Raw genomic sequence first — 121,896 nt, 5'->3', positions numbered from 1 at the left:
GCCAACAGCCAGGGGGAAGGTGTTTGGCCAGGCAGGCTCTAGTAAGGTGCTTAAGGAAGCACATTGAATTACTCTGTGACTAGCTGCAGCCATGTAAATCGGTTTTAAGGTATTTAGGAGTTTTTTGTTTTTTTTTACAAACTTACCGGTAATCTTATATTCCCACTCTTCTGGGAGAAGGAGAGAGGCATGTTATCCTTTCATTTCATTCTACAACATCTTTAACTTTGTAATAAACTCTCTGCAAACTATGGTAACGGTATGCAGTTTCGTGTAAAAGACTTCCCAGAATTTCCTTCTCTGCTTTTTTGTAAGTTCAAGTACGTCACACATTTTTCATTTCCTAAAGATACTCTAGTTTTGCTATACAGGTTAGGATTTACATATACAACAGTGGAAGCAAATTTTTCCACCTCTATAGGTGGTCACTAAAGCAATGTAACTTGTTAAAATACTTGGGATGTGTGAAGATGATCTGAAAAGGATTGTTTGTACTTCTTTGAAAAACAAATGGCACATTTTAAAGGCAGAACAGCATAACCACCATGGAAATAATATTTTTGCTTTCTAGTTAGAATGAATTCAGCTATTGGCACTTCTGTTTCCTTTTCAGGTGAATAAATGTGGATATGTACATGACAAGTAGGCAGCAGTAGTGTTAAGGTGTCTTGCCCAAGGTCTCCTTACTGAATAGGTGTTTGCTTACTGAAAAGGAAGAGCCGAGATTCAAACCCTGGTCTCCTGTGTGAGAGGCAGAGCCCTTAAAAAAACCTGAGGTGGGTTTGACAAATCATATTCGGACATAGAGGCAAGTTGTGTATACAACGACCAGCCTCTGTGTCTTTTCATTGCTCCACCAGGCCCCCCCCCCCCTCCCAGGCTCTGCTGTCCCCAATAAAATAAAAAGCACCAGGCTAGCAACACTCAGATTGTCGCTATCCTGCTATTTACCTCATGCTTCCACTCATTGCCACTCCCCTGCCTCCCATATAGCACGGCTCCCCGCGTGTGTCCCTTCCCTCCCTGCTTCTGTAAGCTTCCTCCAATCTGCTAACAGAGGCAGGGAGGGAAGGGACACAGGTGGGGAGTCACGCTATACGGGAGGCAGGGGAGTGGCAGCATGAGATAAATAGCAGGCTAGCGACAATCTGCATTTTATTGGGGGACAGGAGAGCCGGGGGGGGGGGGGGGGGGTGTCATTGTATACACAACTTGCTTCTGTGTCCTAATATGATTTGTCAATCCCACCTCAAGTTCTCTTTAACTAGTACTCCATCCAGTGAGCTTAATGGGAAGCCAAGGTAAACAAATACCAACAAAACACATACTTACCTAAGAAGTGGGAAGCCTCTGGTGTCCTCCTCACCGCTGCTTGCTTGGACCCTTTCAGAACAATGGGGGCTCACACCTTGCTCCTTAGCAGCACAGAGCCGCTCATGCAAAAGTGCCTCCGGCTTACAGCGCAGGTGCGCCTATACTAGCGCAGGAGCAGTACGGCCACGCTCATGCCTGAAGAGGAGCGTGACCCCAAAGTTTCTTTCCAGCAAGCCCTTCCTGGAATTTCTTTTTGGGGGAGGGGAAAGGTCAATGGGGGACCAAAGCACAGTGCGGGAAGCCTCTATAGGATCCAGAGGCTTCCCTCTTCTTAGGTAGGTATGTGTCTGATGTTTGCCTCGGGTATAGACTAGAATAACCAGATATTGCAGTTTGTCATATAGTAATGATATGTGTAATAGATAGATGACTATCAGGAAATCTGTAGCTGTTCCTGTTATCAACCAGTTTGATACCAGCAAATACTGTTGTGTCTGGAACAGGGAGGAAGCAGTGTGCAAAGGAGAATAGATGACACATTGGCCCATATGCAATTCACTTTTTCTCCTGGGTGATATTATCACAAAAAATATCTTTTAAACCACCAGTAAGCAAGAAAATGCTCAACATAATTTTGATAGTACTTTTTCACCTACTTTTTGGTACTTTTCAACAGCAAAATTCTGAAAAGTTATTTTAAAAAGATAAAATAATTATCTCCCAGGAGAAAATGCTGAAAAAAAAAGTGAATTTAAAAAGGCAGATTGTGTTTCTATGAGCTTTTAATACCCGCTCCTTTTCTTGGGTAGTGCTTTTGCTAAGGTCTCTCTACTCTTGGTAATACCACAAAGAAAGAATCGCTCGCAAAAGCATCTTTGAATCTAGCACTGAACTTCCCATTGATTCTTTGTTCTGACCAATGGGTATCCTCCCCAGGAAGGATTCTCATTGGTCCAGATGAGGGATATAAAGACGCTTTTTGGTGGCATTCCCTGTAGTGGTACAGCAGTAGTCTGGCAGGTATGGTCATGCAGCACGTGGCTCGTGTGTCAAGGTTTGAGAAAAGAAGAATACCTGTTGCGTTGCACATCCCGAAAAAAAACAGGATTATAATGGCGATGAAAAGTTGGATCATGCGTTTCCAATACGACACATACAGTGCAGTATACAATCTTTAGACTCTTGCTTGCACTGCAAAGTTGCCGTGTGTCGGCCTCCAACACACAACATACTGCGCGTTACTCCAACAGAGATTATTGTACCGCAAACTGACAAATGTGGAAGTGCCATTGGAATATAATTACATCCTGTTGCAATGCGATTATATTGCCTATTGCACCCCAACCTAACGGACGTAGTGTGAAAGGAGAAGGAAGAAGTTTACAGGTGAAAATGTCAGAAGAACAGAAATATAAGGACATCACAGAACACAAATGTATAGAAGAAAGTAGACTACAGAAACAAAGATGTTGCCTATTTTTATTTAATTTTTATACAATCCATTTTTAGCCTAGGGTCACAGGTAAGACCAGAAGTGAGGCTATAGCTGATCTTCATAATCCTACAAATACAGATGATTGTGCAACTTGTTTGTCTGAAGATTATTATTTTTTACTGCGTTTAAGGCAGAAGGTGGCTTGCGTTGAAAAAAAATAAATCACTGCACTAGGGCTTTAAACAAAGCTGATTAAGTTTTTCCTGCGTAGTTCTTGGTGGAAGAGGATGTGATGGGATTAGCCAGGTTGCTGCTGATAACACTTTACACACAGGTCAGCATGAAGATGGAGTGACACACTGACTCATCTTGCCTGCATCCTGGTAAGAATTTGTATCTGAACATTGAATTCTAGTCCCATCGCATCAGCACCAGTCGCCTGCACATACTGTTACACTGACTGATCCAGGTAGAATTTGAGTGAAGGAGTGCAATACACATAAAGGAGTAGCAAAAGCTAATAAATGAAAGTGGCACAAAGAATACATTTTTATTTTCATAATTTCACTGTAGTACAAACATCCCACCTTCTGTCATGGTTAGGCTTTCTTCAAGGAAAAATTGGTATTCTCCTGACTTGTGTAAAATATTTTTCATACAAAATTGTTTTGTATGAAAATATGACAGTACATGTATTTTGCTTATATTGCAAATGATATGATCTGAACCGAGCATTGCCATGGCTAAGAGCGGTCACTCTCACTACCCTCAAAGTGAACAGCACTGCTGGATTAATTCTGTTGTGTTTATTCATCCTCTTTACCGTATGATAGATTGACACAGTGATGTGCAGATTTTAATGTTTATACTCTGCAAAGTCGACAATACATATTCTTTCTGTACATTTTCTTTTAATCAAATAATATTCATTACATAGTTGAGTTTAGTTATTACATTACATGTTAAGCTGCTCAAATAACCCATCCACATTCTAGTTGCACAGAAATTGTTTTTCTTTTTTTTTTTTTTTTATTTAAATCGTGCTCTGTGTGGTCCATGAAATTCTCTGGCATTAATGTGAAAACTGGTAGTGCCAAGTCTAGGAACTGATCGACAGAATATAAATTAGTCAGAAATGCTAACTTTTTGCCTAAATGCAAACAAATGGTTTAATTATTGCAATTTCTGTTATTCTAATGCTGGGAACACACAATGCAATATCCCGTCTGACCGAGGGGTGATCAGATGGGAAGTTGTACCGTGTGTACATATCCAAACTGTTTCTGATCGATAAAGGAATTTATTTTCAGAAGACAACTTTGCAAAATCAATCCCTTTCTTGATCAGAAACAGATCGGACATGTCGGAAATAACTGCCACATTCCTGACGATCGGACAGGAGATTGCATTGTGTATTCCCAGCTTTAGATTTCTCCACCTACAGCTAAAATAGAAGGTAACAGGAAGTCTCACAGTTGGGAAGATAGGACAGCAATAAAAATCCAAAAGAGGCTCTAGGTCCTTACTACAGCATGACTTTCCCTATGAAAAGAAAGACAATTTGTGTTTACACTGGCATTTCTCAGGCCACTGCTCTGAAGCTCTGGGTGTTTCATGACGAAAGCTGCCTTACCTAGCTCTTATCTGGTACTGTGTGGTTAGGGTCAGTTCACACTTGTTTAAAAAAAAATGTATCTGTGACTAAGTTTTTTGGCCTGGACCAAAACCGGAGCCACGGATACCAATGTTAAAAATACTAGCTGTCTTCACACACTTTAAAAAACGGATCTGCAGGATCCGGTTTGAAAAACTGAACGGAGAGTTTGGATTTGCAACATTTTCACAGAGCCCGGATACCCGTGTAGGCAATGAAAGGCAATACAAAAACGGATCTCCCCCTACACAGGCTACTTTGCACACAAAAACGGAGGGAGAACTGGATTGCCTACTGTCTTCTCCTCCCCTCAATATCATCTTTGCGAACCCCCCCCCCCCCATAGGTTGCCCCCAGGTAGCCTGGAGGGGATAGCAGCCAGGAAGGGGGGCAGCGGGGTTGGACCCCCTCCTCACTCCAGCTAAAGGTAGCCATACACTGGTCGATTTGCCATCAGATTCGACCAACAGATATATCCCTCTCTGATCGAATCTGATCAGAGAGGGATCGTATGGCTGCCTTTACTGCAAACAGATTGTGAATCGATTTCAGCATGAAACCGATCACAATCTGTGGAGCTGCCGCCACCGCCGCCTGCCTGCCAGCTATACATTACCTGATCTGGCCGGTAAAACTCCCCCGGTCTCTGCTGTCTTCTTCTCCGCACTGGTCTCTGGTCCGGCTGGCTTGCTTCACTGAACTTCCTGTCCAGGGGAAGTTTAAACAGTAGAGGGCGTTCTACTGTTTAAACTTCTTGCCGGGACAGGAAGTTCAGTGAAGCTGGAGCTCGGAGCGGAGAAGAAGGCAGCGGATACCGGGGGAATTGCGCTGGCCGGAACAGGTAATGTATCTCCGCTGTATTGCGTCGGTCGCCGGGCATTTGAACGCCGCTATCGACGCACGCCCGACCCGCCGGCGATTGAGAAAAAACTTCCACACGGACGGAACGACTGGAACGATGGATTTCGGACAGAAATTGATCGTTCTGTCAGCGTTTGCGCGACGATTTCACAGCAGATTTGATCACAGTGATCCAATCTGCTGTATATCGGTGGGAAAATCGTTAGGTGTATGGGCCCTTTAAGCAGCGAGCGGGAAAGCAATTACCTACATCCTTCCTCTGCTTGCCACGTGACTTCCTGCAATGCCACCCACTGACGTATAGAGAATGGCATTGCAGGTCATGCGGCAAGCAGTGGAATGCAAGGAAGGTAATTGCTTTCCCGCTTGCTGCATTTGCAAATAGCTGGAGGAGGATGGGGGACCCAGGTGAGTGAGGCGGGGTCCCACTCATTTTTGCCCACTGCCTCCCTTCCTGGCTGCTACCCCTTCCAGCTTGGCGCCCCCCCACCACCACGGCTTGGGGCACTTTTTTAAAAAAATGCAAACTGACTGGAAACGTATGTTGCAAAAGGGCAGCATGGATTCGTTCGCGTTCCGATTTTTGAAAACCCGAGCCCAGGCCATGGATTGCGTTCTGCAACCATACCTAGTGTGGACTGAGACTTACTCCCAACTGAGCATACACGGACCCAGCAGCCCTACAGTGTGTAGTTTCACTCCCCTTGTGGAATGAATGTGTCACTGCAAAAAAACCGCAGTGAAAGAAAGGTAATGCAATCATTTTAACTTTGCTGTACAAAGACTTATGAACCAATGAGGCAGGAGAATTCTGCATATCTTTTAACCACTTGAGGACCATGGTGTTAAACCCCCCTAGTGACTAGGCTATTTTCTACTTAATTGGCCACTGCAGCTTTAAGGCCAAGCTGCAGGGCCGCACAACACAGCACACAAGTGATCCCCCCCCCTTTTCCCCCCACCAACAGAGCTCTCTGTTGGTGGGGTCTGATCGCCCCCTCGGTCTCTGCTCGGAGACTGAAGGCGGAGCTCCACCCACCAAGCAGGAGATGTGCACGCAGGCTGTGGACAGCAATGGACAGAAAACAAAGAGTTATGGTCAATGGATCATACTCAAAATGGGTGACTGTTAGCAGTGGGGTCCAACAGGGGTCTGTACTGGGTCCAGTGCTCTTCAATGTATTTATTAATGATCTAGTAGATGCAGTAGAAAGCAATGTTGCTACTTTTGCAGATGATACAAAATTGTGCAGATTCGTCAACTCTCAGAAAGATAGTGACATATTGCAACAGGATCTGGATAGGATGGCTATATGGGCACATAAATGGCAGTTGAAATTCAATGTTGAAAAATGTAGAGTCATGCATACCAATGGTCTAGCACCGTACAAAATAAATGGGATACAGTTGGGGACATCAAACTTGGAGAAGGACTTAAGAGTACTCATCGACAACAAGTTAAAGAATCGTATTCAATGCCAAGCTGCTGCAGCTAAAGCTAATAAAACTTTGGGATGCATTAAAAGAGAAATAAAAACTTGAGATGCTAGCATAATATTGCCCCTGTTTAACTCTCTAGTAAGGCCACATCTGGAATAATGAATTCAGTTCTGGGAACCACATTACAGGAAAGATATTGCAGTTTTAGAACAGGTGCAGAGACGAGCAACAAAATTCAGGAGTAAGATTCCGGACAATCGCAACTAAAACGTCTAGACACAGGAACAGCTTTTTTCCTCAGGCGGTAGCCATACTTAATGCTGAACCACGCTAGAGCTGCTAGGACTTGAAAGTAATCAGCACAGGACTGAAAATGAACAATTCTTACCTTACTTACTGCCACTATACTCACATACTGTCCTTGACTTGTAATATACGTTCTGTATGTCCTTGTAATTTTTATTTTTTTAATTTGTTTGTGTTTGCGTTTGTTAAGTAACTGCCAAGACAAATTCCTTGTAGGTGCAAACTTACTTGGCGAAATAAAATTGATTCTGAATTGATACGTGGGACGGAAGGTCTCACTTACCAAGAAAGGTTAGATAAACTGGGTTTATTTAGTCTAGAGAAAAGACGCCTTAGAGGGGATCTAATTGACATCTATAAATACATCAGACGGCAATATAAAAGCTTGGCGGATGAGCTTTTTGTCCCTAAGCCTTCTCAAAGGACTAGACGACATGATCTGCGCATGGAGTAAAAATGTTTTAGCCATTTAATTAGGAAAGGGTTCTATACAGTAAGAGTGGTTAAGATGTGGAATGCATTGCCACAGGAAGTCGTTATGGCAAACTCTATACCTGCCTTTAACCACTTCCCGACCGCCCACTACACAGGGGCGGCGGGGAAGTGGAGCCCTGCAGGACGGCCTCACCCACAGAGGCGGCGGTCCATTTAAGGGCATGGGCGGAGCGATCGCGTCATCCGTGACGCGATCCTCCGCCGGCGCCTGTCACCGCTCGCTCGCCGCAACATCCCGCCGGCTATACGGAAGCGCCGGCGGGATGTTAACCCCGCGATCGCCGCATACAAAGTGTATAATACACTTTGTAATGTTTACAAAGTGTATTATACAGGCTGCCTCCTGCCCTGGTGGTCCCAGTGTCCGAGGGACCACCAGGGCAGGCTGCAGCCACCCTAGTCTGCACCCAAGCACACTGATTTCTCCCCCCCCTGCCCCAGATCGCCCACAGCACCCATCAGACCCCCCCCTGCCCACCCCCCAGACCCCTGTTTGCACCCAATCACCCCCCTAATCACCCATCAATCACTCCCTGTCACTATCTGTCAACGCTATTTTTTTTTTATCCCCCCCCCCTGCTCCCTGCCCCCTCCTGATCACCCCCCACCCCTCAGATTCTCCCCAGACCACCCCCCCCCTGTTTACTGTATGCATCTATCCCCCTGATCACCTGTCAATCACCTGTCAATCACCCGTCAATCACCCATCAATCACCCGTCAATCACCCCCTGTCACTGCCACCCATCAATCAGCCCCTAACCTGCCCCTTGCGGGCAATCTGATCACCCCCCCCACACCAATAGATCGCCCACAGATCCGACATCAGATCACCTCCCAAATCCATTGTTTACATCTATTCTCTCCTCTAAACACCCACTAATTACCCATCAATCACCCATCAATCACCCCCTATCACCACTTGTCACTTTTACCTATCAGATCAGACCCTAATCTGCCCCTTGCGGGCACCCAATCACCCGCCCACACGCTCAGATTGCCCTCTGACCCCCCCTTATCAATTCACCAGTGCATTAATTACATCTGTTCTTCCCTGTAATAACCCACTGATCACCTGTCAATCACCTGTCAATCACCTATCACCCATCAATCACCCCCTGTCACCCCCTGTCACTGCCACCCATCAATCAGCCCCTAACCTGCCCCTTGCGGGCAATCTGATCACCCACCCACACCATTAGATCGCCCGCAAACCCGCCGTCAGATTACCTCCCAAATGTATCGTTTACATCTGTTATCTTCTCTAAACACCCACTAATTACCCATCAATCACCCCCTATCACCACCTGTCACTGTTACCTATCAGATCAGACCCTAATCTGCCCCTTGCGGGCACCCAATCACCCGCCCACACGCTCAGATTGCCCTCAGACCCCCCCCCCCCCCCTTATCAATTCGCCAGTGCATTAATTACATCTGTCCTTCCCTGTAATAACCCACTGATCACCTGTCAATCACCTGCCAATCACCTATCACCCATCAATCACCCCCTGTCACTGCCACCCAACAATCAGCCCCTAACCTGCCCCTTGCGGGCAATCTGATCACCCACCCACACCAATAGATCGCCCGCAGATCCGACATCAGATCACCACCCAAGCGCAGTGTTTCCATCTATTCTCTCCTCTAAACACCCACTAATTACCCATCAATCACCCATCAATCACTCCCTATCACCACCTGTCACTGTTACCTATCAGATCAGACCCTAATCTGCCCCTTGCGGGCACCCAATCGACCGCCTACACGCTCAGATTGCCCTCAGACCCCCCCTTATCAATTCGCCAGTGCAATATTTACATCTGTTCTCCCCTGTAATAACCCACTGATTACCTGTCAATCACCTATCAATCACCCATCAATCACCCCCTGTCACTGCCACCCATCAATCACCCCCTGTCACTGCCACCCATCAATCACCCGCTGTCACTGCCACCCATCAATCAGCCCCTAACCTGCCCCTTGCGGGCAAACTGATCACCCACCCACACCAATAGATCGCCCGCAGATCCGACATCAGATCACCACCCAAGCGCAGTGTTTCCATCTATTCTCTACCCTAAACACCCACTAATTACCCATCAATCACCCCCTGTCACTGCTACCTATCAGATTAGACCCCTATCTGCCCCTAGGGCACTCAATCACCCGCCCACACCCTCAGAATGCCCTCAGACCCCAGCCCTGATCACCTCGCCAGTGCATTGCTTGCATCCATTCCCCCCTCTAATCACACCTTGAGACACCCATCAATCACCTCCTGTCACCCCCTAGCACACCTACCCATCAGATCAGGCCCCAATTTGCCCCGTGTGGGCTCCTGATCACTCGGCCAAACCCTCAGACCCCCTTCCGATCACCTCCCCAGTGCATGGATTGCATCTATTTTCCCCTCTAACCACCCCCTGAGACACCCATAAATCACCTCCTGTCACCCCCCTAGCACTCCTATCCATCAGATCAGGCCCAATACAACCTGTCATCTAAAAGGCCACCCTGCTTATGACCGGTTCCACAAAATTCGCCCCCTCATAGACCACCTGTCATCAAAATTTGCAGATGCTTATACCCCTGAACAGTCATTTTGAGACATTTGGTTTCCAGACTACTCACGGTTTTGGGCCTGTAAAATGCCAGGGCGGTATAGGAACCCCACAAGTGACCCCATTTTAGAAAAAAAAGACACCCCAAGGTATTATGTTAGGTGTATGACGAGTTCATAGAAGATTTTATTTTTTGTCAAAAGTTAGCGGAAATTAATTTTTATTGGTTTTTTTTCACAAAGTGTCATTTTTCACTAACTTGTGACAAAAAATAAAATCTTCTATGAACTCGCCATACACCTAACGGAATACCTTGGGGTGTCTTCTTTCTAAAATGGGGTCACTTGTGGGGTTCCTATACTGCCCTGGCATTTTAGGGGCCCTAAACCGCGAGGAGTAGTCTAGAAAACAAATGCTTCAAAATGACCTGTGAATAGGACGTTGGGCCCCTTAGCGCACCTAGGCTGCAAAAAAGTGTCACACATGTGGTACCGCCGTACTCAGGAAAAGTAGTATAATGTGTTTTGGGGTGTATTTTTACACATACCCATGCTGGGTGGGAGAAATTTCTATGTAAATGGACAATTGTGTGTAAAAAAATCAAACAATTGTCATTTACAGAGATATTTCTCCCACTTAGCATGGGTATGTGTAAAAATACACCCCAAAACGCATTATACTACTTCTCCTGAGTACAGCGGTACCACATGTGTGGCACTTTTTTACACCCTAAGTACGCTAAGGGGCCCAAAGTCCAATGAGTACCTTTAGGATTTCACAGGTCATTTTGCGACATTTGGTTTCAAGACTACTCCTCACGGTTTAGGGCCCCTAAAATGCCAGGGCAGTATAGGAACCCCACAAATGACCCCATTCTAGAAAGAAGACACCCAAAGGTATTCCGTACGGAGTATGGTGAGTTCATAGAAGATTTTATTTTTTGTCACAAGTTACCGGAAAATGACACTTTGTGAAAAAAAACTATTAAAATCAATTTCCGCTAACTTGTGACAAAAAAATAAAAACTTCCATGAACTCACCATACTCCTAACGGAATACCTTGGGGTGTCTTCTTTCTAAAATGGGGTCATTAGTGGGGTTCCTATACTGCCCTGGCATTTTAGGGGCCCTAAACCGTGAGGAGTAGTCTTGAAACAAAAATGACCTGTGAAATCCTAAAGGTACTCATTGGACTTTGGGCCCCTTAGTGCAGTTAGGGTGCAAAAAAGTGCCACACATGTGGTATCGCCGTACTCGGGAGAAGTAGTACAATGTGTTTTGGGGTGTATTTTTACACATACCCATGCTGGGTGGGAGAAATACCTCTGTAAATGACAATCTTTTGATTTTTTTACACACAATTGTCCATTTACAGAGGTATTTCTCCCACCCAGCATGGGTATGTGTAAAAATACACCCCAAAACACATTGTACTACTTCTCCCGAGTATGGCGATACCACATGTGTGGCACTTTTTTGCACCCTAACTGCGCTAAAGGGCCCAAAGTCCAATGAGTACCTTTAGGATTTCACAGGTCATTTTGAGAAATTTCGTTTCAAGACTACTCCTCACGGTTTAGGGCCCCTAAAATGCCAGGGCAGTATAGGAACCCCACAAATGACCCCATTTTAGAAAGAAGACACCCCAAGGTATTCCGTTAGGAGTATGGTGAGTTCATAGAAGATTTTATTTTTTGTCAAAAGTTAGCGGAAATTGATTTTAATTGTGTTTTTTCACAAAGTGTCATTTTCCGCTAACTTGTGACAAAAAATAAAATCTTCTATGAACTCGCCATACTACTAACGGAATACCTTGGGGTGTCTTCTTTCTAAAATGGGGTCATTTGTGGGGTTCCTATACTGCCCTGGCATTTTAGGGGCCCTAAACCGTGAGGAGTAGTCTTGAAACGAAATTTCTCAAAATGACCTGTGAAATCCTAAAGGTACTCATTGGACTTTGGGCCCTTTAGCGCAGTTAGGGTGCAAAAAAGTGCCACACATGTGGTATCGCCGTACTCAGGAGAAGTAGTATAATGTGTTTTGTGGTGTATTTTTACACATACCCATGCTGAGTGGGAGAAATATCTCTGTAAATGGACAATTGTGTGTAAAAAAAATTAACAAATTGTCATTTACAGAGATATTTCTCCCACCCAGCATGGGTATGTGTAAAAATACACCCCAAAACACATTATACTACTTCTCCTGAGTACGGCAATACCACATGTGTGGCACTTTTTTGCAGCCTAACTGCGCTAAGGGGTCCAAAGTCCAATAAGCACCTTTAGGCTTTACAGGGGTGCTTACAATTTAGCACCCCCCAAAATGTCAGGACAGTAAACACACCCCACAAATGATCCCATTTTGGAAAGTAGACCCTTCAAGGTATTCAGAGAGGGGCATGGTGAGTCCGTGGCAGATTTCATTTTTTTTTTTCGCAAGTTAGAAGAAATGGAAACTTTTTTTTTTTTTCTCACAAAGTGTCATTTTCCGCTTACTTGTGACAAAAAATAATATCTTCTATGAACTCACTATGCCTCTCAGTGAATACTTTGGGATGTCTTCTTTCCAAAATGGGGTCATTTGGGGGGTATTTATACTATCCTGGAATTCTAGCCCCTCATGAAACATGACAGGGGGTCAGAAAAGTCAGAGATGCTTGAAAATGGGAAAATTCACTTTTGGCACCATAGTTTGTAAACGCTATAACTTTTACCCAAACCAATAAATATACACTGAATGGGGTTTTTTTTTATCAAAAACATGTTTGTCCACATTTTTCGCGCTGCATGTATACAGAAATTTTACTTTATTTGAAAAATGTCAGCACAGAAAGTTAAAAAAATCATTTTTTTGCCAAAATTCATGTCTTTTTTGATGAATATAATAAAAAGTAAAAATCGCAGGAGCAATCAAATAGCATCAAAAGAAAGCTTTATTAGTGACAAGAAAAGGAGCCAAAATTCATTTAGGTGGTAGGTTGTATGAGCGAGCAATAAACCGTGAAAGCTGCAGTGGTCTGAATGGAAAAAAAGTGGCCGGTCCTTAAGGGGTAGAAAGCCCTAGGTCCTCAAGTGGTTAAAGGGGGCATAGATGCTTTCCTTGCGTTGAAAGGACATCCATGGCTACAATTACTAGGTAATGCCCAGTGATGTTGATTCAGTGATTTTATCTGATTGCCATCTGGATTCGGGATGGAATTTTTTCCCTTTTGGGGCTAATTGGACCATGCCTTTTGGGGTTTTTCGCCTTCCTCTGGATCAACAGGGATATGTGAGGGAGCAGGATGGTGTTGTACTTTGCTCTCTGGTTGAACTTGATGGACGTATGTCTTTTTTCAACCCAAATAACTATGTAACTATGTAACAAGGTAAGACTGTTCTTTATTATACCAGCCTATTTTGCTGATACATCAGTGGGGAGCCTACTCCCTCCTAGTATACAGTACATTCTGGAGGAAGCACTAATGTCAAAGCACACTATCCCTAATTCCATTAACCTCCTGAGCGGTATGGACGAGCTCAGCTCGTCCATCACCGCCGGAGGCTGCCGCTCAGGCCCTGCTGGGCCGATTTTCTTCAAATAAAAAGCAGCACACGCAGCCGGCACTTTGCCAGCCGCGTGTGCTGCCTGATCGCCGCCGCTCTGCGGCGATCCGCCGCGAGCAGCGGCGAAAGAGGGTCCCCCCAGCCGCCCGAGCCCTGCGCAGCCGGACCAATCAGTTCCGGCCAGCGCTAAGGGCTGGATCGGAGGCGGCTGACGTCAGGACGTCGGCTGACATCCATGACGTCACTCCGCTCGTCGCCATGGCGACGAGGAAAGCCAAACAAGTAAGGCTGCTCATTGCGGCCTTCCTTGTTTATTCTGGGCGCCGGAGGCGATCGGAAGAACGCCTCCGGAGCGCCCTCTAGTGGGCTTTCATGCAGCCAACTTTCAGTTGGCTGCATGAAATAGTTTTTTTTTAATTAAAAAAAAACCCTCCCGCAGCCTCCCTGGCGATCTCAATAGAACACCGGGGAGGTTAAAAAAAACAAACCCTAAAATTAGATGAATATGTGAGCTGCCATTGGTGACTTGCTCTTCATATACACACTAGCTAACGTTCAGCTGAGATGGTTGTTCGGTGCTGTCATAGTCGAGAATTTAGCATGTGTACAGCAGTCCCCCAACCTCATGTAGCAATCCATCTCACCATGGCCCATATGCAATTCATTTTTTCTCCTAAGTTTTCTCCCAGGTCATAATTTTAAACTTATTAATAAAATGCCTTGTAAGTCACCAGAAAGCAAGAAAATACTCAAAATAATTTTAATAGTACTTTTTTCACCTTTTTTTTTTTTTTTGGTACTTTATTAGTTAAAACGTGCTGGAAAGTTATTTTAAATAGAAGGTGAAAAATTAATTCCTAGGAGAAAACTCAGGTGAAAAAGTGAATTGCATATGGGCCCATGTCTCTAAACAACAAGCGCTGAATGTATCCCTTGTGCTGAAATGTATCTGGCCACCGGAAGCTGCTCACTCGTGCAGTGCCCTGACACCACAAATTCCCAATGCACAGCACATACTCATCGGCTGTAGCCCAGCAGCATGTCTGTGCAGTGGTTGTTCCCTATAATGTCACTAATATTTCAGTAGTGATTGTTAAAGCAGGATTTAAATCTTTGAGTGATGAATAAAAAAAACGTGGCACCCTCACAATCAACCTGTAACATGTTTTCCTGTGTCCAAAGCCTGGCACCATGGTAAATACTTTTCTTTATATTCATCCTGGGTGAGCATCCCATACTGAGCTCACTTCTGCATGAAAAATGTAATCACTCTAAAATCGCACTAAAATCTCTGATATCGCAACAAAATCTCTACAAAAATCTCAACTGCTTCAAAATTGCGATCACAGAAAAAAATACTTCCTCTTTCTCGGCTCAGCAAATAAAGGTATGCAGGTTCAAACAGACACATTCTCTTGGCTGTGCAATCATTATTTATTGGGTGGGGAGGGGGCAATCATTTATAGATTTTAATCAATGTAGAATTCATTTTTTTATTATTTGAAAAGAAGCATTAAAGAAGCATTATGTTTTTCTTTTATCATACATTTTAGTAACAGTTGTACTGACTGGTTTGGATGGTTCATCCACAAAAACCTGGTGAAGCATTCAGGATGAGGGAGACCATGGAAATGAACCCTGGCTGCCTTCAGGAGAACGGTAAGTTTTCTATGTAAGAAGCCATGATGGAGGGGAAAACAACAGGCAGGTCACTGTACAGTAAGTCCAGGGGAGCAGATTCTGGAAATACAATGTAAATTGCTATCTAATGGTGACCTGTTTAATAGAAATGGAACTGAAGTTGCACTAAAGACAACTGATCAACTAGCATCAAACTGATCCAAGCCTGAACAAGTTAAACTTAAAGGGAACCCAATATGAGAAACATGAAGGCTGACATATTAATGTCCTTTTAAACAATTAACAATTCCTGACTGTCCTACTGATCAACAACCTCTAATACTGTTAGCTATAGACCCGGAACAAGCATGCATGTAAGATTTCTGACAAAAATCTGACAAAATTAGCTGCATGCTTGTTTGAGGCGTGTGATTCAGACACTGCTGATGCTAGAAAAGATCAGCAGGACTGCCAGGCAACTGGTATTGTTTAACCTCCCTGGTGTTCTGGACGAGCTATGCTTGTCCAGAGACGCCGGAGGTCACCGCTCAGGCCCCGCTGGGCCGATTTGAACAATTTTTTTTAACCACGCAGCAAGCACTTTGCTTGCTGCGTGCCTTACCTGATCGCCGCCGATCCGCCGCGATACAGGGCCTCCCTAGCCGAGACCCCGTGCGCTGCCTGGCCAATCAGTGCAAGGCAGCACTGAGGGGTGGATCGGGTCTCCCTGTGACGTCGCAACGTTCGTCGCCATGGCGACGGGGGAAGCCCTCAAGGAAATCCAGTTCAGAACGGGATTTCCGGACGGGCCATTGCGCCGGCGGCGATCGGAGGGTAGGGAGGGGGAAATCATGTACAGTGGGTTGCAAAAGTATTTGGCCCCCTTGAAGTTTTCCACATTTTGTCACATTACTGCCACAAACATGCATAAATGTTATTGGAATTCCACGTGAAAGACCAATACAAAGTGGTGTACATGTGAAAAGTGGATCGAAAATCATACATCATTTCAAACATTTTTTACAAATAATTAACTGCAAAGTGGGGTGTGCGTAATTATTCGGCCCCCTGAGTCAATACTTTGTAGAACCACCTTTTGCTGCAATTACAGCTGCCAGTCTTTTAGGGTATTTCTCTACCAGCTTTGCACATCTAGAGACTGAAATCCTTGCCCATTCTTCTTTGCAAAACAGCTCCAGCTCAGTCAGATTAGATGGACAGCGTTTGTGAACAGCAGTTTTCAGATCTTGCCACAGATTCTCGATTGGATTTAGATCTGGACTTTGGGCCATTCTAACACATAGATATGTTTTGTTTTAAAGTAACCATTCCATTGTTGCCCTGGCTTTATGTTTAGGGTCATTGTCCTGCTGGAAGGTGAACATCCGCCCCAGTCTCAAGTCTTTTGCAGTCTCCAAGAGGTTTTCTTCCAAGTTTGCCCTGTATTTGGCTCCATCCATCTTCCCATCAACTCTGACCAGCTTCCCTGTCCCTGCTGAAGAAGATATGCACCCCTGAGCATGATGCTGCCACCACCATATTTGACAGTGGGGATGGTGTGTTCAAAGTGATGTGCAGTGTTAGTTTTCCGCCACACATAGCGTTTTGCATTTTGGCCAAAAAGTTCAATTTTGGTCTCATCTGACAAGAGCACCTTCTTCCACATGGTTGCTGTGTCCCCCACATGGCTTGTGGCAAACTGCAAACGGGACTTCTTATGCTTTCTGTTAACAATGCCTTTCTTCTTGCCACTCTTCCATAAAGGCCAACTTTGTTCAGTGCATGACTAATAGTTGTCCTATGGACAGAGTCTCCCACCTGAGCTGTAGATCTTTGCAGCTCGTCCAGAGTCACCATGGGCCTCTTGACTGCATTTCTGATCAGCGCTCTCTTTGTTCGGCCTGTGAGTTTAGGTGGATGGCCTTGTCTTGGTAGGTTTACAGTTGTGCCATACTCCTTCCATTTCTGAATGATCGCTTGAACAGTGCTCCGTGGGATGTTCAAGGCTTTGGAAATCTTTTTGTAGCCTAAGCCTGCTTTAAATTTCTCAATAACTTTATCCCTGACCTGTCTGGTGTGTACTTTGGACTTAACGGTGTTGTTGCTCCCAATATTCTCTTAGACAACCTCTGAGGCCGTCACAGAGCAGCTGTATTTGTACTGACATTAGATTACACACAGGTGCACTATATTTAGTCATTAGCACTCATCGGGCAATGTCTATGGGCAACTGACTGCGCTCAGATCAAAGGGGGCTGAATAATTATGCACACACCACTTTGCAGTTATTTATTTGTAAAAAAAAATTTGGAATCATGTATGATTTTCGTTCCACTTCTTATGTGTACACCACTTTGTGTTGGTCTTTCATTGGGAATTCCAATAAAATTGATTCATGTTTGTGGCAGTAATATGACAAAATGTGGAAAACTTCAAGGGGGCCGAATACTTTTGCAACCCACTGTAGCTAGCGCTAGGCTAGCTACATGAAAAAAAAATGTGCAAAAACCGTGTCGCAGGGCCGCGGGAATCAGAACGCCAGGCAGGTTAAAAGGAAATCAATATAGCAGCCTCCGGACGTTTCTCTCTCACTTTGGGTTCCTTTTAAGTGAATATTGCAATGCTTTATCCTCACAGAGTTAATTTAACCATTCACAGATTCTGTTGATTGTAGTCAGTAACAATGGAAATGTTTGTTTGGAACATGTATCCGTCCATGAGGGAATGTAATTAGAGATGGCCCAAACGGTTCGCCAGCAAACTTGTTCGCGTTCCCGGTGAGCCGTGAACACTTAGCGAGTTCAACCCGCCCCCTATACCACATCATTGGGCTAAACTTTGACCCTCTACATCACAGTCAGCAGACACATGGCAGCCAATCAGGCTGCACTCCCTCCTGGACCCCCACTACCCTATTAAAATGCTGCTTCGTCTGCCATTTTCTTACTCTGTCTGCTGCCTGCTTAGTGAGAAAAGGTAGAGACATTGCTGCAGAGATAGAGAAGCGTTAGTTAGGTCTTGTTAGCTTGCTCCTTGCTGATATTTGTTGCTGAAAAGCATCACAAAAAAGCTCTTTAGAGAGCTAATGGTTTTTGTTTTTTGGTGTGTCTGTGTGCCACTGACACTGCATATACAGCCCAGTCTTTCGCAGCTGGCCCTTGCTAATTGCTATACTGTGCCAGGCCCAGCACAGTCAGTGCATACCTTTCACTGCATCTGTGTGACTCCACACTGTATTATACCAGTCACTGCATACCTTTCACTGCATCTGTGTGACTGCACACTGTATTATACCAGTCACTGTATACCTGGACTACTGGGTGCACAGGCTTGACCTGTGTCCAGAGCTGTCACAATTTGCCATCCAACTTCTGGCTTGCCCTGCCTCAAGCGTCCTGTCAGAAAGGACCTTCATTGCAGCTGGAGGCATTGTCAGTGAGAAGAGAAGTTGCCTAGGTCAAAAAAGTGTTCAGTACCTCGCCTTTATCCAAATGAATGAGGCATGGATCCTAGAGGGCTACTGCCTGCCCGAAGACTAAGTCAGTCCCCACGCAGCATCTCTGCCTACGTGCCTGCTGGCTGCTGCTGCCTGCCCCAAGACTAAGTCAGTACCCACACAGCATCTCTGCCTGCAGGCCGCTTGACTGCCTTCTCCGCCGCCACCACCAACAGGGTCCAGGACTCCAGGTGGATTCCTGAATTTTTAAGGCCGCTAACAAAAAGAATAATAATTTTTCTGGTGTGTGTACATGTCTGCCTAATTTTTCTAGCTGCATGGCGGCTGCAACAACAAAACAAAAGGCATGTACATGTGTCAATTCCCCTTCGTGATCGGTACCTTAACTAGAGTTGGGCCGAACGGTTCGCCTGCGAACGGTTCCATGCGAACTTTCGTGGTTCGCGTCCCGCAGGCGAACCTTTGCGGAAGTTCGGTTCGCCCCATAATGCACATGGAGGGTCAACTTTGACCCTCTACATCACAGTCAGCAGGCCCAGTGTAGCCAATTAGGCTACACAAGCCCCTGGAGCCCCACCCCCCCTTATATAAGGCAGGCAGCGGCGGCCATTACGGTCACTCGTGTGCTGCCTGCGTTAGTGAGAGTAGGGCGAGCTGCTGCAGACTGTCTCTCAGGGAAAGATTAGTTAGGCTTAACTTGTTCCTGTCTGGCTGCATACCTGTTCTGTGAACCCACCACTGCATACCTGTGCTGTGAACCCACCACTGCATACCTGTGCTGTGAACCCACCACTGCATACCTGTGCTGTGAACCCACCACTGCATACCTGTGCTGTGAACCCACCACTGCATACCTGTGCTGTGAACCCACCACTGCATACCTGTGCTGTGAACCCACCACTGCATACCTGTTCAGTGAACCTGCCACTGCATACCTGTTCTGTTCAGTGGACCCGCCGCTGTATACCTGTTCATTGAACCCACCACTGCATACCTGTGTTGTGAACCCACCACTGCATACCTGTTCTGTGAACCCACCACTGCATACCTGTTCAGTGAACCCGCCACTGCATACCTGTTCTGTTCAGTGGACCCGCAACTGTATACCTGTTCAGTGAACCCGCCACTGCATACCTGTTCTGTTCAGTGGACCCGCCACTGCATACCTGTTGTGTTCAGTGAACCTGCCACTGCATACCTGTTCTGTGAACCCGCCACTGTATACCTGTTCTGTTTAGTGAACCCGCCACTGTATACCTGTTCTGTTTAGTGAACCCGCCACTGCATACCTGTTCTGTTCAGTGGACCCGCCACTGCATATCTGTTCTGTGAACTCGCCACTGTATACCTGTTGTGTTTAGTGAACCCGCCACTGTATACCTGTTCTGTTTAGTGAACCCGCCACTGTATACCTGTTCTGTTTAGTGAACCCGCCACTGCATACCTGTTCTGTTCAGTGGACCCGCCACTGTATACCTGTTCAGTGAACCCGCCACTGCATACCTGTTGTGTTCAGTGAACCTGCCACTGCATACCTGTTCTGTGAACCCGCCACTGTATACCTGTTCTGTTTAGTGAACCCGCCACTGTATACCTGTTCTGTTTAGTGAACCCGCCACTGCATACCTGTTGTGTTCAGTGAACCTGCCACTGCATACCTGTTCTGTGAACCCGCCACTGTATACCTGTTCTGTTTAGTGAACCCGCCACTGTATACCTGTTCTGTTTAGTGAACCCGCCACTGTATACCTGTTCTGTTTAGTGAACCCGCCACTGCATACCTGTTCTGTTCAGTGGACCCGCCACTGTATACCTGTTCAGTCCAGCTCAGCTGTTTGCGGTGCGTTACACAGTGAGTTTGGTCTGTCAGTGTGTAGCAGTACACTACTTACACTAGCTGCTGATCCATGTCTACACACGCAAGATGTTTTCAAGCACTTTATGCCTCCAATTTAGGAATGCAATGTGATTTCTGCCCTTTAGAAATTATAACCTTGCTCTGCGTCAAATCTGTAATTTTCCCAGGGACTTTTGGCGTGTATCCCACTCCGCCATGCCCCCCTCCAGACGTTGGACCCCTTGAAACATCTTTTCCATTACTTTTGTGGCCAGAAACAGTGTTTGTAGTTTTTCCAAGTTCGCCTGCCCTTTGAAGTCTATTGCGGTTCGCCGAGTTCGCCGGTTCGCAAACTTTTGCGGAAGTTCAAGTTCATGTTCGCGGTTCGTGAACCCAAAATCTGATGTTCGAGCCATCTCTAATTGTAATGTGTTTTTAGTGAGTTTCAGAGTGTCAGAGAAATAATTATGAATGTAGAACTTGTGTGTCCATTTTAACCTGTTAACACATCAGTAATAATCAGTCTTCTAGCTTTGCCAGCTATGTTGAAAACCAGCAAGAAGACATTGGTGTTGAATAGCTATTCAGAGCAAAGGCAGTTGATTTAGTAGATTTTGCTAGCCAGTTAATCAGCTTATAGACCTGACAAAAGTCAGAAGGCTAAGATAAAACGTCATTCATCTTAAATGTAACTAGACTGCATAACCTGTAGTTACAATACATAGCCATTTTAATGACACTGCACTAAATGTATTTAGGTTAGAATGTGTCGAGTTATTGATTCCGTGGAAATGAAAGTATACTTAGCTAGTAATCCAGATTTAAACCAGTAATTAACACTTAATTAAAAATAAAAAAATGTTATATGTAAACTTACCATGTATTGTATATGGACAGACCTACATTGTACCTGAATTCTGGATTTCTTGTATTGTATGAAACATGATTTGCTGCATGTCTCCAAAGTGTCTGTGAAGTCCCATTCCTCAGATGTTCCCACTTCCTCCATAGTAGCAAGTATGTCTATAGACAGGAAGTGGGAATATATGAAAAATGGGACTTCACAGAGACAAAGTAAAGGTATGTCTCTAAACAAATGTCAAAAGAGAACAAACAAATGCATTGAATGAAAAACAGACATGCAGACAACGTTCAGGTACTTTTGAAAGAGAAATGATAGCGATTTACAGGTATTTTATTTATTATGACAAGTATTAATTTACCATTTTTACTTTAATTAATTTAGATTCAGCTAAAACTCAGCCTAAAGCTTGGGGACTTGATTTTATATTTTCCACATACTGTATTTTATAAAAATATGGAAATAATTCAAATACCATAGTTGTGTATAATTTTATAGTGGCTAGCATGCACTGATCACTTGTATTCTTTTTACAAGGACTGTCACAAATCCTCACATTGGTGCTTGAAGAACTGGGCCTGTTCTACCACAAAGATGTTAATGGAATTGGGGTGCTGTACAGTTTGCTTCAGGCTCCGTGGCTGCAGTCTCTGCTAAAGGTATAAATGTATCATTCAAAAAATAACATTTTTGGCAGCTTTCTCTTTGCATAAGTAGCCTGAATACATCTATTTCAGATATTATCTGTGATTGGTGGGAACCTTTGAAATCACTTGTTTTATTTAAATTTGGCAAACTCAACTTTGGTTAATGTTATATGTGTAAGACAACAAGGAAAAGCATTTAATTATTTATAAGTACGGTAAGTCCAAAGTGGGAATTACAACATATAAATAGGTAAATGTCTTACAGTCAAGGAGTCACCAGCTCTTCCAGCGACAACACACCTTGGTCCGCCTCTATATGGGACGTTGTTATAGTTTTGACATTGATTGCTGTTATTGATCTGACAGGGCCTTTTGAGAAGGCACGAAGGAGGCTACTCTCATCATTTGCCAGATTTGTCCATGATATACTGACAGATATGATTGTGTGTTTTTTTAACCAGTTGTCACAGACACAGTACTGTAACTCTTCTTGCCTCTGAATAAGCGGCCCATATAAATCTGAGAAGCATGCAGGCTGCTGATTTGTATATATATTTTGTGATAAACCTGATTTTTCAATATTTAAAGAATTTTTATCTGCCTGGATATTTATAAAGTTGTATAAAAGTTGCATTTTATATAAACTGTTACAGGCTGTGAAACCCTTGTTCTTCTCTATGCTCTTGCTATTATCTTCAAAGCTACCAGTAACAGTATTCCAAACAATATTTGATCAGATTTCTGTTGCAGTCTATTCAATATTAAGCAGTAAAATGATCAGTTTTCTCCAAATGATTTTGAAGTTGGGAAATAGATCAATTATATCTAATAGTATATGGTGGACTTTAGGCGGGAAACTGCTGTTGTTCAAAACAACATGGAAATCCTGTGGTGCTATCTGATTGCTCACATTTGCATTTACCTGTGTGATTGTTCTGTACATACGGTTTTTCTATCCTGTTTTTGTGAACTTGTTTATCACTGTGTATTTCCCATACTGATATTTTATCAGCCTTATCTCAGGTACATGACTGCCTGCATCAGTACATAAGGAAGAGACCTATGCCTGTAGTACCAAAGGCTCGCTGTCTATCCAGTGAGGTGAGTCAAACATTTTAAATATACAGGATCTTCTAAAAACAAATTAACATATTGTGATAAAGTTCATTCTTTTCTGCAATGTACTGATAAACATTAGACTTTCATATATTTTAGATTCATTACACACAACTGAAGTAGTTCAAGCCTTTTATTGTTTTTCTTATTGATGATCTTGGCATACAGCTCATGAAAACCCAAATTTCCTATCTCAAAAAATTTGCATATTTCATCCGACCAATAAAAGAAAAGTGTTTTTAAAACAAAAAAAGTCAACCTTCAAATAATTATGTTCAGTTATGCACTCAAAACTTGGTCGGGAATCCTTTTGCAGAAATGACTGCTTCAATGCGGCGTGGCATGGAGGCATTCAGCCTGTGGCACTGCTCAGGTGTTATGGAGGCCCAGGATGCTTCGATAGCGGCCTTAAGCTCATCCAGAGTGTTGGGTCTTGCGTCTGTCAACTTTCTCTTCACAATATCCCACAGATTCTCTATGGGGTTCAGGTCAGGAGAGTTGGCAGGCCAATTGAGCACAGTAATACCATGGTCAGTAAACCATTTACCAGTGGTTTTGGCACTGTGAGCAGGTGCCAGGTCGTGCTGAAAAATGAAATCGTCATCTCCATAAAGCTTTTGGGGTTTTCATGAGCTGTATGCCGAAATCATCAATAAGAAAAACAATAAAAGGCTTGAACTACTTCAGTTGTGTGTAATGAATCTAAAATATATGAAAGTCTAATGTTTATCAGTACATTACAGAAAATAATGAACTTTATCACAATATGCTATTTTTTTGAGAAGATCCTGTATATTCTCCTGTCCTAAACTAGCATTTTTAATAATTAAAATGATAAATAAAAATTGTTCCTAATGTCTGCCACATCTTCTGACTAGATCTCTTTGGAGAATCTTAAGGTGCCCATAAATCTCTGATCGACCATGAGACAGATCTCTCTCTGATCGTAATTGATCAAAGAGAGTTCTGTTGTCTACCCATACACTGCAGACCAATTTCTGATAGGTTTCAGCATCAGGAATTGGCCCAGTGCGGCAACGCCTGCCTGCCTGCCCCCCCCCCCCCCCCGATTGTTAAATGTGTTCCAAGCCCCCATCGCTCCCCCCGCTCCTCCTGATGTCTGTGCACTGTAAATTCTCATCTGTCCGCTAGCCTCTGAGAGGAGGCTGTGAGCCCCAACAGCGGACAGGTGATGATTTACAGACCATTGGGGGTGGGGGAACATTTAACACTTGGGAGGACAGCGGGTCGGTTTTTACCATATTGCACGCCATTCCCAACGCGCACCTGATCGAGCACTTGCGACCGAGATTTTCTAGCATATCCGATCAATAGGGATGGTCAGGAAATTTCTGCAAAATACCTATTTCCAAGTGTTTCCTTTTGGAAATGGGTGTACCGCAGTGACATCGGTAACCGGATTTCCATGGAAGAGCCACATTACCGTAACTCTCTATAATCTTTTCCCAACCACAGAACTCGAAAACATTGGACCAATCAGAGAATGCAGATTATTGGTGGGTTTGCGGACCGGGGGGGGGGGGGGGTTAGGGGTTGGCAATTTATGGTGATTAGGGTTAGGCATCGTGGGGGGAGGGGTCAGTCATGGTTAAGCATCGTGGGGTAGTAATTAGGGTAAGGGACCAGTGGGGGAAATGGTTGGGGTTATGCATCGGTGGGTGACAAGTCATGGTTTGGCATGGGGGGGGGGGGGCTTTGGTTAGGGTTAGGCATCAGTGGGGGTCAATTAGGGTTAGTCATTGTTCGAGAGGGGGCTTGTGTGAAAATAGGATTTGTTTTAGCAATAATGAACACACTAATAATCTGGTTGTAACCAGCTGCATACCGAAAAAAGTGCAATACTCTAGTCATACCAGTCTTGATTCACTTCTGTATAAATTGTTTGTAAGGTACATTTAAATCTCTGCGAGGGGACACATGTTTCGCTATAGTTACACCTAAAGATTATATGCATTTTGCTTTATGATAGTTTTTTACAGTTATGAAATATATACTGCATTTTATGGTCCTGCTCATCTATAAAAGGATTTTGCTTTGTTAACAGGTGGTAAATATCTTGCGTGAGATCCCACCTTCTGCAGACTCTCGTGAATTAAAACGCCTCCTGCAAGGTGCACATTTCAAGGCAAGAGATAAAGAAATCCATATACAAAAGCACAACATTAATAATACAGTATAAACCACACCACATGTACTTATACCTTTACCCTTGTTTTCTCAGGCCCTCCTGTCTGTTCATGATACCGTTGCCCAAAAAGATTTTGAGCCCATTCTCCCCCCACTACCAGATAACATACCTGAAAATGAGGAGGCTATGCGGATTGTATGCCTAGTGAAAAATAAGCAAGCATTGGTAAGTAAATACAAAGTATATTTAAACTTCTAGTAAATACTTAAATATTTAAATACTTAAAGAGACTCCGTAACAAAAATTGCATCCTGTTTTTTATCATCCTACAAGTTTCAAAAGCTATTCTAATGTGTTCTGGCTTACTGCAGCACTTTCTGCTATCACAGTCTCTGTAATAAATCAATGTATCTTTCCTCTGTCAGACTTGTCGGCCTGTGTCTGGAAGGCTGCCAAGTTCTTCAGTGTTGTGGTTCTGCTATGAACTCCCCCTTCCAGGCCCCTCTGTGCACACTGCCTGTGTATTATTTTGATTAGGGCAGCTTCTCTCTTCTCTCTTATCTTTTACAAGCTGGATAAATCGTCCTCTGAGCTGGCTGGGCTTTCACATACTGTGGAAATTCAGACAAGGGCAAAGCTGTTTGCAGGAAGAAAAGAGCAGCCTGAAACTTCAGTGCATGAGAGATGCAGGGGGAAAGAAACACACAAATGATCTCTTGAGATTCAAAAGGAAGGGTGTATACAGCCTGCTTGTGTATGGATGTATTTTCTATGTGTGGACATACTGTACATCAACCTACTTCCTGTTTTGGTGGCCATTTTGTTTGTTTATAAACAAACTTTTTAAAACTGTTTTTAACCACTTTTAATGCGGCGGGGAGCGGCGAAATTGTGACAGAGGGTAATAGGAGATGTCCCCTAACGCACTGGTATGTTTACTTTTTTGCGATTTTAACAATACAGATTCTCTTTAAAACTGGGGTGGAGGCACTCAATGCATAAAACATAGGCTAATAAAGCTATTTATTAGCCTATTTATTTACTTATAAGTTATTATCTTATAAACAGAGAGGTAATATCACCTCTCTTGAAGAATTTGGACCAGTCTATTGAAAAATGGTCTTTTATTTGAGCACATAAAATTGACAATGCGTTTCACGGATGGTGAAAAAACAGGTGCCTTAACTGCTATGGCTGTGTAGCAAGCATGAGTGCCTCCATCTGCTTATATCCCAATAGAACTGGGTTTGTCAAACTTTTTAAACTCATCCTAATACTAACTATCCCTGAAAGAAACCCAATTTTTAGAAGTAAAGGCCTCATTTTCTGTAATGCTGAAGACTAGGGACTATTAATCACAAATGATCATATCTGATGCATATTTGTTAAAGTTAGTCATATGACTTAGATATCCATCCACTAAGCTTCTAGGTAGCAGCAATGTGTGAGTTCCCAACAAATCTCATTCTCCAAATCTCCCTATGGTGCTGAAAGATTATTTCTTTGTGGCCAGTACTGCAGGTCAGCAGATTTTTACCATTATGAGACCTAATTTTAGCTGCAGTGCTGGCCACAAAGAGTTATTTTCTCAGCATAGTGCTGGTGGAGGAGGCCAGATGATCTTTGGTTACAGAGAGAGAATGGATGCTGACACTACCAGTTCCTGTTTGACTACTTCTTGTGTGGATGATGTTCAAATAGGGGGAGGAGTGAAAACATCTGTCTCTCTAGCAGTGGTGGCGCCAGGGGGGTGCTTTGGGTGCTGAAGCACCCCCTAAAATTCTCCAAGCACCCCCAAAGCACCCCCCAGCGTGAACAGACTTTCGGCGTCTAATAGATGCCGTGTCAGTTCACTGACAGCAGCAGGACGCAGCTCCGACAGCGGCAGAGCAGGGCTATGGTAAAATGGCATCTGAAGCCCTGCACTGAAGACTTTGAGTCTGCATCGCAGGGCTTCGGGCGCCATTGTCCCGTAGCCCTGCACAGCGCGGGAGTTTCAGACAGTTGCCGGCTGAACTCTCCAGAGGATCATGGGAGCTGCGTGCCGGATGGTGGCCGGGAAGAGGTCTGCAGTGCTGCAGGTGAGTAAATTATTTTTTTTTTAATTTATATTAGCAGCAGGTGTATGTTCTGGCCAGGTCTGTCACATGTTTGCACGTATTTTCTGGTCTAATCTTCCACATGATTGCATGTATTTTCTGGTCAAATCTTCTACATGATTGTACGTATTTTCTGGCCAGGTCTGCCACATGTTTGCACGTATTTTCTGGTCAAATCTTCCACATGATTGCATGTATTTTCTGGTCAAATCTGCTACATGATTGCACGTATTTTCTGGGAAAATCTGCCAACATGATTGCACGTATTTTCTGGGCAAATCTTCCACATGATTGCATGTATTTTCTGGTCAAATCTTCTACATGATTGCACGTATTTTCTGGCCAGGTCTGTCACATGTTTGCACGTATTTTCTGGTCAAATCTTCCACATGATTGCATGTATTTTCTGGTCAAATCTTCTACATGATTGCACGTATTTTCTGGCCAGGTCTGCCACATGTTTGCACGTATTTTCTGGTCAAATCTTCCACATGATTGCATGTATTTTCTGGTCAAATCTGCTACGTGATTGCACGTATTTTCTGGGCAAATCTGCCGACATGATTGCACGTATTTTCTGTGCAAATCTGCCGACATGATTCCACGTATTTTCTGGGCAAATCTGCCGACTTGATTCCACGTATTTTCTGGTCAAATCTGCTACACGATTGCACGTATTTTCTGGTCAAATCTGCTACATGATTGCACGTATTTTCTGGGCAAATCTGCCGACATGATTGCATGTATTTTCTGGGCAAATCTGCCGACATGATTGCATGTATTTTCTAGTCAAATCTCCTGACATGATTGAACGTTTTTTCTGGTCAAATCTGCCACATGATTGAATGTGTTTTTTGGTGAAATCTGCCAACATAATTGAACATGTTTTCTGGTCAAATCTGCCACATGATTGAATGTGTTTTCTGGGCTGATCTGCTCACATTACGTGTATTTTCTTGAGAAAACCTGCACAATTATGTGAATTTTCTGGGGAAAGGGTCACCAAAACTTGGGCCCACTGTCTTTGCGTTGCACTTTTAAAGGGAACCAGAGGTGAGAATAATATTGAGGCTGCCATATTTATCTCCTTTTAAGCAATACCAGTTTCCTGGCTGCCGTGCTGGTCCTCTGCCTCTAATTCTTTCAACCATAGACCCTGAACAAGCATGCAGCAGGTCAGGGGTTTCTGACAATATTGTCAGACCTGACAAGATTAGCTGCATGCTTGTTTCTGGTGTAATTCAGTTCACTACTGCAGCCAAATAGATCAGCAGGGCTGCCAGGCAGCTAGTATTGTTTAAAAGGAAATAAATATGGCAGCCCCCATATCACTCTCACCCTGGGTTCACTTTAAATTACAGTTACCTCCGCCCTCATACGGTCATGGCCACACCCATTTAGTTAAAGCCACACCCATTTTTTTTGCTACAGCTACCCCAGAAATTGGTCCAGCACCTGCATAGCACCCCCCCCCCCCCCAAAAAAAAAATCCTGGAGCTGCCACTGCTCTCTAGTAAAATGTGTGTAATATCAACAGGGAATTAAACTACAAGTTTAACCCAGGTATTTTTAATATATCTATAGTCATGCAATGCGCAAAACACTGTCCATGGATAATTAAATCGGAATATAACCCTGCATTTCAACTTTGCTCTAAAATATTATTTACAGCATATTATATGCAAAAAGCATTTTTTTTTTTTACTAGACCAGCATTGGAAGGGTTAAACACATAGGTTTAAAGTTCCGTGGAGAGATATGCAGAAGTTCAGATAGATACATTCTATTTAGTTGAATGTATCTATTGATAAATGTTACACACTCTTTGGCTGTCCTCCAAGCTCCTTCTCAGTCAGAGAGACGAGTCACATTCAACACTTAAGGCTCATACACACATCAGACTATAGTCTTTGGAAAATGAAAGATCACAGACCAATCTTACCACCCTTCATGTAGTATGAGAGCCATACTCTACACAGTCTTTTCTATGGAGCTGAACTCCACATCAGACAGAAATCTTTGCAAGATGCTGCACACACAGATGCTGTACAGACACAAAAGATCAGTATCTGCAAAAGATCTGTTCCTGCCAAAAATCCATTCCTGCAAATTGCAATGATAGTCTATGAGATCTGCAGATCATCATACACACATGATTTAACTGACATTCATCTGCAGATCAAGCAATCATCTGCAGATCTGAAAATCCATTCTGGTGGATCTGATCTGCAGATGAATGTCAGTTAAATCATGTGTGTATGATGATCTGCTGGCTGCTGTAACGTGGGACTTTAACGTCCCACTGTGAAACCAGCCTTAGAGTTCCCTGTTGCAGCCCATTCACAGTTGTAAAAAGCAGCTAACACCCCCTGTAAGATATGTCTGATTTAATTTTGCAGCCTTGCCTGGATGCATTTGACTGCTGAGCATATTCATGAAATGTATCTCACTTTTGTAAGAAATTCATTTTTCTATGTTTTTTCGTCAAGGGGGCTACAATTAAGCGTCATGAAATTACAGGAGATATTATTGTTGCCAGAGTTATCCATGGTGGCCTTGCAGATAGAAGTGGTAAGAGATAATTTTTCTGCATTGCACATACAGTATGTTTTTCTATTCATATTTTAGCATACGGCCCATCAGTAAAAGCACAAGTAAACACTATAGCGCTGTTGCCTTTGTTTAAAACTTATCGTCATCATGTATATTGCTTAGTTATAATTTTAAAACTCTGCAGCTGATCACTGAATCATATGTATTTCAATCCCAGGTTTATTATATGCTGGTGATAAATTAGTGGAGGTGAATGGTGTACCGGTGGAAGGCCTGGAGCCAGAGCAAGTGATTCATATTTTGGTAAATATATTTTATTACTTGACATACACTGTAATATTGAAATGAGCTATGGGGGATTTGAAATGTAAATTACAGTATTTTATTAAACATAGAAAGTGCAAAATCAACATTAAGATGCAATTCATACAAAAGATAAAGAAACAAGGAAATAGGGGGTCACTATGTGTATCCAAATTATAAAATAAAATGTTTGATGAGGCCTTGTCATACATTTACATTTATTGCCTTTATTTACCCACTGTCTGTAATTCGAATCAACGTTTGGTCATCCTCTTCCAATAATTTTCATATTTTGGTGCCTATCTCTCACCTTCAACCACTTCCACAGTCCAACAACACCAATTTTATATCTTGTATTTAAAGTTTTGAAAATTTTTGTTACTCTTTCAAATGTAATAGATCTTTTTTTGTTTTTGTTTGTTTTTGTAACCCTTTCCCATGTGATAAATCTTTTTTTTTAACGTTTTTGTTACCTTTTCCAATGTGATAAGTCTTTTTATCTGTTCTGGAATTTCTATAATTATGGCACAGAGTTCTTATAGAACCTTTTGCAGCATGGTGACTAACCCACAAGGTGCAAATAATTCCAATGTGATGCAAATTTGATAGCAATTTATGCATCTTGAAACTGGACAAATCAAGTGCGGCATACCATAAAATTAGCATCAGTGCACTATTAGCTATATTCCTGTCAGGATCTCTCCTGTAGCATGTCCTGTTGGTTGCAGCAGAACTGCAAACCGGCAGTTCTGCTTTCTCTGCATGCATTCAGTTTAGGTTGGATTTGCAATAAGAGTCACTGCCATCAGCAATCACTCTGCAGTTCAGAGCAGCTCAGGATGCTGTTATGAATCTACCTATAACTTGTTGCAACTGAGCTGCAGCCAGACAGTGCTCAATTTCCTGCATGCATATTGCTGCAAAATGTTGTGTGCATTTGTAATGAGAGTCCTATTCATTTGCAATCAGCCTGCAGCCTCCAATCAGGTTGAGGCCTGGAACCCACTAGAGCTTTTTTTTGAGCATTTAGTGAGCGCTTTCAATCGCTAGCAGTTTCCTTGACAAATTCCACTAGAGCGATTACAATTAAGGAAATCGCAATCGCCGGACATGCAGAATTTTGGGAGCGTTTCCATTCTAATGAACTGTATGGGAGCAGGGAAAACGCTCCCAAATATTGATTGCAAAATGCTATCACAAATCGCTAGCAATTTCTAGTGGGTTTCAGGCCTGACACAGGATTGAGTAATTACAATTCAGCTGTGTTGGAATTTGCATGCCTGCTCTCATTGGATGATGTTCATATAAAAGCCTCTTCCTCCCTTTTCATCTTGCCCATCATAGTGTTCAGCTTTGCCATAGCTGTTTGCTGGGTCCTGTGTTTCAATTGTGAATTGCCTTGTCTTGCTATGCCTTGCTTGTGGATGGTTGCTGTTCCTGCGTGGGTAAACAGCAGAGTCCTTCCAGTCCTGCTAGTCCGGATGCAGCCATCACTGCAGTAGTGATTGGCTAGCGATCCTGCTAGTTCTGATCCTGTGGACTTCATAGTCCTTCCAGTCCTGCTATACTAGACCTAGCCATCACTGTGGTAGTGATTGGCTAGCGATCCTGCTAGTTCTGATCATGTGGGCATGACTATAGCAGCGGTTGTTATTAGTTACGCTCCTTCTTGTTCTGTCTTGCTTGTGTGAATGTTTTCCATCGCTCGGGTAGCGATTAAGTTGGCAAACATTCCTTCCTGTCTGTCTTTCTATCCTTGTCTTATTCAGTGTGACGGACAACAGAGGCTCAGAGCTGCGGTCGCTCTGAGCAACCATTGTGTCTCGTTTATTGAGGCGGTTATCGGAAGCTCAGAGCTGCGGTCGCTCTGAGTAATCTTGCTCCCTGTCTCTAGTCTACTACTCCTGCTGTGATCTGTGTAGTCTCCTCCACTAGTGCATCCCGCACTATTATTTGATGTTACCTAGCCACATTTTGTCTTGCTTAGTGAGCTCTAGTAGTACTCTTGTCTTCCCGGCCTCAGTCTTTATACCTTGCACGCTGAAGTCCTGTGGGGTAACTGTAGTCTGGTAGGCGTACTGGTCTCCCATTCAGGTGGGGGCTTGGCGTATAGGTGAAGAGTGTGGTTGTCACGATTGTGGAACTTTCCCCGTGATCAGCGCACAACGCGTGCGCTGACACGGCGGAGATCCTCCACAAGCGTATAATTTGCAGGAACCCAGCAAAAGGTGCTACGCACCTGTAGAGGGAAATTCCTGTCGGCAGATGGCGCTGGGGAGTGCAGAGGAACCAATCCTCTGTACCTCCACAAGTGCCAGACAGGAATTGTACGAAGCGCAGAATGCAATCGCAAGAGAGGCGATTGCGAATGAGATTGAGCAAAAGGGATAGGTTGTATGTGTGTGCGCCAATCCAGTCGCCACTCCGCGACCGCGCACACACAACAGCAGATACGAAATAGGAACGCGATCGCGAGAGGTGCGATCGCGAGACGTGACACAAGGCAGAACAGAATAGAATACGAGGGTAGCAAAGGCACAGCAAATACAATAAGGAGATATGGAAAATAACAACGCTAGCTAACCGCGAACACCGCACTCATTCGCAACAGTGCACGCGGTTATGCGCGATCTCCACGTGATAAGCACAATAGAGACAAGCACGCCTAACTAACCATAAACAGACAAACATGAAACGGGACGCGAGCGCTTGCTTAACGGTTACCTCACCGAGCCTGTAGCAAGCGCAGCGGACAAGACAGACACACGAAAAACAAGAACTAGGCAGGAAGGATCCACCGCTCTTCCGCCAGAGCAAGTGTGATCCAAGCAGGAACACAGATCAGAAAGATCCACAGCCACTAACGCTAGCGGCTAGTGCGATCTCAGCAAGACAGAACGATTCGCTATCAACCGCCGCTGGTGACAGCGCAATCGCGACCGACAAGACAGAACAGAAGGATCCCCAGCGCTCGCACAAAGTAGCTAGCGCGATCCCAGGAGACAGAACAGAAGGATCCCCAGCGCTAGCACAAAGTAGCTAGCGCGATCCCAGAAGACAGAACAGAAGAGATAGCTGGTAGCAACCGCTGCACCAGCTATACTCCAAGAACATAGATCAGAACCATTTCCTGTCAACCACCATAGGGACAGGACAATGGCAAACAGGCAAGACAAGACAGAACAGGCAATACAGATAATACAACCTGACTGGGCTAGAAGGGGAGCCTAAGGCAACCCCCAGGAATTAACTATACTAGATAGCAATGGCTGACACTCCAGCAGTGTCCATCAGGAACTGAGCATGGAAGGGAAATGACCAGCGAAGCATTCTGGGAAACATAAAGCTCTTATAGTGCCAGTCATCAAAGAAGGCAGGTAGGGGATTTTCATAACGAATGTATGCAAATTCCCCAGCAAGAGAACAGAACAGAAACTTGCAATGGAAAGACAGGTCTCTGTTCCAGAGACCTGCAGCCCACAGACTAGAGGAATGGACAAACAGCTGTCTGCCTGTGCAGCCAGCTGAGCGGATCATCACAGTACCCCCCCTTCTAGGGATGGATTCCAGACATCCCTCAAGACTGGTAACATCACAAAACTCTAACTGAAGACTCATGAAGGTCAGGACAGCCCGACAAGGCCCAATTCCAGAGTCAGTCCATCCGAAACCGACCTCATCAGAAGCAGAAGCCACCGAAACATGCCCATCAGCACTGCAAGTCTCAGCGCAACACCCATCAGGACTGTGGACACCAGAGAAGAAGCCATCGACACCCTCCAGACAATACCCACCACCTTCCAAGGAGCGTCCAAGAATACCAAACCTGCCGCAATACCTGTTCGAAGTGTCCCTTACAACACCAAAGCCATTGCTGATCGCATTCAGGGCACCAAGCAAAACTTTTCCCGGAATCTCCCAGAACGCCTTGAAGCTCCGCAGAGATCCCAAGAAGCCAGAACGCTCACCAGGCTCACATGGAGAACCACCAAGAACCCCTATGGAACCTATGATCATTCCAGACTCAAAATTAGCAGGACACCCATCAAGATCAGGACTTTCAGGGACCACTTCTGGGCATGCAAGCAGGCAGGCTATATCAGAACATGTCTCCACAGAGGAAGCATCTGAGTACGCTGGTAACCGAGGCACACTTGGGCTTTCTGGGTCACAGAGCACATCGGGGTACACTAGTACAGGAGAAACCTCAGGACATGTCGGGGAACTGCCAACCTCAGAGTCCGACACGACAAGACCAAAACCAGTACCGGGCAGAAAATCATCACGAGTAAAGATCACAGGTACTGGTCTTTCAAAAGAAGACTCGGATTCAAATTCAGAATTTTCTGTAACTGTAATATCATCATTGACTACACATGAATGAAGCTCCACAAGAGCTGCAAAAGTAGTCAGCAAGGCAGCAATGCCTATTGAAGTGGGCAACACCTCAGAAGGACCTGGGGGGCAGGAGACATCTCCCACAAGTTCTGCACCCCTTGGGAGGAACTCGGAGACCTTTAGATCATCGAACAAGACCTCAGGAACATCATTTTTCAAGTTGTCTAAGAAGGATTCTGTACTATCCATGTTACAGGGCAAAACTGGAACTTTATTTTGAGAACAGGGCAGATGTCCCAGGGAAGGTTCCACCATAAACTGAGACTGAATTTCATCATCATGAGTGGAACGTACAGGAATATTCACTGGACCACACACTGACTCCCTAACTTTAATCTCACTGCACCCAGAACTCTGCGTAGTAGTCAAACTAGCTTGCAATTCCAAAACTGCAGAAAGACAGGTAAAAATAGCAGCAATACCTAGACGAGCCTCTAGGGGCAGGGCAGGAGATATTGTACAAGGCAATATTGACTCATCCAGAGTACTGGGTGGAGAGTCAATACTTTCTTCAGAATCAGACTCGCAAATGTCAATGCAAGTGGACATCATGCCTTCATTCATGGTACAGGGCAGGTTCAGAGAAAGCTTCTCTGGACAAGGCAAAGAAGCTTCAGCATCAGATTCGCAAAACCGAAGCGCTGTCTCATTCTTAGATTCGGCTAACAATGTCGAATCCGAGGAGTCAGAACGCAAAATTTGCGGATCCAAGATCGCTTTAGGTTGCGAAACTGACGCTTCCATATCGCAAACTTCCGCGATCTGCGGAGCAGACTGCAAGGCATCTAGGACAGAAACACTGGAGCAACTGTCATCAGGCAACAGGCCTGCACAGGTGTGAACAGGGTGAGACAGAAACTCATTTGCAGAAGAAATGGCGACATCAACAGGATAAACTTTATTAGGCATAATAATTTTACTTTTGACGCTGCATAGTCGAGAAATTTTCCCCATAGCAGGGTCACAGACGGAAGATCTCAAAGATCTGTTACTAAATGACAAAGGATCCCACACATCCTTGAGGAAACCGGCAGACTCATGCCGATCACAATCTGCAGGAACATCCGAGAAACAGGCATCAGATCGCACAGATTCAAACTGCACACTGTCATTCATTTCAGATTGCACAAAGTCAAGACTCTCATGCTTTACCCCAGAAAGGCAGGAACAATCATCCGACAACGATGTCTCTTTATTGGAATCAATTGGTTGGTGTGTGTGCAACTCATCCAAAATCGTTTGCCATACATAGATCACCAGATCCACATCATCCTTGTCACATTCATCGGAATCAATCAGAAGGTACATAGAATCGAGACAAGCATTCAAGACATCTTCGCTTTTTGCGATGTAAAAATCGCAAAAGGCTTTCCAATCAAAATCGAATTCTTCCAGCAAGGCCCCAATATCCCAGGAAGCAAATGGGGGTTCAAACAGGCCAGTATCCAAATAATCTCCATAGGGGTGGAGTTCAGGAACAAGAACAGATTTTTTAACTGCTTTAATGTAGTGTGCGATCCTACCTATAGCAGGATCCACATAAGCTTTGGATTGGGGCAAAAAACCTGAAAACTGATCAGCAGATGCATTATAAACATCATTATCATACTGCATGGTTTTGCCCATTTCAGACTTGACAGAAATAACCTCTTTATTTGTGGTTGCTAGGGGCAACGGATCTTTCCGCTGGGAAGCCTTCCTAGATCTTTTACGTTTAGACTTAGAGGCTTTGGATGGCTGCTTTGTGGATGAAAGAGTAGATGGAACAGCTGATTGAGCTGCTGACAACAACTCATTAAGGGGGTATGGTAATTGAGGTAATCTCAGCCAATTGTGAATTAAAAAGGCCAAGAATTCCAGGGGTCTTTGACTCAGGGTGATATGATTTAACACATCATAACCCCACATTGACATTTCGCCCCCCAACAGAATGTAGACCATTTGGGGGGCCCAGGTAGACACTGGAATTCAGGGTTCGCTAACAGCTTCGTACACTCAGACAAAAATTCGTCTGCTGATTCAGGTTCAAGTTTTTTAAATCTCTTAAAGGTACAAGAGCCATATTCGACAAAATCGTACAAATCGGAAATTCCGTCTACACTGGGGTTTTGGGTTGGGCTGGTCATTCTGTCACGATTGTGGAACTTTCCCCGTGATCAGCGCACAACGCGTGCGCTGACACGGCGGAGATCCTCCACAAGCGTATAATTTGCAGGAACCCAGCAAAAGGTGCTACGCACCTGTAGAGGGAAATTCCTGTCGGCAGATGGCGCTGGGGAGTGCAGAGGAACCAATCCTCTGTACCTCCACAAGTGCCAGACAGGAATTGTACGAAGCGCAGAACGCAATCGCAAGAGAGGCGATTGCGAATGAGATTGAGCAAAAGGGATAGGTTGTATGTGTGTGCGCCAATCCAGTCGCCACTCCGCGACCGCGCACACACAACAGCAGATACGAAATAGGAACGCGATCGCGAGAGGTGCGATCGCGAGACGTGACACAAGGCAGAACAGAATAGAATACGAGGGTAGCAAAGGCACAGCAAATACAATAAGGAGATATGGAAAATAACTAACCGCAAACACCGCACTCATTCGCAACAGTGCACGCGGTTATGCGCGATCTCCACGTGATAAGCACAATAGAGACAAGCACGCCTAACTAACCATAAACAGACAAACATGAAACGGGACGCGAGCGCTTGCTTAACGGTTACCTCACCGAGCCTGTAGCAAGCGCAGCGGACAAGACAGACACACGAAAAACAAGAACTAGGCAGGAAGGATCCACCGCTCTTCCGCCAGAGCAAGTGTGATCCAAGCAGGAACACAGATCAGAAAGATCCACAGCCGCTAACGCTAGCGGCTAGTGCGATCTCAGCAAGACAGAACGATTCGCTATCAACCGCCGCTGGTGACAGCGCAATCGCGACCGACAAGACAGAACAGAAGGATCCCCAGCGCTCGCACAAAGTAGCTAGCGCGATCCCAGGAGACAGAACAGAAGGATCCCCAGCGCTAGCACAAAGTAGCTAGCGCGATCCCAGAAGACAGAACAGAAGAGATAGCTGGTAGCAACCGCTGCACCAGCTATACTCCAAGAACATAGATCAGAACCATTTCCTGTCAACCACCATAGGGACAGGACAATGGCAAACAGGCAAGACAAGACAGAACAGGCAACCCCCAGGAATTAACTATACTAGATAGCAATGGCTGACACTCCAGCAGTGTCCATCAGGAACTGAGCATGGAAGGGAAATGACCAGCGAAGCATTCTGGGAAACATAAAGCTCTTATAGTGCCAGTCATCAAAGAAGGCAGGTAGGGGATTTGCATAACGAATGTATGCAAATTCCCCAGCAAGAGAACAGAACAGAAACTTGCAATGGAAAGACAGGTCTCTGTTCCAGAGACCTGCAGCCCACAGACTAGAGGAATGGACAAACAGCTGTCTGCCTGTGCAGCCAGCTGAGCGGATCATCACAGTGGTATTAGATTGGGGTATAGAGGCTGAAGGAAGACGAGAGATCTGCCAAGCCTAACAATTCCTATATTTTTTTTTAGAATCAGAATGATCTATAAGGAGGTTCAAATTCATAAGCGTGGGCTGTAGTTAAATAGTGCTTAGTTCAGATGAATCCAGGCAACACATCTGGGTCATTTGGTTGATTGAGTAACTGGGTGGTACAGATCTGATCTATCATTTTTTAATAAGGTTTCAGTTTGTTTGTTTCTGTACAAATGTATTGCTTGTGTGGCTTGAATTTTGATTTCTGGGCCATTATTTACATCTACAGTACATAGTTTTGTGGGGATTTTTATGAATTCTCCGATATTACGCTTTCTGATTTAATTGAAAACAAGTGTAAATTATATCTTGTTTTATTTCCAGATTCAGTCTGAAGGAACAATTGTGTTTAAATTGATTCCTGTTGGTGATCGTACTGTGAGCAGTCACACAATGGTAAGTAAGAATATACAGGAACACCTGGTACACACTTTCAATTATGATTGACCAATCGCTGACCAACTTTACCACCTCAATGCAGTATGAGGGTGAACATATATTTAATACTATGAGCAGGTTGTGCAGGTTATAACTCATACTACTTTGATAATTTAAATTTTCTAATAAAAAATGTCATCGGTATTGTCTTGAATTATCACCCAGAGTATGGTTGATGGGAGAATTAAGCTTGATGGTAAAACAGTTTGAAGCAGAACTATAGTTTACTACAGTACATTGTCTATGCTGTGAAAGTTCAAATGCTGTGAGATCCATTCCCTGCAGTAAAGGTACGTACACGTCTGATATTTCAGAACGACTTGTCGTTCAAACCAGTCATTTGAAAGACAGTTTGTCGTGTGTACGAATGATCGTTAGACTGATAGCAGCAGTTTTGACTGATCCACTTGGCGGATCCGTAGACTACTTCTGGGTACACTCGATACGTTTTTCCGCTCCATTTTCCACCCAAGAGTTTTTTCCGCTCGATTCTCCACTCGATTCTGCGCTCGATTCTCTTATCTTCCGTTCGTTTTATCTTTTTCTATTCACTTCTATGAGAATCCGAGCTAAAAAAAAAGAACGAAACAAATATCGGACATGTCGGAAATTAGCTATCCAACCCGTCTATCCGGGGTAAAAACGTATGGTGTATTCCCAGCATAACTGTCGTTCAAAGGTCCGTACATGTGTACAAACGACTTGTTGTTTGAAAGCCTATTAGCTTAACACTAACAGACTTTCAAGCAGCAAGTTGTTTGAGCAGTCATTTGATCTAGTCCATTGCTCTATCAAGTTGTAACGATTGTGGAATTATTTCCGTGGTCAGCGCACAGGATGCGCGCTGACACTGCGGAAATCCTTCACAAGCGTATAATCTGAGAGAACCCAGCAATGGTGCTATGCACCTGTAGAGGGAGATTCCCACCGGCAGATGGAGCTGTGGAGTACAGACGGACACAGCCTCTGTACTGCCACAGATGCCAGATGGGAATTGCATGAGTTGAAGCAATGTAGGGCTGGATAGCCCTAAAAGAGAGAGAGCACAGAAACAGAATAAATGTGTGTCCACCAATCTAGTCGCCACCCAGCGACGGTGAGCACACAACAACAGAACCAAAGTGGGAACGCAATCGCAACAGAGGCGATTGCCAGAAGTGACACAAGTTGGAGCAGAACAGAGCACGAGAGTAGCAAAGGCAAAGCAAACAAGAACAATAAGGAAAATAACAAACGCTAACTAAACGTGAACACCGCACTCATTCGCAACAGCGAACGTGTTTAAGCACGATCACCGCGCGTTAGGCGCCCAGTGATAAGCGTGCCACCCTAACTAACCAATGACACACAAACACGAAATAGAGAACGCGAACGCTTGCTAAACGGTTACCTCACCGAGCCTACAGCAAGCGTTCGTACAAAACAAGACAGAGAGAAGGAGCAGCCAGCAGCAACTGCAGCACTGGCCTACACTCCCAGACAGGGTTAAGAAGGAACCACCACTGCTACCGCTAGAGCGAATGTGATCCAAACAGACAAACAGATGGGGCTACCAGTAGCAACCGCTGCTCTGGTTAGCACCCCTGAGGCAGAATACAGAAGGAGGCACTGCCACTACCACTAGGGCGAATGCGATCCAGACAGATGAAGCAGCCAGTAGCAACCGCAGCTCTAGCCTACACTCCCAGACAGACAGAACGGTTTCCTGTCGACCACCGCTGGTGACAAGACAATCGAGACAGAGAGACAGAACTAGGCAATACAGATAATACAACCTGACTGCACTAGAAGGGATGCCTAGTGCAGTCCCCAGGAATTACTCTAAGATAATCTTAGCAAATGACAGCAAGGCTGACACTCTAGGAGTGTTTGCAGGAACAAACCTTCATGACCAGCAAAGGACTCTGGGAGAACATGGTACTTATACTGCAAGCCTTCAAAGGAGGCAGCTAGGCAATCTGCATGACAAGTGTATGCAAATTCCTCAGCAGAGCAACTCTGAAACTTGAAAAGCAAAGACAGGTCTCTTTTCCACAGACCTGCAGCCTTCAGACCTAAAGAATGGACAAACAGCTGTCTGCCCATGCAGACAGCTGGGCAGATCGTTACACAAGTCCATTGACCAGTCAAACGACATGTAAATTAGCTGTAATTAGCATTTCAAACGCCTTGACGTCTGTGTGTACAAGGAGTCTGAACGACTTTTTGTTTGAATGACAAGTCGTTCAAACGTCTGGTTTCAACGACAATAGGGCATAAAATCAGACGTGTATATGCACCTTAACAGAGATCTTATGAGAATAGTAGGAGGGATCAGGGCTAGGCAGGTTAGGAGTTGTAACACCAGCCTCCCAGGAGCCTCTTCCGACAGTTGGATGAATTCTCAGTACCTTCAGAATGAAAATAGTAATACTAATGGTGCCCATATAGGGTATAATTAACCACTTAAGGACTGCAGTCTTAAAACCCCTTAAAGAGAACCCGAGGTGTGTTTGAAGAATGTTATCTGCATACAGAGGCTGGATCTGCCTATACAGCCCAGCCTCTGTTGCTATCCCAAACCCCCCTAAGGTCCCCCTGCACTCCGCAATCCGTTATAAACCACAGCCGTGCTGTGAGGCTATGTTTACATCTGTAGTGTCAGTCTCGGCTGCTCCCCCACCTCCTGCATAGCTCCGGTCCCTGCCTCCCTCCCTTCCCTCCAATCAGTGGGGAGGGAAGGGACGCAGGCGGGGACCGGAGTTCTGCAGGAGGCGGGGAGAGCAGCAGACTGACACTATAGAGAGAAACATAGCCAGCTCTGACAAGCTGTGTGTCAGCAGCGTGGCTGTGATTTATGAGGGATTGCAGAGTGCAGGGGGACCTTAGGGGGGTTTGGGATAGCAACAGAGGCTGGACTGTATAGGCAGATCCAGCCTCTGTATGCAGATAAAATTCTTCAAACCCACCTCGGGTTCTCTTTAAGGATAAGACACTTTTTTTCCATTCAGACCACTGCAGCTTTAACGGTTTATTGCTTGGTCATACAACCTACCATCTAAATACATTTTCCCTCCTTTTCTTGTCACTAATACAGCTTTCTTTTGGTGCTATTTGATTGCTGCTGTGATTTTTAGTTTTTATTATTTTCGTCAAAAAAGACATGAATTTTGTCAAAAAAATAATTTTTTTAACTTTCTGTGGTGACATTTTTCAAATAAAGTAAAATTTATGTATACATTTTTGTCCAAATTTATTGTGCTACATGTCTTTGATAAAAAAAGCAATAAGTGTATATTTATTGGTTTGGGTAAAAGTTATAGCGTTTACAAAATATGGTGCCAAAAGTGAATTTTCCCATTTTGAAGCATCTCTGACTTTTCTGAGCACCTGTCATGTTTCATGAGGTGCTAGAATTCCAGGATAGTATAAATACCCCCCAAATGACCCCATTTTGGAAAGAAGACATCCCAAAGTATTCACTAAGAGGCATGGTGAGTTCATAGAAGATTTTATTTTTTGTCACAGGTTAGCGGAAAATGACACTTTGTGACAAAAAAATAAATAAAAAAAAGTTTCCATTTCTGCTAACTTGTGACAAACAAAAAAGAAATCTGCCACGGACTTACCATGCCCGACTTTGGGATGTCTACTTTCCAAAATGGGGTCATTTGTGGGGTGTGTTTACTGTCCTGGCATTTTGGAGGGTGCTAAATTGTAAGTACCCCTGTAAAGCCTAAAGGTGTTCATAGGACTTTGGGCCCCTTAGCGCATCTAGGCTGCAAAAAAGTGTCACACATGTGGTATTGCCATACTCAGGAGAAATAGTATACTGTGTTTTGGGGTGTATTTTTACACATACCCATACAAAGTGTAATTTTCCACTAACTTGTGACAAAAAATAAAATCTTCTATGAACTTACTATACACCGAACGTAGTACCTTGGGGAGTCTTCTTTCTAAAATAGGGTCACTTGTGGGGTTCCTATACTGCCCTGGCATTTTAGGGGCCCTAAACCGCGAGGAGTAGTCTAGAAACCAAATGCCTCAAAATAACCAAGTGTCACACATGTGGTATCGCCGTACTCAGGAGAAGTAGTATAATGTGTTTTGGGGTGTATTTTTACACATACCCATGCTGAGTGGGAGAAATATCTCTGTAAATGAGATTTTTTTGATTTATTTACACACAATTGTCCATTTACAGAGATATTTCTCCCACCCAGCATGGGTATGTGTAAAAATACACCCCAAAAACATTAAACTACTTCTCCTGAGTACGGCAATACCACATGTGTGACACTTTTTTGCAGCCTAGGTGCGCTAATGGGCCCAACCTCCTATTTACAAGTCATTTTGAGGCATTTGGTTTCTAGACTACTCCTCATGGTTTAGGGCCCCTAAAATGCCAGGGCAGTATAGGAACCCCACAAGTGACCCCATTTTAGAAAGAAGACACCCCAAGATTTTCAGTTAGGTGTATGGTGAGTTCATAGAAGATTTTATTTTTTGTGGAGTGTCCATATAGTACAGATGCAGCCGGTGGGAAGGTACATGTACACTTGCTTGTCCAGACATTCTGCAGTGAGAGAGCTGTCTCTCTTGCTCTGCCAGAGGTTGAATTATAGTTCAGATGAGGCAGAGCCTCAGTTGACTGGGTAGGCAACACAGAAAATACACAGACCTTACTTTATGGTCTCTCCCTGCTTGCCCGGTACTCTCATCCAGCCTGATTTTTTCCCACCCATCCACCTAGCACCGTCAACTAGCCAGCCAGTTAGCCTGATTTCCTTTCCAGCCAGCCTTTTTTCCACTCAGCCCCCTGAGCCAGCACTTCTCCCCAACCACTGGAACCAGTCAGTGAAGAGAAGGAAAGAACTGATGTACTGTATGTGTCGGTTTTATTTAACCTTCAATTACATTTTCTCACTGCAGCTATTTGTCAGAGCTATGGCAGATTACTGGCCTCAGCAGGATCCAGCTATTCCCTGTGCTGATGCTGGCTTACCTTTCAAAAGAGGAGACATCCTGCAAATAGTTGACCAAAGTGACTCTATGTGGTGGCAAGCAAGAAAAGCCTCAGATCTCAGTAGGTGTGCTGGCCTCATACCATCTAACCACCTTCTGAAAAGGTAATATTTGCAAAGGTTAATTCTAAAAAATATTTTTTTTGTATATTTCACTTCTTGAGGGATTAGTGCCATACCTTGTGTGTTCCTCCCCCCTTCCCTTTACATTGTAAGCCTTTGGCAGGGTCCCCCCAGTGTGCCCTTCTTGATCTTGCAACCTCACCAATGACACCCTGTCCATGGACTAACTCAAACTTGAATTGCTGGGTCTCTGTAAAATTGCATGATAATTTATGCTTATTATACCCTGTTTGTGTTTATAACCTTGTACTACCTCTCTGTCTGACACCCCTTGCTAACATTGTATGTATTCCCATTTATTGCCCAGCCCCGTGTAATATGTTGGTGCTTTATAAATGCAATAAATAATAATAATCTAGCCTAAACTAGACAGTCATTTTATTGTGAGTGTTGAAATGTCATTTTCTGTGTTTCTAGGAAACAACGTGAATTTTGGTGGTCTCAGCCCTTTATGACCCATTCTTGCCTCAAAGCATCTCAGTGTGAGTATGCCCTTGTCTCTAGCCTTTCAATACTCTATAAAGCAGTGTCCAGCTCAAAGTCAATTTGTACTGATAGTCAGTGAGCATAGCTACTACCTCACATTTCTAAAGTCCTTGGTTTAAAACCCACCAAGAACACTATCTTCTGGGATTTTATATGTTTATATGTGGGTTTCTACCACTAGCCAGATCAGTCCATCCAACAGGAGAAACCACTGTCTTTACAAATTGTGTACATGACTATGGCAGAGATCCTAGATGGTGATTTTTTCTGTGGCAGGTATGAATATTAGTACATTCAAGATGCTGTTTAATAGTGTTATGCTAAAGGTGCAGCAGCAAGTGTAAGATTTGTGAGTAACGTACATACATACGCTATACTTAAAGTGGATCCAAGATAAACTTTTACTCATTGCATAGTTGTATTCCGTTCATATAGTTTATGGGGCATTCCTCAAGCCAAATACTTTTTTGTTTTTGTTTTAATACTCTAACTCTCTATAAACAAAACAAGTCCCGCCCACAGCTTTTCAGAGTGCCTTGGCATTTTTAGACCGTAGCAAGGGCTTATGGGAGCTCAGTCTGGGCAGGAGGAGGGGGAAGTGTTACTAGCCAGAGATTTCAGAGGCAGAGGGGAGGAGGGAGGCGGAGGGGGAATTAGGTTTTCACAGGCTGAGTGCTGGAGATGCAGATCAGCTTGCCTATGTGTAATGTTTACAAACAGAACATGACCGCTGTCATTGTATCACAGGAAGAAATAATCATATTCTGTTGATTCCGTTTGCAGCTAGATTTGCTGTGTAAACTATCTAAACTTTAGATAAGATATATAGACAAGTTACTTGTTATAGTTTTTCATCTCGGATCCACTGTAAAAACTTAGATATAGCTGATAGGATCACAGATAAATAACATAAACAATTTGTGACTGAGGTGTTACATTTAGCAGGTGTTACATTTACCAAGAATTGGATAACTGCCATTGTCCGCTCTTGCTCAAACTGGATTCAGGCAGTTAATACGGTCTTGCCTTACAGAAAGGCTATTTATTAAAATAGAGGCATTTTACCTAGGCAACTGTTGGATTGACTTCTTATCAGACTTACCAGCTTTTTGAACAAAAACAAAATACTTGTTTTAGTTAACTTGTTTCACAACAAAAGCTGTTTGACAATTGTGCTGCATAAACGACCACCATTGAGCGTTTGAATGGGGCTTAACAGACAAGTTTAGCAGATAGGTGTGTATGAACCTTAAGATTTAAAGGGGTTCTTTCGCGAAAAAAGTAGGCAGTTAAAAAATGTGACAGATGACAGGTTTTGGGCCAGTCCATCTTTTTAAGGGGGATTCTCAGGGCTTTCTTTGTTTTCAACAGCATTTCCTGAACAACAGTTGCAAAATCTAACTGACATAATAGTGTGCAAGTGATTAGGGAGACCGGCTGGTATCTTGCTATTTTGGCAGTTAAACTGCTGTTCAGGAAATGCTGTTGAAAACAAAGAAAGCCCTGAGAATCCCCCTTAAAAAGATGGACTGGCCCAAAACCTGTCATCTGTCACATTTTTTAACTGCCTACTTTTTTCGCGAAATAACCCCTTTAAGACTCTTAAACCAAAGTGGTTATAATTATTACACCTGTACAGTGCCCATATTCACTACCTTTCAGAAGATCTTACAGTGTAATGTCTCTACCACAGTCTAGAACAAATTTAGGGAAACCAATATACCTAACAGTATGCTTTGCAATCTGTAAGGAAACCAAGGCAAACATAGAAAACAAAGAAATACCATGCAAACAGGTACTTAAGGTAGCTAATATTCAGACCTGGGACTCTGCTACAGTGCAACAAAATGAGTGCTATCTACTATCACCATCAATTTAAGACAGGCTTGTAGGGAGTAAAGTAACAGTAGGGAATGCATGTTATTAGTGTTGCTGTACATTGTATATTCTATTCAGGGAGATTAGTCTTGGTCTACTAATAGCTTGCAAAAAACTTTTCGAGTTTGACTTTGTGTTTCTTTCAACTCCTTCCTTGCATGGACAGTGAGCACAATAGGGGAAGGTAAGAAGATGAGAGATGATGTGTGTCTGTCTCCAGATATGTTCTCAGTACACAGCAATATTTACATGTTTGTCATATTGAATACAGTTCATATTTACATGATATTTACCTGTTGTGTTACCCTAATTGTAGAGGAAGATATGAAGATAGATGAGAAGTGTGTTGAAGCTGGTAAGCATAATGTTTGCATACAAATTATTATGAAAGGTTAATGCATCTATTTCATACTGGATATCATATATTGTTTTTACAATTCACTGAATAAGGACCAGTGCTGATCTAATGCTTAAAAAAGCCAAAAAATGGTGAAGACGTATTACCGTGAGTGAAAGAGAAAGGTAATGCCAACCCTAGAGCTGATGATCCGCAGCATGCAAACCTGGAAAATACTAATTTAGTATTGAATTATATTATTCCCTCCATGGCTTTCTGGTTTCAAAATGTGAGAAAAAACAAGTTTCCCCATTGCCAAACAGCTTTTAGCTCAGAGAGTAGTGAATAAATATTTATACATTTCATACAAAATATGAAAAGAGAGAGAGAGAGAGAGAGAGAGAGAGAGAGAGAGAGAGAGAGAGAGAGAGAGAGAGAGAGAGAGAGAGAGAGAGAGAGAGAGAGAGAGAGAGAGAGAGAGAGAGAGAGAGAGAGATTAATAAGCATTGAAAAGTCACTTTTCTGCCTGAGCTACTGTATACAACACTAATTTTATTGCCCTGATGGTCATGACGTTGATCAGTCAACAGGCACTCTCACTTTAAATGGCACATTTTTATTGCATTTTTATCATCTAATGTTTATTGTATTTAAAAAAATAATCTAATAAATGCTTTTCACTTTACTGAACAGTTCTTTGCTAGCTTTCATTGCTAGAGTTTTTCTTGCTGTATATATGGAAGCAGGACATTTGGGCACACACTTTTGCCACTAATACAACTATCGGCTATTGGGCACTAAAAGTATTTGTATTTTACTATCCTTAGTACCAATGTAAATAGTGGAGTATTGATAAATCTTACCAATATTTTACTATCCGCTATTCCTCAGCTCTTAAATTTACTTATGTGTAAAGATCTGCGCATGCAGATGCTTATCAAGGCAAAACAGGATAAGGGCCCTTTTCCACTAGCGCGATTGCGTTTGCTGAATCACAAAAGCGCAAATCACTAGCGATTTTAAAATCGCTGGGGTTTGCTAAATAACATAGGAATCGCGGTAGGTTATTTCCACTACCGCGATTCGATTTTTACACAATCGCGATCGCGCAGCGGAGCGATTATTGCCGCAATTTTGCTATGCCCTGCAGTGCATAGCAAAATCGCAAACGCTATTGCCAGGGAAAGAAAAGGATTTTGCTGAATCGCAATCGCTAGCGCTTAGCGCTAACGCTAGCGATTGCAAGTGGAAAAGGGCCCTTAGAGATCACTTGTAAAGAAATACTGAGGTCTGCACAGATTGGATTTAAAGGTGAATGAACGTATTTATTTACAGAAGTGCAAATTAACATGTATAAACAATATGCATGCAATCATACAATATGACAGCAGTGCCCCGATATCACCCTGACTAACTAACTAATATACAACAAATATGCACAGACACAGGTCACACAATAAACACAATAGCAGACCACAGGAACAAGGATCACACAATATATACAATAGCAATAGTAAATGCAATATATACAGACACATATCAGCAGAATCAGCACACAGGAGAATTCTCGTACAAACCAGGATCAATGACCAGAAAATCAGAAGTACACAAGACAGTGAGCAAGAGAGTAGTCAGACAAGGCAAGAGGTCGATATCGAGAGATCAATACTAGATACAGGAAGCAAGGAGCTAGGAACAAGGACGGGTGACCAGAGCACAAGGCCTACAGCACAAAATGATCTAGTGATGTTCTTCTGCTAGAGGCAGTCTTAAATACTGCACAATGGTCAGGTGACTGTTCACAGAGTTCCAGAGATGAGGTGAGACCTCTGCTGATGGACAGCGAAAGTTCATGTAAAGTCCATAGTGTGACACCAGCAGCATGACAATGGTCAGGTGACTGTTCACAGAGTTCCAGAGATGAGGTGAGACCTCTGCTGGTGGACAGCGGAAGTTCATGTAAAGTCCATAGTGTGACACCAGCAGGAATTCAAACAGCAAGCAGCATGACATTACAACCCCCCCCCCCCTCCTTTAGGAGCGGCCTCCGGACGCTCACCCAGTCTTTCAACTTACACCCACCTGGGTCCCAATAATCAGGCAAAGTGGTAAGCAGCAAATACCATGGCAGAGCAGGCAACAGGTGCAAATGCTGAGTGGGCAGGGAGGGATATAATTCAAAAACAAAACCACAAATCTTTGGAGACTGTGCAGCTGGACACTGGAGAACCTGGACAGTAAGTGACTTGAAAGAGTCACACCGAATAATGGGCTTGATAGACTGCAAACCACCAGGCAAGACTGTATACTTGGCAACAGGCTGGAGATCATCAGATGTAACAACAGGCTGGGCAGCAAATTGAGCACCACCAGGAAGAACACTGAACTGGACACCATCGGCAGGTACAAGAGACTGGATACCATCGGTAGGGACAGCAGACTGCAAGTCATCAGGAGCAGGAACAACAGACTGGAAGTCATCAGGAGCAGGAACAGCAAACTGGAAGTCATCAGGAGCAAGAACAGCAGACTGGAAGTCATCAGGAGCAGGAACAGCAGACTGGAAGTCATCAGGAGCAGGAACAGCAGACTGGAAGTCATCAGGAGCAGGAACAGCAGACTGGAAGTCATCAGAAGCAGGAAAAGCAGACTGGAAGTCATCAGAAGCAGGAACAGCAGACTGGAAGTCATCAGGAGCAGAAACAGCAAACTGGAAGTCATCAGGAGCAGAAACAGCAAACTGGAAGTCATCAGGAGCAGGAACAGCAGACTGGAAGTCATCAGGAGCAGGAACAGCAGACTGGAAGTCATCAGGAGCAGGAACAACAGACTGGAAGTCATCAGGAGCAGGAACAACAGACTGGAAGTCATCAGGAGCAGGAACAACAGACTGGAAGTCATCAGGAGCAGGAACTGCAGACTGGAAGTCATCAGGAGCAGGAACAGCAGACAAAGTCTGTGATAGCTGTGCCACAGTAGAAGTCCATAATGTCCAGGTAGCAGAAAATCAGAAGTGTACAAGACAATGAGCAAGAGAGTATTCAGACAAGGCAAGAGGTCGATACCGGGAGATCAATACTAGATACAGGAAGCAAGGAGCTAGGAACAAGGTCGGGTGACCAGAGCACAAGGCCTACAGCACAAAATGATCTAGCAATGTTCTTCTGCTAGAGGCAGTCTTAAATACTGCACAATGGTCAGGTGACTGTTCACGGAGTTCCAGAGATGAGGTGAGACCTCTGCTGGTGGACAGCGGAAGTTCATGTAAAGTCCATAGTGTGACACCAGCAGCATAACAATGGTCAGGTGACTGTTCACAGAGTTCCAGTGATGAGGTGAGACCTCTGCTGTTGGACAGCAGAAGTTCATGTAAAGTCCATAGTGTGACACCAGCAGGAATTCAAACAGCAAGCAGCATGACATTATGCCTCTTTTTCACATATGTGTTTATATCACCTTTATAAACCATGCAATGGGTTAGTAAAGCTAAAAGATAAAGGTAGAAGCAGAGCTGCAAAAGATGAACCTCCAGTTTTTTCATCATGCCCCTTTCAGTCAACTTTCCTCTGAGTTTTCACTTTATCTACAAAGTCATGTTTTAGCACTTAACAACAGAAAAAGTACAAATAAAAACTAGTAGAAAAGTAATATCAAACTCACTTTGAATATTCCTTACTTGCTGGAGGTTTAAAAGGTGTTTTATTGAAAAGGTGTGAAATTGTTTCTGATTACCCAAAACGTTTGGTATAATTCAAAACGTAACTTGAGAAAACACAATACATGGTTTTTGAATGTTAATGTATTGAAGGAAAAAAGTTCACCTGTAGAAATGTCACCCATTCAACCACTTGAGGACCCACCCTTTACCCCCCCTTAAGGACCAGCGCTGTTTGTTGTGATCTGTGCTGGGTGGGCTCTGCAGCCCCCAGCACAGATCAGGGTGCACGCAGAGCGATCAGATCGCCCCCCTTTTTTCCCCCCTATGGGGATGATGTGCAGAGGGGGTTTGATCGCTCCTGCCTGCCCGGCTAGTTGCGGGGGGGGGCACCTCAAAGCCCCCCTCCGCGGCGACATTCACCCCCCTCCCTCTCCTACCTCTCCCTCCCGGTGATCCGGGCTGCACAGGACGCTATCCGTCCTGTGCAGCCAGTGACAGGACGTCCCCTGTCACATGGAGGCGATCCCCGGCCGCTGATTGGCCGGGGATCGCCGATCTGCCTTACGGCGCTGCTGCGCAGCAGCGCCGTACAATGTAAACAAAGCGGATTATTTCCGCTTGTGTTTACATTTAGCCTGCGAGCCGCCATCGGCGGCCCGCAGGCTATTCACGGAGCCCCCCGCCGTGAATTGACAGGAAGCAGCCGCTCGCGCGAGCGGCTGCTTCCTGATTAATCAGCCTGCAGCTGGCGACGCAGAACTGCGTCGCTGGTCCTGCAGCTGCCACTTTGCCGACGCACGGTATAAGCGTGCGGTTGGCAAGTGGTTAAAAAATAATTTGCCCCTTAAGGTAAAACATGCTAGTGCCACCTTCACCGGCAACAACTGCAAATGCTTTGAGAAACTGTGTCCCACTTCCTTCCTCAGATGTTTATTTGGGTTCTTCTATGATTTCTTGATTGAGTTTTCTGCCCGCGCTAGGAAGAAATTTGCTGGGTATTTTCAAAAATGTCAACTCAATAAATTAAGGAAATCAGGAAGGTGACACATATTTTTTTTTTTTTTTTTAGATCATTGTACATATGTATGTGCATACTGTAACTTTGTATAAATGCTTCAATCAGTGTTTGTGGTTTAATGGTTTCAATCAGTGTTTTGCATTATTATTTTCCTTCATGTCCTGCTGCTGAATAAAATATCAGATGAGGAGACTTTTGAGTCAGGTAAATTTATTTACATTAGTATTTGTGATTTGTTTTGCAGTAAGTTTATCATAAAGTTAACATTTAATTATGTGATTCATTAAATAAATCTGCAATAATCCGTGGTATAATTCCTTTTGTATGGAGCAAGCACCAATGGAGGAATTCTCAGTGACGTGCTGTGACTTAAACCATCTGTGCGTCTCAGATGTATTCCAGTACAAGATCCATGCAAGTCAGCACCATCTTCAGTATTAAAATAGCTCTTTTATTTGTAAAAGTTAAAATAGCATGAGGACAACAGCCAAATAGTGACAGCTCCGCTGTTTCGGGCACTCAGCCCTTTTTCAAGCTATAAGCACAACATCCATCCAATCCATGGACAAGGGGCTCTTCAGCAAAATCGATTTTCTTAAAAACTACAAGGTCTTTTCGAAAAAAAATTCCTTTTTGTCCCAATTGTTCTCCCTAACATACCCTGCAAATTAGTGATTCTATCATGTATGGGGGCTTTGCTATTAACCGATAAAATTGGCGGTCAATGACATCTCTTTAAAAACTATTAGAAAAGCGTTTGCGTAAAATACTTTTTTGGTGAGTATTTCGCCATTGACCCCCCTCCGCTATGCCACTATCCAGGTTTTTGGACACTTTTTACACTTTATTTTTTTTTAAGACATTGTGGTTGCAGGGATGCTCTGAAGGTTTTAGACGTTCATCTGCCATTAAAGTCAATGGAGCTCACAGCGAATGATCGTTTCACAAATTTTTGTTGTAAAAACAAACAAATAACTTTTTCATCTTTTGTGGAGGCACAGCTGTTGGATTGTGACACTTCCTTCAGTCTTCTTCAGCCACATAGATCCGTATAGCTTCCCGCCATAGGGTTTCTGCATGTGACCTAGGACGAAGCTGTGCGAAGCTATAATGCTGAATGGCAGTGGCACCGTAAAGAGAGGAGAGTGATAATGTACAATACTCTCTGCGTTACTCTGCCTAATGAAAAATAAAGAGATGGGTCCCCGCTGTCCGTGCTGTCAAGGGGGTTGTGAAGGTTCTTGTAAGGACTCTGCCCAGATGATTTATATGAAACCAACAAACTCACCGTAGAAAAAAATTGTCAAGAAAACTACTTTAAAGAAGCATAATTGGACCAAGTCATGGAACTAACTTGACAAATTACAGTTATGATTATTCTTCAAAATGTACTTAGCCTCCACAGGGCAAAAAAAAAAAATGGCTATTCTAATACGGTAACTAAAATCAACACAAACCTGGATAATGTGCAACCATGCAAAAGTGACTAAAATCCTTATACAGTTATTACTTGCTCCGTTTTCATTTTATGTGGGCATAAATTATTTTATGATATGCCATTTGGAGAACTTTTGTTACTCTTGATGCGATAACTGACTTTTTCAATTCCTATATCTGGGAAATCTCCAGATTTGTGCCCTGGCATTTCAGATCTTGTGGATAAGTCCCCCCAATTTCTGGCTCTCCTGATTCTACACCACCTTTGTTTTAGGTAATTTGCCCATTAAAATGATTTTCCTCACTCAGGTTATCTCAGTCAGCGCTTTGTGAGAGGACAGTCATGATTACTTCCTAAATTTGCAAGGCCAGCTATTAAGCATTTAGTGCTTGTGCTCACATACCGTACATTCTTATCTAATATCCTAAACACTATAGGCAAACTGCAGCTTATATTTTGTCCTAATGTTGTGCTTCTGTGGAATTGAAATCACTTTGCATATAACAACTGTTTGTCTGTTTGGCTCTTATCCATGCCAGAGGAACTGAAAGGAGGTAGGGTGGATACTTTTGTTTATACAAAATGTGTATGTGTAGGAATTAAATGTCTATAATACTGTAGCAAAAGCACAGAGATCCAATAAACGCAAGCTTTGATTTTATATTTACAAGGTACAATGTTAAAGTTTCAATATACTATAGTATTTTTTATCATACACTTGAATCATGTGAAAAGGAGTTATAAAGTTTTGGGAGTTTATTGTTGGTTGTTTCCCTTCTTGCCTTCTTGTCTATAAGACCACTATGGAGCTTTGTGACTTTCACATGAAAATTGGTGGTCCTAATGCCAGGAATTGAGGCATTAACAAGGGCTAGTAGGGGATTCTAAGTCTGCTATAATGGATAAAGCGAGTCTGAATTGAAAAACATATTGGGGCTGCCCTATTTATTTACTTTTAAATAATACCAGTTGCTTGCCAGTGCTGCTGATCTCTAAGGGCCTTTTTCCACTACACAGCTTAATCGCAAAATCGCAAATGACTAGTGATTTTTTAAATTGCTAGGATTGCTACTTTATCATAGAAATCCTGAAAAGTATTTTCCACTATAATGATTTGATTTGCAAATCGAAATTACTTTCTGGAGCGATTTTGAGAGGGATAATGCAATGCAAATGAAAAATCGCAATTGCGTAATAAAATTAATGAAAAATTGCAATTGCTGGCGTGTGTAATTTGTGATTGCGATTGCTAGTGGAAAAGGGCCCTTAGGCTGCATTAGTGTCTGAATCACACACCTGAAACAAGCATGTAGCTAAACAGTGGCATAGCTAAAAAGATATGGGCCCCCTATGGGCAAGTTTTCATTGGGCCCCCCAAGCACTCTATACATAACAATTGATATGGTGCACCAAAACCTGCCAAGGACAACAATAGTGTCAGAGGTGCAAGCAGGGGATGGGGAACAGTTTGTTAGTGATCACTACTATTCAAAACATCTAGAGAAGTGATTACTACCAGCACAGGACCAATAGAGAGCTAATACTGTGGTTGAGGGAGAGCCCTATGGGGTCCCGGTGCAGTCTCAACCTCTGCAACCTATTGCTACGCCCCTGCAGCTAATCTTGGGTCAGAGCACCTGATATGCATGCTTGTTCAGGGTCTATGACTACACGTATTAGAGGCAGCAGAGCGAAAGAACAGCCAGGCAAGTTGCATTGTCTAAAAGGAAACAAATATGTCAACCTCTATATTCCTCTCACATCAGTTGTGCTTTAAGGCTGCTTCCACACAGGGACGTTACAGGCGCACGTTAGTGCGCCTGTAACGCTCCCCCAACGCACAGCAATGTAACACAAGTGGGCTGTTCACACATGTTACATGTGCATGTAACGCTGCACGTTGTCGGGAAAGTGCAGCATGCTACGGCGTTAGAGCGGCTATAGCCGCGTTAGACTGTTTGCACATGCTCAGTGGGGGGCGGAAGGGAGGCGGGGAGAGCCAGCTACAGTAGCCGCGCACATGGCTACTTAATATTCACTGCACTGGCGGCCGCTGATTGGCCGGCGGTAGCACGTGATGCGGAGTGTCTCGCTCCGCATCACGTGGTCCCGCCTGCCAATCAGCGCCACTCTGGGAGACCTTATAGGGATAGAGCCGCCTAACGCGGCTCACTCTACCGTCCTCTCTTGCAGCACCATACGTTATGCGACCTTAACGTAGCACCTAACGCAACGTCTTGGTGTGCAAGTAGCCTAAAGGGGCACTATGGCGAAAAATTTTAAAATTTTAAATATGTGCAAACATATACAAATAAGAAGTATGTTTTTTCCATAGTAAAATGAGCCATAAATTACTTTTCTCCCATGTTGCTGTCACTTACAATAGGTAGTAGAAATCTGACAGAAGTGACAGGTTTTGGACTAGCCCATCTCTTCATGGGGGATTCTCAGGGATTTATTTATTTTCAAAAGCACTTAGGCCTAGTGCACACCAGAGCGTTTCGGCTGCGTTTTGCGATCCGCTTGCGGCTGCGGATACGCTTGGATAATGTATTTCAATGGGCTGGTGCACACCAGAGCGGGAGGCGTTTTGCAGAAACGCATACTCCCGGGCTGCTGCAGATTTTGGATTGTGGAGGCGTTTCTGCCTCAATGTTAAGTATAGGAAAACCGCAAACCGCTCTGAAAAACGGCACTTCAGAGCGGTTTGCCAGGCGTTTTTTGTTACAGTAGCTGTTCAGTAACAGCTTTACTGTAACAATACATGAAATCTACTACACCAAAACCGCTACACAAAACCGCAAAACGCTAGCTGAAACGCTGCAGAAAAAGAAGAAAAAGCATTTCAAAATCTGCTAGCATTTTGCGGATCTGCTAGCGGTTTTTGGTGTGCACCAGGCCTTAGTGAATGGCAGTTGCTCTGTCCAACTGCCAAAAAAAGTGTGCAGTGAGCAGGGAGGCTGTCCAGCATCATTGTATATATGCTTTGCAGAGAGTGTCTTTATAAATAATAATTCTGTCAGATTTCTACTACCTACTGTAAGTGACAGCAAAATAGGAGAAAAGTAATTTATGGTTTATTTTACTCTGGAAAAAAACATATTTCTTATTTGTCTATGTTTGCACATATTTTAAATTTTACACTTTTTCACCATAGTGCCTCTTTAACCTCCTTGGCGGTTATCCCGAGCTAGGGTCGGGGCGGAAAACCGCTGCTAAGAGCGGTGATCCCGACCTCTGCATGGGGTAGCCGCCGGAGGCTGAATGCAGAGCAATGCGCGCATTGGGAGCGTTTCTACATACCTCCCGGGGATCCAGATGTCGGCTGGCATTCTTCTTCCTCTCCTCCGAGGCTCTGCTTCCTGCTGGTGAGATCGCCGACTGTCGTCATGACGACAGCCGGCAATTTCACTTTAGAGTTGCAGCGCCACCCGGAGGATGGAGGCCTAACTGCAGCGCTGGAGCCAGGGAGGTGAGTGAGTGCTGGGCTGCAGCAGATCTCCCTGGCAGCATGATTTTTTCCAGGTTTTAGGGTCTGAAAGGGTGCAAAAAAATTGCACCGCTTTTAGACCCTAAAATCCGGAAAGAATCAGAACGCCAAGGGGGTTATTGACCACTGTGAGGTTGGCTGATTGAACATACTGGTCACTTTCAGTAATTGACAGGGATTGGAAGGGGTGTAAGAGTAGGACGCTCAAAGTAGGTGTTCAGTAAGGCGTTTGCTCCAGTACGGGTATATCACTTCCAGTGACTGGAGTGACCTGAAAATCAAACAACTTTTGATGTCAGTGTGCCGATGATAAATGAATCAGTGATGTTTTTTGTGGTTAGAGCCGTGCAATGCTACAATAATGACAACTTCTTTTTACTTTCTCCACATTATGTTGCACATTAAAAAGATGAAGAATTTGAGTATGTTCTTGGTAAGTGTTTTGATAGCAGCAATGCATCACTACAAGCTTCCGAGATTATGTCCACATGCTTGCCACACACACAAAGAGGAAAATGTATAGAGCAAAGATCAATTCAGTAACATAATCCCATGTAAGCAGAATTGATCTATACTTTTAAGGAAGATTATTTGTTTTTTCTATTTTATATGACCAGAAAGTCTGAAGATATATTAAATTACAGTTTTTGAAGCAATGAATCATTTAATTGGATTGTTTTTACTTTTGTAACTGTTTTCAAATGAATTGCATAAAGTGATTGCATTAAATTATATTTGTGAGTGGTCAACTCTATGCTAAGGCTTCTTTCAGACAGGCAATTGACAGGTGGGGAATTCACTGCCTGTCAGCGGTTCTCCTGCAGCGCTTGTTAGCGATCGGCAACGACACTGGACAGGCTCCCCCGCCTACGGAGTCATATCTGAGCCAAGCCACGCTCAGACGTGATACATTCTCTACTGCAGGGTAACACCACCGCATGTCAGAGCTTAACATGTGTGGTGTTACAACTGCTGCCATCTGGCTGCATTTATATTGCGCCCTCGTGGGCGGCATACATGACACTGAACGCGCACATAGTTCAGCCTCCCGTATGAAGGAGGCCTAAGAAATGTTGGAAGTCTGATTATACATTTTTAAAACAAAACAAACTGTACATCAATGTAGTCCCTTAGACATTTCTCAGCTTTGAGGGATTCATGTCTTTGTGCAGTGCAAAAAATGATATATTCCAAACAAAATGCATAATAAACAGGAGTCTGGATTAGAGCTTTAAACTTAATATTTATTAATTATATTAAATATTTATTTTTTATAACTGGAAGTGTATGTAACTTTCAAAATAAGGGAAGAAGAAATCATGCAAGGAAAGCTAAACTAATCTTTGGATTTCAAAATGGAGGTCACCAAAGCAAAGTGTAATGATAGTGGCTGTTGTTGCACACTACAGGTGTAGCAGTTACACTGGTATTTTCTTGCCATTTTGTAATATAACTTTGTAGTAAAGTACTTTTTTGTACCACGTTTCCACAGCTGGTTTTCGTAGAAGCATGCGTCTTTGTCGTAGAAAATCCCACAGCACACAACTCTCCTGCTACTCCCGCTGTCCTAACAACTGCTACCACACTGTGGCTGCACCTTATGAGGAGGTTGTGAGATATCAGAGAAGGCCTTGTGATCGCTTCAGACTCATTATTCTTCTAGGTATAATGTCATTGTGTTATTTTTGGCAACATGAGCAAATGCACTGAATGATCATCACATAGAGATGCTGGCATGAAAACTGACTTCCTCCTGACTGACTTGCACAAAATCTTAGCATAACACTTTTCCGCTTTCTTTCTTCTTGTTTGCATTGCCTTGTTTTCTTGCTGTCTGTTCATTCAGTACTGCTGTTGGAATTGGAAATAGTGAATTTGAGTGCAATCATGGCCAGAGCATTTTGGGTGTCATCATCGGTGACCATGTTAAAATGAGCAGTTGAGCTACAGCTGGAAACTTGGGAGCTAGATGCACCCCCCAAAAAATAAAAAGATAGTGATTGGGAGTTCTGTTACTACGTAGCAGTACTCTGTGCCCCAAAAAATAGCGGTCGCCCAAGCAAAAAAGTTGCGGTGGAGTTCCACTTCTATGTAGCGAAGCTCTGCAGGGATGGGGTGGGAGTATAGCTACTCTGTACCCGAACTACAGCCTTTTTGATTGGATTGAAATTAAATTTTCGGTGAAAAACATTAGCATATATACTGTAAGAAAAAATATGATACTGTAGGTAATGAAAGGGTTAATTTTTTCACCTTCCTTTTTTTTTTAAACTAAGGCCAGCTCCTCCAGTGACTCTCCACGAGGCAGTAATGTCTCCAGCGGGTAGCATCATGGAAGCACACTTTCACTCCTATTGCTTAAGGTGCCTGATGTACGGCTCTGAACCACACAGTCATTTCAGTTTTATGACGTTCAGGACTGAGATAAATGAGCTAAAACAAAAATGTTTTAGGCCTGGTGCACACCAGAGGAGTTTTTCTGAGCGTTTTGAGTTTTTAAATCTGCTGCTAATGTTTTCTTATGTGTCTGTGCACACTGGAGCAATGAGGTTTTGTAAAAAAACCCATAGCATTACATTGGGAAGAGCTTTTGAAACCTCTAAATGCTCTTCCCAATGTAATGCTATGGTTTTTTTTTTACAAAACCTCATTGCTCCAGTGTGCACAGACACATAGGATAACATTAGCAGCAGATTTAAAAACTCAAAACGCTCAGAAAAACTCCTCTGGTGTGCACCAGGCCTTAGAGAGAGCAGGACGGGGAGAGAGGAAGAGCGATAGGTGAAATTGCTCAATTATACTTGTCAAAAAGGGACTTGCACACAGCCTGTGGTCAGGGCCGGTTCCAGACTTTTTGCTGCCTGAGGCAAACTTGTGAGGATGCGCCCTCCCCCCACCTCCCAATTTGGAATGATTGCACAGCACCCAAAAATGTACTCCTGCATTTAATGTTCTCACATGACATGCTGCGGCTCAACACAATAGCACACTGTTTGTGAGTCTGTGGCAAACAAACTGCCCTCAGCCACTCCATTATTCCTCAGTCAGGACAGTAGTGCCACCTCCTTCCTTCTGCTGTGCAAGTTAAATGAAACACTGCTGCTCTCCTGCCTATTCCCTCCTCACTCACTGTCAAACTCCTCACACAGCACAACAAGCTGCTTTTCCCCAATGATAATGTCTTCACCTCGCTCTCCTCTTGCTTCTACTCCTACTCTGACTGCATGCTGTTAGTGTAAACACAGTACAAAAATGCTGCCCCTGTAATCTCTGCACCTGATGCAAATGTTTCACCTTGCTTCATGAGAGAAGCAGTCCTGCCTGTGTTCTATGATCAGTGAGGAGTAGAGTTGGGCCGAACGGTTCGCCTGCGAACGGTTCCATGCGAACTTCCGTGGTTCGCGTTCGCGTCCCGCAGGCGAACCTTTGCGGAAGTTCGGTTCGCCCCATAATGCACCATGGAGGGTCAACTTTGACCCTCTACATCACAGTCAGCAGGCACAGTGTAGCCAATTAGGCTACACTAGCCCCTGGAGCCACTCCCCCCTACTAAAAGGCAGGCAGCGGCGACCATTACGGTCACTCGTGTGCCTGCATTAGTGAGAGTAGGGCGAGCTGCTGCACACTCTCTCTCATAGGGAAAGATTAGTTAGGCTTAGCTTGTCCCTGGCTGCATACCTGTTCTGTGAACCCACCACTGCATACCTGTTCTGTGAACCCACCACTGCATACCTGTTCTGTGAACCCACCACTGCATACCTGTTCTGTGAACCCACCACTGCATACCTGTTCTGTGAACCCACCACTGCATACCTGTACTGTGAACCCACCACTGCATACCTGTTCTGTGAACCCACCACTGCATACCTGTACTGTGAACCCACCAATGCATACCTGTTCTGTGAACCCACCACTGCATACCTGTTCTGTGAACCCACCACTGCATACCTGTTCTGTGAACCCACCACTGCATACCTGTACTGTGAACCCACCACTGCATACCTGTACTGTGAACCCACCACTGCATACCTGTTCAGTGAACCTGCCACTGCATACCTGTACTGTTCAGTGAACCCGCCACTGTATACCTGTTCTGTTCAGTAAACCCGCCACTGCATACCTGTTCTGTTCAGTGAACCCGCCACTGCATACCTGTTCTGTTCAGTGAACCCGCCACTGTATACCTGTTCTGTTCAGTGAACCCGCCACTGCATACCTGTTCTGTTCAGGGAACCCGCCACTGCATACCTGTTCTGTTCAGTGAACCCGCCACTGTATACCTGTTCTGTTCAGTGAACCCGCCACTTCATACCTGTTCTGTTCAGTGAACCCGCCACTTCATACCTGTTCTGTTCAGTGAACCCGCCACTGCATACCTGTTCTGTTCAGTGAACCCACCACTGCATACCTGTTCTGTTCAGTGAACCCGGCACTGCATACCTGTTCTGTTCAGTAAACCCGCCACTGCATACCTGTTCTGTTCAGTGAACAGTTTGGTGTGTCAGTGTGAAGCAGTACCTTAATTACACTACCTGATTGATGTATACACATGCAAGATGTTTTAAAGCACTTTAGGCCTGTCATTTAGCATTCAATATGATTTCTGCCCTTAAAACGCTGCTTTGCGTCAAATCCAGATTTTTCCCGGGGACTTTTGGCGTGTATCCCACTCCGCCATGCCCCCCTCCAGGTGTTAGACCCCTTGAAACATCTTTTCCATCACTTTTGTGGCCAGCATAAATTTTTTTTTTCAAAGTTCGCATCCCCATTGAAGTCTATTGCGGTTCGCGAACTTTAACGCGAACCGAACCTTCCGCGGAAGTTCGCAAACCCGGTTCGCGAACCTAAAATCAGAGGTTCAGCCCAACTCTAGTGAGGAGTGAGTGGATTCTGTAAGCTCTTCAGGTAGATGATGCCACTAGTAGAGTTAGAACAAAACATGATGTGGGCTAGCACTCTAGTAACTTGCTATATTAGTGTATCTGGTTCCAGTGGCAGCAGATTCAGATGCTTTTCATCTGGAGTGCTGGCTGACATTATGGTTTGTTTTGTTTATTTATTTTTAGATTGTTCGGTTGCATTTACTTTTTAATTACACAACAGGAAAATGCATAAATAACATTTGAACATTTAACCTTTTCTTCATAGGACCTTCAGGAGTTGGTGTTAATGAACTAAGAAAACAGCTTATTCTCTTAAATCCCAACTTATTTCAAAGCCCAGTGCCACGTAAGTAATTCTACCATTGCAAAACCAATACCCATTGGTTAATGGAAAGGAACTACATAGTTACATAGTTATTTGGGTTGAAAAAACACATACGTCCATCAAGTTCAACCAGAGAGCAAAGTACAACACCAGCCTGCTCCCTCACATATCCTTGTTGATCCAGAGGAAGGCGAAAAACCCTTACAAGGCATGGTCCAATTAGCCCCAAAAGGGAAAAAAATCCTTCCCGACTCCAGATGGCAATCAGATAAAATCCCTGGATCAACATCATTGGGCATTACCTAGTAATTGTAGCCATGAAAAAGAGAAAGGAGAGGAGCGCTCTCTGGTGCATTAACTTTTTAAATGATACTTCCTGCACAAGGATATTGAATAAAACGTACAGTGTTCAATTTGAATAAAAGCTCATCACAAATGTATTGTATCACCGTGTCCAAGATGTTACATCACCGATCTGGTTGCCTCCACACTATGGCCAGTAATAGTGGTGATCTGATAGATCCGAACACGCCCTAGATCACCACTACTACTAGCCATAGTGTGGAGGCAACCAGATCGGTGATGTAACATCTTGGACACGGTGATGCAATACATTTATGATGAGCTTTTATTCAAATTGAACACTGTACGTTTTATTCAATATCCTTGTGCAGGAAGTATCATTAAAAAAGTTAATGCACCAGAGAGCGCTCCTCTCCTTTTTCTTTTTCTGTTTTCACCAGCACCGTTTACCCTCATCCTAAAAGTAAACAAGGAGCAGCACTCATCGGTGGCATAACGAGTTCTCTTTTTAGTGACACCACCTCGCTGAGCGCAGTGGAATAACTTTTAATTGTAGCCATGGATGTCTTTTAACGCAAGGAAAGCATCTAAGTCCCCTTTAAATGCAGGTATAGAATTTGCCATAACTACTTCCTGTGGCAATGCATTCCACATCCTAATCACTCTTACCGTAAAAAGCCCTTTCCTAAATAAATGGCTAAAACGTTTTTCCTCCATGCGCAGATCATGTCCTCTAGTCCTTTGAGAAGGCCTATGGACAAAAAGCTAATCCGCCAAGCTTTTATATTGCCCTCTGATGTATTTATAGATGTTAATTAGATGTATTATGTTAATTATGATGTATTTATAGATGTTAATTCTCCTTGCTGTTAATTAGATCCCCTCTAAGGTATCTTTTCTCTAGACTAAATAAACCCAGTTTATCTAACCTTTCTTGGTAAGTGAGACCTTCCGTCCCACGTATCAATTTTGTTGCTCGTCTCTGCACCTGCTCTAAAACTGCAATATCTTTCCTGTAATGTGGTGCCCAGAACTGAATTCCATATTCCAGATGTGGCCTTACTAGAGAGTTAAACAAGGGCTATATTATGCTAGCTCCCACCAGCCATCAGACTGGCCCACACCTTTAATACCTTCAAACAAGCTCTTAAGACTCACCTTTTCATGCTCGCATACCCCCATACACCAGCACCATAATACGTTCTGTAAGATACCCTCTCAACAGATGCACCTATTGTCTCCACCCCCACCCTTAAGATTGTAAGCCTCTGCCAGGGCCCTCCTCCTTACTGTTTTCAGCTTGATTATGCAATCTTACTGTCAATCACCCCTCTTGTGGACTAGAACAGTCTCTATTTTGACATATGACACTGTACTGTTATCAAATTATTTGCATGATCTTATTTAGTTGTGAGTTTCCTGTATGTCCTACCTTGTATGTTACCCCATTTATCTATTGTGCAGCGCTGTGTAATATGTTGGCGCTTTATAAATACAATAAATAATAATAATAGAATCTTGAGTTTTTATTTTCCTTTTAATGCATCCCAAAATTTTGTTAGCTTTAGCTGCAGCGGCTTGGCATTGAGTACGATTCTTTAACTTGTTGTCGATGAGTACTCCTAAGTCCTTCTCCAAGATTGATGTCCCCAACTGTATCCCATTTATTTGTATGGTGCTAGACCATTGGTACAACCAAAATGCATGACTTTACATTTTTCAACATTGAATTTCATCTGCCATTTATGTGCCCATATAGCCATCCTATCCAGATCCTGTTGCAATATGTCCCTATCTTCCTGAGAGTTGATGATTCTGCACAATTTTGTATCATCTGCAAAAATAGCAACATTGCTCACTACTGCATCTACTAGGTCATTAATAAATACATTGAAGAGCACTGGACCCAGTACAGACCCCTGTGGGACAGGCATGCATAATCTTGATTCTGACACAAGACAGCTGAGTCTCAGTAAGGCCTGGTGCACACCAAAACCCGCTAGCAGATCCGCAAAATGCTAGCAGATTTTGAAACGCTTTTTCTTATTTTTCTGTAGCGTTTCATTTTGCGGTTTTGTGAAGCGTTTTTGGTGTAGTAGATTTCATATATTGTTACAGTAAAGCTGTTACTGAACAGCTTCTGTAACAAAAACGCCTGCAAAACCGCTCTGAACTGCCGTTTTTCAGAGCGGTTTGCGTTTTTCCTATACTTAACATTGAGGCAGAAACGCATCCACAATCCAAAAAATGCCTCACCCCGGGAGTATGCGTTTCTGCAAAACGCCTCCCGCTCTGGTGTGACCCACCCCATTGAGATACATTGACCAAGTGTATCCGCAGCCGCAAGCGGCTGCAGAAACGCTGAAAAAGCCGCTCGGTGTGCACCAGCCCTGAGAGGGGCAAAAAAGATCATTCCCTCCATGATAGTCGAAGCTGGCTTGACCTTGGCGTTATGATTCTTTCTGGATTTTAGGGTCTAAAAGCGGTGCAATTTTTTTGCACCCTCTCAGACCCTAGCACCGGGAAAAAATCATGCTGCCAGGGAGATCTACACCAGTTCCACAATCACTCACCTCCCTGGCTCCAGAACTGTAGTTATACCTCCATCCTCTGGGTGGCGCTGCAACTCTAAAGTGAGATTGCCGGCTGTCGTCATGATGACAGCCGGCGATCTGAAGAGGAGGAAGCAGAGCCTCGGATAAGCGGAAGCAGAATGGCGGCCGAAGTCAGGAGTCCTGGGAGGTACAGTGGGTTGCAAAAGTATTCGGCCCCCTTGAAGTTTTCCACATTTTGTCATATTACTGCCACAAACATGAATCAATTTTATTGGAATTCCACGTGAAAGACCAACACAAAGTGGTGTACACGTGAGAAGTGGAACGAAAATCATACATGATTCCAAACATTTTTTACAAAAAAATAACTGCAAAGTGGTGTGTGCATAATTATTTGGCCCCCTTTGATCTGAGTGCCATCAGTTGCCTATAGACATTGCCTGATGAGTGCTAATGACTAAATAGAGTGCACCTGTGTGTAATCTAATGTCAGTACAAATACAGCTGCTCTGTGAGGGCCTCAGAGGTTGTCTAAAAGAATATTGGGAGCAACAACACCGTGAAGTCCAAAGAACACACAAGACAGGTCAGGGATCAAGTTATTGAGAAATTTAAAACAGGCTTAGGCTACAAAAAGATTTCCAAAGCCTTGAACATCCCACGGAGCACTGTTCAAGCGATCATTCATAAATGGAAGGAATATGGCACAACTGTACCCCTACCAAGACAAGGCTATCCACCTAAACTCACAGGCCGAACAAGGAGAGCGCTGATCAGAAATGCAGTCAAGAGGCCCATGGTGACTCTGGATGAGCTGCAGAGATCTACAGCTCAGGTCGGAGACTCTGTCCATAGGACAACTATTAGTCATGCACTGTACAAAGTTGGCCTGTATGGAAGAGTGGCAAGAAGAAAGGCATTGTTAACAGAAAGCATAAGAAGTCCCGTTTGCAGTTTGCCACAAGCCATGTGGGGGACACAGCAACCATGTGGAAGAAGGTGCTCTGGTCAGATGAGACCAAAATGGAACTTTTTGGCCAAAATGCAAAACGCTATGTGTGGCAGAAAACTAACACTGCACATCACTCTGAACACTCTGAACTCACCATCCCCACTGTCAAATGTGGTGGTGGCAGCATCATGCTCGGGGGGTGCATCTCTTCAGCAGGGACAGGGAAGCTGGTCAGAGTTGATGGGAAGATGGATGGAGCCAAATGCAGGGCAAACTTGGAAGAAAGACTGCAAAAGACTTGAACTTGGAGCGGAGGTTCACCTTCCAGCAGGACAACGACCCTAAACATAAAGCCAGGGCAACAATGGAATGTTTTCAAACAAAACATATCTATGTGTTAGAATGGCCCAGTCAAAGTCCAGATCTAAATCCAATCGAGAATCTGTGGCAAGATCTGAAAACTGCTGTTCACAAACTCTGTCCATCTAATCTGACTGAGCTGGAGCTGTTTTGCAAAGAAGAATGGGCAAGGATTTCAGTCTCTAGATGTGCAAAGCTGGTAGAGACATACCCTAAAAAGACTGGCAGCTGTAATTGCAGCAAAAGGTGGTTCTACAAAGTATTGACTCAGGGGGCCGAATAATAACGCACACCCCACTTTGCAGTTACTTATTTGTAAAAAATGTTTGGAATAATGTATGATTTTCGATCCACTTCTCACATGTACACCACTTTATATTGGTCTTTCACGTGGAATTCCAATACAATTGATGCATGTTTATGGCAGTAATGTGACAAAATGTGGAAAACTCCAAGGGGGCCGAATACTTTTGCAACCCACTGTATGTAGAAACGCCCGCTGCACGCATTCCTCTGCACACAGCCTCCGGCAGATACCCTGAGCACAGTCCGGGATTACCGCTCTGAGCTGCGGTTTCCCGCCACGACCCTAGCTCGGGATTACCGCCAAGGAGGCTAAAGAAGCTTTTTGTAAATACACTGTTTGTGTTCAGTTTATGTCAAATTCATCTGAAACATTACATACTCCCTCCAGGGCTGGTTCTAGACTTTTTGCTGCCTAAGGCATACTTATGAGGATGCACCCCCCCCCCCCCCCCCCCCTTTCCTGATTTGGAATGATCACACAGCACCCAACAATTTACTCTGCTTCATTTAATATTCTCAGTCACGACAAGGAGCATATGCAACAACTTGAGACATGACATGCTGCAGCTCAACACAATAACACACTAGCTGGCTGGCTGGCTGCGAGTCTATGACAAAGAAAGTGCTCACCCTCAGCCAGTCGGCAGTCCTCCTTTCCTCCTCAGTAGGACAGCAGTGCCACCTCCTCCCTGCTGTGCAAGTCAAATGAAACACTGCTGCTCTCCTGTCTCCCTCCTCCTCACTCACTGTCAGACTCCTCACGTAGCACAACAAGATGCTTTTCCCCAATGATCACCACTTCACCTCGCTCTCCTCTCGCTTCTCCTCCTGCTCTGACTGCATGCTGTATATGTAAGCACCGTACAAACCTGCTGCCCCTGTAATCTCTGCACCTTAAGCATAACACACACCATGCAATCTTGGTTGTACAGATTTACCAAATCTATGTAGTATAAGGGCCAACAGATTGATAATACCTTGAATGATTGATTGGATAAGCTCTTCTACTACATGAAAGTGGTAAGAGTGAACAACCAAGATTGTATGGTGTGTGTTGAGCCTTAGGCTTAGTTCACAATGCTCAGTTGCATTGCATAATAATTCTGCATGTCAACTCACTTCCCATACAGTTCTGAGGGACGAATTCACAATATTGCGTTGTAACTGATCACGTTATTCTAACTTGCTGCATGCAGTCTTTGTATTAAAATCTATGTCCATGCAGTTCAAACTCATAACACGTGTTATGCAACTAAGCATTGTGAACCTAGCCTCAATCTAATCTTCTTACCATAGTTTAGTATTCTCTATTGTAGTATAGGACAGTTTCAGGGTAAGCCAATGGAACTGTTAAATCTAACCTCCTCATGTTTTTACTGTACAATTTAATTTCAGAATATCTATGTTCCAACAGATACAACACGTCCTAAAAAATCCTATGAAGAGGATGGTCGTGAATATTTTTTTGTCTCTAAAGAGATGTTTGAAAGTTTGATATATAGTCACAGGTACAGTCTGTTTCTGATATTTAAAAATATTTTTGAAAATTGCTCTGGTTTTTAAGGGGAAAAAAAATTGTGGGTTAGGAAGTGGTTGAAGGAACCCTGCAATTAAAATAACCTGTGAGATAAACAAATGTATCTTGAGAATTTAACCTAAATTGAACATTCCTAGATTCCTACGTTCTTATTTGTGTGACATGGTGCTGAAAGGGAATGCTTTTGTGTTCTGTTGCAGGGGATAGATAACACTTTTTTTCTATCACAGTAAAAGTTTATTACAACATATTGATTAATGCGTGTAAAATGAGGAGTTATTGGATCCATCTGTGCAGGAAATGGTTCAGTCCCCATCAGTTTCTGCAGCCAGAGAGCTGAGAGAACACTAAATTATGCTGAAGCACTGAGTGAATTGTGTCACATAAGAAAGGGCTTCAAGTAATAATGTTTCAACCAATACAGACTAATATAAAAGTGTCTTTTTTATAAAAAAAAAGTGTTATTTAAATGACCCTGAAGTGACACACATCATGATGAAATACACGTGTGTACATATAGAACTAATCCTATTTTTTTTTTTTTTTTATGAAAGGGCCAATTGTTTTGCTATAGGCCTGTACACACATCTGTTTGCATGTTTCTGGTTTTGCCTATTGTGTTACCACATCAGAAAAACCTAACTGGTATGAAGAGTGGATGCATTGTCATTCCTTTATAACCACTTAAAGAGGAACTCCAGTGAAAATAATGTAATAAAAAAGTGCTTCATTTTTACAATAATTATGTATAAATGATTTAGTCAGTGTTTGCCCATTGTAAAATCTTTTAAATCTCTGATTTACATTCTGTCATTTATTACATGGTGACATGTTTACTGTGGGCAGGTGATGTAGCTGCTGCATGCTTTTATGGCAGTTGGAAACAGCTGTAAACAGCTATTTCCCACAATACAACAAGGTTCACACAGACAGGAAACTGCCAGGAGTACCACGGTCCTCAGAGTTTCTTGTGGGAGGGGTTTCACCCCAATATCAGTCATACAGCGCCCCCTGATGGTCTGTTTGTGAAAAGGAATAGATTTATCATATAAAAGGGGGTATCAGCTACTGACTGGGATAAAGTTCAATTCTTGGTCGGAGTTTCTCTTTAAGGTTCCTGGACGTGAATCTCACATCCAAACTAGCTACTCTAAGGCTTTGTTCACATTTAAAATTGAAATCGCAAACACCAGCGTTTTGTGATTTTGTGAGTGATTTTTCTCCCCCTCCCGACGCTCACCTGCATGCTACCATTTTGTGTAATGTGCTTTTCAAATCGCTTTTGCAGAGCGATTTGCTGTTTTACTTCCTGATGCAAGTCAAGAAGTGAACTATTTTACCCAGAAAATAATAAATACGACGTATTTATTCTTAAAAGCGTGAACGATATCGCCGCACAAAGCGATTTTGCGAGCGTTTTGCTTATACCTTCCATTGTAGCAAAATGGTACATGCAGCGCTTTGCTGAGTGGAAAGCCCACGAATCACGTTGATATGAACTATCCCATAGGGATTCATTGCACAAGCGTTTTTAAGGCAATTTTTAAAATCGCCAGCGCTGAAAAAATGCGCAAAACGCCCTAGGTGTGAACGAGCCCTAATGGTTCCTGGACGTAAGTCCCACGTTCAGCACTAAAAGCCTCGGCTGCAATCATGTGAAATACAGCTTCTGAGCATATAAGTCACTAACCCATTTAACACAAATGGCTGTGCTGTGCCTGTGTACAGCAATCTAGATGACAAGCAATTAGGTGGTGATTAAGGGCTCTTTCACACTAAGACGTTGCGTTTGATGCATCGTTAGGGTCGCACAACGTGCCCCTAACGCAGCGCATGTAGGTTATAAAATTGGATGTTATTTTGTACTACATTATGTGTCTCTTGGAGCGCCGTTTTCGTCGCACAGTGATGGAACGAAAACAGCGCATGCATTACATTTAAAAAAAAAACATTACTGAGCATGTGCAATACACATAACGCAGGAAATGTATTGCTAAACGCACAGCGTGCTGCACTTTCTAAATATTGCTACACATTACACACAACGCAACGTGTGCTTTGGAACATTTTCTAACGTGCGTAATATGTTGGCACTTTATAAATACAATAAATAATAAATAAAACGTGCGACTTTAACGTTGCACTGTGAAAGAGGCCTAAAAGAAAGATGTCAAAATCAGATGCACAAATTCTTCTGAAAACAGTGAGGATAAAATTCAATAATGAGATATAACACAAATTGGTGGGTGCCTTTGTATCATAGCATACCAGCAGGTAACGTAATATTATAACATAACAGGTAAAGAGAATGGTACAAAAGATGAAAAAAAAAACACTGTAAAAAATACTGTGATTTGTGAAGAGTACCAGTAAGATATCTAAATATACTCTTATTTAAGTCTATCTTTCCTCTCCAGGCAATCACAGGCAGTCACAGTTCTCTTGCTAACTGTACAGAGTAACCAGCCTTCCACATAAGAAGGGGATGGCCAGATCATGGTTTTCAGAAGTGGCTGTCTGTAGGATTAGAGATGATACCTGGGGACAGGGCTTTTTCTGAGCCTCATGCTGTCTAGGCAAAGACCTGGGGGCTTTCAAGTGTACAGGGCACAATATTGCTCCCTCTTTATTGATCTGTTTCAAGCAGTCTGACGTGTATATTCCAGTGTTTGCAGTGCCAGTTATGTCTTGCAGCTTTCCTATATTGCCTGTAAAGCACACATGTCAAACTCCGGCCCGCGGGCCAAATCTGGCCCTCAGAGCCATAAAATTTGGCCCTCAAGTGGTTTCCCCACTTTGCATTACGTTTGGCCCACTCTAAACCACCAGGGAAGCTATATTGGAGGGGAAGCCCTAGATCACCAGGGAAGCCATACGGGGGAGGTAAGGGGAAAGCTCTAAATACTAGGGAACTGTATAAGGGAGCGTGGGGGCCTCAAGACACCAGGGAACTGTATAGGGGAGGGTGGGGGCCTCTAAACACCAAGGAACTGCATAGGGGAGGAGGGTCACTAGACACCAGGGAACTGTATAGGGAAGATAGGAACATTAGACACCAGGGAACTGTATAGGGGTTGGAGGGGGGCTACTAGACACTTGTTAACTTTATAAGGGAAGAAGGTGGCCACTGGCCAGTAGTGGCTGTAGATTAATACTTGACTAATGTTACCCACTCATCCTTTCCTCTCTTTCTGCTATGATGGAAACACAGATTCCACTATGCAATGTTTCCTGCAAAATCCACCAGCTCATACATAATGCTGACATGTGGTTGGCAAATTACGAGTCAGGCCTAGTTCACAGTGCTCAGTTGTAGGGTCACTGCCTATACAATTCTATGGGGCTGTTCACAGTACTGCATTGCATTGTAACTGATTGCATCTATCTAACTCATTGCATACCTTGTATTAAAGTCTATGTTCAGTCTCCATTGCAGTTCACACTCATTATAACGCATGCATTATGCAACTAACCACTGTGAATTAAGCCGCAGTGATGCCTCCTAACAGTTTTTAAAGCGTACATCAAAAAAGGGCGTCGGGAAAAAAGGGCGCGTGGTGTAAACGATAAGCAGTATTATCGTTTATAGAAATATTGTGTAGAATTTCGTTTACAAATAGTGTTTTAAGAATTTATAAATCATTAAATAATGTGTATGAGATCGGCAATTCTTAAAACGTTAATCTTCCCTGTTTCTAAACTGAAACTTATATTTACGTTTGTTAAAAACCCTCCCTGTACCTATCCCTAACCCCTAGACCCTCTGGTGGTGCCTAAACCTAAGACCCCCCTGTTGGTGCCTAAACCTAAGACCCCCCTGTTGGTGCCTAAACCTAAGACCCCCCTGTTGGTGCCTAAACCTAAGATCCCCCTGTTGGTGCCTAAACCTAAGACCCCCCTGTTGGTGCCTAAACCTAAGACCCCCCTGTTGGTGCCTAAACCTAAGACCCCCCTGTTGGTGCCTAAACCTAAGATCCCCCTGGTGGTGCCTAAACCTAAGACCCCCTATGGATAATAATGTTTTACAAACATTAATAAATAAAAAATGTAAATAAAAAAATGTAAATAATTTTTTTGGGTGGATAATAATGTTTTAGAAATGTTTTAGAAATAGTGATTTAGTATCTTTATAAACGTTATTCGTCATGGGCTCATTTTGTAAAGTTAAATCATCACAAGCACAGTTATAAAACCTTAAAAATCTCCGGGCACCGTTTGTAAAACGTTAATAATCTCCGGCGCCTTTTTTCCCCCCATTAAACGATATTTATAATGGGAGTGAATGGGGCGCCATTTTTGTCCACTTGTCTTATGCGCCCAAATCTCCTGCTTCTGTTTTTAAATGCAAAGTTCAGGGAGTGATGCAAAGTCTTTTTCAAGACTTATGATGAATGAATACATTTGCATGACAAATGAACTGACTTCAGGGACATAAAACCATTTTATTTAAACATTTAGGACCACACTTAACCCAAGTTTACTGAACTATGTTAACAAAACATACGGTAATCCTCTCCAAGTCAGCTGCATGCATTGCAAGTATTTCCAATTATTCACATTCATTTTTCCCTCTCTTCCCTCTCAGCTTTCTGGAGTATGGGGACTACAAAGGACACATGTATGGTACAAGTATAGCAACAGTGAAAGACGTTTTGGATTCGGGGAAGATGTGTATCGTTGATCTGGAGCCGCAGGTCAGACTCTTGCTCTCTCATGTGTAATAACCCGTCGTACAAACGTACACAGCAACTGACATGGCAGAATCTTTGAAGAGTCGAGGGATTACTGGTATCTTATAAATCAATGTCTCTTCCAGCGACAAATACTCATCTTTGAGTTCCAGCAATTTTACTTTCCCTGTAAAATCCATTTCACTTAAAATCGAAATTTCTTGTTTTTCGCTACAGCAATCGACAATGATTCTCTGCAATTATCACTGCATCCAGCATTTAGGCCTCTTTCACAGTGCGACGTTAAAGTCGCACGTTAGAAAATGTTCCAACGCAGACTAACGCACAGCAATGCAAAGTCTGTGCGACATTCACAGTGCACACGTTGCTTTGTGTGTAACGTGTAGCAATATTTAGAGAGTGCAGCATGCTGTGCGTTATAGGTGGTTTCAGCTATGTTAGCCTGTTTGCACATGCTCAGTAATGTTGTTTTATCGTTTTTTGTGTGCAGGAGAGGAGGAGGGGAGAGTACGCTATTTTGCCTAGCCACATGGCTAATTAATATTCACTGCACTGCAATGCCGGTTCTCTTCCTGCTAGCAATGATTCATATGAATTATTCTCTGCCTGCTAGCAATGATTCATATGAATCATTCTCTGCCTGCTAGCAATGATTCATATGAATCATTCTCAGTTTCTGCCTGCTAGCAATGATTCATATGAATTATTCTCGGTTTTTGCCTGCTAGCAATGATTCATTTGAATCATTCTCGGTTTCTACCTGCTAGCAATGATTCATATGAATCATTCTCGGTTTCTGCCTGCTAGCAATGATTCATATGAATCATTCTCGGTTCCTGCCTGCTAGCAATGATTCATATGAATAATTGCCGGTTCTATCGAACAAAAACGGCGCACCAAGAGCCGCATAACGCGGCTTTATGTAGCGTCCACCTTTAGCACCACCATGCGTTGCGTTAGGGGAACGTTATGCGACCTGAACGTCCCTTGCAATGCAACATCCCACTGTGTAAGAGCCCTTACAGTAAAACTAAATGCTAAACTGAGATGCCCGTCTTTAAAGTGGGCCATACATTATTCAGTGGCCACCAGACTGACCATCCGATAGATCCCTATCTGATCGAATCTGATCTGAGAGGAATATATTACCTGCCCATCCACACACATGCACACTGATCTCCAATAGATTTCAGTATGAAATCTAAAGAAATGTTTTGAGTGCCTGCACCCTCCACCTGTCTGCCCCCCCCCAAGTAGCATGTCCAACCCCCCGTGATGTGTCTTTGAAGTTTCTCACCTATCTGCCGTGAGCCTACTCTAGTGTCCTCTCTCCATCATCAGCGGCACTTTTGCCCCGTGACCCCATCACATGTATGTAATGTCAGTACATGAGATAGGGTCACAGGTACAGGCACCCTTGGCCCCAATTGAGAGAAGGCACTAGAGGAGGTATATGGTGGATAGGTGAGCTGCTTCCATACTCACCCAGGGGAGGAAGAGGAGGGTAGTGGGGGCACATTACATGGGGGAGACCGGCCGGGCATCCATCGATTGCCCTATTATAGAACACCATCACCATCGCACACTTGACTGAGCCTTTTCAAGGGAGGTCTTTCAGCATTCCAGATCGATCATTTCCATCTATTCGGATAGGAATCGATTGAAACAATCGATGGATAACCATGTTGCAGCTTCCATCTCTGCCAAACTTCATTATTGTTATTGAATGGGTCGGATAACCATTAGTAATGTATGGGGTACCTTTAGTGGAAACCCCTGTGATGTCATTATTTTCTTGAAGAGTGCATAGACTCTGCTAATGTAATCTTTATCTGCTCTCTTACAGGGTATCACAGGAGCTAGAACACATGAACTTAAACCATATGTCATATTTATTAAACCACCGAGTAGAAACTTTATGAGGCAGACACGAAAAAATGCCACCATTATCACTGATTACTTTGTCAATATAAAATTAAAGGTACATTTTCAGCTGCTTGTTGTTGTTGTTGTTATTATTAATAACTTATTTTAGGTCCTCTACAGAATTGTGTTTCCAAGCTTTTGACGTCAATTTGCATTCAGTTTTGTGTTGTTTGTCATCTGAAATCAGTTTCCAGTTTAGCGGTAGAGCCTGGATCATCAAAGCTATTTATACATAGCTAACAGCTTGTCATCAGGTACCTGCAGTTAGCAATAGGAAAAAGAAGTTGCTGATGCAACTGTGAATAGTTGTATGCACACGGACCAGCCAGATGCAGCGCACATTGCCGCACCATCGCCAAAACGTTGCAGAATTTAGGCATTCAGCACAGGCTCGGATTTACATCATAGGAGCCTATAAGTACAGATGTCCTGGCACCCTACAAACACGCATTGAGCCGCACCGCAAGTGTGCTGGCTGACCCAGCTGTCTCTTCTCCCTTACTTCCCTTGCCCGTTATAGGTAGCTACAGGTGTCCCTTAGCATTAGGTAGCCAGAGCTATCCTCAGTAATAGGTAGCTAGATGTGGTCAGTGGAATGCTGAGACCTGGGTGAATTTACACTCCGCTCGGGACTCTGCATAGGTAAGGTGGGAGGGAGGCACTTGGGGAGGGGAGTGAGCCGCCTTTCCATCAACAGGCGCCTGTAGGCACGTGCCGACAAAGCCCTATGGTAAACCCGTCCCTGATTCCGGAAATGCTAACGTGTGTGTAGAGGCAAAGGGTTCTAGGTGGTAGGGGGGAGTTGGAATGCACGTTTACAATTAAATGTAATCTGCAGATAGAAAGGGTAAATGTTCAAGTACTATGCCTGTATCCTTAATTTAATAAATGTGGGAGCCTTAATTGTATCCTCTAAAGTTAGTCCCAGCATAATTCAAGGCCTTATTATCCTCCAGTCTCCAGGGAGATTTTATTTTCCACAAACATGTTTGCGTTTTCTGTTTGGGTGAAGGAGTAAGTGGTGTATTTCTACACAGAAATACATGCAGGTGTTTTGCATTTAGTAAATTAACTGTTAGAATTCCTTTAGATGAAATCAGTTTTTCTTTGTTTCAGGAGGAGGACTTTCAGGACATTGAAGAGTCTGCAAAGAAAATGGAAGAACAATATGGACAGTTTTTTGACCAAGTGTTAGTCAATGATGATCTGCACTCCGCGTGTGTCCAACTCATGTCCATAGTGCGTCGTGCTCAAGATGAGCCACAGTGGATTCCAGCATCTTGGATTTGTTCAGATTCTTGAAAGGACCCTAACATTATTAGTATTATTATTAAGAACAACTTGTTCATTTTCTGTTTACTATTACTTTGAGTAATTTTGCATAGCGCTGTACATTCTTTTGTCTCATAGGCACTTAAAGGGACTCCGAGCAGTGCAGAAACTATAGAAAGATGCATATCATTTTAAAACTCTCTTTCTCCTCTTTCCAATGATATATAATCCGCCGCCCTACGCCTTTTAGTTTTCTCTATTTTCGCGATTGAAATTGACGCGGCCGCGAGTTCAATCGCAAAAATAGAGAAAACTAAAAGGCGTAGGGCGACGATTTAGGTGTTGCCAGAAAGAGGAGAAAGAGAGCTTTAAAATGATATCCATCTTTCCATAGTTACTTGTATTACACAGGACGACACTTTCCCCAGTGTCAGCAGCTCCATTCAGCAGAATGGAGCTGCTGACTTTAGGAAAAAGTCGCCCTGTGTAATACAATGTAACTATGGAAAGATGGATATCATTTTAAAGCTCTCTTTCTCCTCTTTCTGGCGACACAGAAATCGTCGCCCTACGCCTTTTAGTTTTCTCTATTTTTGCGATTGAACTCGCGGCCGCGGCAATTTTAATCGCGAAAATGGCGAAAACTAAAAGGTGTAGGGTGGCGGTTTATATATCATTGGAAAGAGGAGAAAGAGAGCTTTAAAATGATATGCATCTTTCCATAGTTTCTGCACTGCTCGGAGTCCCTTTAAAAGAAAACTGAGGTAAAATAAACTAATGAGATAAACAATTGTATCTATCCTCCTACTCCTGAAAACTACTTTTTTTAAAAAAAATCCCAGGGTTTTATTTTTTTTTTAAGCTAAAAAAGTAGGTTTAATGTTGTATTGTCTCATATGACTGATACAGTCTTTCAAATGTCCCAGAGCTAAAGTATATGAACTATTTACCTTGTTTTATCTGTCCCCTACACTCACAGGCTGTTGTCTTCCAGGCAAGAGTTTTATGGCTGTAATTTCTTCTCAGTAAGAATTACCCTATAGTCCGACTACTCCGTCCCAACTGGAGAGAAACTGTCACTTGCATATCAGGACATCTAACTCTTTCAGGCAGAAAAAGAATAAAAAGTACTTAGAAATTAGTTATTTGTATGCTTGGAACTGTACCTGCACAGGTCTATCGGATCAAGTCACTTCAGATACACGTTAAGAATATTTTAGATTTTTGTGTAACAGGACCCGTCCATAAAATTATATTAGATCATGAGATTTTATTGAATAAAGTTGTTAATACTTAAGAAAGTTTTTTTGTTTTGTAGAATTATGAACTGTATTGTAATCTATTTAGTTTAAAGATAATTGCATCATCAATTACAACATGCTCTGAGAGCGCAGTTACCCATGGGTCTTCCCCACGCTGGTACCTCCCCAATCCTGGAAGTAAAAAAAGCTGAAGCCCCATATTGGTTCACTGTATTCCCTGATTGTTGAACACTTAGTTGAACCTGTTGTTGAAAAATCAGGTGGACACAATTAGGGGTTCAGTTAGACGCTGAGGAGTGGGAGGAATGCCTGCTCACTCTAGATGAGTGTTGCCATGTGTAAGGGATCATTTGACCAATATATAAACACACCACCAAGTATCTCTAAATTTGCACCCACTGCCTGTAATCGATGCCCAAAATGTTGCCTACACAACCCTACATTCCTTCACCTACTGTAGCAATGTCCTCTGGTGGCTGACTTCTGGAAGCAAGTTTGTTAGCTTTTTGCACGACACTATGGCCTCTTCTGTCTCCATTGACATCAAAATATGTATCCTAAAACTCTACTGACAAGGATATACCTTAATCTTACAAAAACGTTGTTGTGGAAACCTTGTTTGTGGCAGAGCAATACATTGCATTTTAAGGGATGTTGCCCACTTGTTGTACTCTAGAATCTTGGAAAGCTAAAGTTTTCCTCCCTTCAAGGAATGTGTTTATCAACGTAGAGGTTGCCTCACCAAGTACAATAAAATATGAGACTGCCGGCTGACAAATCCCAATGTATACTTGCCTTATATGTTGTCATCCCAGTTTAATTTGCAAATATGTCTCAATGCATTGGTCCTTTTTATTTTTTTCTCTTTTCTCCTTTTTGTTTTAAGATCTGCATGTGGTTTGTGATATGTACACACAAATTACCAATACTATGTAATATTTCATGTGTCTTGTGCTGAATCTCTGCACTATCTTTACTGGATGATATTTTGTATTGTACTAATCTGTACCATTACTATCTGCAATACATTTTCTGGTCAATGAAAATAAAAAAAATTATAAATTTACATCATTAGGTATATGTTTAATTTTTTTTATCCTTCTCCAGAATTTAAAGCTTAGCTGGTACACACTTCCAATTTTGATTGGCCAATCATTGGCTAATGTTACCACCTCCATATAGTATTAGAGCCAACAAATACTATAAACACATTGGGCCACATGCAATTCTCTTTTTCACCTGAGTTTTTTTAGGAGATAATTTTTCATCTTTGATTTTAAATAACTTTCCAGCACTTTTCAACTAATAAAGTACCAAAAAGTTGCTTAAAAAGTACTATCAAAATTATTTTGAGCATATTCTTGCCTTCTGGGGGCTTAAAGGGCATTTTATTGACAAGTTTAGAAATATCACCTAGGAGAAAACTCAGGAGAAAAAGTGAATTGCATATGGCCCCTTGAGTAGTAAGCTGTCATACTGCCTTAGTGTTAGGCGGAGGAGAGTATAGATTAGTGTTAGACACTATGGCCTCAATTCATAAAAATGAGTGCGGTAGTTCAGAGACGGGCGGGAAATTACCGCTAGCGGTAAATTAGGGTTTTTGCAGTGAATTCATAAAAAAAAATTCAGCGTGCGATAGCAGTCGGTAAGTGTGTGGTAAGTGTGCGGTGTGGTGCGGAAAGCTGTCGGTATAATTTACTAAGTGCGGTAGTTTGCCGCTGACTTCACAATGACAATGTGCATGCTGGGTAGAAGTGGGCAGTTTTAGACACGTGACTTATTTTTTTATAAATTATTATATTTTTTATAAATTATATATATATATATATATATATATATATATATATATATATATATATTCGTATAAATTATATAACTCTGTACGATTTCTAACCCTTCCTCCTCTGTATCCTTAAAAATTCCATAACATTAAGCTGCAAGGGCTCCATTTGTCACCTAAAATGCTACTGTGTAGAGCAGGGGTCTCAAACTCAATTTACCCGGGGGCCGCAGGAGGCAAAGTCAGGATGAGGCTGGGCCGCATAAGGGAGTTCACGTGTCCCCGCCGCAAAACGGGGGGCAATCCGCCGGCATTTCCTGGAAGGGGCAGAGCTTTCAGCTTCAGCTCTGCCCCTCCTGACGTCAATCGCGGCGGATCGCCGCCTCTGCCCGCCCCTCTCACTCTTCCTTCACAGAGAGGGGCGGGGGAGAGGCGGCGATCCATTCGGCGATTGACGTCAGGAGGGGCAGGACCACAGCTGGAAGCTCTGCCCCTCAGCGCAGTCGTGGATGTTTGCGCGGGTGATTTGGGGGTCTGCAGCCCTTGTTTAGCTGCGGGGATGCGGCGGATTACTTGGGAGCACTGAAGCGAACTATAAGGTAAAATGGGCAAATAAAGTTCGCTTCCGTGTCTCTTTTGCTTTTGCCGGCAGGCAGGGCCGGTTTAAGCAACAATGGGGCCCCAGAGCAAAATAAACCTGCCCTCACCCCCCCCCCCCCAACAGATACCCTGGAACAAAAATCGGCATTAAGGGACCTTTTTTGTAACTGGTATAGTCAGGGTGTGAAGCCCCAATCGGTCGGAGCTCCACATTCTGGCTACTCCAGCCTGCATGGGGGACAAGGGGTTAAAAAGTTTTAGGAGGGGGGACCCCACATCATTTTTTAAAAAAAATTCCCACACTCTAAACATAAAAAAGAAAATTGGGAAAATAGGAAAAAATGCCAGGAATCTTCATACAGCCATATTGCGGCAGTATAGCGATCCCTGGCCAAAGCGCTGCGGCTGCGTATGGACCCCCTGGAAACCCTGTCAGGAAATGTATTGCTCTTTCTTTTGATACATGTAAAATTACACTACCGTTAGGCTTGCTACTAAAAGTGACATTTACCGCATTTAGAAGTATACTATTTTCCTTTGAAACTTTAAAATCGATTTTCTCAAAAACTATAAGGTCTTTTTGAAAAAAATTTTTTTCCTCTTATTCCTAATGATCTCCTTAACATATCCTGCAAATTTAGGGTTTCTAGCATTTAAGGTGGATTTGCTATTAACCATTAAAGTCGGCAGGTTTTTAAATGTGTATTTTTTTCCTTTGCAACTTTAAAATCGATTTTCTCAAAAACTATAAGGCCGATTTGAAAATTTTTTTTCCTCTTGTAGCCACTGGGGGCCCCTACAAGCTCTGGGGCCACAAAATATTGTATCGAGGGCCGCAAATGGCCCGCGGGCCGCGAGTTTGAGACCCCTGGTGTAGAGCAAACTCGCCAGGTCTTTGTTGGCGATAACAAGCTGTTATTTATCGCTTCCTTACTCCCCCTTTTTTTTCATTCAGTTTACCGACACAAACAATGCTTACATTACCGCACCATTACCGCATGTGGTAAACATGCGGTAAATTTTATGAATCCACTAACAAAAACATACCATGTGTTTACCGCTTGGGCGATAACACGTGCGGTAATGCTTTACTAATTGAGGTCTTTATAGGTGAAGATTAGTGTTGCATAAGCCTGCAAGTTGTACATTCAGAAGAAAACACTTTTTGTCACCTCACCAGCCAAGTTACTATGTAATCTTTTTTTATCTGACCTCTTTTTTAGGTAAGTAGACCTTTGGCTCTGGCTAAGTTTGCAGTGGGGCATTGTGGTGTGATGTAACAGAGGCATTTTAATGCACAAAATCACAATGCAATTGTGATGCTATGTGATGTAATGGACTCTGGTATCCCAATGCAGTGCATGCAATGTGATACCGCATAATACGCATGTGGCATACTTTTCACTGACTGCTGGCTTCATTGTATGCAATGCAAGACTCACATAACCTCCTATGCGATTTTTTCCCCCCTCTGTTGCGTTCCTGTTTTTACAGAGAATGCAACGCAGCTCCCACTGTGAACTTAGCGCAACATCTGGTATTGCCTGATTTGGCAGAAACACCCTTGGGAAGGTTTTTTTTTTTTTAAATAACTGCCTACCTGTCTTTGAAAATAATGGAGGTAAATTGATGCACTATCCTTCATGCAAAATGTTGTTTTCAGAAACGACTATTTCATTTTTAAAGCCATTTCCTGATGCATTTACAGGAATGTTTAGGGACATTGGGCATGATTTACAAAGCTTTTTAACCTATTTTCCTTCCTGTGTTTTCACGTTATATATGTTTGCACTTTGGGAGCATAAAAATGTAATGTAATGTAAAGAAAAGTAATATTGAAATGAAGTTAATCAGGAACAACTTAATTTGAGTGATTTTTTTTTTTTGCTTGTATTTGTGCTGAAGTGTTGTTTTTATCAATTAGGTGATACGTCATTTATGAGAAGTTTTGTGAATAGAGACCATTGTCCTGTTCAAAGGTCCACCTTAAAGTGGAATGAAACCCAGCATTTCTTCTTTGCTCTAAAAATTTATCCGCAGATTATTATATACAACCAGCGCTTTTTTTTTTTTACTAGAACAGCATTCAAAGGGTTACACACAAGACCTCAAAGTTCAGTGCAGAGAAATCTGGACGCATCCGAAGTTAAGATGTTATCTTGTGTTTAATTAATTGTATCAAGTGAGAAATGTGACACATTCTCTGACTGTGCAGAAGCTGCTGGACACAGACAGACACTCAAAGCATTTCTGCCTTCAATGCATAATGAATAAAACCAGTTATGAATAAAATGCAAAGTCAGCTCTCAAAGCATAAAACTGTACTTTTGGGAACTTGTAATTTCTAAATGAATAATAATACTTATGCACAAATGCAAATATGATAACCGCATGGCAAGAGAAAAGTAGGAAAACATGTTTTTATTGAATATTATGTCAGGGTTTAATACCACTTTAAATTGAGCTTCAGCCTTTGCACATACTGTATACTGTTACATTAATCCTCAAGCACCCTATATACATCGGAATTCATAATGTATATAAGCTACCAGACCCAGATGGATAGCACTCATTTTGCCGATCGTAGCAGTACCGAGATTAATATGTAAATCGTGGTGCTGTTTTTCCACAAATGCGATTTTTTTTTACCCTAAATTGCAATCGCTGGTGTGTCCGATTTTTGTGCATTTGCACTAGTACCCAATGTGTACAGGTGTAATTGTGCATAGTGGGAATAGACAGAAACGCGATCGCAGTGCAATGGCGTATGCCATCATGTTTCCTAGTGGAAAAGAGCCCTTAAAATGACTTTTAGATATCCCCCAGTTTTATGTTATTTTTAAAAACTTAAAGTAGATTTAGGCTGGATTCACAGTGGTCTGTTGCATAATACATGTGCTATAATGCACGTGAACTGCAATGGAGACTGGACATACACTTGAATATGCTGCGTAATATGTTGGCGCTTTATAAATACAATAAATAATAAATAAATACAAAGCCTGCATGCAGCAAGTTAGAATCTATGATCCATTCCAAACCAGTACTGTGAACAGGCCCATAGAATTGTAGCCCAGTTCTTTGCCAGGAAAGTATTTTATGGCTGTAATTCCTTATCAGTGAGGGACACTGTGAACAGGCCCATAGAATTGTATGGACAGTGAATTGACATGCAGAATTATTCTGCAACGCAACTGAGCACTGTAAACTAGATCTTGTTTTGTCTCAGCCCAATGAAAGTCTATCCCGTATCTCAGGCCCTGTTCACAGTCGTCACTTGTGTTGCAGAATAATTCTGCGTGTCATCTCACTGCCTATAAACATCTATGGGCCTGGTACTGTGTTGTAACTGATCACATTATTCTAACTCGCTGCATGCAGGCTTTGTATAAAGTCTATGTCCTGTTTCCTTTGCAGTTCACACACATTTTAACGCATGCGTTATGCAACTGACCACTGTGAATCCAGCCTCAGAGTGCTAAAATATATGAACTAGTTGCATTTTTTATCAATTCCCTGCTCTCAGAAGCCCAGTTTTTTGCCAGGAAAGTATTTTAATTCCTTATCAGTGAGGGACACTATAGTACGTGCGGGTCCCGACTGGAGAGAAAATATCATTCGCATAGCTGAATATTAATCCAGGGAAAGAAGAAAAGAAACAATATATTTATTGGTGTGCTTAGCACTGTACATACACTTGTGTATCATCATGTCACTTAAGTTTCCCTTTCAATAGGGGCCACAGTCTGAGCCTTTGAAGATAAATATCAGCAATACTGATATGGAAAACGATTATGCCTCACTACTGCACTCCATCAAGGTCATGGCTTGCTATGTCTGCTTAAAGAGGAACTCCAGTGAAAATAATGTAATAAAGTGCTTCATTTTTACAATAATTATGTATAAATGATTTAGTATTTGCCCATTGTAAAAACTTTTAAATCCCTGATTTACATTCTGACATTTATCACATGTTGACATTTTTACTGCTGGAAAGTAGTGTTGGGCGAACACCTGGATGTTCGGGTTCGGGCCGAACAGGCCGAACATGGGCCAGATGTTCTGCATGTTCGGCCCGAACGCCGAACTCAATGGGAGTCAATGGGACCCCCGAACATGCCCATTTTGGGGGCCCTATGGGGTCGCAGGCATAAGGGGGGAGCATGCCCCGGTCGCGGGGGGGGGTCGGAAATTCCCCCCACCCCCTCCGCTAGCGCTCCCCCCTCCGCCCGCTTCCCCATAAAAAAAGTTTAAAGCAAGTTCAATAGTACCTGGGCTGGTGGCACTGGCTGGCAGTGGAGTGAGGAGGAGGAGGAGTCCGAGTAGCAGAGTGACGTTGAGGCCGGGCAGCGGGCGGTTCAGCGCTAGTACCCTTGTGGTACTTCCGCCCTTTCTCTGACCTCACGTCCTCTGCGTGATGACGCATACGAGGACGTGAGGTCAGAGAAAGGGCGGAAGTACCACAAGGGTACTAGCGCTGAACCGCCCGCTGCCCGGCCTCAACGTCACTCTGCTACTCGGACTCCTCCTCCTCCTCACTCCACTGCCAGCCAGTGCCACCAGGTACTATTGAACTTGCTTTAAACTTTTTGTATGGGGAAGCGGGCAGAGGGGGGAGCGCTAGCGGAGGGGGTGGGGGGAATTTCCGACCCCCCCCGCGATCGGGGCATGCTCCCCCCTTATGCCTGCGACCCCATGGGGGGCAGTATTCGGCCGAACAGGGCCCTGTTCGGCCATGCATTCAGCAGTTCGGCGAACCCCGAACAGTTTGGCCGAACACCACCAGGTGTTCGGCCGAACTCGAACATCACCCGAACAGGGTGATGTTCTGCAGAACCCGAACAGTGGCGAACACTGTTCGCCCAACACTACTGGAAAGTGAAGTAGCTGCTGCATGCTTTTTGGCAATTGGAAACAGCTGTAAACAGCTACTTCCCACAATGCAACAAGGTTCACAGACAGGAAACTGCCAGGAATACCACGGTCCTCAGAATTTCTTGTGGGAGGGGTTTCACCACAATATCAGTCATACAGCGCCCCCTGATGGTCTGTTTGTTAAAAGGAATAGGTTTCTCATGTAAAAGGGGGTATCAGCTACTGATTGCGATAAAGTTAAATTCTTGGTCAGAGTTTCTATTTAAAGCATATGAACAATGCACCATTTTCAATTACTCAGTTTTATGTGAGCAACAATGTTCATTTCCCATTAGTAAATGAAATTAATTATTAAGGTTCTAAGTGGGGGGAACTTGTAAAGTTACTGAGTACCACTAAAATATTTTAATCGGCTCAAAGGGATTTGAGGAAAACCAAACAGATCTGAATGTCTCCTGTGATTCAAAACAAGCATAGAAATAGGAAGTAAACGGTCAGCACCACTCCATATAGTAGTTAAAGCTCCTTTATTTACATGGAGTGAAAGGCAGCAGTCTTTTAGGGCCCTTTTCCACTAGCAATCACTTGCGCTAAACGCTAGCTATTGCGATTCAGTAAGTCCCAAATTTTCTTCCACGTTTGCGATCGCGATTTTGCTATGAAATGCACTGCATAGCAAAATCGCTGTAAAAATTGCTCTAACATGCGATCACACTTTGGTAAAAATCGAATTGCGGTAGTGGAAAAGACCTACCGTGACTCCTATGTTAGTTAGCAATTTTTAAATCGCTAGGGTTTGCTAATTATTTGCGATTTTGTGATTCAGCATCACAATTGCCGCTATTGGAAAAGGGCCCTTAACCTCCCTGGTGGTAAGCCCGACCTACGTTCGGGCTAGCAGCCGGAGAGGATCACATGGCCCCCGGAGGATTTTTTTAAAATAAAATGTGTATTATATGGTTAAGCAAGCACTTCGCAAGCTAACCATGCCCTCCAAGTCCCTACGCTCTCCGCTGATCCCCCTTGATCGCCGCCGTTATACATAGCCACCCAGGGATCCCGCGATGGCGCAGCCTCCCAATCAGCTCCAGGCTTCGCTATGGGGGGGGGGGGGGACTGCGCATGATGTCATGTCCGATCGTCGCCATAGCAATGAGTGAAGCTGATTGGTGAAGCTGCGGCTCTCGCGGGATCGCGGAGGGGTAAATATTGCCGGCAGCGATCGGGGGGATCAGAGAGGTGCGGTGGGCCTTGGGGGGCATAGTTAGCTAGCGAGGTGCTAGCTAAACATTTAAATTACATTTTATTAAAAAAAAATCCTCCCGCGGATGCAGCCTATGAAACTGCATACCGCCAGGGAGGTTAAGGGCCCATTCACACTAGAAGCGCTTTTCTGAGCGTTTTGCGATCGATTAGCATTTATTAAAAATGCTCCCATTCACTTTAATTAAAATCGCTGTAAAAATCGCAGCAATTTTGACCGCGATTTTAATGAAAGTGAATGGGACCGATTTTAAAAAACACTAATCAATTGCAAAACGCTCAGAAAGGCGCTTCTAGTGTGAATGGGCCCTTATTTTACTCCATGTAAATAAAGAGTTTTACCTACTATATCAAGAGGTGCCAATCGTTACTTCGTTGGATTGTGTACATCCCTTGAGACACAGGGGTGAGGTCTTGGCACAACACATTGTTCCACTTCTACATGGTGCTTCTCCACACTGCATGGAACTCAAAGCAGTCATGGCATGGCCAAAAGCAAAGCTAATTTAAAGTGTCTGGATAAATGCATACAGCACTTTTTCAGGCATAACCTAGGTGTACATACAAAAGCGCCACAAGCTAATTTGGGCGTGGGGTTTATAGGGCACAGGAAATAGGGCTAGTAGTATCTCAGTAAATTTACAGATATTATACTTAATTCATATAGTGAAATATCGGTAATATTTGCTGATATTTCACTACGACCTAACATGTCCCTACTCTCACAAAGAATCCCCAGTGATGTCTAACCTTAAACCCCGCCAGCCTCTGGTGGGCATCTAACCTTAGGTCCCCCCCTTTTTTTGGGCAACTAACCTTAACCCCTCAGCCATCTAAACTTAAACCTCGCATGACCTTATCCCCAGAGCTAAACTACAGTTTGCATAGTTAGTTATTTTTAGCTGTTCCAGTTACAATGATTTAGAAGCCTACAGTACATTACCAGTAAAAATGCGCATTAACAGTAGAAGTGATGCATACTTACTGACTGTATGCTTCACTGTACCCGACGTAACACCGGCATACCTTGCAGCGCCTCTGTTCCTATCCACTGCATTCATGTTGTCACAGGGAACACAACTCAAAGCCCACTGTGAACGTGGCCTGTTGCCTGAAACAATTTTTTGTGATCACTTTACTTAGTAATTTGCTCCCAATCAGTGCAGAGATGTGCTTCTCATCAGCAGGAATCATGGGAACCACAACACCGGTTGAAGAGTAATATAGAAATTGCAGGGTAGGCCTTGGAAACCAGGGATACACACACTAGATTCTCCTATAAAACTTGGGAGAGGTTTCTGCCCTCATTTTAAATACATCTCTTAGTAAAATGGATAACAATTAAATGCATTTATTTTCATTGTAATGCTTCTGCTTCTTGCTAAACCATTAATATCACACTTGGGTTTTTCACTTACAGACTATGGAGTATGTACTCCACCTTGTGGACATTATGAAGTACAACTGATGTAACAATACTCAAAAAGGAAGGGATCTCAGATTGCCAGTGGGCTTCTCTCAGTTTGTATTTATGCCAGAGCACACCCCAAATGTATCCTAATAAATGCAATACTTATTAAGGATGATTGATGTTGCTGCATAAATTCTAACTCATCAACGATGCTATTTTCTCTTGCAGCCTTATCATCAAATATTTGATCTCAGAGACCTGTCTAAGGGGATTAGCAAGAGGCTCAATAACTAATAAAAACAAAAAGGGTGACAGAGGCAGCCCTGAGAAAAACCTCATTGCAAGGCCTTTTACAGACGCACCTGAACGGGGTGAATTCACCGCCTGTCAGCTGCTCCTGTTCACCAGCCAGGCGCTCCCTAGCACTCGGCATGGATAGTGGACAGGCAGCTTCCCCTATGGAGTTACATCTGAGCACAGTGGTTGCTGTCCTCAATGCCATTTGATATTCCAGACACCAGATATATTTGTTTTGACCTTAATTGGCTCTGTATATTATATTTCTATACATTTTTGAAAACTAGGATTACTCCCTACAGGTACCACTATTCAAGAGTCAAGTGCCATTCAGATAACCAGCAAGGCAACTATACCCAGATGTCCATTCTGGAGGGTTAGAACAAGTTAACTAGGCATAATCTTCACAATTTGGATTCAGAAAAAAAAAGAGGCTTATTATTTATATAGGTAATCCCTACCAGTCATATGTCTATATCATGTAATGTACAGTATGTATGGTAGTCTAGTGCCAATTTAGGGGAAAACCAATTAACCATGTGTTTGGTATGTGATGGAAACCGGAGTGCCCAGAGGAAACCCTCACAGCCACAGGGAGAACATACAAACTCTGTGCATATAGTGCACTGGCTAGAATTCAAACCTGGGGAACCAGCGCTGCAAGCGAGAGTACTAACCACAGCAGGAGGTGGCTTTGAAGGAGGAAATATTGGAGTGATAGGACACAGCATGGAGCGCAGCAGCTAAACCCCCCCCCCCCCCCCCCCCCAGCGTAATGGCTGTCATTTGGATTTCGAATTGCAGTGCTGTTAACCTACAAATATTCAAATAAAGTGCATTTTTTGTGGCATAAGGACAGACAGATCTAGCTCAGTCACTACTTGCAAAGGTCCTGACAAATATGAAATCACTACTCATGGAGTATGCAGTAGAGGGTTTGAAAGAGGCACACCTTGCAGTCAGTAGTTGGGAGCATAGTCACGATACAAAGCAACATCCAGTGCAGTATACAGAGTGCGTACGAGAGGAATCGGCGAAGATCCTGCTGCTGCACAAGTCCCGGTCATATTAAATACTATTCCCCCTCCAGGCCGCCATGGATGGTAGGAAATGAAATAATTTGGCTTCCAGCAATTGCTTTTTAAGTAACTTCAGCTCTGTCTTCTGACGGCGCTGAAGTTACGCACTGCTGCGGGCAAGTCTCCTGCGCTGGAATGAAAGTGTTTGCACAGAGTCGGCTAACACACCAAAAGTAGTTTGCAAGAGTATTTTCTACTCAATGCATGTGTCAACATGGAATTTGACAATTGCTTTGGGGCCACAGAGGGTCCCCCTTCGTCAGAAAGTGTAGACATCCCACCAGACCGTATGTCTGCACTTTCTGAAGGGGACCTTCGGTGGCCCTGAAACAACTGTCAAATTCAGTGTTGACGCATGCATTGAGGAATATACTGAATACTCCTGCAAACTACTTTTGGAGTATGTTTGGCCAGTTGTTTTACTTTGCAGTTTTACAAAAAACTGTCACGGTCATGACACAAAACTATTTTATCTAACAGCTGAACATTTCCACCATTATTTAGTATTTATATAGCGCCAACATCTTACGCAGCAGTTTACAGAGTATATATAGTCTTGTCACTAGTGGTCCCTGAGAGGAGCTCACAATCTAATCTCTATCATAGTCCTATGTCCATGTATGTATCATGTATTGTATTTATCATACTCTAGGGCCAATTTTTAAGAGGAAGCCAATTAACTTATTTGTACGTTTTTGGGCTGTGGGAGGAAAACGGGGGTGCCCAGAGGAAAGCCACACAAACACGGGGAGAACATACAAACTCCTTGCAGATGTTGACCTGGCTAGGATTCGAACCGGGGACCCAGCGCTGTAAGGCGAGAGTGCTAACCACTACACCACCATACCATGGAATGTGGGTTTCCTCCTCCCACATTCCAAAAACAAATCGTCTCCCCTCTAAATTGGCCCTAGACTACGATGGACAAATTACTATGGCAGGGATTAAATTGTGAGCTTCTCTGAGGAACAGTTAGTGACAAGACTATGTACTTGATAAAGCACTGTGGAAGTCCTCAGCGCTATTAAAGTACTAAATATGAATAATAATTAATGGCCTTTTTTTGCAGATCAATTAGATGAAAAAAAAAAATGATGAAACAAAGTCCAGCTTTAAAATATCTACCTCTAGAGCAGTGATGGCGAACCTTTCAGAGGCAGAGTGCCCAAACTGTGCCCAAACATCGACTTATTTATCACTGAGTGCCAATGGGGGGGGGGGGGGGGCGGCGTGACCTTGTATGGGCGAAGCTAACGTAATGATGTAACAACGAGGCATAAGAAAGCAGTGTTTCCGCCTTGATGTGGTGAAACGAGGATTCGGACAGTTTATGCAATGGGCGCAGCAGCGATGGCGTGCCAGCAGATTCGGCTACGCATGCCAGGTCTGGCACCGAGCCATAGGTTCACCATTGCTGCTCTAGCGCATGTCTCAGATGTTTTCCAGTGTCAAAAACAGTCAGTTTTTTTAATTGGCGTTATACCTCTCTGCCAAAAGACTGTAAATCTTGTATTTTTAATTGGGTCCACTTTAAGATTGCCAGAGAGGAGGTGCCCTCCCAATTGTCCGAGTGGTCAATCAGGATGTTTTAGACAGTGAGAGGAGAGATGCTAACAATGATTAAACAGGTAAGGTGGTCTTTTCTGGCGATTTTAAGTAAAATTGCTTAAAAGAACAAGCGACGCCCATGCCAACCTAGAAATAAAAAAAACACATATATAGGTAGATAAATACTACTTCTACTTACATAACATGTATTGTGCTATCCACGTAATGATTCCTGTGAATTTTATAAAGGAAAAGCAGAAAATCCTATTCAAGGCAGGGGACATTTTGCCAAGCTAATGCTGACATCATATCCTCCCTGACTCGTTTTCCCCCCTCTCTTCTCTTGCTCCTTGTGTATTCATTAGCTGCCCTCCTCCCAGAGTCTTCAGACACTCCCACTGAGGTGTATACTAGCAACTGCATGGTCTTATCCTCCAATCTCTGAGTCACCTCAGCCTTTCTTGTAAAACACAAGTGAGCAGAGGGTGTTTCAGATAAGAAGCTAGGCAGGGGAATAAATGTAGAGAGGAGGAATATATTATAGATAAAAACAACCCCCAGCATGCAACTGAATGGCAATGGCTATTAAAGGGCCAGTGCTCCTAAAGTATGTGATAATTCCAAAACATAACAACAGAAAAAGTTTTGCAAGTTTTGAATGCAGGATTAGCATCTTTATCACTTAATACACTCAGACCAGTTGCTGTTGAAATTTGATTTTTATGCTGACAATACCGCTTTAAAGTGGATTAACCCTTTCCAGTCCTGTATTAGACTGTCTGACATTGGCACTTTCCAGTTCAGCACCAATGTGGGTCATAATCTGACACAGGAAAACATGGCTGCCACTAGGGGTGCCATTGCCGAATCTAGAATGATATAAGAAAAACAAGCTTTAGGGAGCATACACATATGCAATTTTAATTGGCCAGTTTCACCCGGAGCTGTGGAGTCGGTACAAAAATCCTCAGACTCAGTTTATGAAACCACTGACTCCACCTCCAGATACCCAAAATTGCTCAGACTCCTCGACTCGTCTAATTTTTACAAAGGCTATAGATTTGATTCAAAAATCATCCGACGACTCAGTTTATTGAAACCACCGACTCCAGGTACCAAAAAATTGCTACGACTCGTCGACTGACTCCACAGCCCTGGTTTTACCTCCCCCATTTATGCTTTGCGCATGTTGCATAGCACACAGTTAGTGAAAAGTATGCCTAAAAACACTGCCACTGTTTATACACGTTATGCAGTAACACACTGCATGCTCCGCATTAGGATACCAGAGTCCGTTGGATCGCATTGCAGTGGACACACGTTAAACATTGCATAGACTAATAATTGCAGTGTGTTACAGCGCTTTAACTAAGCTTCGTCACACTGCTCCACTGTGGGCTATATTGTTTGTGGGTGTGCTTTAGGTTCTGTAGTCAATGCAGAGTTTTTCCGTTTCTTTTAAGAAAGTATATCAAATCATTTAGGTAATGTCTGAGTATTTACAGTACTGAACCTGCCGCTGTGGGCTACCATTTAAATCTTGTCTGTTTACAGCTCTGTGCCAGTCTGCAGCTGCACAGCAAAAGAAGACCTTGCTTACAGAAAGGGTTAAATATAGTTACTTCTCAAAACTAAAAAAACACTGGTGGAGGCGCCCTTGAATAATAACTATATACTAAAGTATGAGTGAGAAGTGTATGTCTAACCTTCTCAGAAGAAAAAAAAAAACAAGTGTAGTGGAAAAAATATTAATTTATGCATGTAAAGACAACGCGTTTCACGGGTTTTGGCCCGCTTCCTCGGGTCAATACAAGTGCCTAAAATGCAATGATCTGGAGCACGTACAGTACGAGTTGTACCGTGTTAGCCATCTAAGTTAGCCAATAAATGGTTATCATCCTGATTCAAAACTTCTTGCTTCTTCTGAGAAGGTAAGACATATACTTTTCACTTATACTTATTCATCAAAGGCGCCTTCACCAGTGTTTTTAGTATAGATTATACCCTTCAGGGTTTAAATAGTCATGAGGACCTTTTAAGCCTCTAAACTATTCAAGGAAAGTAACCATAACAGCATCTGCGGCAACAGACCTAGGATACTGAACTGGGACAGTTTAATTTCCCACAGGCTGTGACTGTGGTTGCAGGTTCTCTGAGTATAGACACATATACCAGTACTTATCTTATATACCAATCCACCCAGTGATACCGCACCATTGGCTCCTGGTTTTACAAATACTTGGAGGTTACAGGCAACCATCAAGAATCAAAAATATTAACTTCTCAAAACTGGTCTGCAGGGCATGTCTCATGACAGTTACAGATATTTGCGTATGTGGGTTGTCAGCATAAATAACGTTGCTTGACAACCCCCCTCCCAAAAGACAAAAAAACAAAACAAGCCTAATTCAGGGCTTTAATGTGGTTTGAATGTAAGTGGTGATAAACATGTATGCCCTGCACGGCTTATACTGACATCTTAACCTCTCATAAAGTAAGCAACAGAAACTTCTGATTCACTTTGCTTTAATGTTACATTAAAAATCAACGTTTTAGGCTTCAAGTAAAACATCATCTGAAGGTGCAAATACAAAAGTTATATTCAGATCATGTTCTATCGATTTGTTAAAGTTGTTCTCCTTACAATATCAGGGTAATGAGGAACACGCAGGGAACTGAAAAATCTGTGTTTTCAGGGTAAAAAGAAGTGGATGAAAGGTAAAGTGCAACAGATCCACAGTGCTTTGTTCGTCTGGGAAATAGGACAGCCAATCACATCCAAGTAACAAAACAGCCAGATTAGAGTAGTCAGGAGTTGAAATGCATGAAGTCTTCCTATTGGTGGAGGCTTTTAATACACACAGTGTTGGAAGAGGTTAAAAAGTACATAAGTCTTATCAATGCCACAGAAAGCAATTGTTTGCCAAATACTTATCACTTTTATATCAGCCGGGGTCAGTTATATATGCAGATAACTTCCTTTAGTCCTTGTCAAATACTGCTCCAAAGACATTTCTTGACCAAGACATGGAGTACAGAGTACAGGCCAAACGTGGTGCTGTGTTCTGAAGACTTACCGGTAAGCATTGCAATAGCAAGATATTAACAGTCATTGGAACATGCTCAGAGAAAAAGCATATAACACTTCATATTGTCAGTCCTCCTGCAAGATAACCGACTACTGCAGAATATCAACAAATGTAGCTTTGAATTTTGTTTTATGTGCGTGGAGTAGGTTTCAATTTTTTTGTTTTTACTACTTTGCGATTTCTGACTTTAACACTATGATAAAAAGAAGGAGAAATAAGCCAAACAAAATCCCACCAGCTGTAAAAAAAAAACCAGGAGGCAGCATCTTAACCAGTGTTCACAATAATCTGTGTAGAAAATGCATATGCAAGGGGTTTATTTTTGCAGAGTGTGAAATCAGTTGCTGCAGCATCCACTTCTTGGCTGTTGATCAGTGCCTTGAAGATTCACACCTCTGTTGCGGGCAGCATGAGTTGGGTTTTGGGCATCTGATTTCGGCATTTTCTTTGCTGTAATAGATGGAATAAACATTAGAAATATGTTCTGTAGTTCTGTAGCTAGGAGAGAATAATTACCGGTAGATCTTTATTATCCTTAATGTCCCTATTAGAGTAATCTCTCTTCCTGTCTTACTTGATAAAGAAGTGTCTGAATTTTACTTCTTAGCTCAGCTTAAAGTGTATGGACAAATTCTGTTTCGAACACATTACCTGCCTTAGCTTCTACCCTGCCATTTCCATACATAATGGTGCCCAAGCATGTTTCTGCAGTTACCTAAATGTAGCTCACAGTTCTCAATTACCGCCCTCAGCCTTGTGAGCTGCTCTTCTATTTCATCTAATTGGGCGATACAGGACAGGCGAGGTAAGGTAAAGCCAACTCAAGTTTCTCCATATGCTCAAAGGGTCTATGTAAACCATATCTGGAGAGAAAAAGGAGGCAGAGACTCTTCAAAGCACACCTAGAGCGAGGCAGCGCAACCCAAGGTAAGCACAGGTATGTTCATGCCGAAACCACATACGGTATATCTGTGCTTTGTCCATTCCTCTACACGCTCCCCCCGTCCCGTTGTCATTCCTTAGAAAATTTGACTTTTAGCTAAAGACAAATTTTAAGACAGGAAGTGGCAGGCTTGTGGCGATGTTCTCTCTAATCACCCTCCCATTCCATCCGCCATTCACCCTTCTTACGGAATAGTCATATGTATGCCAGATCTTCAGCTACACCTGGACTGAGAGGGATATGTTAGCTGCCATAATGGTTTCCTTTTTAAACAATACCAGTTGTCTGGCAGTCCTGCTGATCTCTAACTGCAGTAGTGTCTGAATCACACACCTGAAACAAGCATGCAGCTATTCTAGTCAGACTTAAGTCACCCGGTCTGCATGCTTGTTCAGGGTCTATGGCTGAGGATATTTGAGACAGAGCCTCAACAGGACAGACAGGCAATCCGTACTGTTAATTACGGAAATTAATAGGTCCGCCTCCATATAATATAAGGCTTTAACCTGAAACTTTTCTGTACAACATCTTTTGTGTCATTTATGTTGCCTTAACTGCTTGCCGACCGCGTCACGCCGATGGGCGTGGCGGCAGCCCCAGGACCGCCTAACGCCGATCGGTGTAAGTCCTGGGGCAGCAGTTTGCAGGAGATCGCGTGCAGGCTGCATGCGCATCTCCTGCTTGGTGGGCGGAGCAGTGCTCCGCCTTCAGTCTCTGAGCGGCGATCACCGCTCGGAAGACTGTTACACGGCGGAACCGCCGTGTATTTACATGTACAGTGCTGCGATCAGCAGCAGCGCTTTAATGGGGACAGCCGTGTGATACGGCTGTCCCCCTGGGGGACAAGAGAGCAATCGGCTCTCATAGGCAGAAGCCTATGACAGCCGATCGCCGTGATTGGCCGGCTGGGGGGAGGGAGGGGTTGTAAAAAAAATTATAAAAAAAATAGTAATAAATATAAAAAAAACCCCCCAAAATATTTATTAAAAAAAAATAAACACAGAGGGGGCGATCAGACCCCACCAACAGAGAGCTCTGTTGGTGGGGGGAAAATCACTTGTGTGCCGTGTTGTGCGGCCCTGCAGCTTGCCCTTAAAGCTGCCGTGGCCAATTGAGTAGAAAATAGCCTGGTCACTAGGGGGGTTGAACACCATGGTCCTCAAGAGGTTAAACTGCGTTTTACATTGATAGAAACAAAAAAGGCCAGTTTACACTGCATAGAGTTCTACTGGGCTGTACCACAGCAGACAGGCAACAAAAAAGAGAAACATACATGTTTTCGCTCAGACCGATCCCTAGAGACTGTCAATAAGATGGAAAAATGTTTGGCTTGCATGCAAATTTATTGCAAAGTACATGCAGCATGGATCAACCAATCATAGCAGGAAGTGAATTTGAATGGCCCCAAGTTATGCTAAATTTGCAAATAATTCTGGCATCAATCTCATTGACCACCTCTACCGATTGGGCAATTCCACTGTGAATGCTACAACACAGCCCTCCAGCGGATGTGCTAGATTCATCTGATGAATGGTATGCATCTTCTCCCAGCAATACATTTCTGTGTACATAAAAAAAGAAGCACCTGAAAATTTGGGAGCTCAGAAAAGCCAATAGTAGGGTGCTGCTGCTGCTGCTGCTGCTGCTGCTGCTGCTGCTGCTGCTGCTGCTGCTGCTGCTGCTGCTGCTGCTGCTGCTGCTGCTGCTGCTGCTGCTGCTGCTGCTGCTGCTGCTGCTGCTGCTGCTGCTGCTGCTGCTGCTGCTGCTGCTGCTGCTGCTGCTGCTGCTGCTGCTGCTGCTGCTGCTGCTGCTGCTGCTGCTGCTGCTGCTGCTGCTGCTGCTGCTGCTGCTGCTGCTGCTGCTGCTGCTGCTGCTGCTGCTGCTGCTGCTGCTGCTGCTGCTGCTGCTGCTGCTGCTGCTGCTGCTGCTGCTGCTGCTGCTGCTGCTGCTGCTGCTGCTGCTGCTGCTGCTGCTGCTGCTGCTGCTGCTGCTGCTGCTGCTGCTGCTGCTGCTGCTGCTGCTGCTGCTGCTGCTGCTGCTGCTGCTGCTGCTGCTGCTGCTGCTGCTGCTGCTGCTGCTGCTGCTGCTGCTGCTGCTGCTGCTGCTGCTGCTGCTGCTGCTGCTGCTGCTGCTGCTGCTGCTGCTGCTGCTGCTGCTGCTGCTGCTGCTGCTGCTGCTGCTGCTGCTGCTACTGCTACTACTACTACTACTACTACTACTACTACTACGGAAAAATAAACTATAGTAAAATATCGGTAACAAATACCCAAATACCGATATTTTACTACAGCTAAACTTAACCTTTTCTCTCACTAAACCCTCCCTAACCTTAACCAGTCCCATTTCTCCTGGCTAACATTAACCAGGCTCCCCCTGGCTAACCTCAACTAACCCCTTCCCCTCATGGCTAACCTTAAAGTACCACTATTGCAAAATTTATAAAGAAGTAAATCTAAAAATCATTCACACTGAAAAGAAAGCTAGTTAAGGGATGTTAAAGGGTTAAGAATTCATTAAAAATCACATTGCTGTTTACAAATTCATGCTAGCCTGCATGAGTGAATTTAAATGTCACGATAGCGGTCCTTTAACCACTTGCCGACCGCCTCCAGCCGATGGGCGGCGGCAAAGACTGGACCTAAACGACCGCAATGCGCCCATCGGCGGAGGCAGGCGTGGTTATGCGGCGATCGCGTCATTCATGGGTTTTTCGCGGTTACCAGCACCCGGATCGCCGCATGTAAACAGTATAATAGGCTTTGTAATGTATACAAAGCCTATTATACTGGCTGCCTCCTGCCCTGGTGATCCCAGTGTCCGAGGGACCACCAGGTCAGGCTGCAGCCACCCTAGTCTGCACCCAAGCACACCGATTTCCCGCCCCCTGATCGCGCACAGCACCCCTCAGACCCCCGCCTGCCCACCCCCCAGACCATTGTTAGCACCCAATCACCCCCCTAATCACCCATCAATCACTCCCTGTCAACGCTATTTTTTTTAACCCTAAACTGCCCCCTCCTGATCACCCCCTACCCCTCAGATTCTCCCCAGACCCCCCCCCTCCCCTGTGTACTGTATGCATCTATCCCCCCTGATCACCTGCCAATCACCCCCTGTCACTGCCACCCATCAATCAGCCCCTAACCTGCCCCTTGCGGGCAATCTGATCACCCACCCACACCAATAGATCGCCCGCAGATCCGACATCAGATCACCTCCCAAGTGCAGTGTTTACATCTGTTCTCTCCTCTAAACACCCACTAATTACCCATCAATCACCCCCTATCACCACCTGTCACTGTTAACCATCAGATTAGACCCTAATCTGCCCCTTGCGGGCACCCAATCACCCACCCACACGCTCAGATTGCCCTCAGACCTCCCCTTATCAATTCGCCAGTGCATTATTTACATCCGTTCTTCCCTGTAATAACCCACTAATCACCTGTCAATCACCCATCAATCACCCCCTGTCACTGCCACCCATCAATCAGCCTCTAACCTGCCCCTTGCGGGCAATCTGATCACCCACCCACGCCATCAGATTGCCCCAGACCTACCCTCAGATCACCTCCAAAGTGCATTGGTTACATCTGTTCTGCCATCTAATCACCCACTGATCACCCATCAATCAGCCCCTGTCACTGATACCCATCAGATTAGACCCCTATCTGCCCCTAGGGCACCCAATCACCCGCCCACACCCTCAGAACGCCCTCAGACCCCAGCCCTGATCACCTCGCCAGTGCATTGCTTGTATCTATTTCCCCCCTCTAATCACACCTTGAGACACCAATCAATCACCTCCTGTCACCACCTGTCACCCCCTAGCACACCTACCCATCAGATCAGGCCCTAATTTGCCCCGTGTGGACTCCTGATCACTCGGCCAAACCCTCAGATCCCCCTCAGACCCCCTTCCGATCACCTCCCCAGTGCATTGATTGCATCTATTTTCCCTTCTAACCACCCCCTGAGACACCCATCAATCACCTCCTGTCACCCCCCTAGCACTCCTATCCATCAGATCAGGCCCAATACAACCTGTCATCTTAAAGGCCACCCTGCTTATGACTGGTTCCACAAAATTTGCCCCCTCATAGACCACTTGTCATCAAAATTTGCAGATGCTTATACCCCTGAACAGTCATTTTGAGAAATTTGGTTTCCAGACTACTCACGGTTTTGGGCCCATAAAATGCCAGGGCAGTATAGGAACCCCACAAGTGACCCCATTTTAGAAAAAAGACACCCCAAGGTATTCTGTTAGGTGTATGACGAGTTCATAGAAGACTATTTTTTGTCAACAGTTAGCGGAAATTGATTTGTATTGTTTTTTTCACAAAGTGTCATTTTGAGAATTGTGTGTAAAAAAAAAAATCAAAAATGTGTCATTTACTGATATATTTCTCCCACCCAGCATGGTTATATGTAAAAATACACCACAAAACACATTATACTACTTCTCCTGAGTACGGCGATACCACGTGTGACACTTTTTTGCACCCTAACTGCGCTAAGGGGCCCAAAGTCCATTGAGTACCTTTAGGATTTTAAGGGTCATTTTGCGGCATTTGGTTTCCAGACTACTCCTCACGGTTTAGGGCCCCTAAAATGCCAGGGCAGTATAGGAACCCCACAAGTGACACCATTTTAGAAAGAAGACACCCCAAGGTATTCTTTTAGGCGTATGATGAGTTCATAGAAGATTTTATTTTTTGTCACAAGTTAGCGGAAATTGATTTGTATTGGTTTTTTTTTTACAAAGTGTCATTTTCCGCTAACTTGTGACAAAAAAAAAAAAAAATCTTCTATGAACTCACCATACTCCTAACGGAATACCTTGGGGTGTCTTCTTTCTAAAATGGGGTCACTTGTAGGGTTCCTATACTGCCCTGGCATTTTAGGGGCCCTAAACCGTGAGGAGTAGTCTAGAATCCAAATGCCTCAAAATGACCTGTGAATAGGACGTTAGGCCCCTTAGCGCACCTAGGTTGCAAAAAAGTGTCACACATGTGGTATCGCCGTACTCAGAAGAAGTAGTATAATGTGTTTTGGGGTGTATTTTTATATATACCCATGCTGGGTGGAAGAAATCTCTCTGTAAATGGACAATTGTGTGTAAAAAAAAAAAAATCAAACAATTGTCATTTACAGAGATATTTCTCCCACCCAGCATCTGTATGTGTAAAAATACACCACAAAACACATTATACTACTTCTCCCGAGTACGGCGGTACCACATGTGTGGCACTTTTTTGCACCCTAAGGGGCCCAAAGTCCAATGAGTACCTTTAGGATTTCACAGGTCATTTTGCGACATTTGGTTTCAAGACTACTCCTCACGGTTTAGGGCCCCTAAAATGCCAGGGCAGTATAGGAACCCCACAAATGACCCCATTTTAGAAAGAAGACACCCAAAGGTATTCCATTAGGAGTATGGTGAGTTCATAGAAGATTTTATTTTTTGTCACAAGTTAGCGGAAAATGACACTTTGTGAAAAAACACAATTAAAATCAATTTCCGCTAACTTGTGACAAAAAAAAAAATCTTCTATGAACTCACCATACTCCTAACCGAATACCTTGGGGTGTCTTCTTTCTAAAATTGTGTGTAAAAAAAAAATAAATCAAAAAATTGTCATTTACAGAGATATTTCACCCACCCAGCATGGGTATGTGTAAAAATTTTTTGCAGCCTAACTGCGCTAAAAGGCCCAAAGTTCAATGAGCACCTTTAGGCTTTACAGGGGTGCTTACAATTAGGCACCCCCCAAAATGCCAGGACAGTGAACACACCCCACAAATGGCCCCATTTTGGAAAGTAGACACTTCAAGGTATTCAGAGAGGAGCATAGTGAGTCCGTGGCAGATTTCATTTTTTTTTTCGCAAGTTAGAAGAAATGGAAACTTTTTTTTTGTCACAAAGTGTCATTTTCCGCTAACTTGTGACAAAAAATAAAATCTTTTACGAACTCACCATGCCCCTCACTGAATACTTTGGGATGTCTTCTTTTATGTGGCTGGATGGTGTAATGGTTAAGGGCTCTACCTCTGACATGGGAGACCTGGGTTCGAATCTCGGCTCTGCCTGTTCAGTAAGCCAGCACCTATTCAGTAGGAGACCTTAGGCAAGTCTCCCTAACACTGCTACTGCCTATAGAGCGCGTCCTAGTGGCTGCAGCTCTGGTGCTTTGAGTCCGCCAGGAGAAAAGCGCAATATAAATGTTATTTGTTTCCAAAATGGGGTCATTTGGGGGGTATCCTGGAATTTTAGCACCTCATAAAACATGACAGGGGGTTAGAAAAGGCAGATATGCTACAAAATGGGAAAATTCACTTTTGGCACCATAGTTTGTAAACGCTATAACTTTTACCCAATCCAATAAATATACACTGAATGTTTTTTGTTTTTTTTTTATCAAAGACATGTAGCAGAATAACTTTCGCACTCAAATGTATAGGAAACTTAACTTTATTTGAAAAATGTCAGCACAGAAAGTTAAAAAAGTCATTTTTTTGACAAACTTCATGTCTTTTTTGATGAATATAATAAAAAGTAAAACTCGCAGCAGCAATCAAATAGCACCAAAAGAAAGCTGTATTAGTGACAAGAAAAGGAGGTAAAATTCCTTTAGGTGGTAGGTTGTATGACCGAGCAATAAACCATGAAAGCTGCAGTGGTCTGAATGGAAAAAAAAGGCTCTGGTCCTTGAGGACCACAGTCATTTTGCCCCTTAAAGAGAATCTGTATTGTTAAAAATCGCACAAAAGTAAACATACCAGTGCGTTAGGGGACATCTATTACCCTCTGTCACAATTTCACCGCTCCCCGCCGCATTAAAAGTGGTTAAAAACAGTTTTAAAAAGTTTGTTTATAAACAAACAAAATGGCCACCAAAACAGGAAGTAGGTTGATGTACAGTATGTCCACACATAGAAAATACATCCATACACAAGCAGGCTGTATACAGCCTTCCTTTTGAATCTCAAGAGATCATTTGTGTGTTTCTTTCCCCCATGCACTGAAGTTTCAGGCTGCTTGTTTCTTCCTGCAAACAGCTTTGCCCTTGGCTGTAATTCCTCCGTATGTGAAAGCCCAGTCAGCTCAGAGGAGGATTTATCCAGCTTGTAAAAGATAAGAGAGAAGAGAGAAGCTGCCCTAATCTAAATAATACACAGGCAGTGTGCATAGAGGGGCCTGGAAGGGGGAGTTCATAGCAGAACCACAACACTGAAGAACTTGGCAGTCTTCCAGACACAGGCCGACAAGTCTGACAGGGGAAAGATACATTGATTTATTACAGAGACTGTGATAGCAGAAAGTGCTGCAGTTAGCCAGAACACATTAGAATAGCTTTTGGAACTTGTAGGATGATAAAAAACAGGAAGCAATTTTTGTTACGGAGTCTCTTTAAGTGGTTAACCAACCTCCTCACACGTCTAACCTTAAAGGGAATCTGTGCCGAGTAATATTATTTAAAATAAACACGAGGTAACTTCAAATGAACATTAAATAGTTACCTTGCCGTCAGTTCCTCTTAGAAGCTCACCATTTTCTTCTTACAATGATCCCTTCCAGTTCTGACTACATTTTGTCAGAACTGAAATATATCAGTTGCTGTCAGTTATAGCTGAGTGGAAAACTGCTGTGCCCGGTAATGTCCATGTGTCTCTATGGCTCAAATGGACGATGTTACAGTTTAACAGTGTGCTGACCAGAAAGCGGTTATGGGGTAATGGCCATTTTCAAAATGGAGGACAGAGAATTCCCTTGATCACAGCTGACAAATGGGACACAGGAGAGGAGAAAGAGATTGAGGAGTAGACTACACGGGGGGTAAGTATGACTTGTGTATGCTTATTTTGACTTTTAATTTTCAGTTCAGGTTTTCTTTAACCCCCCCCAATCTTAACCACACCCATCACACTCTTAACAGATCCCCCCCATCTAACCTTAACCACCACCCCTCCCCCACACGCCTAACCTTAACTGCCCCCAACCACCAGAAAATCACAGGGAAAATATCCTGAAAAAAACGCTGATTCCATCAACAGGAAGAAATGTGTGAAGCAGGATATTTGGGTGCCAGTTAGCGCCAGAAGAATGGGTTCCTCCATAGGGTCCCATTCAAATATTAGTAACAGGTGGGAATGTGGGCATCCAAAACTTGTAGCCATATTTTGCATTGGGGGGTGGCTCTGCAGCCCAATATTTTTCGCACACCATATGTGCCCAAGTTTCCACTTACTACCGATATTTAAATGGGTGCCAATAATGGTGCCCATTCTTCTGCTGCTACTGGGCACCTAAATTTCCTGCTTCGCACATTTCTTTCTGTTGATAAATGGGCATACGTGGACTACCTTGAGAGGATAAACAGTTATGTCAGAAAAAACAAAAATGTACTGCTGGCTTACAGTACTTTATAAAGTGAATCATTTTCTGTAACATTACGGCTCTTGCAACAGCAATTTCCTCTTCTGCAGGACGTATTGTACAAATTTCAGGGAACAAATCAACTTACCAATCGCTAAAAACAACTCGTTCACATTCATTGCAGTTTTTGCTGAGGTTTCCATGAATAAAAGACTTGTGTCTTCGGCATATGTTTGAGCCTCCTACAAGAGAAAAGCGAACAAAGTTGCTATAGATTTTCAGTTTTATTAAATAAAATGCTTTATTCAGCTTCTTTCCCATCCCAGCAGTAAAAAAAAAAAAAGTTAAAAGATTTTCAACTAAAAACATGCTCTTAACATCGGTGGTTGACGGATCATCCGGTTGACGGATCACCCCTTTTAGCAGGCTGGCATGCTTCCCCCAACACTCCCTGATCCCTGACTGTCAGAACCTCCTTCGCCAGAACATCCTGCTTGCCAACAGTACTGTGCACTCCCAGTGCAGATCTCCAGCCAACAAAATTGAAACCACTTTTTTTTTTTTTTAAAGCCGTGAGCTTATCAGCTCCTAGACTCCCACCAATGTTCTAGGTGAAAGCAAAAGTCTGGGTAACAGAGAATAGTGATGGAGGTGCATTGCTCCAGGACTGCACAACTATGGAGAGAACGATTAGTAGACTGGAGGCGCACAAAAATAAAAACAATTCTTAAAACAAAAGCAAACAAACATTGCTCTATATATGATCTACTCAAACAGTCCTACTTTAAAGAAAAAGGAAGTTCACAGAATGGGTATAAAAAGAAGAAGTTTTATTTAGCTCTTTGGACCTGGTGTCTGTGTCTTTGTTTCCACAAGGGAAAACCATGTGAGGTCCTGGTTCCTCAGCTCTCAGTAGGCCAAAATTTACTGCAAGCCTTGCCTGTAGGTCAGGAGAGTGAGGGACACCAGGTGCCCGCAAGATCGTCACTTTTTAAAGTGGCAAGCAAGGTACATACACTTTTCACCTTTCTGCTCCATTGAAGCCAATACACTTTGAAAGAGGAAAACAGTATTTGGTGATCGGCTCTATTGTCCTGATGGCAACCCCCCTCATTCCTTCCCCAATAATAGTAGCAGTTGCCACTTTTATGAGACATCACCAATTATTTTGCAATCAACTAGGTTGACTGGCATTTAAAAAAAATAGTCTGAAAAGCAACCTTATTTCTGCATAAATAATACTATTTATCTGGTGGGGAGCTGACTGCCACCTTTAGAGGTAAACTATTATGCCGCTGACTGTAAACAAGCATGCAGATCAGGTGTTTTATCTCAGCAGGAGTCCATGTGCATTAGCCGGGACTAGCATTCCAGTTGCAGATCTTACAGAGGAGGTAGCGGCACAATGGAGGGGACCTGGAGGACACAGAGTGACCTGAAAGACTACGGAGGGCTGAAAGAAACCCAAGTATGGTAAGTAAAATTGTATTTATGGCTCCAACTCCGGTATACTGTAATTTCGCAAAGTCACAAAAATATCAGATATGAAAGATCCTGTCAGGAATGTATGAAATAAGGCTCTAAGCATTTAAAGTGGACAGTGTAGGACACTAAGCAGGGAATTGAATCTGTCAGCAGATCAGGCTGCCCCATTATGCTGGGCATACAAGGCATTTGTAGTCCTTATCAATCGAGCCGCTGATGGCTCGATTGGTAATATCCGACAGGTCCGATGACCTGCCGGATAAATTCCCCGCTTGATCCCCACCGACGGACAAAAGCGGGGAATCGAGCGGCTGATAAGGAGCGCCGGCGGGGAAGAGCGGGGATCGATCCGCGCGGCCGAGCGGGGATGCGCAGGCATCGAGCCGCTGGCTCGATCCGGCGCATAATTGTATCAATGTATGCCCGGCATGAGGGGTATGATTCTGAAATTGGGCGAGAGTTTGCAACGACAAAACTAAACAGGTACAAATTTGCAGTCTAAGTAAAAGTTTTACAAAAAGAGCAGATTACCTCTCTCACAGGCTTACATGAATGCATTATTTATCACATCTGTAGAGGTTCCAAACAGTTTTCTTTGTTATGTACAGTTTCTCAGGTCAATACTTACTTCAAATTCCACCATCCTCTTCTCTGCCAAGTCTGACTTATTGCCAGCCAAGGCGATCACAATGTTGGGACTGGCCTGCCTTTGCAACTCCTTCACCCATGCCTTTGCTCTGTCAAATGTTTCCTGGGTGGGGAAACACACAAGTATAAGATTATTTGTCATCCCACCAAATTTATTAAGAAGCACATTTAGTCATTATACACACAAATTGTATTACACATCAGTATCGACACCAGACAAAACCAGAGTTTTATATAACCAAGCGATGCTGCAGGGGCTCTGCAAGATATTTCTCTTTCCACTGAGGAGTTTCCTTTAAATTTACAATCAAGATTGCTTTAGTAATTAAAACAGAAAAATACAAAAACACACAAAGCAGTATAAACACGGTTTGCCTGTATTAATAAAGAATGGGACAAAAAAAAGCAGTTTGTATGTCCCACAAGAGACACAGTCCAAAAATGTATGTTGAATGTACTTTAATACTCTAGACAAAGATGAGTGGAAAGGTCAGGTCGAAAATCCAGCAATGAAATACCCAACATCTTCAACAGTATACCAACGACTATAAACAGTTTGGAGTTACTATGCATTTTTGTAGCACTGACACATTTCTTTCACAAATCTGCACAAGCTTACGTTTTGTCAGGAAGATAAACTACTAGCATGTTTCTGAGATGTAGGACAGATCCCATGAAATATTAGCACCCTGGCTGGTATTGTAGAGCTGTAAACAAGAGTTATATTCACTTAAATCAACATGCTTCTATGTCTGGGAGGGTAAAAAAAAAAAAAAAAGTTCCCATGTTCCATTTGCTGTGAAGTACTTAAAGAGAACCAAAGACGAAGCACCCTCATGTATTTTACCTTATAAATCAGTGGGAACATGACAGTAAACACCTAATCTGCTCTTGGTTTCATTGTTCTCTGTTTAATCTGACTGTTATCACCTCTGATAAGAATCCCAGACTGAGCATTCAGTCTGGCTTTGCTATGGAATGATTATAGCTTCTCTGGTGTCTTTTGAAGCCCAAGCCTGCCCCCTTGTGGCTCTGCTATAATGACTCAGCTATAATTATTCCCAGCAAAGCCAGACTGAATGCTCAGCCGGGGATTCTTATCACAGCTGATAACAGACACTTTTAGCAGTGAGGATGAAACAGAGAGCTGGGTAGGTGTTTTCTCTAATGTTTTCACTGATATATATGGTAAAATACATGAGGTTGCTTCGTCTCTGGTTCACTTTAGCTGCTGCAGAGAGAAATGGACACTGCACCGGGCAGAGTTATAAAGGATTCAACATACCTCTGTGCTTACATTTAGTAGCTTAGTGTCACACCAGGTTTTCTTTCAGCCTGAAAATATATATATATATATATATATATATATATTTATTTTTTTTTTTTTTAACATTTTGTGATAACCGCAACCCAACATTTGGCTGCAGAGAGCATACTTTCTATTTTACACTCTAGCATATACAATATTTGAAGCTTTGATTTAGAAAGCAGAACTGGGTGTTCAGAGTCTACATATGTGTTCTATTAAAAAAATATTACAATACAGCAATATCTTTAAATAAAACACCCACAGGTTTAGCTACGTAGTCTGAACAAAAGAAAGGCTGGGTAACGCCCTATAAAATATCTATGAATATCTCTTTACCACACCTCGACCAGAAATAACCTGAATGAGTTAGAAGATTAGCCAGAACTGACTACAGGGATGAGCACATTACTGCTCTTTTAGTCTATGTGAAGTGATCTTAAAGTGGAATTGTGAAATTGTAGGCAGCACAAAAAAAAAATACATTGATAAAGCCATCCCACCTCTGTTGGCATGTGCTGGCATTTGTTTTGAAACTTGCTAAGTTACTTTACAGAGACAGCCCCATGTTATCATGCATTACTACAGAGCTATAGACTGGACGTGCTATATATTGGCTGTCACTAAAGGGCCACAATTACAAGGCAAGAATGATTCATCTTCCAAAAACAAACTTGCTTATGGGAACTTAATACCAGCAGGTCACTGGAAGGTCCTGAAACGAAAGTCATGGTAACTGGAAGAGGTGAGGTAACCTCAGCATACTTTGACAGAGTAGTGCACTGGCCTGAACATTCTTGCAATAGCGTGCTGCCAAAGGTCCGGTGGACTCCGCAGACTAAGCTTAGAAAAATATTTTTCAGCATTTATTTTAACAAGAACCGAAGATGGTTCCTCTTCAAACAGCTTCCACTTTCAGTGCCTTAGATATGAGTCTGTTCTGCAAGTGTACAATTTTTGATCATGTCTAATTAGGAACCTGTGATGCAGGACTATTGATCAGTCACCACAACATCACACAAGGATTTTGATAGAAGCTTGCTTTGGGGAACAACTCGATCTTTATTCTCACTTAACTTGTCAGTTCAATAAATCAGTTCCAGAGAAAAAAAAAAAAAGTTGGTGATGACATCACAGATGATGATCCTGAAGTCCAGTGTCCTATTCCAGTGTATTTTTGGTGGTCCCAGTGGAGGTTCATTGCGTGCGGGGTATTGGTCTCGTCTTAGTGAATATTAAATGATCCTGAAGTCTACGAGCACCCGAACATTATATTAGACACATCCCAATGACCCACTTATGGGGGACTCAGCCATGCTGCATGTTTTCCACTAATCACTATAGTTTCATTTCTGAAGCTATTCTTTGAGTTTCCTGCATATTACCACTACAGAATATCAGAATATAGGTGGAAGGTTGAATATGTATAGTTCTATAGTTTCTTATATCACACAACAGATTACATGTTCTTATTGTATGGCTTAAAAAGTGTTAAAGTTGTAGTAACCCTAAAAAAAACAAAACACAAAAAATCCAACCTTGATTTGAGAAACCACGAGTCGTAATATTTGTAATTTTATTAGTAATCATTGCATACAAAGCATCAGCTACCGGTATTAAAGCTGTTCAGAACATGTGCATATAATGAAGCCTCCAGTTAAAAAGGGCACCAAATGTAAAAGATATTTAAGTTATCATTTACGTGCGTAACATCTTCTGATGTGGCTGTACTAACCTATGGTTTTAACTGTCCGTCTTCATGTACTGCATTCTTACAATATAAGGCCTCTGAAGAGGTGACCATGTTATAGACCGCAATACGTGCGTTAGGCAGCCGATTGTAACAAATGTGCAATAAGGACTTAATATAATTTTGTTACATGTGACCAATTATTAATATAGTAATTAAAAGCTATGTTTTATATGTAACTTGACATTTACTGATCCTTTAAACCAGGGGTCCCCAACCTTTTTGAGCCCGGGGCCCCCTATACCGACCAAACTTTTCTCTGGGGCCCGGGGGAGGGGGGCGGGGATTTGGGGGTCGTGGTTAGTGGCGGCGGCAGTCCCCCTCCTGCCTTTTCTCCCCCGATTGTGAGTGTAGTATATACACTCGGCCCCTCAGAAAAACTGCCCAGGGACCACCAAGGGGGCCGCGGCCCCCAGGTTGGGGACCCCTGCTTTAAACCCTCTCCCCTTTTTCTTTTAGGTTCTTCACACAAATTAAAAATGTTCACAAACAGCATTCAATTGCATTACTTACTGGATAGCAATAATGGCACTTTCAGTTTCTGATGTGATGAACTATTAGTGTGGTTGGCAAAGACTATTTTACTTTACAGTACATAGCGGAAACAATGGTATTTTGTGACAAGTCCCACAGGACAACATAAAACATTACAGTATTTAGGCAGCAGTTACCAAGAGCAAATCATGAATTATGTACAAGAGAAGTATAGTTAGTAAGATTTCTGGAGTAATACAAACTTGCCACCTGTGGCAGTATGATGGTTAAATGTTCTATAAATCCAAACACATGGAAAATCAGAACACAGCCATGTGGTCTAAGTGGACACATGAAGACAACTCTGCTTAGATAAGGTGAGGATATTTAAGATCATGCACCTCTAGAGATGAAGTTTAGCTTAAAACCTCCTATTCTAAAGCATATTCTTACCGGTTTAGTGATATCAAACACCACAATGGCAGCCTGGGCTCCTCTGTAGTACATGGGGGCAAGGCTGTGATATCTTTCCTGTCCAGCAGTGTCCCAGATTTCAAACTTTACTGTTGTATCATCCAGACACACAGACTGAGCTAAAAATGCAGCTAGAAACAAAAACATTAAAAGATAGGTTACCAGTTGGAAATTAATACAATATGCCCATAATATGGTAGTGATTACACTCGAAAACTAAAGTATAAACAAATTAGAGTGGAGTTTAAAATTAACATAATGAAGAACAAAGGCAAAGAGCTGGTCTGTAACAGAATCAGGTCTGAAGTAAAACTCCAGTTTAGCAGGGTTTGGGGATGTTCCAAGTGGAGTAATCTAATCATCACTGTATAGTTGTATGGTTGCCAAAAATGGCAGCTTGAAAATACCTGGCAATTAAGAAAAAATAGCTGACTGAGAATAGTGATGGAAAGCCCCCAGTTCTCACCTCTAACGGCTTTCTCAATGAACTGAGCAAACCCTTTCTTCTCCCATCTAATACACATCCCACTACGTGCCCCATTGATCCCATATCCTGTCACCTCATTTGTCACCTTCCCTTTTCCATCACTGAAGCCAAGCATCAGTAAATTCATATTCAAGTAAGCCTCATCACCATCACTGTATTCTGCTTAAAATAAAAAATTATTTTGTGAATACTTCATCACTGGTTGAGCCCCGGTTCTTTGCATTCTCTGGATTCATTGGGAAGTGGTTTAATTCTTGTTATGCAGTGCCTCCCGAGGATATCTACACATGAACACAGTGAATCCAGCGCAGGAGAATGGGGCGCACAGGGAGTAACTTCGGCGCCGTCAGAAGACGGAGCTGAAGTTACTTTTAAAAACACAATAATTGCTGCAAGCAGAATTATTTCATTCCCCACCATCCATGGCAGCCTGGAGGGGGAATAGTATTTAACACGGCTGGGACTTGTGCAGCAGCAGGATCAGCCATATGCCGGCTGTATCCTATGCCCATGTCTCCCGCACAGATTCCTCTTGTACGTATCTACACAAGCCTGCAGGGGAGTTTTCCATTTGCCTTGGCAGTAAGCCTTCCTTGTGAGTATTCATTCACATTGATTTCATTCTATCACTTCAACATACTACACTATTGTTGGCTGCCAATATCCCTTTTGTTTTAACAAATATTTTGACTTCAGGTTCACCTTAACCATTTATGCTGCCTGGACGTGCCGCCCCCCGGTTGCCCGGAGATCAATGAATGGGAACATGGTTCCCGTTCATTGATCTAAGTCCCCAGCAGAAAAAACAACTGTTTCTCATCAGAGGCCGCGGTCTTTCTGAAGAAAAAAAAAAAAGTTTCCCTTAGTGCTTTGAAAAAAAAAAAAATCTCACTGTGACCACCTTGTGGCAAAATAGTAAAACTACATCTACATACTTTTTTAAATAAAATAAACACACATTATTACATTTAAAATTAACTAACTCCCACACCAAAAATTACCCAAATAAAATTTTTAAAGGGAAACAAAACAAAAATACAAAAAAACCCCCAAAACAAATAGTTACCTAATGGCTTAAACTTTTTAAATATGCATGTGAAGAGGGTATATTACAAAAAAATTTTAAATTATAAGCTTGTAAACAGTGATGGACACAAAACTGAAAAAATGCACCTTTATTTCCATATAAAGTATTGGCGCCATACATTGTGATAGGGACAAAATTTAAATAATGTAATAACCGAGGCAAATCGGCAAATAATAATACATAGGTTTTAATTATGGTAGCATGTATTATTTTAAAACTATAATGGCCGAAAACGGAGAAATATTGAATTTTTTCCATATTTTTTCTTAATATTCCTGTGAAAATGCATTTAGAAAAAAATAATTCTTAGCAAAATGTACCACCCAAAGAAAGCCTAATTGGGGGCGGAAAAAAAAAAAAAAAAGATATAGATCAATTCCATGTGATAAGTTACAGTTATTGGTGAATGAATGGGAGGTGAAAATTGCTCTGTTGTATACGGTGAAAAATCCCCACGGGCTGAAATGGTTTTAAGGGGCAACTGAACTGAGAAAGATATGAAGGCTGCCATATTTCTTTCTTTTTAAACAATAACAGTTGCCTGGCAGCCCTTGCTGGTCTATTTGGCTGGAGTAGTGTGAATCGCACACCAGATACATTTAGCTAATATTGTCAGATCTGACATTAATGTCAGAAAAGCTTGATTTACTTAATGCTTATTCAGTGTCTATGGCTAAAAGTATTAAAGGGAGCAGCAGGCTAACCAGGCAACTGGTATTGCTTGAAAACCCTGGAAATACCCCATGAGGAGAATGGACTAGTCCAAAACCTGCCAGTTCTGTTAGATTTTAACTGCTTACTTTTTTGCTGGAGTGGTCCTTTAAGAGCTTGTTTCTACTGCGCTCGGCATGCGTCTTGCGAGACGTGATGCCGGCACAGCTGTGACGTGTCTCGCTGAAGAATCCTTCTAGCTGGGCTATGCACGGCTGCGGGATTTAGACGGGTGACGCGATCATTATGCTGCAGGGCCTCAGATTTTTCTCCAGCCACGAATTCGGATGCTCTGCATAGACTTCTATAGGCTGCCAAATTCCATCCAAATTCGTGGTCGGGGAATCGGCCCATTTTCACATAAATGGAAACCTAGCCTAAAGTAAAGCTATGCAGACCTACAACTAGTCACTACAAGCGATAACATTCTGCCAAACGGTGAATATGGTTATGTGAGAAAAGGCAGCTAATCTGTTGCACGATTGCCAGCATCATCCACTTCAAGTCAAGGATAACAGCCTGTGTGTAACTGCAGGAAAGCTGCCAAGCTTATTTCTGTCTGGAAGCAGGTGTTAAATTGCAACAAAAGTGACGTCGAGCCTAGTGTTTACCACAACCTTTGCCAATGACAAGGAGAAATTGCCATCAGAAAACAACTTCAGGAACTCCTTCTTGGAAAAGTTTACAAGTAAAACTCCACTATCACCAAGAGAAAAAGAAAAGCAATCCCTTAAATGACCTCTTTCGCGCGCGCGCGCAAAAAAAAAAAAAAAAGTAGTATAATAGTAATTATACCAATATTGTACTGTCCCTCTGTACCCTAATTCTCACACTAACCCTACCCCATCTTTGTCCAACACTAACCCCGCACTCCTAAAGGTGCATACACACGCACTACGGCCGCCAACGACGGGTCCGTTAGACCCTCCCGCTGGGCGGACTTTTAGCCAACAGTAGCGCGTGTGTACGCGCTGTCGGCGGACTGATAAGGCTGTATCTGAACGATCCGCTGAGCGTCCGCCCAGCGGGAGGGTCTGACGGACCAGTCGTTGCCACATGTAGTGCGTGTGTACGCACCTTAACACTGACTTCTCCCTATCTACACCTCACACTAACTTCCCTCCACCTCCACCTAACACTAAACCCACTAATTAACTGGCCAAGCCAGGCTGGAAATTTAGAAAGCCCGGAGTTGGCTACAATGTAGCCAATATCTAGTGCACGAATGCTCCCAGCCAATCATGTTCCTTATAGAGACTATTAGCCGCTAATTTTTTTAGAGTGGCTATTAGTAGCCAATATTTGTCGCTGTAGAGACTATTCATCGCTTTTTTTGTCGTAGTGGTTACTTGTAGCCCCCTTTTTTTGCCTTTGGTGAAAATATATTCCTGGTGTCCTCATAAGCTTCCAGTCTGTCTAGTGGTCACCCCTCCACCCCCCATATGCAGAGATTGGCAGAAGAGAGCATGCTGGGTAAATATATCTCCTCATTCCACCAACAATCAAAATCCCCTCTGCATCACAGCAGCCAGTGTAGTACTGCCGAAAGGACCTGGTGCGATGGTGCACAGAGGGAACAGTGATAGTCAGTGGAATGAGGACAGGTAAAAGATACTTAACCCGGCATCACTTCTGTCTGACGATCTCTGAATGGAGGGGGGATGACACACACTGTGTTCATTAGTGCAGCTGCAGTAGACTTGCAGCATACATTTGAAAAAGGCATCTTGTTAAAATGAAGCAGGATAGCGGTAGTAGAATATTTGTAATAAGTACCAATATTTTAACTATGACCTAAACTTTTCTTACTCACACACAAAACCTTCCCATGGTGGTGCCAAACTTTTAACCCCTTCATGGTGCCTAACGCTTAACTTTCCCCAGTGGGCACCTACCGTATTTTTCGGACTATAAGACGCACTTTTTCTCCCCCCAAACTAGGGGGAGAAAGGGAGTACGTCTTATAGTCCGAATGCTAAAAATGTGGAGTGTTTACAGCGTCTCCCGGCTGAGTATTTAGGAGACGGAGATGAAGAGGATGAAAGTTACGTCTGCAGGGAGAAGATTTAGCTTTTAATTATCTGCCCTCTGCCTGAATCTGGAATGCAGGGTGAAGGGAGAGATTGATCTGGGCAGCGTGTAGAATGTAAATAATGTGTGCCTTTCGGAGAGTCTGTGAGCTCTGTAGCTGAGGAACATGTGGCTGGCAGCTCATGTACATCAATGTAGGTCAATGGCTGTTCACATCAAATGCAGTGCTGTATGCATAATAAAATTTGAGCCTGTAGTATTCTTTCCCCCTTTTGTAGGCCCGCAGCCATATAATAATGCATACAAAATGCACATGGACGGCATCTAAATGTGTATGTACTCAGTGGCGTAGCTAGGGTATTTGACACCCGGTGCGGATAATTTACAGACACCACCCCCACAAAAAAGCGAAGCGCGCCGCAGCAAAAATGGGTGTGGCCATGACATCACATGGGCGGGCTAACTGTAATGTAACTAACAGTAAGGCAGTGGGCTAATATAGGTAGCCAGAATAGTTGCCCCCAGCATAGGTTAGATAGGTAGGTGCCCCCAGTATAAGTTAGTTAGGTAGGTGCCTCCAATATAGATAGCCAGTATAGTTGTCACCAGTATAGGCTAGCTAGGCAGGTAGGTGCCCCCAATACAGGTTAGATAAGTAGGTGCCCCCAGTATAGGTTAGATAGGTAGGTGCCCACAGTATAGGTTAGATAGGTAGGTGCCTCACTATAGATTACATAGGTAGGTGCCCCAAGTATAGGTTAGATTAGGTAGGTGCCCCAAGTATAGGTTAGATTAGGTAGGTGCCCCAAGTATAGGTTAGATTAGGTAGGTGCCCCAAGTATAGGTTAGATTAGGTAGGTGCCCCAAGTATAGGTTAGATTAGGTAGGTGCCCCAAGTATAGGTTAGATTAGGTAGGTGCCCCAAGTATAGGTTAGATTAGGTAGGTGCCCCAAGTATAGGTTAGATTAGGTAGGTGCCCCAAGTATAGGTTAGATTAGGTAGGTGCCCCAAGTATAGGTTAGATTAGGTAGCTGCCCCCCATTACAGATTAGATTAGGTAGCTGCCCCCCATTACAGATTAGATTAGGTAGCTGCCCCCCAGTATAGGTTAGATTGGTAGCTGCCCCCCAGTATAGGTTAGATTAGTAGCTGCCCCCCAGTATAGATTAGGTAGGTGCCCCCCTGTATAGGTTAGATTAGATAGCTGCCCCCCTGTATAGGTTAGATTAGGTAGCTGCCCCCCCCCCTAGTATAGGTTAGATTAGGTAGCTGCCCCCCTCCCAGTATAGGTTAGATTAGGTAGCTGCCCCCCTCCCAGTATAGGTTAGATTAGGTAGCTGCCCCCCAGTATAGGTTAGATTAGGTAGCTGCCCACCCACCATTACAGGTTAGATTAGGTAGCTGCCCCCCATTACAGGTTAGATTAGGTAGCTGCCCCCCAGTATAGGTTAGATTGGTAGCTGCCCCCCAGTATAGGTTAGATTGGTAGCTGCCCCCCAGTATAGGTTAGATTAGGTAGCTGCCCCCCAGTATAGGGTAGGTGGGTATGTACCCCCTCTCCATAATGGCAGGGAAAGCCAGCCGTGGGGATGGCAGCCCGACCTCTCCCTCCCTTCCTCTCCCCGAGCCGCCCTCCATGCTCCCCCCTCGGTCTGCAGAGTTTGCACTGGGAAGCGCTGTAAATAGAACTCCCCTCCCTGGTTCCAATCGTCGCTCACTCGCCGCCGATTTCCTCCTCCTCTTGCATAGACGACGATACACACGCTGTTTCAAGGAGGTGAATTCTAACTATTTACAGCTCTTCCCTGCGCTAACTCTGCAGTCGGAGAGGGGAGCACGGAGGGCGGCCCGGGGAGAGGAAGGGAGGGAGAGGTCGGGCTGCCCTCCCTGCGGCTGACTATCACATCCATTATAGCACACCCCCTCCCTCAGCGCTCAGGGCTGCCGGGGTCACCCCACCAAGTACGGGACGCCCCCCCCCCCCTCTCACGACGCTTGTGTATGTAGTTAAAACCTGCACAAAGAGCCTTTACTGGCTTTTGAGGTGCACAGAAAAAGGTCCACAGAACCTACCAGTTTCAAGCATGAAAAGGTGTCTGCACGCTGGCAGTATAGTTCATTTGATCCCAATCTATGACTTTACGTGTTCAAATTAAAGTGTACATAAGAGGAATAAAATGAAAGCACTTCCACTTACCTGGTGCATCCTGAAGTCCCCTTCAGGCCCCTCACTGTCCTCCTGGGCTGCTCCGATCCTCAGCTGGCCAGCCCAGTACGTTTAGTACAGTAGTACATTCGCAGCCCAGCCACGCGCATGCCCCAGTTGCAAGACAATCCAGACCACTTAAGCACAATGAATGTGCATGAGCAGCCAGGCTGCGCATGCATGACTGTGCGCGACTGAACTAATGTACCGGGCTGGTCAGCGGATCACATCAGCATGGGGAGACAGAGGGAGCACAGGGCCTGAGGGGGGAGGGGGAATAGTCCCAAGTAAGTATAAATGCTTTTATTTTATTCCCCTCAAGTTTACTTTAAAACAATGGATATATGGAGGATTAAAGGGACTCTAACAAAAATGTTATTGTGTTTTCTACCATCCTACAGGTTCCTAAACCTATTATAATGTGCTCTGGCTTACTGCAGCACTTTCTACTATCACCATCTCTGTAATAAATCAGCTTATTTCTCCCCTGTCGGACTTGTCGTCCTGTGTCTGGAAGGCTGCCAACTCTTCAGTGTGATCTGCTATGCATGCCCCCTCTATGCACACTCCCGTGTATGTGTGTGTGTTATTTACATTAGCCAGCTTTTCTCTGCTCTCTTATCTTTTACAAGCTGGATAAATCCTCTGTTCACATACTGATGTGTCACATACTGCAGAATTACAGACAATAGGGCAGAGCTGTCTGCAAGAAGAAACAATCAGCTTGTAACTCTTCAGCGAGCTGCAGGGGGAAAGAAACACACAAATGATCTCTTGAGATTCAAAAGGAAAGCTGTATACAGCCTGCTTGTGTATGGATGTATTTTCTATGTGTGGACATACTGTACATCAACCTACTTCCTGTTTTGGTGGCCATTTTGTTTGTTTACAAACAAACTTTTTAAAACTGTTTTTGACTACTTTTAATGCGGCGGGGAGTGGCGAAATTGTGACAGAGGGTAATAGGAGATGTCCCCTAACACACTGGTATGTTTACTTTTGTGTGATTTTAACAATACAGATTCTCTTTAAGGGCTCTTTCACACCAGTCCATAGACTTTCATTTTACCTTTCACACCCGACGCTGAGTTTCGATGCGTTGCAGTACGACGCATCCCGGTGCATTTAATGGTTGGGAATCAGTGTTTCCCTGTCGGGATAATTGATACTACCGCCGCTACTCAGCGTCGCACCGCAGATTCCCGACACGCCGCAACACGTGCAGGAGCCGTTCTCCTGCACGCGTTGTAATGTGTAACTGGCCTTAAGTGTAGACCTAAAAATATGCTAGTGGCATGGCTGTACTGATGATCCTCTGCTTTTCACACTTCTTGACTCACAAATCCAGACTACACACAGACTAGGTGCTGCCTGCTTATTCCAGGTCACGGATTCAATTTTCTATGGTGGACATTTATAGAGAGACCCTTCAGCCTTACAGGGTATTGTTTGGTCTACTACAATAAGTTTCACACTGGAAACTTCAGTACCATCCTAAATATCACAATACCTCCTTCTACAAGGAGCCCATAAAAAAAAATAAAAAAAAGACAATGGTGGATAGGTATGTTAATGGAGAAAATAATCTGCTTAATGATATAGGAATTGCTGCCATGTGGCAGTTAAGCTTAGTTTTGTTTCTGGAACAGTACGTTTCCCTTTCTATAGGTTTAACTCACTTATGTGCTTTCTCTGTGAGAGTGATGACTGTACCTTTGTGACAGAAACAGGCTTTGAAACCGTTACAGGATTGTGCAAGTCTGCAATTGTAATTCTATTTACTGTGCAGAGGATTGTTTCAGCTACAGGCTGGCCTGACCTAATTGTTTAAAGCCCATTACCAGGCACACATCTGAAAATATCACCTTCGTAATCAGAGTGCTGAAATGGTAACTTTTTGAGCAAAGTGAGCCTTCAGTTTGATCACGTGACCTGAGCTAGCGAAGTTTAGCGAGACAGACTTGAGGATTTGTGGTATTGCATTTTCCAACTCCTCAAACAGGAAGGGGGCAGGATGAATCTTTCCAAGAAGACTTTTGCAGCCTATGGCGCAGACAGGCTTTCGTACAGGAAGAGGGAAGTGACATTTCCGAGCACCTGATCAGGTACTTTATGAGCGATTTATCTGGCATTAGCTAATCCTGAAGCAAATAAAAAATAGAAATAGATCTGGCAAAACATCTGTGCCTGGAGTGGTGCTTTTATGTGGTATAGTTTTGTACCTTATCCACCAGTCTGCACTTTAGATACAGAATAAGGTGTCTGTGCTCAGCTGCCTTGCAGTAATGTACCCTACATACAAACTCGTCTCCCAAAGGTGCCCAAAGTGTCCCAGCATGTTCATAAACTGGGCTGCAGGCTGGATGACAATGAAATAAACAGACTTCAAATACGGCCACCCACCACTCCTTAAAAAATAAAAATAAAAGTATGCCTGAGCTGAAGCTCACGTACGAAATTACATACTTGCCTAAGAAGGGGAAACCTCTGGATCCTAATCAGACTTCCCTTGCTGTCCTCTGGTCCCCCATCACAGACCCTCCAAAGATTACCAACAAGGGTTGTCTGTACTCTTTCTTATTGGAGCTGCACCCGTATAAGTAAGGGCGCTGCTGCGCAGGCACTACCGCAATCAAGCTAGAAGAGGAGTAAGGCCCCAATCAGCTGGAAGGTCTGTGAGAGGCAATGGGGGGGGGGGGGGGGGGGGGGGCGCAACGGGGAAACAGAGGACAGTGAGGGAAGTCTCATTAGGATCTAAATGCTTCCATCTCCTTAGGCAAGCATGCATTTTTGAACCAGAACTTCGACCAGTGTTCTCTTTAACCTCCTGGGTGATAATCCCGAGCTGAGCTCGGGGTATATCGCGCAGGAGGAGTTCTCAGGCCCTGGTGGGCCGATTTGCATAATTTTTTTTGTTACACGCAGCTAGCACTTTGCTAGCTGCGTGTAACTTCCGATCGCCGCAGCTCGCCGCCGATCCCCGCCGTGCCGCGCAGCCCCCCCTCCCCGACCCCTTGCGCAGCCTGGTCAATCAGTACCAGGCAGCGCTGAAGGGTGGATGGGGACTCCCTCTGACGTCACGACGTCCATGACGTCATCCCACCCGGTCGCCCTGGTGACTGGGGAAGCCCAGCAGGAAATCCCGTTCTGAACGGGATTTCCTGCTTACTCTGATCGCCAAAGGCGATCGGAGTGGGTGGGGGGATGCCGCTGCGCAGCGGCTATCATGTAGCGAGCCCAGGGCTCGCTACATGATTTAAAAAATAAAATTTTTTTTAAAAAAAAAGTGCTGCGCCCCCTCCTGGGCGATCTAATTGTATCGCCCAGAGGGTTAAAGGACCATATCCATGCCAGTATTTTGGGATGAACATAGACATTTTACATGGTAGACTACCTTCTGGTATTTAAAGCTGTACCAAAATGTGTGAGGATTTCTACTGTTAAGGGCTGAAGGTTGGTTCTAACTATCCCATAAATCAAACATTTAAACATTTGTACTTCTCAGACTATTATTAAAGGGAACCAGAGAGGATGCAATATACATACCTGGGGCTTCCTCCAGCCCCATACGCACGGATCGCTCCCACGCCGCCGTCCTCCGCTGCCTGGATCCGCCGCCACCGGGTCCCGTCATTGCCGCGAGTCGGCCGGCGGACGCGGCCAATTCTCCGCATCACAGGGTGCTCTTCCCATACAGATACGCATGTGGCTGCTAACTGCGCAGCCGCATGCGTACATGTATGGAGGGAGCCCCTGTGATGCGGACAATTGGCCGCGTCCGCCGGAAGTGACGGGCCCGGTACCGGCGGATCCAGGAAGCTGAGAACGGCGGCGTGGGAGCGATTCAGGCTTATGGGGCTGGAAGAAGCCCCAGGTATGTATAAAATCTTTTTCTTTTTTCACCCCCCCCGTTCCTCTCTGGTTCCCTTTAAGACAAATGTTGGTAGCACATCTTACCTCCTATAGTGGTCTCTTGGAATTCATCAAACTGACCCTTGACAAAACGCAATACAAGGCTGGACTTGCCCACCGCCATGTCTCCCAGTAGCACAAGCTTGAACTGACAGATTTTTGTCTGGCCCACTCCATTAGCCCTTGAGCTCCCCCTGCTGGCCATGGCGTCCTGTGTTTTCTGCCTCCCAACCTCTCCGCTTCACTGAAGGATGAGTTTTATGTCCAGTATGCAGTATCCAAATCAACCTTTAAAGAACAATCTGCAGAGGAAAGAAAATAATCCATTTTAGTCTTGAGTTTACTTTACAATACAGACCAGAAAACCGTTCTCATGTGTTCCCATAGATAGGATAATCACTCAAGAAATCTGCCCATTCCTCAGGCTCAGTGCACGCTCCTCTGCCTTACATGGTTGATTGAACAGGCTGTGTTGCAATTCATTAGATAAATGTACTGACTCCACAGCCCTGCTATCCACAATGCGAAATACTATTAAAGGAAACCAGAGATTAAAAAAAAAAAAAAAAAAAAAAAAAAAAAAAGTGTTCTACATACCTGGGGCTTCCTCCAGCTGCTGGAGAGATACGTAGAGAGCACACTTCCTCTTGCGCACACTGGCCACGACTGGAGGAAATAATGGAACCCGGTACCAGAACTGCAGGCAGTGGAGGACGACGGCATGGGAGCAATCCGTGCTGGAAGAAGCCCCAGGTATGTATAAAACTTTTTTTTCTTTAATCTCTGGTACACTAAGTTTGCTATTAAATCATTTTTATACAGACTATCTCATGGGATGACAGATTTTCAGGCTAAACCAAATGGTAGGGAACGTTAAGGGTGAAGCAGAACAAATAGGCGACTGAAATTTGGGTGTACCGTGTGCCACCATAGGCTGTAATGTAAATTTTGGCTATATCGGTGCTCAGAAGGTAATTTGGGCACCGGTGAAAGCAATAGCTGGCAGCAGAGTTACGTCTTTCCCACACTTCGCATGGCAGCCTGAAGGGGGAATAGTAATTAATGCCGCCGGTGCAGGAGCAGGGTGAGCCATTAATCGGCTTTACCCTGCGCCCAAATTTCCCAGCGCCATTTTTGCGGTGAGGGTCCCCTATAAAAAAAAAAAAAAAAAAGGCAGTTGGTTGTTCCCATCTGCTTATAAGCTGGTGTCTACAGCTTTTCCTCCTCCCTCTCCATAAAGCAGGTCATGCAGCACGCCCAAGACCAATAGATCTGCATAAACAGGGCTGTCAGCTGACATGATCATGAGCTATGGTTTTGGCTGCTGAAACACAAATGTCTGGATGGGGCTCTGCACAGTGCCAGACTTGTACAGACCTACTGAAAGGGGGATTGTTTTATTTCTCTTTACTGTCTATACCAAATGTAACTTTTTAATTGCTGCACTGGAAAAATAATATAGATTAGCTGTCTTTTCACTTCCTATAATTTTTAATTTTCATCCACAGTTCTGTTGTTCTACTGGGAGAACAATCTAGGATGTCTAACACCAAGCTTTATTCTGTGCTCCGGAACTCACAAGACACAGCAAGGTCTATCTATAAATAGCTGATACCGCTCTCCCTTTCCTTTCACATTAATGACGCACCAGACTTAAAAAAACCCACAAAGACAAGACATGTACAAGCGTTCTTTACTTTTCAGGAACACCCAACTTCACATTATATATGCAGGATGACTAGAGCTATGACCATTTAATAAACAGATTAAATGTAAGAATAAAAAAAACATGCAACCAAATAATTTACAGTAGAATCTCAGTTATCCAGTAACCTACAGTGATTGGCACATGTGATATAAATTAAGTTTCTGGTTGCATTAGAGCAGGGGTCTCAAACTCAATTTACCGGGGGGGGGCCGCAGGAGGCAAAATCAGGATGAGGCTGGGCCGCATAAGGAATTTCACAATCGCGGCGCATCGCCACCTCTGCCCGCCCTTCTCACTCTTCCTTCACAGAGAGGGGCGGGGAGAGGCAGCGATTGACATCAGGAGGGGCAGAGCTGAAGCCGAAAGCTCTGCCCCTTCCAGGAAATGTCGGCGGATTGCCCCCCGGGCGACTTGGGGGCTCTGCAGCCCTCGTTTAGCGGCGGGGATGCGGTGGATTACTTGGGAGCACTGAAGCGAACTATAAGGAAGCTTTTGCCAGCGAGGGCCACAAAATATTGTATCGAGTGCCGCAAATGGCCCGCGGGCCGGGAGTTTGAGACCCCTGCATTAGCGTTACTATTAAAACTAGGCGTAATACTCTATGTCACACCAAATCCACACCAAAAAAAGCTGGACAGTAAAAATAAAGACAATTATAAAAAAAATGGGGATAGCAAAATAAATGTCAAAGGATCTGCGGGAACAGGTAGTTGAACTCTATAAAACAGGAAGCTGATAAGAAAATATCCAAGGAATAGAGAATACCAATCAGCATTGTTCAAACTCTAATTAAAGAGACACTGAAGCGAAAAAAAAATGATGATATTATGATTTGTATGTGTAGCACAGCTAAGAAATAAAACATTAAGATCAGATACATCAGTGTAATTGTTTCCAGTACAGGAAGAGTTGAGAAACTCCAGTTGTTATCTCTATGCAAACAAGCCATTAAGTTCTCCGACTAAGTTAGTCTTCGAGAGGGCTGTTATCTGACTTTTATTATCTCAACTGTTCCTGGACTATTTACTTTTCCTCTGCCAGAGGAGAGGTCATTACTTCACAGACTGCTCTGAAAGACTCATTTTGAATGCTGAGTGTTGTGTAATGTGCACATATTATAGAATGATGCAATGTTAGAAAAAACACTATATACCTGAAAATAAAAGTATGAGAATATTTTCTTTGCTGCTAATCTAGTAATTATTCATAGTACACAACCAATTCACTATATCTTATTTTTTTTTCGCTTCAGTGTCTCTTTAAGAAGTGGAAAATTATGGGTTCTGTTGAAACCAAACTCCAGTCAGGTAGACCAACTATAATTTTAGCCACAACTGGCAGAAACAAAAATGTTCAGGATGAAAGGAAAAACCCACAAAAAGCTTCAGGTGAAATACAAAGACTTTCTGAAAAAAAATGATGTGCAAGTTTCAAAATGCACAATAAAGAGGCAGTTGGTGAAAGATGGGCTGTGTGGTCAAGTTGCCAGAAGAAAGGCATTACTATACAAATGCCACAAATTATCCCGCTTACAATATGTCAAACAGGTACACCAATCTTACTGTGAAACATGGTGGTGGGTCGCTGATGTTTTGGGGATGTGTGAGCTACAAAGGCAAAGGAAATTAGGTCAAAATTGATTTCAATATGAATATAGTAAGTTATCAAAAATACTGGAGGAAAATCAGCACTCATCTGCCAGAAAGAGGAGCATGGGACGTATTTGGAAATAGTGTGGTGCACTTAGAGTACGTAGATACTCGTAATCTAAATTTAAATTTGATAGTGCTGCCCGCAGCAGGGGGGTTAACTTACTAATGCCGCCACCTATAGCCGTTGCAATGCACCAGCGGCCCACATAACTCTAGAAATTCCTTCCTC

The 121,896-nt window shown here is 43.5% G+C and overlaps 2 protein-coding genes across 6 annotated transcripts in view; one reads left to right on the top strand and one right to left on the bottom strand.

Annotated features, from left to right (window-relative positions):
* Positions 1-3,044: 3,044 nt before the first annotated feature.
* MPP4 (MAGUK p55 scaffold protein 4) lies at positions 3,045-75,384 on the top strand. Of its 4 annotated transcripts, XM_068245096.1 has the most exons (22): positions 3,045-3,132; positions 15,169-15,274; positions 21,929-22,050; positions 23,062-23,139; positions 25,220-25,300; positions 25,397-25,528; positions 29,892-29,973; positions 30,173-30,258; positions 38,551-38,622; positions 43,579-43,775; positions 44,211-44,275; positions 46,324-46,341; positions 46,474-46,512; positions 51,354-51,374; positions 53,148-53,162; positions 56,508-56,531; positions 57,591-57,761; positions 61,247-61,327; positions 67,197-67,290; positions 71,905-72,013; positions 73,857-73,991; positions 75,053-75,384. In XM_068245096.1, exons 2-22 carry the CDS (start codon positions 15,193-15,195, stop codon positions 75,236-75,238), a joined length of 1,890 nt encoding a protein of 629 aa, XP_068101197.1. In that variant the 5' UTR covers positions 3,045-3,132; positions 15,169-15,192; the 3' UTR covers positions 75,239-75,384. The 4 variants fall into 4 exon arrangements, with proteins under 4 accessions (XP_068101197.1, XP_068101198.1, XP_068101199.1 ...); XM_068245097.1 differs by lacking the exon at positions 53,148-53,162; XM_068245098.1 differs by lacking the exon at positions 57,591-57,761.
* Positions 75,385-91,832: 16,448 nt separating this feature from the next.
* Positions 91,833-121,896, bottom strand: part of LOC137524793 (ras-related protein Rab-5B-like) — an 81,741-nt gene continuing 51,677 nt past the window's right edge. For both annotated transcript variants that reach the window (XM_068245093.1, XM_068245095.1), the window contains exons 2-6: positions 118,353-118,609; positions 107,852-108,003; positions 103,849-103,971; positions 101,884-101,977; positions 91,833-92,862 (exon numbers count right to left, since the gene is read on the bottom strand). In XM_068245093.1, coding sequence (XP_068101194.1) covers positions 92,750-92,862; positions 101,884-101,977; positions 103,849-103,971; positions 107,852-108,003; positions 118,353-118,512 — 642 coding nt within the window. In that variant the 5' untranslated portion in view covers positions 118,513-118,609 and the 3' untranslated portion in view covers positions 91,833-92,749. The remainder of the gene's footprint in view (positions 92,863-101,883; positions 101,978-103,848; positions 103,972-107,851; positions 108,004-118,352; positions 118,610-121,896) is intronic.

The sequence above is a fragment of the Hyperolius riggenbachi genome, chromosome 7 (assembly GCF_040937935.1).
Source record: "Hyperolius riggenbachi isolate aHypRig1 chromosome 7, aHypRig1.pri, whole genome shotgun sequence".
Lineage (NCBI taxonomy): Eukaryota > Metazoa > Chordata > Amphibia > Anura > Hyperoliidae > Hyperolius > Hyperolius riggenbachi.
This window is presented reverse-complemented; position numbering and strand designations above follow the sequence as displayed.

What these genes read in the sequence shown, in the direction of transcription:
- MPP4 (XM_068245096.1), top strand. Translation starts at nt 15,193, where the DNA reads ATGGTTCATCCACAAAAACCTGGTGAAGCATTCAGGATGAGGGAGACC. An exon ending in CTCGCTGTCTATCCAGTGAG is followed by an intron (nt 23,140 to 25,219) that starts GTGAGTCAAACA and finishes CTTTGTTAACAG; the next exon opens with GTGGTAAATATCTTGCGTGA. An exon ending in TCGTTGATCTGGAGCCGCAG is followed by an intron (nt 72,014 to 73,856) that starts GTCAGACTCTTG and finishes GCTCTCTTACAG; the next exon opens with GGTATCACAGGAGCTAGAAC.